At 44.5% G+C, this 131,481-nt stretch overlaps 1 protein-coding gene across 1 annotated transcript; it reads left to right on the top strand.

The window, feature by feature from the left end:
* Positions 1 to 10,110: 10,110 nt before the first annotated feature.
* Positions 10,111 to 77,934, top strand: FAM151B (family with sequence similarity 151 member B). The gene is made up of 6 exons (XM_044291692.1): positions 10,111 to 10,286; positions 22,969 to 23,094; positions 26,894 to 27,053; positions 57,329 to 57,543; positions 71,267 to 71,402; positions 76,212 to 77,934. The coding sequence occupies exons 1-6, from the start codon at positions 10,145 to 10,147 to the stop codon at positions 76,378 to 76,380; spliced, it is 948 nt and encodes a 315-aa protein (XP_044147627.1). The 5' UTR covers positions 10,111 to 10,144; the 3' UTR covers positions 76,381 to 77,934.
* Positions 77,935 to 131,481: the final 53,547 nt, after the last annotated feature.

Here is a 131,481-nt window from a genome sequence, read left to right as displayed (position 1 = left end):
GCTTACCGTTTAGTCTGGGTGTGTTATCTTTGGCCCTACGGTTAAAGGTGTGTTTAGGAATAGCATTTATGTCAATTTTAGAGTGTGGTACTATAAAGGTGGCAGGAGTAAGCCTGGCAATGGTGCACAGTCCTGTGACGTTCTGGGATAACCATTTGTACACTTTGTGTCCACAAACTAAGTATATGTCCTCTGGAACTGCCACTGTTGTGCTATTGAATAATTGGGTAATTAATTTGGCTAATTTTGTCCCTTTTGCCAGCTCATATCCTTTTAACTGACCTTCGGTGTTGTTAGCTAATATACCTGTGATAAGGTCCTGTACAGTACGGCGGATATTTTCCGTTTTCGGCATCTACACCAATACACTGCACATGGCTGTCTGTTTTTGAGTCGTTGCAACCTGAGTGTATGTGCGGACTAAATGGCATGCCTTTAGTTTGTACTTTGAGACAATAACAGTGTGTCCAGCTAGGAAAACATCTAACATTAGCCCAGTATCCCTCTTGCCAGGGGATAGAGCTATAATCTATCGAGGGTCCTGATCTGTTTATCATAAGCCATGGGGCATCTTCCCACCACCCTGCCACAGACAAGGACACTTCCCTGTCCTTATCTTTACTGGATTTAACTTGGTATATGGGTCAAAGTTATGATAAGTAGGTGGATCCTCATGGCTTATTGTCGTCAGGACGGCCTTTACTCTTTTACAATGTGAGGCGTGGATCCAAGTATGCCTTCGAGTTTCACGGAAGTTGGGATAGTCAACAGCACTTGGTAGGTTCCCTTGTATCATGGTTCAAAGGTGCTTCTGACGTGTTTCTTGACTACCACCCACTCTCCAGGTTTCAAAGTGTGGCTTCCTTCTAGGGAATCTGGATCTGGAATGGAAGAGAGAACTTGTGCATATATGTTAGACAATTGTTTGCTCAATGCGATCACATATTTTGCAACAGATTCATAATGCATTTGTAGCTGCTGCGGAAAATACTGTCCCATTCTTGGCCCTGTCCCAAATAGGATCTCGTATGGGGTCGGTAAGGGATGTGAAACGCTAGGTGTGACCCTACCATCTTCCAGACGTCTTGGGTTAGACTAGCAGTGAATGCTGGGCCCTGATCACTCTTAATGACCTCAGGTACCCCGAACCTACAAACAGTTTCCTGCATTAGTTTCTTAGCAGTGGTGGTGGCTGTCTGGTTTCGGACAGGGTAAAGCTTCTGGCCACCCAGAGAACAAGTCTATCATTACTAGCACATATTGAAACCCTTTGCACATTGGCATCTGGATGTGGTCGATTTGTATCCTCTGAAAGGGATATAAGGCCTTTGGGAGACATTTTCGGGGCGTGGGCTCAGTTCTGCCAGGGTTACATTCAGCACAGATGAGGCAAGACTGGGTATGTCTTACCAGGACCGGTGTGATTCCTGGGGCCACCCATATTTTGTCAATTAGTTCTTTCATGATGGTTTGGGATTGGTGGGTGGGCCCATGAGTTACTGAGGCTATTAGGGGATAGAGGGCTCTGGGTAGGCACACTCTCTTTTCTTGTGTCCAGATTCTTCTCCAAGAGCTGACTCTTTCAACCAGGTTTCCTTTTCCATGGGAGTTGCCTGTTTCTGCATTTCTTTCAGTAAGTCCAATGTGACTTCTTTTTGTTCCAGGTCTTCCTGTGCTACCATAATCTGGTCTGATTGGACTATTTCCTCTTCCACTGCTGCTTTTCTGGCTGCTTGTTCATCTAAGGCATATCCTCTGGCCTCAGAGGTGTCAGCTCGAGTATAGGCCTTTACCTTGATAACTGCCACTTGGGTGGGCAGGAGTACTGCTGCCATTAGAGCCGCTACTGCTGAAGCATTCTTGATTGGGGTTCCTGCGGCTGTGATGTAATCCCGGGCTTTTCATACTACTCCAAAGTCATAAACCACTACAATGGCATAGAGTCTGTGTAGATATTGACAGCAGAGTCTTTTGCCATGAGGCAGGCTAGAGTGAAGGCAATGAGTTCAGCCTCCTGTGCTGACTGGTCTGGGCGCAATTGTCTTGCACATAGCACCTCATGCTCACTAGTGACTGCCATGCCTGTATGGAACTTCCCCTTGTCATCGGCGTACCTTGAGTCGTCCACAAAGAGAGTCCAATATGGGTTTATCGTTGTAGTGTCTTGGACTGATGGTGGAGTCCCTACTTCAGCTTCCATCATTGTGATGCAATCATGTTCTTGTTCCTTGTAAAGAGAATCGTTTGAGGTCCATAGTTCTTCTTCCTGAAGATTCTCTTCAGCATGTAGATCAATAAAATCTTCAGAATCTCCAGTATACTCCCCACTTGGAAGAGGAAGGAGTGCAGCAGGATTGAGGATGTGGCACCTCTGAATGGTGACATTATCTGGCAGGAGCAGACTACACTGGAGTCGGATGTGGCGTTGTGCAGTGAGGTGTTTAGGTTGAGTCTGCTGAAGGATGGCAGAAATGTCATGGGGAGCCAGAATAGTGAGGGAATGACCAAGTACAATGTCAGATGTGACGTCCAGAAGAGAGCTGGCAGCATGGATGGCTCTGACACAGGAAGGGCGGCTCTGACTACGGGGTCAAGGCGTTTAGAATAGTAACCCAGGGGTCTATTGGGACCATGAGTTTGAGTAAGGACTCCACTGACGTGGACTTGTGGCGTTCCATGACATACAGTCGGAAGGGAAGGTTGTAGTTGGGGATGCCAAGAGCAGGGGCAGATGCAATGGCGGCCTTCAATAACTGAAAGGCTTCTCCGGCCTCCATTATCATCTGGAAAGGAGTAGTAGCATTGCGGGGTATACAGTCATATAGGGGCTGCATAAGGACAGAAGCATCAGAGATCCAGGGTCTGCAATAGGAGATGAGTCCCAGAAAAGTTTTGCAGCTGATGAGGGGTGTCCGGGAGTTGGATGTCGGAGATGGCCTTTTTTATCTGGCATCAGTGAGGTGTTTGCTACCTTGAGAGAAACAATGACCTAGGGAGACAATCTTTAGGGAGTGTAATAGCATCCTGTTGTGAGACAGAAAGCGGATATTGCTCTTTGTATGGTAGGACTTTGGAGTTCTTCAGGGTCACAGTGACTAGTGGGACATTAAGGCGTCTGACATCCTGGGATCCTTTGGCCCAGACAGTATCGGGGATGAGGTGCAAAATGGTTTGCAGCGAATCCCCTTGCTCATATGAATCAGTGCAGAATTTTATTGTCAGACATCCGGCAGCAGTGGGCGTCACATAATTTAAGCGAAAACCACCAAGACAGAGAAACAAGACAATTTCTTATCAGAAAGAGGATCTTAAACTTAGAACGGGAGAAGCTAGCATTTCTTAAAAGAGAAGAGGGGGGGGGGGTCAACTGATCCCCCGCAGCTGCACGTAGCTGTCCTGCAATGTGGTGGATTGATCTGCTAATTTAGCTTTTGCCTATTTCTGTAGTTGCTCTATAAAGTATTCCCCAGACTTATGATCCTGGGGTTCAAAGTTCTGACCCCTCAGCTCAGGGATGGGAATGTGGTCCATTATCAGTGAGGAGTATTCGCCTGTCTTGTTCTCCACGATGCTTTGCAGGTCTGACCATGTGCATCCATAGGTTTGGTGCACCTGAGACAGTTTCCTGAAAAAGGGTATTGGGTTTGTCTCAGGATCAGGCAGTAAGTTCACTATAGTGAACAACTGTTGTGGAGTAAAAGACACATATTTGGGCGGGCCCTGGGGACGTGTTAGTGCCAGGGCTTCCCTAAGGGTTTTGTAATTGCCCCTCTCTAGATCTTGCATGTTTCTTTGCAATGCGGTAATCTGAAACTGGAGGGCGGTGTTTGGGTTCTGTGCAGCAGGACTACGCTCGTTCCATGGTGCCATTTGGGGAGGGGCGGGAGTCCTTGTGTCACGAGGGTATCGAGAACCACGCCTGACTCCGTTATACCCGGGGTCAGGAAGTCGCAGCGGTTGGCTGCACGCTCTATTTAAGATAGGGCTGTTTTCCTTATGGTAGCTTTCTGAATCAACAGTCAGAGAACGCAGCAACACAGCTCCAGTGGGTCAGGATAGATGTCCAGGCAGGAAGCTCTATCTCTGGCAACCAGAGAAGTATGAGAGAGGAATATAAGGAGGTTTGGGAGTGCTGGACAAGGAACAGCTGAGGAGAAGGAGCTACGGATCCCTGAGTGAGCCAAAAGGGGGGGGGGGGGTCACTCAGGGATCCGTAGCTCCTTCTCCTCAGCTGTTCCTTGTCCAGCACTCCCAAACCTCCTTATATTCCTCTCTCATACTTCTCTGGTTGCCAGAGATAGAGCTTCCTGCCTGGACATCTATCCTGACCCACTGGAGCTGTGTTGCTGCGTTCTCTGACTGTTGATTCAGAACGCTACCCTCCGGATCCCTGTTGGACCTTTGTGGACAGTTGTTGTCGTCCACCTGGGTGTTTGTGTTTGTCTGTGTTTGTCTGTCCTCTCCCTGGTGTTTCCCTCTTAGTGCAGTGGTGAGGACTAGTGATCCCACTGGCCCGTTCACTATCTAGGGCTCATTTCAGGGAAAGCCAGGGTTTTGGCACGTGATCGCCGCACGGGTGAGGAACCCGTCTAGGGACGTCAGGGCAGTCAGGTGCCAGCCGCAAGGTGAGTTAGGGGTCACCACCTTTCCCTCTCCCTTAGGCAGGGCTTTCCCTGTTTTCCTCCCTGTGCGTGACACCGGTCATTACACCTTGTGCCCGACACAGATTCTGCCGCCTCGTCAGACTGCGTTTGGTTGGGCTCTTCTGTCTGACCTCCCACCATTATGGATGTGGGGGTCGTGATCTGACTGGGAGTCATAAAAGTGCCATCCGTGTTTATCATCGGCTACAGCGCATAGACCACCAGGACACTAGGGGTGATGGTGGGATCCGGGCCAACGGAGTTTAAAGGTCCAGGCATGGGCGTTGGCTGTGGAAAAGATGGCGTCGTAGCGGGGACTGATGAGACGTGTTGGGGAACTACAGAGGTGTGATTTTGTGGGCGGGCTTCTGTTGACCGCACACTTTACAAGTCCAGCCTTTTTCCTGTCTGATGGCGCCATTATAGGGTGGTGGCTGCTCGCGCCCAGTTGATATACTGGGTTTACACTTGTATCTCCGTCTGCTTTCATCATAATTTAGTTCTCCCCCGTCTTTTCAAAAATTCCTTACTACAGTTCAACCACACACAGACGGTATCTATTAACTTTTCGTACTCCAACTTCCCTCTTTTCTCATTTAACAACGTCTGCCACGTAGCAGGGCAGTGTGTCACCTTTTGGTATGTTATACATTTAACATGCTTAAACATTTAACATGCCTTTTTGCCTCTGCGGTCCGCCACATACTGGTCGGGTGAACAGTAGCCCTTCGGGACACTTTCCTCATTTCCCATCTTCTGGATCCTTCACCTTGTTCTGGACAACACAGAAACCTGATATACAGGTGAAACTCGAAAAATTTGAATATCGTGCAAAGTTAATTTTTTGCAGTAATGCAACTTAAAAGGTGAAACTAACACATGAGATAGACTCATTACATGCAAAGCGAGATATTTCAAGCCTTTATTTGTTATAATTTGGATGATTATGGCTTATAGCTTAAGAAAACAAAGTCACAATTTTGATGTACCCTTTGCTCAGGGGGTATGGATAGATTAGCTGACCAGAGTGTGACACTTTGAACCTAGAATATTGAACCTTCTCACAAAATTCTAATTTTAAGTAGCATTGATGCAATTCTTTTTAATTTGCATTACTGAAATAAATAGACTTTGGCACAATATTCAAATTTTTCGAGTTTCACCTGTAACACATTGAGCCTATTGAGTCCCACACACTCTGGGTAGACACTGGCCGGTCTCCTCCCTTCTGTCATCTCTCGGTCACAACACCGGGGGGACCGATTGACACAGGCACTTTAGAAGACCTTAGGGTTTCTATCAGTCTGTGTTTCCGTTACAAAGGGTCGCACATTAAAAACTATAAACCACAATACATCAAGGAAGAACCCTTGCGTAATGTCCCATCGTCTCTCGCACCTACTGGAGCCGTCTGAAGACCTCTGTATAGAGTAATCACTGGACATGATGACCTTTGAGTCCCGGTCAAGCACACTCTGGGCTGCTGTGGACCGCTCTCCCCCATCTGTGATCGGCTCCACTTTGGAGATTTGAGTCAGACACTGGGCTGCACTCCGATACAGGCTAATAGGAGAACTCCATGTCTCAGTCAGTGGTCAACAGGGTCTTCACAACTTATAAACACAACACAGTACATCAAGACTTTAAAACACATGGAGTTCTTACTTTCATGCCTTCGAGGATGCCCCAAGCTGATACGGCACCCCTCCCTCAGGCAGGCACAGATGGACTACACCAAAGGACACATGGAGGTAAGATGAGACAGTTTTCTTGCCTCTTATCATGGGCCTGCAGTCCCGGTGTCCATTAGTGAGGTCCTCCTCGTCTGGTCTCTGGGGGTGCTGGATCAGGGGATCCTATCGTCGAGCCCCACGTTGGGCTGCCAACTGTTTTGAATCTGGTCAAACTGCCAGTTCGGTTGATGTACTGCTCCAAATCAATCTTAAATGAATACGTGCACGGAAAGATCAAACTGAGACACACACACACCTGGGAGTCAAAGCAAGATCTATGGTTTATTGCTGAACAGCAGACAGAATATAGGACATCAAATATAGAACAGGAAGGAGTGGGGGTGTAAGGTGGCGTATATCTTTTCTATTGGCTATAAACTCTATTTTCTGTCACATCTGTGTGCAAGACGAAGTTCCCCCCTCCCTCTTCTAGATGGGGGAAGCTGCTTGCTTGAGATGAACAAAAACTGTCTTGAGGTACATAATGAAGTATGAAAGTAAGATTCTTGTTCTAGGTGTTGGCTGGGTGCCTGGCCGCCTTTTTAGCTAAAGTATAGTTCTCAACAAGCAAGTATCTATTTTGTCTCAATATTTCATAACACCCGCACCTATCAGACAATGGGGGCATATCCTAGCGATATGCCCCCATTGTCTGACATGGGAATACCCCTTTTAGGGTGGATTCACACTTTGCATACGTGATGCAGAGTTTTGGTTGCTGAATCCAAACTGAAATTCTGGAACAAAATACAGCAGATTGTTAGTAAATGGGGTAAAAAGTCCTTGTCAGATTGCTGTCATGCTGCACGTTTCCAAATCCTACCGCAGCCTGCCCGATCTGCTGTTGAAAAAACACTATGGATTTCATTCATTGTAAGGCGTAATAAATGTGGCTCAATCCACAATCCATATAGTAACACAAGCGGATTTCATTACAGATTCTCATGCAGGTTTCACAGTATCATTTTTAGGGCTCATGCACGCGACTGTATTTATTTTGCGGTCTTCAAAACACAGATCTACAAAAAATACGGATGATGTCCGTGTGACATCCGTATTGAAGCCGTTTTTTTTTTTTTTGCAGATCCATTGTAAGGGCTCATGCACACGACCATATGTATTTTGCAGTCTGAAAAAATACGGATGACGTCCATGTGCATTCCGTATTTTGCGGAACAGGACAGCTGGCACCTAAGGGTACTTTCACACTAGCATTTTTCTTTTCCGGCACTGAGTTCCGTCCTAGGGGCTCTATACCGGAAAATAACTGATCAGGTATATCCCCATTCATTCTGAATGCATCAGGATGTCTTCAGTTCAGTCACTGAATGGCGTTTTGAATGGAGGAAATACCACAGCATGCACCCGCAGAACCAGATACCACAGTGCAGCACAAAATACCGCCCCCGCAGCATGCTGCGGTATTATCTCCATCCAAAATCCCAGATCAGTTGCCAGAATGCCGGATCCGGCATTAATTTACTCTGAAATGTATTAGTGCCGGATCCAGCATTAAAAATAGTGCAATGCTGGATCCGTCCTTCCGGTTTGCACATGTGAAGACCATAAAAAAAAAAAAAAAAAAAAAAAACATCCGGTTGTCTGTATGACAAATGGACAGATGGATCTGTTCTTGCAATGCATTTGTGAGACGGATCCGGATCCGTCTACAAATTCTGTCCAGTTGCATGCAGATTGGCTGATTCGGCGATGGAACTGCTTGCCGGATCACTCTGCCGCAAGTGTGAAAGCAGCCTAATACGTTTTTTTGTGGTACGGAAATATGGACATATAGAAACGGAATGCACATGGAGTAACTGTTTTTTTTGCTGACTTATTGAAATGAATGATTCCATATAAGAAACGGACACGGAAAGAAAATACGTTCTTGCGCATGAGGCCTAAGGCTGCGTTCACACGGGCGAGATTTCCGCGCGGGTGCAATGCAGTAGGTGAACGCTTTGCACCTGCACTGAATCCTGACCCATTCATTTCAATGGGTCTGTGTACATGAGCGTTTTTTTTCATGCATCACTTCTGCAATGCTTTAAAATCGCAGCATGTTCTATATTCTGCGTTTTTCACGCAGCCCTGGCTCCATAGAAGTGAATGGGGCTGCGTTAATAAGCAAGCAAGTGCAGATGCAATGCGTTTTTCACTGATGGTTGCTAGGAGATGTTGTTTGTAAACCTTCAGTTTTTTATCACGCGCGTGAAAAACGCATCAAAACGCATTGCACCCGCGCGGAAAAAACTGAACAACTAAACGCAATTGCAGACAAAACTGACTGAACTTGCTTGCAAAATGGTGCGAGTTTAACTGAACGCATCCTGAACGCATCCGGACCAAATCTATCACGCTCGTGTGAACTCAGCCTAAGGCTACTTTCACACTAGCGTTCGGGCGGATCCGTTCAGAACGGATCCGCCCATAATAATGCAGACGGAGGCTCCGTTCAGTACGGATCCGTCTGCATTATTTTAGCAAAAAAAAGCTAAGTGTGGAAATAGCCTGGGACGGATCCGTCCAGACTTTCAATGTAAAGTCAATGGGGGACGGATCCGCTTGAAGATTGAGCCACATTGTGGCATCTTCAAACGGATCCGTCCCCATTGACTTACATTGTAAGTCTGGACGGATCCGCACGCCTCCGCACGGCCAGGCGGACACCCGAACGCTGCAAGCAGCGTTCAGCTGTCCGCCTGTCCGTGCGGAGGCGAGCGGAGCGGAGGCTGAACGCCACCAGACTGATGCAGTCTGAGCGGATCCGCCTCCATTCAGACTGCATCAGGGGTGGACGGCTGCGTTCGGGTCCGCTCGTGAGCTCCTTCAAACGGAGCTCACGAACGGAATACCGAACGCTAGTGTGAAAGCAGCCTAAGGCCCCATGCACACAGCCGTTGTTCACAGCCGTGTGCGGGCCGTGGAACCGCGGCCTGGATCCCTTCCTGTGAGCTGGAGCGCACGGCGTCACTGGTTGCTATGACGCCGTGCGCTCCCTGCTGCCGCCGCTATACAGTAATACACTGGTATGATCTATACCAGTGTATTACTGTACTGTGCCGGCAGCAGGGGGCGCACGGCGTCATAGCAACCAGTGACGCCGTGCGCTCCAGCTCACAGGAAGGGATCCAGGCCGCGGTTCCACGGCCCGCACACGGCTGTGAACAACGGCCGTGTGCATGGGGCCTAACAATGCCTGCCCTTGTCTGCAAAATGGACATGAATAGGACATGTTCTATCCTTTTTGCGGACGTATGAATGCATACTGAGTCATTTCCATTTTTTTCAAGCCTCATTGAAGTGAATGGTTCCACATACAGACCTGTAAAAAAATGGAAATGGAAAAAGAATACGTTTGTGTACATGAGCCTTTATACTGTGTCCATATGCCTCCTGCATACGACGATATCCAGACAAGAATACCACAGGTTCTAGAATTTGTGGAACAGGTGCAGAAATGATGAGATCCGTGTGCTGTGCAGATTTTTTGAATAAAGAGGTGTCACTTGCACTGTTTGTGGTTCACATATAGTAGGTGGTGGGGATTTTGCCACTTTTTAGGATCTCCTTGATAGTCTCAAAAGTTGGCAGGTACACACTAAACTGTTCACCAGCAAATCACATGTACTTGAAATTCCAGCTCTGACCACACGGGGGCGCGCGCCTCAGAATCGGAGCTGGGACTATAAGCCGTGAGTACAGGCGGAGGCCACGTGCTCCGCCCACTTCCCAGGTCGCTGGGCGCTGTGCACATCTGCGCTTTAAATGAAGAGGCGGTTGCAGTGGTCGTGGCTGCGTATCGCTTGCTGCACAGGAACGGTGCTCGTCAGTTACCACCTGGTGCTCATCACTTACTACCTTCTGTGCTGCGACGTGCCCCCGGGTCTAGCTATGGACAAGAGCCGTGGTAAGGAGCTGTGCGGGATGATACCGCAGTTGTCAGAACATGTGTCTGTGTGTGATGCGGGGTCGGGAGGGTCTCCCAGTGTGTGGCCGCAATGTCGCTCTGCTAGAGGGCTGCAACTGGTCACATATAATGATTGTCAATCGTGTTTGGGAGGGGGGGTCACAAAAAATCCAAAGAACATTTTTCATTTTGTCGCAAGTCGGACATAGACCACAATGCCATTCCCTTGAGACTTGTGTGTTGCATCCACTCTGTAGTAAAATCTTCCATTTATTTCCACATATTTCAATCCAAATACAGTCAGGGGCGGACTGGGGAACTTAAAGGGGCCCTGGAAAAATATCTAAAAGTGGCCCCGTGCTGTAGGTGGGTGCGAGTTGAGAGAAGTTGTGGCAACAGAAGTAGGTGGGACCTTCAATACCACAGTGCAGCACAAGATACCGCCCCCGCCGAAACCAGATACCACAGTGCAGCACAAGATACCGCCCCCGCCGAAACCAGATACCACAGTGCAGCACAAGATACCGCCCCCGCCGAAACCAGATACCACAGTGCAGCACAAGATACCGCCCCCGCCGAAACCAGATACCACAGTGCAGCACAAGATACCGCCCCCGCCGAAACCAGATACCACAGTGCAGCACAAGATACCGCCCCCGCCGAAACCAGATACCACAGTGCAGCACAAGATACCGCCCCCCCCGCAGAACCAGATACCACAGTGCAGCACAAGATACCGCCCCCGCCGAAACCAGATACCACAGTGCAGCACAAGATACCGCCCCCCCCCGCAGAACCAGATACCACAGTGCAGCACAAGATACCGCCCCCGCCGAAACCAGATACCACAGTGCAGCACAAGATACCGCCCCCCCCGCAGAACCAGATACCACAGTGCAGCACAAGATACTGCCCCCGCCGAAACCAGATACCACAGTGCAGCACAAAATACCCCCCCCGCCGAAACCAGATACCACAGTGCAGCACAAGATACCGCCCCCGCCGAAACCAGATACCACAGTGCAGCACAAGATACCCCCCCCGCCGAAACCAGATACCACAGTGCAGCACAAGATACCGCCCCCCGCCGAAACCAGATACCACAGTGCAGCACAAAATACCCCCCCCCCCGCAGAACCAGATACCACAGTGCAGCACAAGATACCGCCCCCGCCGAAACCAGATGCCAGAGTGCAGCACAAAATACCCCCCCCCCGCAGAACCAGATACCACAGTGCAGCACAAAATACCGCCCCCGCCGAAACCAGATACCACAGTGCAGCACAAGATACCGCCCCCCCCGCAGAACCAGATACCACAGTGCAGCACAAGATACCGCCCCCGCCGAAACCAGATACCACAGTGCAGCACAAGATACCGCCCCCCCCCCCCGCAGAACCAGATACCACAGTGCAGCACAAGATACCGCCCCCCCCGCAGAACCAGATACCACAGTGCAGCACAAGATACCGCCCCCGCCGAAACCAGATACCACAGTGCAGCACAAGATACCGCCCCCCCCCGCAGAACCAGATACCACAGTGCAGCACAAGATACTGCCCCCGCCGAAACCAGATACCACAGTGCAGCACAAAATACCCCCCCCCCGCCGAAACCAGATACCACAGTGCAGCACAAGATACCGCCCCCGCCGAAACCAGATACCACAGTGCAGCACAAGATACCGCCCCCGCCGAAACCATATACCACAGTGCAGCACAAGATACTGCCCCCGCCGAAACCAGATACCACAGTGCAGCACAAAATACCCCCCCCGCCGAAACCAGATACCACAGTGCAGCACAAGATACCGCCCCCCGCCGAAACCAGATACCACAGTGCAGCACAAAATACCCCCCCCCCCGCAGAACCAGATACCACAGTGCAGCACAAGATACCGCCCCCGCCGAAACCAGATGCCAGAGTGCAGCACAAAATACCCCCCCCCCCGCAGAACCAGATACCACAGTGCAGCACAAGATACCGCCCCCGCAGAACCAGATACCACAGTACAGCACAAGATACCACAGTGCAGCACAAGATACCGCCCCGCAGAACCAGATACCACAGTGCAGCACAAGATACCGCCCCCGCAGAACCAGATACCACAGTGCAACACAAGATACCACCCCCGCAGAACCAGATACCTCAGTGCAGCACAAAATACAGCCCCTGCAGAACCAGATACCTCAGTGCAGCACAAAATACAGCCCCCGCAGAACCAGATACCTCAGTGCAGCACAAAATACAGCCCCTGCCAGTATTCAACTCTATCATTTCCCTTAGGGCTGCGATACAGTTGAATTCAGGCCACCATGTGCATAGGAGAGAATCAGACTGGTATGTACCTGGCTGGCGGCCATGAGAAGGGCTCAGTTGGCTCTCTCGCATCGTCCCTGTAGGGTCTATAGCCAGTCCGCCCCTGAATACAAGGGCACTTGGATTTGGACTTGAATATGTGGAAATAAATGGAAGATTTTATTATATGTTGGAGTCAATATTTTGTCTTCAGTTTAGGGACACTTCAACATGCGACAGGAACCGGTGCATGAAGTTCAAAGGGGTGAGCTGGCTATTACTTTATATTGTTTCCAGGGGCAGACTGGCCCTGGACCCTACAGGGAGATTCCTTGGTTGGCCGATGCCCAGGGGGAAGCCCGAGCCCTCCTCACGGCCACTGGCCAGGTACATAACGATCTGATGCTCTCAGCAATAATTGATGCTATAAGTACCAGGTACTTATGCACTTGGCTGGTGTCCACCAGTGCACTCCTGAATCCAACTGTATCACTGTCCTCAGGGCGGTGATAGGGCAGTAGTTTATGCTGCACTGTGGTATTTGGTTCTTCTGGGGCAGTATTTTCTGCTGCACTATGATATTGTTGGCCCCGCCTACCTCTGTTGGCCTTGTCTACTTGTGTTGCCCCGGCTTCTGTCAGTTTGGACCCGCCTACGACATGGGAACCCTTTTATTTCTTTTCCAGGACCACTTTTAAAGGCTACCGTATGTAAACTTTTTAAGGCATTTTTTGTTTATAATTGCACTTTACAAATTTTTGGCTAAAAATCATATTTTCAATTGGCCTTTATTAAAACTATTATTCCATTCTGTCACAAAGGGTTAACTGTTTTTCTAGCTGTGTGACTAGTACTTTCACCTTCACTTTGTCCTGGTCATCTAATAAACCTCATCTCTAAACTACTAAGGGGTCCTAAACACTTATTAAAGAGGACCTTTCACTAGTTTAAAAACTAAAAACTAACTATATCAGTGGGCAGAGCGGCGCCCAGGGGTCCCCCTGCACTTACTAGTATGCCTGGGCGCCACTCCGTTCGCCCGGTATAGGCTCCGGTGTCTGCAGCTCCCTCTGTTGTACTGGACGGATTTTTTTGTATTAGGCGTGTCCCTTGCTGCAGCGCTGGCCAATCGCAGCGCACAGCTCATAGCCTGGGACTCCCAGGCAAAAAAAAAAACGGATCCCTATTTCGACCATCTGAATGAGCTCCAGTTCTACATGTCTAACTTTTTGTTGCTTCAGTTCTCTCCCCATTGTAGGGCAGATGATCAGGGATGATACCCCCGTTCATTGGGTGGAACATTCTTTCATGCAGGCAACTAAATTATTGTTTCTGGGCAGCAGATAGTGCAGTCTAAGCAGTGCTCTGCTGCCCAGAAACGATGAGTCTGGGAACGAGCGATCGCAATAGCTTATTCTCATATTGTGGAGCATGCAGCGCTTCACCACCATTGAACGACCAGCCACTTGTCGGCAAGGAACGATTTCTCCCTGATTAATCGGCTGCTCCTCTGAGCGCGTAATGCCGCCGTTAGTTTTTTCTCTAGGTGAAAACTGCCATCCTTCCGCAGATCGGTGGGGAGAGCAGTAGCTCGTGAATAATCATGACTCTTGACAGGCAGCTGTGACTCTCTACCAGACCCGGACTGCGAAGATTATACTGCTAGTTCTTTGCATTCCCTTAATATTGGCTCATGAGTGACACCCCACTGAAATCAGCATGTCTGTTACTACTCAATGCTGCCTTCAGTGAGGGAAGCTTAAAGTGGATGACAGGTTCCCTTTAAGTTCCTTTGTAACACCAATACGAAGGATATAGGCTAATGTATAAATGAATTAGTAATCGGTCACAGAGAGAGCTGAGCCGTGGCTCCTAGAGCCTCATTTGCATGTATTAAAACTTTCTTTTTCTCAGCAATGCGGGCACATATGAACATGGGACCAAGACGGATGTCTTCATCTGCCAAGCGCACATGTAACAGGTCAGCCAGGTTCATAGGTACAAATCTGCTGACCGGCGCCCTTTAAAACAATCTCCTTTATGTTCAGAGGGCAGAGTATCTAACATAATGAAATGTAACATGATTCATCAGTACACAACTACTGACTACTTTCACACTTGCGGTAGCCTTTTCCGGCAGGGGAACAGCCTGCCGGATCCGTGCTACCGCAAGTCCACCATGCTGGCGGAAATCCGCTCTGACCCATTCACTAGAATGGGGGCGGGCCAGGGGTCCGGCCGCAGCATAGCAAACATGCCGAGAGGTGGCCGGACAAAGACCGCAGCGTGCTGTAGTTTTATTCCGGCATGTTTGCCGTGCTGCTGCCGGACCTCTGCCCACCCCCATTATAGTAAATGGGGTCAGGGCGGATTTCCGCCAGCACGGTGGACTTGCGGTAGCACAGATCCGGCAGGCTGTTCCCCCTCCTGAAGGCTACAGCAAGTGTGAAAGTAGCCTTACAAGAAAGGTAACACTACATTATGGTATGCAATCAAAATAATTAAACATGATTGGAAAATGCTACAAAAAGTAGAATATCCAAGTGGTCACGATCGGATCTTCAGAAATGCCATTGATGTAAAATAACACACCTGAAAGGTCAGAAAACACCACTGCAATAAAAAGCCTGTTTGTCCTGTGTTTAACATTTCCCATAGACTTCAATGCATTCTTTTTGCCTAAAAAATTGCAAAACCCCTCAAAAGTACCAAAAAAAGCACAGCCTAACAGCAGGCAATGTGACAGTTAAAAAACAAAACACTGTTAAAGTGTTCCTTCTTTTCAAATACCAGGTGCTTTAGAACAATTTAAAAAATGGCTATGATAGTGGACATAGTTCATCCGGTTATCATATATTTTACGCTTTGCCAGCAGCACATTGATCTGTGTAAACGGGGTGTACTGCACACAAACAATGAGCCTGTATGAAGAAGAATGATCGTAGTGGCGATCATTCATCCTCTTGCAGAGGAGATGATTGCTGTTTGTAAATGGCCCTGTAAAAGGACACCAAGTAGGATGCCTGCGGGCAGCTTTTATAGAGCAGGAGGAGCTGAGCAGATTAGTATCTAGTATTATGGGAAAAGATTCAGTATAACTTGTCATTTAATAAGTTATATATCTGTTCATTCTGGTCTTTGAAGTCCAGGGGGCGGTCCTATCAGTGGTTGACAGCCATAAGGTACTTTCACACAAGCATTTAAGTTTTCTGGTATTGAGATCCGTCATAGGGGCTCAATACCGGAAAAAAATCAATTGGGACAAAACGTAACTGAACAGAATGGAATGCTCCAAAGTGCATTCCGTTCCGTTCTCATATCTGAGAGCAAGCCGCAGCATGTTGTATTTTGCTCTCTGTCCTGGGAAACTAATCAAGACGGATCCGTCATGACCCCCTATTGCAAGTCAATGGGGACGGATCCGTTTTCTCTGCCACAATAGAAAACTGATCCGTTCCCCAATGACTTTCAGTGGAGTTAATGATGGATCCTTCTTGGCTATGTTAAAGATATGTTAAAGATAATACAACCGGATCCGTTCATAACGGATGCAGATGGTTGTATTATCAGTAACGGAAGCGGTTTTGCTGGACCCTGCCTGGTCCAGCAAAAACGCTAGTGAGAAAGTAGCCATAGAGAGCAGGCTGGCAATCACTGACAGCTCCTCCTGCTCTATAACATGCTGCCTGCAGCTCCGAATCAAGTTCAACCTGACAGTTTCCCTTTGAACACGTAGATCAATTATCTTTAATAAAACTAGTTCTATGGGTGCTACCAGTGAGACATGCTGATAATTACCGGATTACGAAATGAAAATAGTGGGAATATTCGCTTAACCGTTTCATGACCACTTGCATCTACTTTCTTACTGTCTTTTCTTGTATGAATATATATTGTGCCATGTATCGATTATATTTGGAATACTATAAGATTATTCATAATTACATAATACCCATTAGTATCCTACATAGCCCAATTGAGGGGGACAAGTGTTTGTTTTGTCCATACATTACCTGTCTCTTCTATCCCTGACCTACACGAGGGGGTCCGACAGAGGGATCCACATGTGGATCCCCACAAATTGCCAGGCTGCATCGGTACATGCTACTTGTTTCACCTAGCATGTACAGGCAATTAGTGGTGATCTGCTGCCAGACCCCCTCGTGTACGGACAGCTTTAAGCCTCATGCAGACATCTGTGAGATACCGGACTAGCATTGCAGGAGCTCCTGCAATGCCAGTCTAGGATCTCGCGGACCGTGTTCGACGGACTTCTGCATGAGGCTTTAGGCATGGTTTACACATTGCTTTTTAAAAATGCATGCCTTATTACCATGATGGCGGAGTTTCCTTACAGGGGCCAACAGTGTGGAAAAGGCTACCACAAGTGTGAAAGTAGTCAGTAGTTGTGTACTGATGAATCATGTTACATTTAATTATGTTAGATGCTCTCTGCCCTCTGACCATAAATGAGATTGTTTTAAAGGACATCTGTAAGCAGTTTTGTACCTATGAAGCTGGCTGACCTGTTACATGTGCACTTGGCAGCTGAAGGCATCTGTGTTGGTCCCATGTTTATATGTGTACCAGGTGGTGTAAACCTGATCACACCCAGCCCTGAGTATAGCTGAACCGTGCCCTTTGGCACAATACAGAAGAGGACTGCCGGCGAGCCCCAATCCTCTACTGCACCTGTGCCGGATACTGAAGGACAGGTTGCAGCGCGAGACTTTAGGAGAAGTCAGGGCACTGGGAAAAGTGCACATAGGTCATTTAAAACAATAGCAATAAACCTGAACAAGACAAGTTACAAACTGGTAGAGCAAGGAGAGAGGGCTTACAATCTACAAGAAATAGGAGAAGGAGACAGTAGGTGAGGATAAGGGCTCATGCACACAAACATATTTTTTTGTCTGTGTCTGTTCCGGTTTTTTTCGCAGCCTGCATTTGCACATAGAAATGAATCCGTGTGCATTCTGTGTCCGTATGGCCGTTCCTCCAAAAAGAATTAGAACATGTCCTATTATTGTCCGCATTACAGACAAGGATAGGACTGTTCTATTAGGGGCCAGCCCTTTCCGTTCTGCAAAATGCGGAATGCACTCGGCCGGTATCCGTGGTTTGCGGATCCACAATTTGTTGTGTGCATGAGCCCTAAAGCTTGTCATAGGTGGTATAGTGGTAAAGGTGGTCTTACGGTGGGTTTTTCAGTTTTCTTTTGAAGGTTTCTACAGTAATTGAGCATCTAATATGTTGGGGTAGAGAGTTCCAGAGAATAGAGTAGAGAAGGAGGCCTTGTAATGATTGGAGATTACCAGTGGGGATGTACCGGGAGATCAGGTCGCAGATGTATGGAGGAGACATGTTGTAGACAGCCTTGTAGGTCATAGTTAGTTTTTTGTACTAGATTCTCCGGGCAACGGGGAGCCAGTGAAGAGATTGGCAGAGAGATGAGACAGAGGAGTAACGGGGTGAGAGGTGGATTAGTCGGGCAGAAGAGTTGAGGATAGATTGAAGGAGCGAGAGACTGCTAGGTGGGAAGCCACAGAGCAGGATGTTTCAGTAGTCTAGACGGGAGATAATGCGGGCATGTACAAGCATTTTTGCAAACTCCTGGTTGAGGAATGTGCGGATCTGAGAGAGATTTTTGAGTAGGTCTGTTGGCGGGGCTGCATGAGATGGGGCAAAGATGATAAATTATTTTTTTATCCATTATTATTATAATTTATTATTAAAGCGCCATTCACATAACAGACAATTGCACTAATCATAAACAAGACACGTTACAAACTGGTACAGAAGGAGAGAGGGCCCTGCCCACGAGGGCTTACAATCTACATGGTATGGGAGAAGGACACAGTAGGTGCGGGTAAAGTTGGTCATGGCGGTATAGAGGCAGCAGGGTCACTGGTTGTAGGCTTGTCTGAAGAGGTGGGTTTTCAGGTTTCTTTTGAAGGATTCCACTGTAGGTGATAGTCTGATATGCTGGTGTAGCGAGTTCCAGAGTATGGGGGATGCTTGGGAGAAATCTTGGAGTCGATTGTGGGAAGAGGTGATAAGAGAAGAGAAGGAGGTCTTGTGAGGATCGGAGAGTGCGTGTGGGGATGTATCGGGAAAGTAGCTTAGATATGTAGGGAGGGGACAGGTTATGGACAGCCTTTTATGTATTTTAGTACTTTGAAGTGGATTCGCTGGGCAATGGGGAGCCAGTGAAGGGTGAGTGCTGGCTGATTCGATTAGTGAAGGGATTGGCAGAGGGGAGAGGCAGAGGAGTAAAAGGGTCATCGGTGGATTAGTCGGGCAGCAGAGTTGAGGATAGATTGGAGGGGTGCGAGAGTGCTAGATGGAAGGCCACAGAGGAGAGTGTTGCAGTAGTCTAGGCGGGAGATGATGAGGGCATGTACAAGCATTTTTGCGGATTCAAAGTTAAGGAAAGCGCGGATGCGGGAGATGTTTTCGAGTAGGAGGCGGCAGGTGGTGGAAAGGGCTTGGATGTGTGGTCGGAAGGAAAGGGCAGAATCCAAGGTCACTCCAAGGCATTGGACTTGGTTGAATGGCGAGAGTGTGCAGCCATTGATCGTGATAGGTCTGTAGAGGGGGGTTGAGCAAGATGGGGGAAAGATGATGAATTCTGTTTTAGAAAGCGACAGGCAAAGAAGGATGATATAGAAGATAGACATTGTGGGATTCTTCATAGTAAGGTGGTGATGTCTGGACCAGAGAGGTAGATTTGTGTGTCGTCAGCATAGGAGTGATACTGAAAGCCATGGGACTATGAGCTGTCCCAGGCCAAAAGTGTAGATAGAGAAGAGCAGGGGTCCCAGGACAGAGCCTTGTGGGACACCAACAGAGAGGGAATAAAACAAGGAGGTGGTGTGGGAGTGGGATACGCTAAACGTCCGGTCTGTGAGGTATGATGTGATCCAGGAGAGGGCCAGGTCAGTGATGCCAAGAGATGAGAGAGTTTGCAACAGAAGGGAGTGGTCAATAGTGTTGAAGGCAAAGGACAGGTCAAGGAGAAAGAGGACAGAGTATTGTTTCTTGGTTTTGGCTGTTAGTAGGTCATTGGTGACTTTGGTAAGGGCAGTCTCAGTCGAGTGGTGGGGTCAGAAGCCAGATTGTAGGCGGTCAAAGAGGGAGCAGGAGGAGAGGTGAGAGGACAGTTCAGAATGGACATGTTGTTCAAGTAGCTTTAAGGCATACGGAAGAAGTGATATGGGGCGATAACTGGAAAAGAAGATGGGTCAAGTGAAGGCTTTTTGGGATGGGTGTAATGGTAGCATGTTTAAAATCAGAGGGGAAGACACCAGAGGTTAGTAATAGGTTGAAGAGATGAGTTAGGGCTGGGATAAACACTGTCGTGAGGTTAGGGATGAGGTGGGATGGGATTGGGTCAAGTGCACAGGTGGTCAGATGAGATCTGGAGAATAGAGTGGAAAGTTTTTCTCCTGTAATGGTGGAGAAGCAGGTTTTGGGAGAAGAGGACCGAACAGTTGTGTAGCGGGTCTGTGGGGACTGTGTAGCGAAGCTTTCTCTGATGTTGACTATCTTTTGTTTTTGTTTGAAATATTTGGCAAAGTCCTCAGCTGAGAAGAGAGGAGAGGGTGGGGGCGCTGGGGGACGGAGAAGGGAGTTAAAAGTGTTAAAAAGTTGTTTTGGGCTGTGGGCCAAGGAAGATATGAGAGATGAGAAGTAGGCCTGTTTTGCATCAGCGAGTGAGGATTTGAATGTGAGGAGGGATTGCTTGTATGCAGTGAAATGATCTTTAGAATGGGATTTCTTCCATCGCCGCTCAGCAGCCTTGGAAGCCTGTCTGAGTTTTTTGGTCAGGTCGGTGTGCCAGGGTTGTCTGTTGATTTTTCGGGTTTTGTTGTGTGTGAGGGGGGCAACAGTGTCCAGAGCTGTACTTATTGTGGTGTTATATAGGGTGGTGGCAGCATCTGGGTCTTGGAGGGAACAGATGGTAGAGAGTGGGAGAAGAGAGTCAGAAAGCAAGCGAAAGTCGAGATGTTTAAGGTTCCTGCAGAGGTGTGCCAGTGTGTGGACCGGGGGAGCAGCAGAAGAGACCAATGAAGAGAAGGTGAGTAGGTTGTGGCCATATAGGGGGAGAGGCAAATTAGAAAGGTTAGATAGGGAGCAGAGGCGGGTAAAGATAAGATCCAGAGTGTGACCATCTCTGTGGGTGGGAGCTGAAGACCACTGTGATAGGCCGAAGGAGGAAGAGAGTGATAGGAGTTTAGAGGCGGCCGAGTGGCAGGTGTCAATAGGGATGTTGAAGTCACCCATGATGATAGTGGGGATGTCGGCAGAAAGAAAGTGTAGTAGCCAGGTGTTAAAGTGGTCAAGAAAGATGGTGGCGGGCCTGGGGGCGGTAAATGACGGCTACTTGAAGGTTGGAGGGAGAGTAGATGCGAACATAGTGTACTTCAAAAATGAGGTGAGCGTAATTGAGGGTGGCAGTGGAGTTGGGCTGTAGGAGCAGGTATTTGATAGGAGAAGACCAACTCCTCCACCATGTTTGCAGCCAGGGCGAGGGGTGTGAGTTAATTGAAATCCACTATAAGAGAGTGCAGAGGAGGAGGTGTCAGAGGGTGTCAGACATGTTTCCGTGAGACCCAGAAAGATAAGGTTTTGAGAGCTAAAAAGTTCATGAATGTAGGACAGTTTGTTACAGACAGAGCATGCATTCCATAATGCTCCTGCAAGAGGAACCAAAGGAGCAGGGGTCAGAGGAATGGTTATTAGGTTTAAGGGGTTGCAGAAATTTGTAGAATGAGATTTGTAGTGGGACATGGAGGTAATAGTGGGGATTTGCTGAGGGGGGCCTGGATTTGGAGAGATATCAGCAATGAAGAGAAGCAGAGAAAGTGTTAATAGGTGAGAATAGGAGAGGGAATGAGGTATCTGTGTGTGTTTGGGAAGGAAGTGTTTTATGTTGTCAAACAGGTTTGTGCAAGCGGTCAGATGAGAAGGTAAGATGGAGGAAGAGATAAATAGTGCCTTGCTGGGTGAATGGATGTGGTGGTATTTCAGGAGGTTGTGGAAAAGTGGGAAGAGCAAGATGAAAAATTGAAACATTGTTTGCAGTAAATATCTCTGTAATTACTTGTGGTCCCCTTCTGGTTACATTCTAGTATATTTCAGTATGTGCACTTAAGAGTTGCACTTGAGAGATGTTGCATTTGAAAGCCCAAGGTCTGGAAGACCTAGGAACTTAGATTTATACCACTCAGTGTTCAATCAGGTGTGAACAGGAGGGGCCTACATTTGGCCTAATCAGGGAGAACAAGATACAGGGGTGAAATAGTCAATGTAAACAAATACTCAATAAATCCAGCAGGGAAAGATACATTAATAGTTCAGTCAAGACATACCAGGATTTAGAAGGAAAGATGAGTCCATGTTAAGTTTTATGGCCCTTGCAGACGAGCGTGTCCGGATGCGTTGCGTCTGCGATCAGGGAAAATCGTGTGAGTAGGTACGCAATTGCAGTTAGTTTTGACTGCGATTGTGTTTCAATGTTCAGTTTTTATCACGCGGGCGCAATGCGTTTTGCCCATGCGTGATAAAAAACTGACTGTGTTACCCAGACCCGAACCCGGACTTCTTCACTGAAGTTCAGGTTTGGGTTAGGTGTTCTGTATATTTTATTATTTTCCTTTAAACCTTGGTTATAAGGGAAAATAATAGCATTCTAAATCCAGAATGCTTACTAAAATGTGGCTTTAGGGGTTAAATAAAATAAAATGAATTAACTCACCTCATCCTGTTGTTCGCGTAGCCGGCATCGTCTTCTTTCTTCTTCTTTCAGGATCATTCATTCTATAGGGCCTGCATTGCGTTAAAAACGCAGAATATAGAACATGCTGCGATTTTCACGCAACGCACAAGTGATGCGTGAAAATCACCGCTCATCTGAACAGCCTCAGTGAAGTGAATGGGTCCGGATTCATTGCAGGTGCAATGCGTTCACCTCACGTATTGCACCCGCACGGAATTCTCGCCCGTGTGAAAGGGGCCTTAGAAAGTGAGAGGAGGAGGATATAGCAGACAGGCATTGCGGGATTCTGGATAGTAAGGTGGTGATGTCTGGACAGCATAGAAGTGATACTGAAAGTAATGGGACTCTATGAGCTTTCCCAGGCTGAAGGTGTGGATCGAGACTAGGAAGTGATGTTCAGGGGCCAAACCAGTTTACAGGTAAAACATGTTGATGTAACAGATCTCACTTATAAAAACAAATGCAGTTGCAGTGAAAACACATGCATTTTTAATTATCTTTTTTTTTTTTTTTTTACTAAGTTAATCTGGGCTCAGGACTGTGCCTCCAGGACTTGTGTCCTATTACTGTGCCTCATAGATGTTCATTTTTTGGTCTTGTTAGATCCATGGAGTGAAAGTATATTGGACTATTTCTTGAAGAAAGATCTGATAAAAGCCAGAGATGGAGTAGAAATAATCTGGGAGCATGCAGCAAACAGCAAGGAGAAGTTACGCCAGGCGCTGCGGAGTGAGTAACGTATTGGTACCCCATGTATATCACAGGACCTTATATGTATAAGAGTCTGATCAGCGATGTAAATGTAAGGCCCCTTTCACACAAGTGAGTTTTACGTGAACGCATTGCACCCGCACTGAATCCTGACCCATTAATTTCAATGGGTCAGTGTACATGAGCGTTTTTTTTTCACTCATCAGTTCTGCGTTGCGTGTAAAACTCAGCATGTTCTATATACTGCGTTTTTCACGCAGCCATGGCCCCACAGAAGTGGATGGGGCTTAAGTGAAAAACGCATTGCATCCGCAAGCAAGTGCGGATGCAATGCGTTTTTCACTGATGGTTGCTAGGAGATGTTGTTTGTAAACCTTCAGGTTTTTATCACACGCGTTAAAAAACGCATTGTACCCGCGTGGAAAAACTGAACAACTTAACTACAAAACTGACTGAACTTGCTTGCAAAATGGTGCGAGTTTCACTGAACGCATCCGGACCTAATCCGTATCGTTCGTGTGAAAGAGGCCTTACAGACAGGACCAGCTATTATGATGGGCTGCGGTGCAATTTAACACTTTCCTGCCACTCACATACCGTACATTGTAGATAGGGCCACCCTCCCACTTTCCAATTTTTATGTACTTGATTGCAATCCCATGTGAGAGTAAGATTGCAACCTTCCTCCACTAATGGCTGGTGACTGATAATTTTTTTAATTAACTCCTTCAGCACTGCGATCAAGGTTGATCATAGGCCCAGCAGTGTGTGTGTGTGTGTGTGTGTGTGTGGGGGGGGGGGGGGGCTGTCTCTTTTGTTACTTAGCTGTTCTGCATCAATCCCTGCTGGGCGTTTCTGGTTACACAAAAATAAATAATAACACTAGCATTGAACCTTTGCATATTATATGTCAGATGATGAGGTTCTAAGTGCATTTGACTCCTCCAGTGTAATTGTGATCTGTGACCCGCACCCTGTGTTTGCATCCTCGCACAAGACGTTCAGGATGTATCTGTAGCATCAGGTCTCTATCTCTCCTTTCCCTCCCAGATTGAACGTCACAGACCCAAGCCTGCCTAAGGCCCTGCTGGAAAAATCACAGCCTAAGCCAAGGCATCATTGCTGACATCATGTCTATAGGGCAAGGCCCTGGAGTTTGAGAAGAACACTGCTCTCAGAGGCACGGTCATTGATGATGTGTCGACAGGAAAGAGCCTTACAAGCCTTGCCATATGTCAGATGTCAACCTGATGCCTTCAGTATAGGGAACCAACAAAGCGGACAATGTCTCATGACCCTGATAGAGTACAGGAAAATAGATACTAGTTAGACTAGTTTCACACTAGCATTAAAATCAGAGGAACAGCCAGAGTTCATTGTATTCGGCATAGCCAGAAAGGGATAGAAGCCCTATTGACTATACATCCGGCCTATTTCCGGGATTAGTGCTGGGATTTGGCATGACCAGAACCAGTGCTGGCCAAATCCCAGCACTAATGCCACAATTACCAACTGGCCCTATTATAGTTAATGGCTATGCCATATAGGCTGTGCTGGATGCGATGAACTCTGGCAGGCTTTTCCTCTGCTGAAACAGCCCGCTGAAAGTGATAACTTGTGGTTTCCCATCAATTGATACAATTGATTCAAAACTAGAATACCCCATTACATTATAGGAAAAAAAAATATTAAAGTGAAAGTCCCCCGAGGAGACTTATAAAAATGTAAAAAATAATTAAAGGAGTTTTCCAAGACCTCCCAAATTTAGATAACTAGTTTAGATTATTATAAAATAACAGAGAAAGGATTGCTCATCTGTCCTTTCCAGTGTTGCCGGTCCTCCCGTACGCCTTTGTTTCTGTCGCTGCAGCAATGATTTTCCCCTATACCTCACAGACCGCTGCAGGAATTCACTACCCTTATCGGTCATGTGGGTTAGCCATGAACATCATCACTACTGAGTAGGCTTGAGAAAATGGACCTTCGTACAGCATTAAAATGTATTGAAACAGTGGAGCCAAAGTTCCTTTCACCCGAAGTCGCGCAAGAGTTTGGTGAATTCATATCTGCTTATTTAAAAACATTTTAAAATAGCAATCCAAACTAAGCTTTGGTACTGGCTGGTATCAAAGCCCAGGAGCAAGTTGTGCTCTTTTGTCTGATAAAAGGATACACACTAATGTGGAAATAGGGTTGGGCAATATCAAAAATATTCCTACGCAATCGATATTAAGAAATGTATCCTAATAACGATATATATCGCGATAAATACCCATTTACAAGAAAAAACACTTGGGGCCACAAGGAAACATTATACTGTATGGGGCGGTGGGCTGCAATGAGACATTATACTGTATGGGGACCACAAGGAGACATTATACTGTATGGGGCGACATGCTACAAGGAGACATTATACTTTATGGGGGCCACAAGGAGACATTATACTGTAAGGAGACTAAAAGGAGGCATTATAGTGTATGGGGCGGTGGGCCACAAGGAGACATTATACTGTATGGAGTGGTGGGCCACAAGGAGACCATTATACTGCATGGGGGCAACAAGGTGACATTATGCTGTATGGGGCGGAAGGCTATAAGGTGACATTATACTGTATGGGGGCCACAAGGAGACATTATACTGTATGGGACGGCAGGCTATAAGGTGACATTATACTGTATGGGGGCCACAAGGAGACATTATACTGTATGGGACGGCAGGCTATAAGGTGACATTATACTGTATGGGGTCCACAAGGAGACATTATACTGTATGGGTCGGCAGGCTATAAGGCGACATTATACTGTATGGGGTCCACAAGGAGACATTATACTGTATGGGTCGGCAGGCTATAAGGTGACATTATACTTTATGGGGGCAACAAGGAGACATTATACTGTAAGGAGACTAAAAGGAGACATTATAGTGTATGGGGCGGTGGGCCACAAGGAGACATTATACTGCATGGGGGCCACAAGGTGACATTATGCTGTATGGGGTGGCAGGCTATAAGGTGACATTATACAGTATGGGGGCCACAAGGAGAAATTATACTGTATGGGTCGGCAGGCTATAAGGTGACATTACACTGTATAGGGGCCACAAAGAGACATTATACTGCATGGGGCGGGCAACAAGGTGACATTATACTGCATGTGGCAACAATTTTACCCCAGCCCCACCCCGCCCCTAACAGTATAATGTCTCCTTGTTGCCCCATACAGTATAGAGTAGAGGCTCCTTGTTGCTCCTGCATGGGGGCAACAGGGAGACATTATACTGTATGGGGCTTCTACTGATGGGACTCCCTTGTGCAGGGGCTGCTGATAAGCCTGAGCAGATCTAGACATTAACACCTTTCTCCATTAGTACCTAAATATTATCTGGTCTCCCTTTCCACTTTCGCACTTCACCCGCCTTGGTGAGTGGCAGGCTAGGACCAGAACTCCCTAAGAGAGACTGGCTTAAGCACCCTCACTGCCTGCTGATGTTGGCCACGTGGCTCAAGTTCGCGGCCATTTCCAGACGTTGGTGGGCGGGGTCATAAGGAGGAAGGAGAACGGAGGTTGCAGCAGCTGCGCTGGTGTTCATCATATACCACATACAGCACTAACGTTATTTTCAAAGTTGCTTCTTTTTTCCTGATGTACACTGGGAGAATAGGAGAAGTTGGTTGTGAAGGTGGACATAACCGTGAAAGGATGAAGGTCCCATCCAGCTATAGCTTTAGAGGTTCATGTATGAAACCTAGCAGTGGTGGGAAATGTTAGGATTCAGTTTTAAGATTAATGGAGCCTGTACATTTGGTTCACGTACACAGGTGATGTGCATATGATCGAGGCCGATGTTCTCCTCCGAGGGGCTGGGCGTAGAGAACCTATAATGGCTCATCCTCCTTACACTGACAGTGACATAAATCTACAGGACTGGCTGTCTGAGGTCTCTGCGTCTAGTAAAGGCATTAAGCTTGATTTCAAAAGGTAAGTTATCTTGACAAGATGGGTAAGTTGCATTGTTGAGACCTTTTCTTTTTGGCAACACACAGGCAGAGGATTCTGTTAGGCCACAAGACGGCCTTGTAACTGAATAATTAGTGAAACCCAGAAAAGTGAGCTGAAGATTGTTGTTGGCCAAACGTTTTTGACAAAATGCTACCAGTCTACAGGACTTTGTTTTCTGTCCTGCATAACGGAAACCAGACGGATCCGTTTTGCTTGCCCATAGACTTCTATTATGACGGATTAAAATGGGAAGTCTCTTAAAGGCTTATGAATGCAAAAACGGAATGCATAACGGTGATGTGAACCCAGCCTAAAAAATTTGCACCTGTGACTTTAAAAAAAATGTTTTCGCATCTATTGTTTTTATGATGTCCTCGCCAGTTTCTCAAAAAAAGGGGCATGGCAAGAGCGGGGAGGGGGTGTGGCCAGTGACCCCGACAAACCTGTCTTCGTTTATGCCAGTTTTCTGGCCAAATGAAGCCATAAATCTACAGTAGCTCCGAGCTGTCGTAGATTTCTGTTTAGGCACACAAATTGCCAGATGATGCGCCTCATCATAAATTAGGCGTAGCCTCTGGCAGCGCAGTGGATATCAAGAGCAGCGCACAAGGCACCAGCCTTGATAAATCTCCCCCACAGTGTTTGTTACCACTTGCGTTTTGTTCGTGGTGTTTTTCCCCATAGATAAGGGGACAGATATATCATTAGCTCAGGTCAAAATAATGGAGTGAAAAAGTCGCAAATTTTTGCGCAATTGCTAAAACTGTGCAAAAATGTGCGACTTTTATTGGCTCTGCACTATGCTCGTCAGTTTTCTGAAAGTAGGCGTGTTTCCTTATGTAAATGAATCTCTAGACAGAATTACAATTGCGACAATTTAAAAAGTCGCAAAAAATTGCGCAATTTCACTCCATTGAGGACCATGCTTATCTTATGCGCCTTTTTAATAAAACATGCGACTTTTTCATAAGATGTGGGACTTTTGTAAAGCTGCTTACTGAAGGATAAACTGCTACCGTCAAACCACATTTATCACAGTATTAAAGGACCATTAATCAATCTGACTTAGGCCTCATGCACACGACCATAGTTCATGTCCAGATCCGAGCAGCATTTTTTGCTGCAAAAGATGCGGCAGCACTCCGTGTGCTGTCCGCATCCGTTGCTCCGTTCCGTGGCCCCCGCAAAAAAAATATAACCTGTACTATTCTTGTCCGTTTTGCGGACAAGAATAGGAATGTCTACAATGGGCCGCCCGTTCCGCAAATTGTGGAAGGCACACGGGCGGCTTCCGTTTTTTGCGGATTCTCTGTTTGCGGACCGCAAAAAACTGAACGGTCGGGTGCATGAGGCCTTAGCCAAAAGTGACTATGGACATATGTAAAAGTAGAGTAAGATGTAAGTGTAATGATAAATCTGGCCAAAGCTGTTGTTAAAACAACTGAAAAATAGCAAAAGCAACAGTATACTCTGTTTTTTAAAAATCTACTTAATTAGCAAAAGTGGCAGTAGCAAAAAAATAATCCTTGTGTGTCCTGTGTTTCATGCTTCCCATAGACGTTCAGCTAACATCTGTACCAGGCGTTTTTATGTTTACTCTGTTTTTATTGGTTTAAGGCTACTTTCACACTAGCGTTCGATCGGATCCGTTCTGAACGGATCCGATCATATTAATGCAGACGAAGGCTCCGTTCAGAACGGATCTGTCTGCATTAAAATGGCAAAAAAAAGCTAAGTGTGAAAATAGCCTCGGACGGATCCGTCCAGACTTTCAATGTAAAGTCAATGGGGGACGGATCCGCTTGAAGATTGAGCCATATTGTGGCATCTTCAAACGGATCCGTCCCCATTGACTTACATTGTAAGTCTGGACGGATCCGCACGCCTCCGCACGGCCAGGCGGACACCCGAACGCTGCAAGCAGCGTTCAGCTGTCCGCCTGTCCGTGCGGAGGCGAGCGGAGCGGAGGCTGAACGCCGCCAGACTGATGCAGTCTGAGCGGATCCGCTCCATTCAGACTGCATCAGGGCTGGACGGAGGCGTTCGGGTCCGCTCGTGAGCCCCTTCAAACGGAGCTCACGAGCGGACAGCCGAACGCTAGTGTGAAAGCAGCCTAAGTATGAAATCCAAAAATCCAAACAGTAAGTCAAGTACTGTGAAGCAAAATAAAGGTTGTTAAAAGACCACAACGTAGATTAATATAGTGCAACAGCAAGTAGTCAGCATATAAGTATCTGGCCTATATATGTCCATAAGAATATTAGACATAAGCTATTAAGCCATTAAAGGCTCATATCCATATGGTAAAACATTTCAAGTGGTACCTTGGAACCGAACCAGAGTTCGGTAAAAGGTTTTTAACAGTAGAAATGAATCTCTGAAGTTATTACCCGAAGTCTCGCGAGACTTTGCAAAGTAATAACTTTGGCTCAATGGAGTCAATACATTCTAATACAGTACGCAGCACTCGCTCCATACAGTATTCTAATGAAGTTTTATGCGAAGTGACTTTGGATGTTTCATCTGAAGTCGAATCTCTCATCCCTAGTAAGGACCTGTTCCGGAATCATAACATAGCTAGAAACACATAGGAATTCATAAACGTGATCATACGATGCCACCGGTTCATGGACCAGGTGTTTTTACAGCACAAAAGCAAGCAGTGCAGAAAAACGCCACTAAAAAGTTGTGTGTAAAACCAGACTTATAATTATAGTAACAAGTGAGATCAGCAAATCATTAGGCAGACTGTTAATCTCATGGCACAGACAGTGTGCAGTCGTAGGTCTTAAGCTGCCTGTACACCTTAACAGTAGCAGTGGTCAAACCTTCATTCAACCGACAGCTATCTCTCCCAACTCCCCCATACACGTATGCTTAGTTTGGCTGAGTGTATGTGATTTCAGTAAGGAGATAGTAGAAAACCGCCAGCAGACATCTATGGTGGCTTATTTTCCAGGAGAACTAAAGTATCAGGTGTTACAGTTAAAGTGCTCCACCCTTCTCTTCCCTGACCTCATCAGTTTGGATAGTTGAAGCTCCCTATATACATTGGATTGTCATTGGGTTTAGCTAACAATAACCTAATATGTAAGGGGGTTGTTTTGAGAGGATTTTTTGCAACGCCCCGGGCAGAACTGCAAAGGGGAGTATACTTACCTGCTTCGCGATACTGGCTTCCAGCTTCTTCTCTTCCCAACCTTGGCTTCTCCACTCAGCTGCCTGGATGTAAACTTCCGTTTTGACGCCGCTGCAGCCAATCGCTGGCTGCAGCAGTGACATGCTCCCCTTGCATCACATAACCAATTGACATGATGCAAGAGGGCAGTTTCTGGGCAATATGTTCAGCAGGATTAACATAAAAAAAGCACCCCCACCGCCCGCATATAAAAATTGAGTGCAGGAATTTCTGAATTTCACCCTCTATATTAGAATAATGTTGAGACCACACACTAGCTATTAGCTCCCCCTTCAAGAACACGGGAAGCCAAGTGACAACCTATACTGTCCCCCAAGGGTTAGAAAAGCTTTCAGACATCTATAATGCCCCTCAAGAGCAAGTGACAACCTATAACTTCCCCCAAGGCTATTTTCACCTGCTGTCATAGGCTCTGCTCGAGCCTCGGTCAACAGTTCCTTCAGATTTAACAGAGATTAGCTCAGCATGCAGCACTAATCTTCTTTTCAAAAAGACAGATGCCCAAGATGGATGACTATTAACATTTAAATTACATTCAGCACTTCCAAACATACAGGGTAATACAGCACCACATACCTAATACATCCAGTGATGTCTCCTTTGATGTAGACATTCTTTCCTAATCTCCATTCAGACCAGATCACCATGATGACTTCTTTCAGACAGGTCTTGTCTGCAGAGTTTCACACACAGACATCTTAGTTTCCTACTTTTTCATCATTCTCCCCATCTTCTGAACACCCACCCTGCCATCCCTAATAGTGTGCCCACTGTTCTCCCCAGTACTATACTGCAGAAACAGTCTCCATGAAAATACTTGTACCACACAGATAGTGCCCCCTTCAATAATTAACGCACAGTGTCCTTAAAAAAATGCAGTAATTATGCCCAACAAATCTGACTATAATAAACCTAGTGTCCCCCAAAATAATTGTCCTAAGCTGATACTGTGCCAGGATCCCACCCACAGTATTAGTGCTCCCAGAAGTCCCACCAATAGTAGTAATTCTCTCCCAGAGTGCACTTAGTGGTAACAATGCCCCCAGTAGTAGTAATGTTCCCAATTGTGCCCCAGAAGTAATAATGCCCCCCCAGGATAAATAATTCCCCTTATGTTTGCCACTACAAAAATACCCACTTATGTGTGCCAGTACAAAAAATTCCCACTTATTTCTGCAGTACAAAAATGCTCCCAGTAGTGCCACAATGGAAGCACTCATTAGTTAATGGCAGTTCCCCGTGGCATTGCACCCCTCTCCCACCCTTGGAGACTGTCATGCCTGCGGCCAGCGAATAGCTGCAGTAATGTCAAAACGGAAATTTACGTCCAGGAAGCTGAGTGGAGAAGGAGCCAGGTGCCAGTGTTGGTAAGCAGGTAAGTATGCTTCCCTTCTCAGGTTTGCAGGTTTGGGTGGGGTTGCCAATTCCCCCCCCAAAAGGTGCACAAGCTGTTTAAAAGCTATGTACATCTTCAGCTTGCTAAGAGAGAATGTCAAGGCTGTACAGAGGAAGGGGCTTAACATTTTTAATAAAGACCAATTAATAAATATGATTTTTGGCTCAAAATGAATAAAATGCATTCATCAAAAAAAAAAAAATTGCCCAATTGCCTTGACGACCTTTGATGTACTAGTGCATCAAGATAATTGAGTGGGGGGGGGGGGGATTGGGGGGACAGTGTTCTGTCTGTGGTTAAATATGAAAATCTTTAATAAAAAGTATCTGATTTAAAAAAAAGATAATTGAGTGGGCATCGGAGCGGTGCCCACCCGATAAATGCAGTGGCCCAGCTGTGACCCCATAGGTCCCCGAGCTGCGGTGATGGGGACCTGATGGCTGGAAAGGCAGCCCGATGCCTTCTATAGACATCAGGGCTTGCCTTCCACGGGAACCTATGAGATCCAGCCTTATTAGGCTGGGTCTCCTATGCAACTGTCAGAGTAAGGCAACATGCACACGAATGTTGTTTGTTTCCGTGTCCATTCCGTTTTTTTTTTTGCGGATAGAATGCATTCATTTTAATGGGTCCGCAAAAAATGTGGACAGCACACCGTGTGCTATCTGCATCCGTATGTTCATTCCGTAGCCCCGCAAAAAAAATATAACATGTCCTATTCTTGTCCATTTTAGGCATTGTTACAATGGATCGGCAAAAAAAACTAAAACAAATGGCATACAGATGTCATCCATTTTTTTAACTTTTTTTGCAGATCCGCAATTTGCGGACCGCAAAACACATACGGTCGTGTGCAAGTAGCCTAAGGCCTCTTTCACACTACAGTATGTCCATTTCAGTTTTTCACGGATCCGTTGTTCCATTTTTTTGCTTCTGTTGTGGTTCCGTTTCCGTTCCGTTGTTCCGTTCCGTTTTTCCGTATGACATATAGAGTATACAGTAATTACATAGAAAAAATTGGGCTGGGCATAACATTTTCAATAGATGGTTCATAAAAAACAGAACGGAAACGGAAGACATATGGATGCATTTCCGTATGTGTTCCGTTTTTTTTGCGGACCCATTGACTTGAATGGAGCCACGGACCGTGATTTGCAGGCAATAATAGGACATGTTCTATCTTTCAACGAAACGGAAAAACGGAAATACGGAAACGGAATGCATACGGAACACATTCCGTTTTTTTTTACGGAACGCAAAAAAACGGACCGCAAAACGGGGGGAAAAAAAAACTGTAGTGTGAAAGAGGCCTAATGCTGACAGAATACACAATGTATGGTAATGCTGTAGAGGGGATCAGACCCCAAAAAGTTGAAGTCCCACAGTGAGATAAAAAGTAAAAAGAAAGTAAAAAAAAAAATGGTTTTCATAATAAAAAAAATAATGTTTTTGTAAAAAAAAGCCCCTTTCCCATAATAAACAGTTGTAAAAATAGAAAAAGAAAAACAGACAGATGAGGTATCGTTGTGTCCGTAACAACCGACTCATATATCATATATCATATCATATAATCCACCCCGTCAGGTGAACACCATTAACAATTTTTTTAATAAACTGTGCCAAAAAAAGCCATTTTTTGTCACCTTATATCACAAAAAGTGTAATACTAAGTGATCAAAAAGCCATATGTACTCCAAATTAGTACCAAAGGGTCATCTTATCCCACAAAAAAGAGCCCCTACATAAGACAATGCCCCCCCCCCCCCCCCAAAAAAAATGTGGCTTTCAGAAAATGGAGACACAAAAACATGATAAAAAATATATAGTACAGACCAAAAGTTTGGACACACCATCTCATTCAAAGAGTTTTCTTTATTTTCATGACTATGAAAATTGTAGATTCACACTGAAGAGACAATGTTGAATAAGCCACGGCACTCCAGAGGGATTCCAATCAATTTCTTTATTACACCTTGTGTAGCAACGTTTCAACCTGATGGTCTTTGTCAAGACCATCTTTTGATGCCTTCACACTGAAGGCATCAAAACTATGAATTAACACATGTGGAATTATATACATAACAGAAAATATGTCATATTCTAGGTTCTTCAAAGTAGCTACCTTTTGCTTTGATTACTGCTTTGCACACTCTTGGCATTCTCTTGATGAGCTTCAAGAGGTAGTCACCTGAAATGGTCTTCCAACAGTCTTGAAGGAGTTCCCAGAGATGCTTAGCACTTGTTGGCCCTTTTGCCTTCACTCTGCGGTCCAGCTCACCCCAAACCATCTCGATTGGGTTCAGGTCCGGTGACTGTGGAGGCCAGGTCATCTGGCGCAGCACCCCATCACTCTCCTTCATGGTCAAATAGCCCTTACACAGCCTGGAGGTGTGTTTGGGGTCATTGTCCTGTTGAAAAATAAATGATGGTCCAACTAAACACAAACCGGATGGAATAGCATGCCGCTGAAAGATGCTGTGGTAGCCATGCTGGTTCAGTATGCCTTCAATTTTTAATAAATCCCCAACAGTGTCACCAGCAAAGCACCCCCACACCATCACACCTCCTCCTCCATGCATCACGGTGGGAACCAAGCATGTAGAGTCCATCCGCTCACCTTTTCTGCGTCGCACAAAGACACGGTGGTTGGAACCAAAGATCTTAAATTTGGACTCATCAGACCAAAGCACAGATTTCCACTGGTCTAATGTCCATTCCTTGTGTTCTTTAGCCCAAACAAGTCTCTTCTGCTTGTTGCCTGTCCTTAGCAGTGGTTTCCTAGCAGATATTCTACCATGAAAGCCTGATTCACACAGTCTCCTCTTAACAGTTGTTCTAGAGATGTGTCTGCTGCTAGAACTCTGTGTGGCATTGACCTGGTCTCTAATCTGAGCTGCTGTTAACCTGCGATTTCTGAGGCTGGTGACTCGGATGAACTTATCCTCCGCAGCAGAGGTGACTCTTGGTCTTCCTTTCCTGGGGCGGTCCGCATGTGAGCCAGTTTCTTTGTAGCGCTTGATGGTTTTTGTGACTGCACTTGGGGACACTTTCAAAGTTTTCCCAATTTTTCAGACTGACTGACCTTCATTTCTTAAAGTAATGATGGCCACTCGTTTTTCTTTACTTAGCTGCTTTTTTCTTGCCATAATACAAATTCTAACAGTCTATTCAGTAGGACTATCAGCTGTGTATCCATCGGACTTCTCCACAACGCAACTGATGGTTCCAACCCCATTTATAAGGCAAGAAATCCCACTTATTAAACCTGACAGGGCACACCTGTGAAGTGAAAACTATTTCAGGTGACTACCTCTTGAAGCTCATCAAGAGAATGCCAAGAGTGCGCAAAGCAGTAATCAAAGCAAAAGGTGGCTACTTTGAAGAACCTAGAATATGACATATTTTCAGATGTTTCACACTTTTTTGTTATGTATATAATTCCACATGTGTTAATTCATAGTTTTGATGCCTTCAGTGTGAATCTACAATTTTCATAGTCATGAAAATAAAGAAAACTCTTTGAATGAGAAGGTGTGTCCAAACTTTTGCTCTGTACTGTGTGTGTATATATATATATATATATATATATATATATATATATATATATATATATGCTTTTATTGTGCAAAGCTACATGTACACGACCGTATGTGTTTTGCGGTCCGCAAAAAAAATGCCATCCGTTTTTTATGCGGATCCATTGTAACAATGCCTAAAACGGATAAGAATAGGACATGTTCTATTTTTTTTGCGGGGCTATGCAACGGACATAGTGCGGTGTGCTGTCCTGATTTTTTGCGGACCCATTGAAATGAATTGGTCTGCATCCTATCCGCAAAAAAAACTGAACGGACACGGAAGCAAACAACATTCATGTGCATGTAGCCTAAAACTGATTTTTTAAGGTATTGCCATGCCGTAATGACCTGCTGTATAAAAATATCACATGATTTACCCCCCAAAAAATAAAAAAAATATTTTGGTCACCTTGCCCCATAAAGTGTAATACTTAATGATAAAAAAATCATATGTACACAAAAATGGTACCAATAAAAACATCAACTCTACCTACAAAAAACGAGCCCCTGAACAAGACGATCGGCAAAAAAATTATGGCTTTCAGAAAATAGAGACACAAAAACATGTCTATTATGTAAAACATATAGTGTTGAGCGAAGCGAGTTTCCAAACTTCGGAATAATACTGTACAGAGAGCTGTCTCTGTACAGTATTAAATATGGGCTCCGATGAGCTAAAGTTAGTGATTCACGAAGTTGCTCGTGACTTTGTTAAAAAACTTTGGTAGTGGATTTGTAAAGTGGAAAACCACTTTAAAACTTGAAACCAAACTCTGCTTTGGTTCGAGGTACTAGTCTGTAAGAACTTGCTCTGTAAAAATAGCACATGATCTAACCTGTCAGGTGAACATTTTAAAAATAAAAACTGTGCCAGAACAGCCATTTTTTGGTTACCGTGCCTCACAAAAAGTGTAATATGGAGAGATCAAAAATCATATGTACAAACAAAACTGTAACCTTATCCCAAAGTTTCCACTTTTTGGGAGTTTCTGCTGTAGGGTGCATCAGGGGGTCTTCAAATGTGACATTGTTCCTAAAAACCAGTTCAGCAAAATCTGCCCTCCAAAATATGTTGCTACTTTCTTTTTGAGCACTGTGGTGTGCACATACATCAGTTTACCACCACATGTGGGGTTTTACTGGAAACGGCAGAATCAGGGTAATAGGTATTGAGTTTTGTTTGGCTGTTAACCCTTGATGTGTTACAGGAAATAATGGATGAAAATTGAAAATCTGTTAAAAAAGTGAAATTTTGGTATTTCATATCCAATTTCCTTTAATTTATATAGAACACATAAGGGTTAACAAAGTTTGTAAAATCAGTTTTGAATAACTTAGGTGCTAAAATGGGGCCATTTATGGGTGGTTTCTACTATGTAAGCCTCACAAAGTGACTTCAAAACTGAACTGGTTCTTAAAAAATGGGTTCTGTTTTCTTAAAATGCTAAGAATTGCTTCTAAAATGTCACTGACATTTACAAAATGATGCAAACATATTAAGTAGATGTGGGAAATGTAAAGTGATAACTATTTTATGAGGTATCACTATCTGCCTTAAAAGCAGAGAAATTGAAGTGTTCCCAATTTTTGGTAAAAATAAAAAAAATGTATACATAAAGGTGAAATATACTATATCTACTAAAATTTACCGTGAAGTACAAAGTGTCACGAGAAAACAATCTCAGCATGGCTTGGATAAGTAAAAGCGTTCCAAAATTACTACATAAAGTGACACATGTCATGTCAGGTTAAAGGGGTTATCCAATATCATAAACTGCCCCCCCCCCCCACCCCCCCGATATGCCGGGCCCTCACATTGAATCTACTTACCTGGCTCATCGCTCCCTGCACCGCTCCTGATGGAGGACAGTTTATGATGTTGGATAACCCCTTTCAGGCTATTGACCTATCGACTTAAACTGAAGAGCAGAAACCTAGTGGAATGTCTTTTTGCTGCTATTTTTTTCTTTGCATTTGTTGATACAGACTGATTAGGCCTCATGCACACAGCCTTATTAAGGATTCATGCTGTACTAATCTGTAATGTCACCAGTGGCCTCCTCTTACTATACCAGTGAGGACAAAAATTGTGGCACAATGCATACAGTACCTAGTTTTTTTTAAGAAAGCTTAGGTGTCACGCCATCCCCTGTGGGTGTTCTGAGGAGATCTGTTAGAGTTGCTCTGCACGTGACTCTGACAGTTTGTTTTGTTGTGGGTTTGAACTGAATCCCACCTCCTCCCATGTGTTGTTTCTTTTGGTAATTAGTGACACTATTTATTCCTCCCTCTCCCTATAGCCTTTGCGGGTTATAGTTCTGCCTTGTGTGAGCTCTGAAGTTTGGTGGATCGTCTGCTGCAACACATCTCTAGAGAAGTCATTTTCTCTTTTTCCTTCCGTGTCTGTTTTTACTAGGCCTCTAGGGAGACGCTAGCTCCTTCGGTTGTTCAAGGAGCTGGATATCTCTTTCCCTCTTCCCTACAGCTGAGGGTTTGGTTCAGTGTGTGTTAGTCTTAGGTACGTGGGCATGTGCATATCTACCATCGAGATATGCCAACCCCTTTGTTCCCTAGCATTTGGGACCTAGTCAGTTGTTTTGTTTGTTTTGCCGTGTTCTGTTTCCTTTCCTTATCTTACCTACCGTGACATTAGGAAAGCCTCTGGCTTCAAATTGGAAAAATCAACAACTATTCGATAATTTCTCTAAATCTAGATGTGCCAAATTGCACCACCCTTGTTAAAATCTAGTAGAAGTAAATGTGGGCCACTGTTGTTTCTATCCACGAGGTGGGTCTTACCTTTCCAAATAGAAGAATTTCCCATGAGTTGAGCATTCGTGTAACATCCAGAAATTTTTATTGCAGGGTTTGTATCCCCTTCAGGACCTTGTGATTTTCAGTTTTTTGTATTTAAATTTTTTACTCCCTGCTTACCCGAAGCCATAACTTTTTATACACAAAAACGTAAAACGGGCAACTATAGTCAGTCACTGTATTATACATATCACTCTTATCAGACACTCAGGGAATTGACTTGAGTCTGTGTGGGCGTACTTTATGCCACATTTATCAGATGTCGCATGCTTGAGAAGCTTGTCTTAACACTTGTCTAGAAAAGCTAATCCACTTTTCCTACTTCACCCTTTTACTGGCGTGGGATTGCGACTCTGTATCAATGACACGGTGCCTTTAAAAAGTATTCATACCCCTTGAACTTTTACAAAGTTTTTCACGTTACACTCACAAACTTAAATGTATTTTATTGGGATTTTATGTGATGGACTAACACAAAGTAGCATGTATGTGTGAAGTGAAAAGAAAATTATACATGATTTCAGATTTTTATTTATTACAAATTTTGAAAAAGTGTGGGGTGCATATTTATTCAGTCCCCTGTTTCTGATGCCCCTAAATAAAATCCAGTTTGACCAATTGCCTTCAGAAGTCATCTAATTGGTAAAATAGAGTCCACCTGTGTGTAATTTGTTCTCAGTATAAGGGCCCATTCAAACGACCGTATATTTGAGTCTGCATCCGTTCCGCAATTTTGCCCATTAATTTCAACGGGGCCGGAAGTGATGTGCTGTCTGCATCCGTACTTCCCTTTTGTGGCCCCGCAAAAAAGATAGGACATGTCCTTTCCTTGTACGCAATTGTGGACAAGAATAGGCATTTCTATCATAGCAAAATGCAGAACGCACTCAGACGGTATAAATGTTTTGTGGACTGAATGAGCCCTAACTGCAGCTGTTCTGTGAAGGCCTCAGACGTTAGAGAACATTAGTGATCAAACAGCATCATAAAAACAGAGAAACACAACAGACAGGTCAGGGATAAAGTTATCTAGGGGTTATTTAGGGTTATCAGAGTACAGGGGGCTGAATACAAATGTACACCATACTTTTCACTTTTATTTATAAAAATTTTTGAAAACCATGTATCATTTTCTTTTCACTTCACACATACTTAGTGCTTGATTTTGGTCTATTACATAAAATCCCAATAAAATCCATTTAAGTTTGTGGATATAACGTGAAAAAGTTCAAAGGGTATGAACGCACTGTAAATCTGGAGTGAAATGCATTATCGTAGCTAACCATGCCCACTTACTCACCTATATGTCAAAACTTGAGTGGTGTAAGAATGCAAAAAAGTAAAAAAAAAAATTTGCAAGTGAGTGAAAAAAAAAAAAAGTCGCAAAAGCTCTATTTTGTGACTTTATGAAGCCAGAATTATAGAGTGAAGGCATGATAAATCAGGGCCTCTGTGTCCATCACCCTGGACACTCGCTTAAAGGGAACCTGTCATCTGGATTTTGTGCATAGAGCTGATGACATGGGTTGCTAGATGGCCGCTAGCACATCCGCAATACCCAGTCCCCATAGCTATGTGTGCTTTCTGGCCGATCTGGCTCCCTCCGGGTGCGTCACACCCGGCTGGCATCTCAGTTTGGTAGGGGCTTGTAGCGGCAGCACCGCTATATCGCCCGGGGGGGGGGCTCTTTATGGGGGATGGATGGATCAGGGCAGCTTCCCCTCATTACCGCCGGGGACTGGCTCCATTGTGGAGGTGGGGCATGATGTTCTCCCTGCTTCCCCCTCCTTATTCTGTCTTCTGCCGCAAATTTTTTGCGCTTTTTTTTTGCACTCTGCCTACTTCCTGCTTCAGGAGGACCTCTGCAGGACTCTGGCACAAGGCACCTTTGGACAAGCTACATTAAGGGACACAGGCCGTGTAAGCTCTTCCCTCGCTACAGGGTCTAACCTACCAGCCTCATTCTCCTACCTGTCACTACAGGGTTGTCACTATGTCCGAGCCCAGACCTTCAGGCCCCAAAGCAGGTGGCCACTTCTGTGTGCCATTTTGCCTGCGCTTTTTGTCGCTCAAAATTCTCCGGTAAGCTACGTGTAGATCCCCTCTGCTCCACCGCCAAGTAGCTCTGACCATGACCCAGTCGCCCCTACTGCCCAGCCCATGGTAGAACCAGAGTGGGCGCGCTCCCTGTCAAAGATGGTACAGGACATCTCCCATACTAACAAAGCCATTGTGGAAATACTGGTACGTTTGTTTGCAAGGCTGTCCTCTGACCAGTCCGACTCTGGGGATCGTGGGGCTCATTCCCATTGCGGCCGTCCTACAAAACGGACCAGACCACCCTCCTCCAGAGCGTTCCCAGTTTCTTTTGCCTCTCCACTACCTCCTAGGGAGTCACGCTCTGACGTGTCCTCCTTGGAAGAGGCATGTTCAGAGGAACAGTTTTCAGATCCGGACTTTGTCTCTCCTGAGGACATAGTGACAACCCTGTCTTCAAAACTGTCCTCTATGGTGGACAATCTCATTACAGCGATTATAGAAACCTTACAGGTTGAAGACCCTGTGCCCTCATCGTCCGGCACGAGTTTTTCCTTTAGGAGGTCCAAAAAAGAGGGTACGTTCCTTCCCATTCTGGACCTCAAAGCCCTCAACCGCTTCCTTCGACTCCACCACTTCCGAATGGAGTCCCTCAGATCGGTCATTGCTTCCCTAACCACTAGGATTTTGATTCCTCTCTTTCCAAGGAGTGGAATTTTCCTGACAGACGTTTTGCTTTGCCAAATGCTTAGACATACTTTATCCCTTCCTGGAGGATTTGACAAAAAAGTGGTCGTCCTCACCTATCGTTGACCCTCCAGTATCCCACTAAACATACCACTGACCACTGACCACTGAGGAAGGGGCAAGTTCAGACCCCGAAACGCATATGGTATCAGCAGCCACTATCAATCAGTCGCAACTTATTGATTGCACCAATGTACCTTTGGATGTGAGCAATACATTTGAAACATTCACTCACATTGCTCCAGCTTGCAAGCAAATATAGGCATGTGTGAAGAGGCAGTCCGTCCTCTTCACACACTCCTCCGATCACGTGGACCTACTCCGATCACGAGACCCGGCACGATCACGTGGAGCAACGCGGAAGGTCCCAAACATACAGAGGCCGCAGCATCGCACGCCGACTGAATCCTCCAGCGAACTATTACCGGACAGAAAGTCTGCAGGAGGGGTAAAGTACATGTGCCATACATGCCAGTAAAAATGTCTCTATTGTAGCTGCGGTTTAGTGTATAACTTCAAGAAGGGCTGCCGTACAAGTGTTGCTGTCAAAGTTATGACACAAAGCAATGACATCCGTTAATATCGCTGCTAATACAGCCTCTGATAATAGATTGAATACCTTATCCTATCTAAGAGACATATGATTATAACCTGATGACCCGAATTTTTATGAATCAACGATACAACAAGTCTCTTGACCCATTGACTTTTATTTATTATCCAAAGGTCTTTATGGCACCGAAAATTTTGGTCACATATCTGACACAACTTTAACCAATCATAGGACTGCACAATTGTGTGACTATTTGCAACACGCCAGACCTGCAGGGTATGACGAAGTGAGGTCACGGTTATGGGCAATCGAGGGTACTCACTATACTTGAAGAACCCTGGGCAGGCGCGTGGCAGTGAAGGAGAGGTAGACACAGTTCCTCTGGGGCACACTCTGTAGATAGGGACCAGGCCTGATGGTGGATGAGGTGCCCTGGATGTTACAGGTATTTTGTGTGCCTGGGGCAAGGTCCCTGTGGTATTCGTGACGCCAGTGCCTTTGGACGGTGGCACGCCGGTTGGTGGTTGGAATGATAGAGGTGCACAAGTATATGATGAACCAAACGTAACTTTACTGGACAATCCAACTTTGTACAGCAGGTAGTAGTACAGTCTTTGTATTACAGTTCCACAAGGGGGCTTATTCACACAATGGCAGGTAATAGTCATGCAAGATACGCAGAGGGTAAACTTTACAAGCACTCAGCAGCAGGTTGTACCTTTCCTCAGAATCAATGTACACTGTCCTTTCTAGAACTCCTGCTCTGGCTTTATCTCCCAAGGCCCGGATGCCTAAAAGGGTGGCTTAAATCCTTGGTTACTTTCTTCCTCAGGTATTAGGTTCTTGCTGCACTTTCTAGTGTAATCTGCCCATCAGGGTTACTTAGCTTACCCTGGATCGCCTTCCCCTATAAGGTGGATAACTGCGGGTTTTCTCCCAGGAGGTTGGGTCCTGCAACTGGGGTGTCTCTACTGAGCTAGTCCTAGCCTCAGGAGCTTCAGGTGGACGAAGTGACTCCTCTAGTCCCCTGGAATGAACTAACTCTTCCCTGTCTGGGCCTTCCTATATAAAACTAGGGCTCTCTAGCTCCCTCTCACGTCTGGGAGGCTAAACTACACCCTGACAGGCCTGACACCCAGATAACACAGGGAAAACAAACGCATGACATTTAATGCAATGGAACACATTAACCTGTGCAGTGCCCACCTTTACCTAGTGGGACACTACATATTTCGGTGATCTCATGGTGACAAACTGTGTGATATATAGGATCGCACAAGCGACTTTTTTTTGGTGATCCCACTGGTGACCAACTGTGTGATTTACATTTTTGATGATCTCACTGGTGACAAATTGTGTGATATATATTTTGTGATCCTACTGTTGTCAAACTGTGTGATATGTTTTATCACATTATTTTTTTTGTCTGCTTTTAATAGTGACCCGCGATTATACATTTGTATAAAGTGGGCCACACCACCACAATATTTTATCCAGTAATAAATCCTATTTTATCTACCATTTGATACCACCTTGTCCATTTGGCATCGGATAGTTGAGTGCCCCCTACTGCTCACTTACCGTACTCATTTATCACTTTATTCATTTCGACCAGGGGTAGGTCGTCAAGGGTTGTGCACCGTACCATTAGCTGACACAGTAGGTTCGGAGCTGCTGATAGACATTTAATCCCCTTTTTGTTTCAAACATACCACTTTGCCTATGGCGGATGGGGCTTCCTTTTCTTGTAAAATTATTTTTGTTGAGTTTTTTCATGGACAATGAGCTTTGTCACAAGTAGGTATATAACATAACATAACTTCTGTATAGTTGTACATTGAGATGTTACTGTATTCCGTAATAGTTTCTGACAAGAGTCTTTACATTACTACATAGTTTTACAAAATTGCCATATAGTAATTGGGATTTCCTTTTCTGACCAAAGGGATAAAAAATTGGAATCTTTCACAAAATCATCCTTTGAAGCGATGGGCACAGCACTGTGCCTGGTATTTGCCTCTACATGGGTGAGCAAAGCTATGGGTGAGTGGCCAAACAAACTATGTCAGGGTCTCTCCTCGGGGCACTCCTTGGAGGAGCTTTCTGATATTGCTCTGCAACTCTCCCATGCCAGTTCGTACATTTGTGAAGCCTCTCTGGATGCGGCCATACTACTGGCTCGCTCTTCAGCCCTTTTGGTGGCTATTCACCAAACCCTATGGCTCTCCTGCTGGGCGGCAGATAATGCCTCAAAGCGGTCCTTGACGGCTCTCCCCTTTTACCAGCAGCAGACTTTTTGGCAAACGCCTGGATGAGATCATTTCTGATGCTACAGGTGGTAAGCGCACTCATTTACCACAGAACAGGGCGTGTTTCAACAAGTCAAAAAAACGTAGGCCTCTTTTTCGCCCCTTTCGGAGTTTTTCCAGCCCCAAGCGGCCAACTGAGAAGTCTACCCCGGATCAGAAGCGCAAGTCTTCCTTCAAACCTTGGCCTTCCCGGCGTCTCCGCCGACAGGGCTCCAAGCCCTATATCCCCAAGACCTCCTCTGCATGACGTGCGGCTTTCAGCGCCCTCTGATCGGGTGGGTGGCCGTCTTCATCTGTTTTGTCATGTCTGGCTGGCTCACGTCTCGGATGCCTGGGTGACAGAGGTTATCTCAGAGGGTTACAAACTGGAATTCAGGTCCCCCTCTCCGCCCCGTTTATTTCCCTCTTCTCCCTCCACCACAAATGCCTTTTTTCAGGCGATCCTCGCTCTTCTGCGGCAGGGAGTGATCGTCCCGGTTCCTGCGCAGGACTGTTTTCACGGGTTCTACTCCAATCTCTTTGTGGTCCCCAAAAAAGAGGGTACGTTCCTTCCCATTCTGGACCTCAAAGCCCTCAACCGCTTCCTTCGACTCTGCCGCTTCCAGATTGAGTCCCTGAGATCGGTCATTGCCTCCATAGAAGTCTCCCCAGGACCAGAAATGCAAGTCTTCCTTCAAACCTTGCTCTTCCCGGAGTCTCCGCGAACAGGGCTCCAAGCCCTATACCCCCAAGACCTCCTCTGCATGACGTGCGGCTTTCAGCACCCTCTGATCGGCCATTCCAGAGGGGCCAAGACGAGGGTTGGCTGCGTCCAAAGCTTCAATTTCCCGATGGATTAGTTTGGCCATTGTGGAAGCGTACTGCGCCAGTGACCGGCCTCCAGCCTTCCGGGCTACTGCTCATTCTGCTTCTAGGGGCCTCTTGGGCGGTGCATCATGGGGCTTTGGCCCTTCAAGTATGCAAGGCGGCTACTTAGTCGTCTTTGCCCACTGTTTCTAAATATTTCAGAGTACACACCTTTGCGTCTTCCCTGGGGTGTAGAGTTTTGCAGAAGGCAGTTCTCTGATTGGCCGGAGGAGTTTTTTGTTTATGACTCGCCCTTGGGACTGCTCTGTAACATCCCATGGTCAAGCCTGTGTCCCCCAATTATACAGATGAGAAAACTAGATTTTTGTACTTACCGTAAAATCTGTTTCTCTTATGTTCTTGGGGGACACAGCTCCCACCCGTTTTTTCTTTTGCTGGCCTCTTAGGCCCTATGTGGTTCTGGGTTTGTACATAGTTTGGCTTTCCTTTTTTTTTTTTTTTTTTTCTTGCTTCTCCTACTGCTTTTGCACTAACTGATTTAGGTTAGTCCCTGTAGGAAGGGTATAGCTGGAGGGAGGAGCTCACACTTTTGTGCTAATTGTCTGCCTCCTAGTGGCAGCAGCTATACCCATGGTCAAGCCAGTGTCCCTCAATGAATGGAAGAGAAACAGATTTTACGTTAAGTACAAAAATCTATTTTTTTATCAATTTTTTTTTTTCGAGAGGTGAAGCGACAAAAAATAGTGACTCAGCTATTTAGATTTTTTTTTTTCTGTTGTGTTGGGATAAATGTGTTTATATTTTAATAGAATTTTTTTTTTTTTTTTACTATATCTAACTTTTATATTTTAATAGTATGGGTGTTTTGGAGCATGACAATACATATGATTTTCTTATTGCTTATTTATAATATAGGGAAAGGGGGTGATTTGAATATTTATATACTTAAAAAACAACAACTTTTTTGTACACTTTATTTTAAGTCACCATAGGGTACTTGAATATGCAATCTTAAGATCGCTTCTCCCATAGACTGCAGTAAATGGCTTGAGACAACGATGTGAAACAAATGGCTCCCCACAAAAGCATCTGAGGGGTTAAATGTCTAAACAGTGTTATCTCCGATCACAAATATTAGGCTACTTTCACACTAGCGTTTTTGCGGATCCGTCATGAATCTGAAAAAAAAAACGCTTCCGTTACAATAATACAACCACATGCATCCGTCAAGAACAGATCCGGTTGTATTATGTCTTCTATAGCCATGACGAATTCGTCTTGAACACCATTGAAAGTGAATTGGGGACAGATCCGTTTTCTATTGTGCCAGATTTTGTCAGAGAAAACGGATCCGTTTGGCTCCGCTTTGTCAGGCAGCGTTTTCATGTCCGCCTCCAGAGCGGAATGGTGACTGAGCGGAGGCAAACTGATGCATTCTGAGCGGATCCTTTTCCATTCCGAATGCATTAGGGCAAAACTGATCCGTTTTGGACCACTTTTGAGAGCCCTGAATGGATCTCACAAACGGAAAGCCAAAACGCTAGTGTGAAAGTAGCCTTAGCTCCGAGTGTCTGTTTAAACAGGTAACTAAACCTTTGTATCACATTTTTATGTAATGTCCCTAATGCCCTAATAAAACGTTTTCTATTATACTTTATTAATGAATTTTTTCCCTACCTAGAGTGGTGTACGGAGTACGGACTGTGAAGTTTATGAATGTGGCCGCAGCAGAGCAATATGCACTCCTGCCCGTGCTCCCCGGAGGATTACTAACTCCTGGCATAGCACATGGGTACTCTGTACCCATGTACTATGCCAGGATTAGTTGAGCGGGCTCCTGCCTGTGCCTGCTCCGCTAAGCTAAGAGCTGACATGCAGTTTTCTTAGCTTAGTGGAGCAGGCACAGACAAGAGCTCGCTCCTCTCAGCTAATCCTGGCATAGTACATCGGTTCAGAGTACCCATGTGCTATGCCAGGATTTAGTAATGCTCCGGGGGGCAAGGGCAGGAGCAGCAATATGCACTCCTGCCCGTACTCTCTGTGCTGCTGCTGCCCATTCATAAATTACACACTCCGTACACCGCTGAGCTGTCAGCTGTGTACAGAGAACTGAGTTTTAAGCGCACAGGGAATGGTGCACTTTCGGTAAGGAAAAGACTAGGAAAAAAAACAAATTATTAATAAAGTATATTAGAAAAAGTTTTATTAGGGACATCATATAAAAATTTGATACAAAGGTTTAGTTACTGTTTAAAACAACAGGAACCCATCAGCTATGGCCCCCGCTCTGCTTCTGAGCGGCCACCATGTTTAAATGCCAGACTTTGTAAGGGGTTAATTATAGTCCTTATTTTTAATTTTTATATATGTGTGTGTGTATATATATATATATATATATATATATATATACATATATATATAACTTTATGTACATGTAGGAGTTGGATTTGTGTCAGAGCCATTTAGGGCTGCAGCTATTGACTATTTTGTAATCAAAATAAATTATAGGAGATCCCCCTGCGCTACCGTTGTCGAAAATCGTCGACCTACCTATAAAGGGAATCAAGAAAAAACAGAAGTCGAGGCTCACCTGGTCCCGGTCTGAGATGGAAGCACGGAAAATCGCCAGGAACTCAGCGATAATGGAATGTAAGTAAAAAGAGGAAATCCAGCTTCCAAACGACCATATAAATGCTTTAATGAAAAAACTTGCTAAAATCCAGACATATACATCAGGTCTACGCGTTTCAGATCAACAAATTCAGATCCTTACTCATGAGTAAGGATCTGAATTTGTTGATCTGAAACGCATAGACCTGGTGTATATGTCTGGATTTTAGCAAGTTTTTTCATTAAAGCATTTATATGGTCGTTTGGAAGCTGGATTTCCTCTTTCTACTTACATACCTATAAAGGGAGGTCCGCTGCTCAGTGATCTGTTAAGGTGCTGTTGTCCCCCTTAATTAGAAAATTATATGTATCACTTGTATGTCACCCGTGGGTGATATAAGAGACCGGCGCTGGTTGACGAACTAGAGAGTTGCTCCCAATAGAGCTTGAATGCTATATTGAATCTACCTCTTATATTGTGGTAGAGTCTATGAAAAAAACGCGATGTGCTAAGATCAGCCTGTTAGTATTCTGTTATGTAAAGAAATGCGTATAACTGGTGGGTAAAATATTATTATAAGTACTGCAATATATATAAAAAATCAAAGCATACGCTGGTATTATTTAGTCCGGTCTGTTACCTTCTGTGAGTTTCCCTCAGATTCGCTGTGCTCTTCTCCTGCTCGTACGTAATCCTTTCTATGTATGTAGGTGCTTGTTGTAAGAAAGCACCCTCCTTGTTCACCTCCTGACACCAGCGCTGCTCCGGCCAGAAGCACGCGCAGTGCAGGGGAACCTGTGATACCGTTACCCGGGAAACCACTGCTGGTGACGTCACCGTTGAAAGTACTGATGCCTCCGTGGGTCAAAAAGCACCAACGCGTTTCAGAGCCTGCCGGTCTCCTTCGTCAGGGATAGTCTGCTGAGCCGTATGGGCAATACCAGGGGCCAGTGGGCGAATTACAGGAGTGTGAAGTCTGACTGACAGACAACTTACCAGTTACCTACAGAATCTACCATGCCAGCAATGGAAGGTGGGAGGAGTATTCTATTGATTAATCGAGTACTCTAAAAAAAAAAACAAATTAAAAGAACGTTTTTCTTTATAAAAACTCATCAGCCCCCCCGTTCCATCAGGCTGCCCCCTCAGTGCCACCAGCTGCTCGCCCAGTGCCATCAGCTTCCACCCAGTGTCATCAGTCTCCCTCCCTAGTGCCACCAGCTTGCCCCCCTCAGTGCCACCAGCTTTCCTGCCAGTGCCACCAGCTCCGCCCCTACTGCCATCAGCTGTCCCCCAGTAACATCAGGTTCCACCCAGTGCCACCATCTCCCCCTCCTTGCCATGTCCCCAGGGCCAGTGAAATAAAATACTTACATCTCCTGTAGGGGCGCTGCTCCACAGTTCGTCCATCTTCTCTGCGCGTCACACAGCGTCGGGTCATAGTGCACGCTCTCGCTCTGTGGTTACATGACACAAAGGAATCCTTAATGCAAAAAAATTTGCATTGAGGATTTTTGGGTGTCAAATTACTCGATTCAATCGAGTAATCATTTCAGCCCTAGAGCCATTACTGGATGTGACCTTCTACTCCCACAACTTATTACAAGGGGCAGGATGCAGAACAGCCCACGATGCGAAGCCGCCGTCTCACAGGAGAGGTGACACAGATACTGTTTGTAATAACAGATGATGCTTCCTAGTGAAGCTGTGAGGCTGGCAGCCAGCATGGCACACAGCACATCAAGTCTACGGGAGGAACGCTGAGACTCTTCTCTTCAAAATTGTTAATCAAATACAAAATGCTTCAGGGAAAATAACCCAGTTTGAATACATAAAGAAATACTGAGGTGAAATCATCTGCTGTAAATATTTCCACATGATTAGTCATAACCATGACCACCAATAAGTCTCATTACAATGAAGACCACCTGAGACTTCTGCCATGTAATCCCATAGCTGTCACTTCCTTCATCCTGTCCTTTCCAGTAGCGAAGTGGGGACTGAATTGCTATATAGCTGTGATCACATGAAGCTTTTTTAGAGAACCTGAACCTCCTCACAGAACTCAGACCGGCCGCCTGGTTTTACAGTCACCTCTTCATTAGTTTCAGCTCTGTTTTTCTTTTTCTGGTACTTTCATTGTCCCTTTGCTCATGCCTGTGCCCTGCCCCCAGGATTTTTCAAGGCGTGAGGATCCATATCCTTAGGATTGCTTGTTGGCCCACCCTCCATTTCCTGTATTGTTTAGGCTACTCTCACACTGCCGGCAGAGAACAGCCTGCCAGAGTTCTCTGGATCCAGAGTTCCCAGACGGTAATGGAATACACTCTGGTGCTATTGACTTTAATGGGGTCCATCAGAGATTTGGCTGCATCCCAGCATATTTGTCGGGTAGCAGGTGGATCTCCACCGACCGTATCCTATTATAGTTAATGGAGCTGACAGACATTCCGGTACCATCTGGCATTGCCAGACCCAGAGAACAACCGGTACCATCCAGTTGTTCTCTGCCAGCAGTGTGGAAGTAGCCTTAGTCAAGCACAACAGCTGTTCTTGGTACTACTGCTTAGTCTGCTTAGGCACAGGCCTATTATTAAATTTGGCACCTTCCCAGGTCCTCCTTGTGACAGACTTTCAAATCTACACAAGCTATGTGCTGGCATAGATTTGAACGATCATTTAAGCTTAGTTCCCAGCCATGCTGTGTTTTACCTGGCTGCAGCAGCCAATCGCTGGCCTCACTGATGTACCGATCACTGTCCTATTCCAGTAAGCCATTGTTTGGCTGCAGTGGTCATGTATTGTTGACATGATGTCACTGCTGCAGCTGGGTAAACAGAGCCTAGCCAGGAGAACAGTGGTGTGGGACCTGTTAGGTAAGTAACCATCAGTTGTCTGGTTTCATCGTGAAACCGGCAACACCTTTAAGGGTACATGCACACGTTCAGGATTCATGTGCGGAGAATCCGCACTGAAATCCGCAGGTGTTCGCAGGCAAATCTGTGCGGTCAATCCGCATTAATTGGTGCGGATTTGCGTGCGGATTTCACTAAGTGAATGAAGAAAATCCGGTCAGGCAAAATAAAATAAATTGACATGCTGCGGATTTAAAAATCCGCACTGCAGGTCAAAATCCGCGCAGAAAAAATCTGCATCATGTGCATTGAGAATTTCAAATTCTCATAGAATACAATGTACATGACCTACGGTGCGGATTTTCCGCACGCAATCCTGATCGTGTGCATGTAGCGTAAATATCGAGTTGCTATACAAATAGTTTATTACCTTTTTAAAGGGAGTCTGTCACCTAATCTGAGCCTTTTAGACCCCTCAGATCAGGCATGAGATCTGGGAGGGAGAGGAGGAGGTAATAATAGGAAAGGAGGGCAGGCCAGAGGGGTGAAAGAGGTGTGGTTTTCTGGGCAATTCGCCGAGGGGCCTGGGCACTTGCTGCAGTAATGCCGCCCCTGGGCACTTGCCGAACCTCATTAGCATAAGTTTAAAAAGTCATATTTCGAAGATCTCGGTGAGGGACAGCATAAATAAAGGTAACATTGTAATGTGGGCAAAGGAGTCAATAACCTGATCTGAGCGCTCTAAAAGGCTTAGATTAGGTGACAGACTCCCTTTAACTGTATGGACATTATTATTGGTCAAATTATACTATATTATAAATGGAAATAAGATGAAAGGGGTTTCTTCAGGATTAGAAAAACCATGGCTGCTTTCTTTCAAAAGCAGCAACCTACCTGTCCACAGGTGGTGTGTGGTTTTGCAGCTGTGCCCCATTGACTCCAATGGCACTAAGCTGCAATGTCAGACATGATCCATGGACAGGGGTGGGGGGCTCTATTTGGAAGAAAGCAGTCCTCTATTTGGAAGAAAGCAGTCGTGTTTTTCTAATCCCAGACAGCCCCTTTAATAATTGTTTATGATAATATTGCACCTTTACACCAAATGATAGTCCTCTAGAATTTTTTTTTAAATCAACAAAGTTTGTTGAAATGCATCAGTCATATATTGAGGTATAGTGTGATATGCAACATACATATAGAGCATATCAAATAGTAATGCCTGACATATATAATAATAATAGTAAAGAAATACTCAGCAATCATTAATAAAAGAAAGGCGAAATAAACTAGGACAAATAAATAGAATTTAAAAAAGTTAATTTTCAGTCGTTTCTCCACCGGGGTGCAGTATCCTTCCGTCCATTTATAGGTCGTGTTTAACCACAGTACAAGGATAATCGACTACAGTATATAAGGGTAATTGTGTAGAGCATTTTGATGCTAAGCTTCTCAGTGCATTGACTCGTTCCGCACGTTAAGAAGATGTGGGCTGAACAAAATTTTTCAGAAAGCCGCAGGAACTGTAGGTGTTTTGTAAAGGCTTTGAGTCAGAGAGAAAATGTCACTTGGGAAATAAATCTGCTAGAAATTGTCCTGCTGTCTTCATAGACATGTCAAAACTAGAAGGAAATTTTATTGTGATCAAAACTTCAACCCACCAGGAACTTGATACTTAAAGGGATATTTCCATCTCAGAAAGTGATTGCATGTTCAATCACCCTGCAATGGGTGGTGGCCTATCTGCCACGTCCTCCACCGGTCCTGAGATTGTAGAGCACCGACAATGGCGTAAATTAAATGTGCTCACAGTCAGCGTGCCAAATTTCTGAAGAGGCATGCACCTTCTAATCAATTTGAAAGCAACTCAGTCCAGCTTATTGTAGGACGTGCTGTGGTGACTAGATTAAATGTGATGTGAACCCAGCCTAGGATACGTCAGACATTACTGTAAAACCAAAGTGGTTCAAGCTGCTCAGAACATATGCCCAGTAGAAGTCATGGCCGTGGCTAGTTACTTAGAGTACTTGGCAGATGTGCCCAGTATTAGCATGAACAAGTAATGTAGGATAACTCTCCGCAGTCAAATGACCTTACTCTATCTCTGTGATGACTAACCTCTGGCACTCCAGCTGTGGTTAAACTATAACTCCCTTAGCTGTTCTCAAAACTCCACAGAAATGAAAGGAGCATGCTGGGAGTTGTAGTTTCACCACAGCTGGAGTGCCAGAGGTTAGTCATCACAGAGATAGAGTAAGGTCATTTGACTGCGGTGAGTTATCCTACATCACTGATCTATATACTCTCATATACTGTGTTTTTATGTACCTGGATAGTAGTCCGCTATAGACAGTGTTCCTTAGATGTCACAGTCTTCTCTGTCACAGGCAGATAATTCCTCTGGGTAATTTGGTTTACGCTCCTGGCACCCGGCTTGTTCTGTGTAGACGTATCCCTCTCCAATTAATAGCTGTCATGTTTTATCTTGGCGATGTAAGAGTATGACACTTTGTGCATTTTCAGCTTTCAGAGAATGGTGTGACCCTAAGGGATAATGGCTATATAAAGATAATTGTTATTGTATGGAAGACAGGGCGGTCGAGAATCTCATTACATAAATTACAGCTAGGGAAAGAAGATGGGCTAAATTTCCCAGACATTAGAAGATATAACTTAGCAAACAACTTGCGACACTGTTTATACTGGGTGTCGCAGTCCAGTCACTACTCAGTAGAGGCCAGCTTAGTACAGCCTTGGTCACTATCGGCTTTATTGCATACTAGATACCTCCTAATGTCAAAAAGAGTCTTTTAATTAAGGATACTATAGCCACGTGGAAGGCCACAAGGAAGATGTATAATCTACCCTTTTTGCTTTCCAAACATTTAAACCTTTGGGGTCACCCAGAATTCCAGGAGGGCCTGCATAATAAGCAGTTCCAGAAGTGGAAGGAAAGAGCCATACACAAAGTACAGGATTTGTGGCATGGCTCAGAGAAAAGGTACCTCACCTTCTTGGAGGTATGTGTCAAATTTTTGTTGGCTCCATCACAATTTCTGGCATACCTCCAAATAATGGGATTTCTAAAGGAATTTTTCCATACGCAATATGACTTACTTATTCAGGGAAACACTTCAACCCCTCATTCTCTGTCAGATTTGACACTCAGATTGAGAAAAGCATGCCCAAGCTACTCTACGGTTTCTCTGTTCAAACCCTGGAGCAAACAACTGCAGATCCCGCAACTGCAGGACAAAATTCTACAGGGTTGGGGAAGGGTTAGGAAGGCAATACCTAATGAAATATCGAGAGAAACCCAATTTAAAATAATACACAGGGCAATCTATGGATTTTATGACTCTAAAGAATTACTATCTGTCTCAAACGTCATCACCCAGACTCTGATTTATTACATGGTCTATGGTTATGCCCAAAATCGAAAACATACTGGGAAAGGAGTAAAAGCCTTAGTCGCCAATCTGATGAATATAGACCTACCATTGTCCCAGGAATTGGTTTTATTCCATTGGCAAACTGAAGGGCAGTCTACCTCCCAAATAATACGTGTGAGTCTTCTTGCAGCTAAAAGGTGTCTGTTGCAATGGTGGCTAAAACCCACAACCCCAGACCCTTCTATAAATGAAACACTGCCTCAGGATGGAATTGTTGGGAGCAGAACACTCCAAGGAGATTTTAATAGGAAACATAATGAAAAAATGGAGGAGATTCATATGCGCAGTATTGAATGATGAGGAATTGAAGCTCTTGGTCAAGCCCTTTTGCAACACCAAATGGTTCTTAACAGAACAACTAAAGGGTACCCTGGGACATCTAGAAATAGCAGATAAATTAAGTATTCTCATAGTAATAAGAAATGGCTAGAAGATCTGTGTACCAAATAGGATGATCATGGCCTCTTAGGGAGGATGGGTGGTCTCATTGTGGAGAGGGGGGGGGGGGGGGGGGGAGGTAAATGTTTGTGTAAGGGAGTTACTGTATCATTCTTTTTTTAGATTTGAAATATTTTTTTAAAAAAGGAGGTAGCTAAATTTGAAACATGTGACTGTCAAAAAAGGAAATATACACTGCCCTTTAAAAAAAAAAAGTCGCCACCAAAAATATTTCATTGGACCGCCTTTAACTTTGATTACGGCACACATTCGATGTGGCATTGTTTCAATAAGCTTCTGCAATGTCACAAGATTTATTTCCATCCAGTGTTGCATTCATTTTTCACCAAGATCTTGCATTGATGATGGTAGAGTCTGACTGCTGCACAAAGCCTTCTCCAGCACATCCCAAAGATTCTCAATGGGGTTAAGGTCTGGACTCTGTGGTGGCCAATCCATGTGTGAAAATGATGTCCCATGCTCCCTGAACCACTCTTTCACAATTGGAGCCCGATGAATCCTGGCATTGTCATCTTGGAATATGCCCGTGCCATCAGGGAAGAACAAATCCATTGATGGAATAACCTGGTCATTCAGTATGTTCAGGTAGTCAGCTGACCTCATTGTTGGAGCACATACTGTTGCTGAACCTAGACCTGGACAACTGCAGCAACCCCAGATCATAGCACTGCCCCCACAGCCTTGTACAGTAGGCACTAGGCATGATGGGTGCATCGCTTCATCTGCCTCTCTTCTTACCCTGATGCGTCCATCACTCTGGAACAGGGTAAATCTGGACTCATCAGACCACATGACCTTCTATTGCTCCAGAGTCCAATCTTTATGCTCCCTAGCAAATTGAAGCCTTTTTTTCTGGTTTGCCTCACTGATTAGTGGTTTTCTTACGGCTACACAGCTGTTCAGTCCCAATCCCTTGAGTTGATTTCACCAAACGTTTAAGTGATCGCCGATCACGATCATTCAGTATTTTTTTCCCGCCACATTTTTTTTCCTCTAAAACGATGGGTCCCCACAATCCTTCCGGTTTTTAATAATGCGTTGGACAGTTCTTAACCCAATTTTGGTAGTTTCTGAAATCTCCTTAGATGTTTTCTCTGCTTGATGCATGCCAATGATTTGACCCTTCTCAAAACAGACTAACATCTTTTCCACGACCATGAGATGTCTTTCGACATGGTTGTTTAAGAAATGAGAAGCAACTCATTGCACCAGTCGGGGTTAAATAACTTGTTGCCAGCTGAAAGATAATCACCCATGCAGTAATTATCCAATAGGAGGCTCATAACTTCACTCACCGACTCCCTGCATCTCCTGCATACTGATGAGCACTTCCATAATGGAAGGCTCATTAGTATTCGCTTTATAAGATGCACTTAAATTTTTTCCCACCCCACTTTTGTGTGTGTGTGTGTATATGTATGTATGTGTGTGTGTGTGTATATATATATATATATATATATATATATATATATATATATATATATATTTAAATGAGTTTCTGGATCTGTCTGGATGTTCCTTTTGCGTGACCAAACGACTGGACCGATCTTCACCAAATTTGGCACACAGGTGTCCGGGAAGGTTTTAGACCGGGTCTCCGCTCTCTAGGACATACCGTTCCTGAGATATTCCCAAAAAATTAGCCCCCCCAAATACAAGCCTGCAAGTCTTTCTCTTCAAATCCCAACTGCTATAAACACAGTTTTACTCCAGGTTTCCATAACAACCCAGCCATTTTTCATAACTGCTTAAAGGGGTGGGCACAGTGGAGGTCACTGTTGTTAAATGGGCAGGCACTGTGGAGGTCACTGTTATTAAATGGGCGGGCACTGTGGAGGTCACTGTTATTAAATGGGCGGGCACTGTGGAGGTCACTGTTATTAAAGGGGGGGCACTATGAAGGTCCCTGTTAAAGGGGAGGTCACTGTGAAAGTCACTGTTAAAGGGGCGGTCACTGTGAAAGTCACTGTTAAAGGGGGGGTCACTGTGAAAGTCAGTGTTAAAGGGGCGGTCACTGTTAAAGGGGAGGTCACTGTGAATGTCACTGTTAAAGGGGCGGTCACTGTGAAATTCCCTGTTAATGGGCGGTCACCGTTAAAGGGGCGGTCACTGTGAAAGTCACCGTTAATGGGGTAGTCACTGTCAAAGTCACTGTTAAAGGGGCGGGCAGTGTGGAGGTCAATGTTTAAGGGGCAGGCACTGTGGAGGTTATTGTTAAAGGGGCGGGTACTCTAGAGGTCACTGTTATGGGGGAAACTGTCTATCTTTTTACGACACACGGAAACATAAAATGAAATAGATAAAATATACCCCTGCGAAGCTGGGTCCTTCTGCTAGTCTCTTATATACAAGGAGTTTCTGTCTGTCTGTTCTTTATGTGCGACCAAACAACTAGACCGATCTTAATTAAATTTGGCACACAGGTACATCAGGTGTCTGGGAAGGTTTTAGACCGGGTCTCAGCTTTCTAGGACGTACCGTTCCTGAGATATTCCCCAAAAATTACCCTACATTAGCCAATACAAGCCTGGAAGTCTTTCTCTTCAAATGCCAACTACCATAAACACAGTTTTACTCCAGGTTTCAATATTAACCCAACAGTGAAAGTCACTGTTAAAGGGGCGGTACTTCGAAAGTCACTGTTAAAGGGGCGGTCACTGTGAAAGTCACTATTATGGTGGGAAACTTTTGATATCTTTTTACGACACACGGAAACATAAAATGAAATGGATTAAATATACCCGTGCGAAGCCGGGTCCTTCTGCAAATATATTTAGTGAATGCACTCTTACTGGCAGTGGGATATATCTGTTTTGGAATGGAGAGCACAATTTGCTAAATTTAAATTCCAGCATCCAACATAATAAGATGTGGCCTCAGTCAGGAAAATTACCTTTAAAGAGGTTGTCCAGAATCTTATTTATTTTTTGTACTTTTTTTTATTTTATTCTCTCCCAGTACCTGTGATGAGATCTATACTTACCTGCTCCCCGCCACTCCATTCTTCTCTGCACTTTTAGTCCTGTCAACTTTCACATGAATAGAGGCACATGTGCCACTGCAGGCAGTGACTGGCCTCAGCAGTGATGTGCCAAGCAGCAATTGACCAATAAATGACATGCCACTTTGGGCCACTTCACCACTGAGGCCAGTTATTGGCTGCAGTAGTTATTGTGACTGGAATGGAGCTGTGGGGGAAGCAGGTAAGTGTGGATCTCTTCACAGGTACCACTGGGAGAGAATTTCCCAAATGAAAAAAAAAAAATCCTGAACAACCCTTAACGTTTGTGTCTCATAAAATGCTCCCACTATACATAACGAGTTTGAGGGGTTGCATATTGTACTTAGCAACTAGTAGGCACTTGAAAGGAGCAATGTAAGCTGTCCTCAGCAAACCAGCATCCTGTGTGGTTACTATGTTCTTCATTTATGTATTTTAGTTTGGAAGCTGTGCTGCCTTCTATGAAGATCTTGGATGCAATGAAGGATAATCTTCATCAACCTGTTTGGATAAATGCGGACATACTTCCTGGGCCTGGTGGAAGTGTCACAGTGGATGCAAGAGAATTTCTTCAAATCGTCACCTCTTTCTTTCCAAATGTTACTCTATCATTGGGCTGGACAACTGCATGGCATCCTGATAGAAGCAATGAAGGTACAACCTGTGTGTGTTACTGGATTCACCACTGATGTGCTTGTTTCTTCCAAGGCCACTTTATTACATAAAGGCAAGCCAAGTGAATTCATTTGTGGACCTAAAATTTCCAAAATTGATGTGGTATCATGGTGAGAGTATTGTACTTTGAGTTGGTCATAAACATCTTAGAATAGCAGAGGTGAGAGATGGTCTACAGGCTAGCTCTCTCGTAGATTTAGCACAGAACAGCTTCTTGTAGACACTATGTACTGTGTTAAAAACTTTTTTAGCCCAAAATTACAACTATATAGATTAACAAAACTGCCTAAAAGGTGTCCATAGCCTGTATGAAGATGTATTTTTTTATTTCTTAGCCCAGTGTAAACTTTTTGGTCCTATTACCTCTGAGATTGAGTGATGCATAAATGGCCCTGACCCTGAACATGTTCTATCGCTCAATGATGTGATCTCTTTTGCATTCAGAGAATTCCATTATTCCGTTGATAAAACAACATATTCAGTCGTCAGTATACTTATCATGGTGATGTATATGCCTGTTTTTTCCTGCTACTGAACAATAAATGGCCTTGACGTACAGAGCAGAACCAATTCAAATTGACATTCATGATGTTGTGGGAAAGTAACGCTTGTATCATCCAAAGGACAACCAATTTTTTTTCTTTGAATTAATGGTTATATAAAAACTGAAATTTTTTGCAACATATTAGGCATCGTTGTGATTGTTATATTTCTGGTCATAAACCTGATGATTCCTTACTTTTCAAAGGCAGTCAAAAAAGTGATGTTGAAATATGTATATATAAAATAACCCATCTGGTCTGTTTAGTATGTGCTCCCCCATACATATATTCTGAAGCTTTCTAAAGACTTCTGAATCAGTAATTAGCAAATTTATGTGATTTATAACAGTATAATACCTTAAAGGGTTAATGCAAGAATTGGGGAAGTTTTGGCAAACACCCCCAAGGGAAGCTTACTTACCTGCTTCCTGGCTCTGGCTCCCCGCTCCTTTTCCTCCTGGCCTGTGATGCTCCACTGCGATCCCTCGCTGAAAACCTCCAGTTTGTCACCGCCTGCAGCGATTGACTGGCTGCAGCAGAGAACGGCTCCCCTTACGTCATGACAATGGTCGCATGATGCAAGGGGATCTGGTCACTGCTGCAGCCAGTAATTGGCTGCAGACTGCATGAAACCAGATGTTTTTAGCGAAAGGCAAGTGCAACAGAGCATCACAGGTCAGGAGGAGAAGGAGCGGGGAGCCAGCACAGGAAGCAGGTAAAGTAAGTCGCTCTTTAAAGGTCTTTCTTTTTTTTCTTTTTTTTTATGATTTTAATTGGGTTTTGAACTTTTGATACAAACATCAATACAGATTTGAACAGGGTTGTACAATTTTTGATAGAAATCATGGTACAACAATACATTGTACTCATAAACAACACTGATAGTGAGCAAAATTAACATTATCACACGAGATTATTGTTTAATAAAGCAGTTTTAGCAATAATATCGTTATGCTATCAGCAAGAATCATAGTCTTTGTACACCTATATAAAAGGTAAGAACCCATTGAAGCAGATATGAACTCTAACGAAGGTGTGAACATGAACATAGGAGAGACAAGTTTCCCAGATCATACTTATAAGTTTAAAGAAGCATAGAGATGGTGTTATTCCAATAACCAATGATGACCTAGTTATGCTGTGTATCTAAGCTGTAATACCTACACTCGGGTATAGGACATATAAATTGAAATATGTTAAGGGGGTCAAGGTTCTTGAAGGTCTGGGTGTAACCTTATCCATTGTGACCACTTAGAATGGAAAGTATTGAGGGACCCCAGAACCCTTTCACATATGTAGCTATTGTATACAATAGATTGTACCTCTGCTATAGAGGGTATTGATGAAAGGGATTTCCAATGTCTAGCAATAGCGAGTTTTGAAGAATGATGAGAAGTATGTTGTATCATTCGACCCCCCTCATGTAGGCTTTATAGATAACCCACAATAGGAGAAGATCAGCAGTGGTAGGTGTATTAACCCCTTCAGGACCCTGCCATATTTCACCCTAAGGACCAGGCCATTTTTTGCAAATCTGACATGTGGCACTTTATGTGGTGATAACTTTAAAACTCTTTTACTTATCCAGGCCATTCTGAGATTGTTTTCTCGTCACATATTGTACTTCATGACAGTGGTAAAATTGAGTAAAAATTTCTAATTTTCCAATTTTCAATTTCTCTACTTTTCTAATAGATAGTAATACCTCCAAAATAGTTATTACTGTACATTTCCCCATATGTCTACTTCATGTTTGGATCATTTTGTGATTTTTTATTTATTTTTTTTGGGGGGGGGGGGTCATTTGTCTCTCTTTCGCTTGATTTAATAGCAGGACACTTGGGTTTTGGAAATTTTCTAAAAAATGTAAAGATTTGCTTCTAAACTTCTAAGTTTAGAAGCAAATCTTTAAATTTTTCAGAAAATTTCCAAAACCCAAGTGTCCTGCTATTAAATCAAGCGAAAGAGAGACAAATGACCTCACAGTGTTTTTGCAGCTGTAGACCAATCTCTGGCGACTTTCTTAGGATCGTTTGCCTTGGCGATGAGGGAACTGCAATGCCCCATTGTTTCAGAAGCAGGATGCCTTGTTCCAGGGTAGATCATGTAATGAGTTCCATTCATAGAAATCTGAATTTTTGTTGGAAATCTCCACTTATAAGGAGTCCCTTGATTGGAGAGAGCTTATGTGACTGGAAGCAGCTTTCTTTTGTCTTGCAGAGTTGCCTGAGAAAGATCCATAAATAAAGTGATGGTTTGAAAGGGATCCAGTAGTTTCTGTCGTTTTCTTGCTGCTTGCACAGCATCAGGGAGATTTTTAGGCTTCTGTAGCCTGTGGGCCCGATCTATAACCAATTCAGCTTCAGGTACATGTAGGAGAACCTTTTTGATTATTTTTGTTATGTATGATGATAATTCTGATAGAGGAACTGATTTAGGAAGGCCCGAAACTTCATGTTGTTGCGGCGGTCTCTGTTATCTATGTCCGCCATCTTAACTTTGACCGCCTCCAGCAACTCTGCGATAGTATTATGTGCATCTCCTTGCTTGTTATGGGCAGATGAGAACTCTCCCATTTTATGTTTCACATGACCTATTCTACTGCTCAACTCCTCTACAGTGGATGTTATGGAAGTTATAGCTTGTGTAATGTATTTTTGTATTGAGCGTCTCAAGGCCAACATGGCCTCCTTCATGAACAATTCAGAAGCCGCTTTGCCACTTGGTTGTATGGCAGCTAATGCGTCAGCTGGCGCTGTGTATAGATCGGATTCTGCTGAAGCGGTAGAGCCTTCAAATGAAAGTGAAGTGTCCCACCAGTTTTTTTGCTTGGCCGGGCCAGCTGTACTGGAGTCCCCTGACTGTGGGATGGCCTCTGTGCGGTATGTTGGCTGGTTAGACCCTTCCTTGGCCTCTTGATTTCTCTTTAGTAGTGATGATCAAGCATGCTCGGCCGAACACCTGTTCGGCTCAAGCATCTCAATGCTTGGCACATGGCGGTACTCAGCCGAATACCGCATGTGCTCGAACGCCATGCTCGAGTCTCCTCCCCGCACGTTTCTTGGCTGCTACGTAGCCAATAAACGTCCAGGTAAGTGCTGCCCTCACTGTAATGCCAGTAGCCATGTAACTGGCATTACAGTGATTGGCTGGCCAAAATGTGTCATGCGTATATAGCACCCGATGGCGCATGTTTGGCTTGTTCGTAGTCAGGGAGAGCTGAGCATAGGAAGGGACAGAGAGTGTAGGGAGTGTAATTGAATATTATTTTTTTGACTGTTGTGCATTTGCGGTCTGGAAATTGCGGATCCACAAAACACGGATGGCGTCCGTGTCGGAACGGCACGGACAGCCATTAATATAACTGCCTATTCTTGTCCGCAAAAAACGGACAAGAATAAGACAGTTTATATTTTTTTGGCGGACTACGGAACGGAGCAACGGATGCAGACAGCAGTGCTGTCCGCATCTTTTGCAGTGCAATTGAAATGAATGGGTCCACATCCAAACCGCAAAAACTGCGTCTCGGATGCTGATCAAAACAACGTTCGTGTGCATGAGGCCTTAGGGAGAGCTGTGCATAGGAAAGGACAGACAGTGTAGGCAGTGTAATAGGAAGATTTTTATACAAAAAACTTTTCAGAGACCCAAAAGTCCTTTTAAGGACTATTGTGTGTGACAGTAGCAATATATATTTTTAGCGCATCTTGCGCTAAATACCGTGTGATAGGCCGCTGCGACAGTTAAATTATTTGCGCCACATCTCCTGTGTAAAGTGTGCACATCCCTAAAATATCAGTGACATCCAGTGTACCTTTTTCCGTAGACACTGTGAGCAGTGACATTACCTGTGGTACCTGTCCTGTATAGTGTTTCCTAATCACAAATACCTTTGTAAATTTTTTGGCGCATAGACTTTCAAATTCTACGCTACTGTACGTGTGCCATACTTTCAAGCATATATCACATTTAAAATGAAGAAGGCGAGCAGTAAGGGACGGGGTAGTGGCCGTGATGCTGATGGTGCACGCAGATAATGCTTCCAGTCGGCTAAGCACCACCCTGTCTTCCACCAAGTCTAGTCTCAGCAGCCAGGAGTCTGGTGAAAACACAATCCTCACCCTGATCCTCCTTCCTCCCACTATATACAGTCTGGCCAAACAAGTGATCCCACACTCAGATATTCCATGGACCTCTTTTCATGGCCATTACTTGATTTGGCCCTCTCGCCAAGCACGCTTGAAGAGGGACATGAGATTTTGTGCCCTGATTCCCAACCTCTTGAGCATCCACATTCACAAGAACATGACGGTGGGGAACGGCAGTTAGTGTTTAATGAGGTGGATGATAATGAGACACAGTTGCCAATGACTCAACCGCAATTACTGTCTCAAGAGGTGGATGAAGAGGATGAGACACAGTTGTCAATCACTGAGGTTGTGGTTAGGTCAACAAATCAGGAGGATGAGCAGAGTGAGGAAGTGGAAGAGGAGGTGGTGGACGATGAGGTCACTGACCCAACCTGGGAAGGTGGAAAGCCGAGCGAAGACAGCAGTATAGAGGGAGAGGGCTCTGCAGCACTGCAACAGGCTGTCCTTGTGGAAATCTACCTTGCCAAGGGGTAGATGTTCTGCAGTATGGCACTTTTTTGAGGAATGTGCGGACGACAAAAGAATAGTAGTTTGCAACTTGTGCCATACGAAAATGAGCCGGTGTGTGAACACTAGCAACCTCACCACCACCAGCATGATCCCCCACATGGCATCCAAGCACCGTAATAAGTGGGACGAATGCCTGGGTCCACAATCTGTGTCTGCAGGTCACACCACTGCCTCCTCTTTCTCTATGTTACGTGCTGGTCAATCCCCTGTAGAAGGCGCAGGCCCAGATGCCTCTCCCGCCCTGCACCTGGACCTTCGCAAGTACCATCAGCAACCACATCCACTTCCGTGTCCCAGCACAGCGTTCAAATGTCCTTACCCCAGGCCTTTGAACGCAAGTGAAAATACCCAGCCCACCCACCGGCCATAGCACTAAATGCACAACTTTCCAATTTACTTGCCCTGGAAATGTTGCCATTTAGGCTTGTGGACACTGAGGCCTTCCGCAGCCTGATTTCGGTGGCCATCCCGCATTACGCAGTCCCCAGTCGCCAACATGTGTCCTGTAACATCACACGTGCCCTGACCATCGCAGTTACTGGGAAGGTCCACTTAACCACGGACACATGGACAAGTGCATTCACCAAGGGATGCTACATTTCCCTGACAGCACACTGGGTGAATGTTGTGGAGGCCGGGAGCAAGTTGTACCCCAGGATGGTACAGGTGCGACCAACGGATTGCGGGCCCTACGTCGATCAGGGTTTCCGCCAGCACCTACGTTAGTAGCTCCAACCCCCACTTCTCCTCCTCCATTTCCACCTCCGATTTATCCGCGTGCAGCACCAGTCAGTCATCAGTCGGTAGCTGGAAGCAGTGTAGCACTGCAGTCGGGAAGTGGCAACAGGCCGTGCAGAAGCTGATATGCTTAGGGGACAAACAGCACACCGCCGCAGAGCTGTGGCAGGGGATAAGAGACCAGACTGAGCTGTGGCTCTCTGCACTCAACCTACAACTAGGCATGGTTGTGTCTGATAATGGCCGTAACTCGGTGGCGGCTTTGGAGCTCGGCAAGCTCAGACACATCCCATGCCTACCCCACGTGTTCAACCTTGTGGTTCAGCAGTTTCTCAAAAACGTCCCCAATTTGCCTGAGCTACTGGTGAAGGTGCGCTGCATGTGTGCACATTTCTGCAAGTCATCGGCAGCTACAGCCATTCTGTCCACGCTGCAGCAGCGCTTGAAATTGCCAGCTCACCGGATGTTGTGCGATGTGAGCACCTGCTGGAACTCCACGTTCCACATGTTGGCCAGGCTTTGTGAGCAGCAGAGGGCAGTAGTGGAATACCAGCTGCAACATGGTCGCCCGCTTTCTAGTCAGCTTCCACTATTCACAAGCCAGGAGTGGGTATGGATGTCTGACCTCTGTGAGGTTTTAAATAACTTTGAGGAATCAACACAGATGGTGAGCGGGGATAACGCTATTATCAGCGTAACCATCCAACTTCTGTGTCTACTCAAACACTCGCTGCTCACAATTAAGGACGATGCTTTGCATGTGGAAGAGGTGCAAATGGGGGAAGACATTACACAGGGTGATAGCTAGAGCACAATCAGTTTGTCTTCTCAGCGCGAATTTGACGATGAAGAGGAGGAGGAGGAGCAGCAGACGGTTGCGTCTGCTACAGAGGGTAGTACTCATGGAAGTTTAATTTAATCTGTTCAGTGTGGGTGGACAGAAGAAGAGGATGAGGAGATTCAGAGTAATCCTCCTGATGATGACTGCAAAGTCTTGCCTGTTGGTTCTCTGGCACACATTGCTGACTTTATATTAGGCTGCCTTTCCCGCGACCTGTGCGTTATATGCATTTTAGACAACACGGATTACTGGTTGTTCACCCTTCTCGACCCCCGCTACAAAGAGAACTTCTCATCTCTCATTCCTCTGGTGCAGAGGACAAGCAAAATGGTGCAATACCAGAAGATCCTTGTTGAAAAATTGCTCCAAAAATTTCCATCAGACAATGCAGGTAGCAGAGTCTGTAGTTCCTTGGCTAACCGAGGAGGAGACAAGGGGAACACACAGCCGTTCCAACAGAGGCAGGGAAACACTCTCCAAAGCCTGGAACAGTTTAATGACACCCCGCCAGCACCCTCACCCTGATGCACGGCCTAGTGTCACAAGAAGGGAACAATTTTGGAAGATGGTGAAGGAGTACATAGCAGACCGTGTCAGCATCCTCAATGATCCCTCAGTGACTTACAACTACTGGGTGTCCAAGCTGGACACGTGGCACGAACTGGCGCTCTGAACCCTGGAGATGCTAGCCTGCCCTGCCCTGCCACCATCGTTTTGTCTGAGTGGGTTTTTAGTGCTGCTGGTGGCATTATAAAAGATAAGCGTATCCGCCTGTCAACTGAAAATGCTGACAGGTTGACTCTCTTATAAAAATGAACAAGGCCTGGATTGACCATGACTTTTCAATGCCACCAGAGGAACGCTGATGAACATAAAAGCACTTTAAATGTGTTGTTTATAATGTACTGAATACACTGTATTCCCATGCACCCCTTCCACCACAAACAAGGGTATATTCTTGAATCTTCCTTTTCTCATCCTCCTTCTCCTCTTCCACCATGCTTATTCAGCGCATATAATGCCCTCTCATATATGCCCTTCGCATATAATGTTTTACAGGGTCAGCTCACCAGCAGGCCCTCGTATATAATGTTTTACAGGGTCAGCTCACCAGCAGGCTTTCACCTACAATCTTTTACAGGGTCAGCTCACCAGCAGGCTTTCACCTACAATCTTTTACAGGGTCAGCTCACCTGCAGGCCCTCACCCAATTATAGCTAATAGGTAATTTGCGCGCATGCTACCTTGCTTGGATGTGATAGCCGTAGCTGTTTCTCAGGCTCCCTCTCCGAAATCGAACCCTGATTCCCTGTTACATGTAGTCACCATGGTTTGCGCTGACAATAACATCAAAAGTTGATAGGCCAGACATCCGAATGGATCGTCGCCGTCACGGGGATGTGCGTTCGGCCCCAGGTTATCTAGAGTCACCAAAGCGGCAGCAGGCCCTCCCCCGTAATGTCTTAGATGGTCAGATCAGCAGGCCCTTGCTCCAAATGTTTTTGAGGGTTACCAGCAGGCCATCAATCATAATTTTTCAGGCTGTGTATGATGCCCTCCTTTATGTGTAACAAAGGGTGTATTGTAGTGCCGGTTCCTTGTAATTTTTGGCAGCCCTTTCACTTGCAAAGGCTTTGAGTGTAGGAGTCCCACTACCTGAACAATTGTACCACAATGTAAATGAGGCCCTCCTTTATGTGATATACAGGTTGTTTTGGAGTGCCTCTTTCTTGTAATTTTTGGCAGCACTTGCACTTTGTTTACAAGTAAATATACAGGAAAGAATGTTTCCTAACAATTTTTCCTCTAAAATTGATTTTATCTTTGGTTTTGTGCGTATTATTGTCAGTCTGTAAAAGTGGCGCACTGCTCGGGCAACATCGTTCCCAGCAGCGACCTGGGAGTCCAAGATGCATCTAGACATTCTCCCCATGCTGTTCCCGAACCATTTCGGTGGCGTTTCCTTAAATTTTTTACCTTTTCCTATGAACCAGACTCCCTCCCTTCTTCAGAGCAGGGGGTGCCTGGTTTAATGCTCGGGTTCTCCCATTGACTTCCATTATACTCGGGTGCTTGGTAGAGCACCCGAGCATCCTGACGTGTTCGGCCTGAGCCCCCGAGCACTATGGTGCTCGATCAACACTACTCTTTAGCTTATGTCCTACCTCTGAGCTCAGTAAGGAGGACGAGTATTGGGCCGGGTCTGGCGGGCTGGTGCCATGCCGGTCAGATGGAGATTCTGGCGAGCTAGTTGGAGAACCCGACAGTTCTTTTGAGGTGTCTTCTTCAGCGCCCTGTCTGTCCTGCTTAGTCTGCGTCATACGGGTAGCGCTGGATTCAGGGCGGCCGCCATTGCTACCTGCCGTGTGTGGCGGAAAGAACTCTGTAAGGAACTTTGGTGCTTCTTTTTTATTCCTTTTCGACATTCTTTGATTTGGGGTGGCTTTAGAGCTCTGTTTCAGGGTGCTCATGGCCATATTGTCTAGCTAAAAACGCTGCTAAGCTTTCAAGCAGCCATCATGCTCCCCTGCCAATACTGAAAATTGTTGTTTGAGGGGGGGGGGGGGGGGGGGGCGGGTGAGTGACAGAAGCCCTTTAAAGGTCTTTCTAAGGGTGAATACACACAACCATAATTCTGGGTCTGCAGTTGTGGACCCATTAATTTCAATGGGGCCGCAAAAGATGCAGACAGCACATTGTGTGCTGTCCCCATCCATTCTTCCTTTTCACAGCCCCGCATATAGAGCAAGAATAGGCATTTTCTATATAGCGCCGGCCATGTACGATCCGCAAAATACGGAACGTACACGGCCAGTATCCATGTTTTGCAAACACTTACCGCAAAACACTTACGGTCGTGTGAATGCACCCTAACTGTGAGGGGGAGGATGCCAAAACACTCCCCATTCGTGCATAAGTCTTTTAACTATGTTATCCACTGGTCTAACTACCAGAATCTGAAGACTATAAAGGGGTTGTCCCCAGGTACCCCTTAACGGCTAAACAAGCCATCCCACCTTACTAAAGTGTTATATGAAATATATAGCCTTATCTTTGAAATTGTAACTGTAACTACACACACTTATCCATGACTTTAATTATCAACATTGCCAACTTGCTGGTTAATGAAACTTTCACAGAATTCTTCCTCTAATCACATGCAGACTAATAATGTGATCTGAGAATGTAGATCCCCGATTTCACCTGTGTATGACATCAGTCTGGCGTCTCGTGTTGTAGCTGGAGAGTACGACAAAATAGGCACATCCATTGAAATGAATGAGATGCCGCGAAAGGGACCTTTCACATGGTGGATTTTGTCCCTGGAATTTTGGCACGCACACTGCACCAAAATTCCGGCAGTCGCCTGCTATTTGCCTTACATTGTTTTCAATGGGAGGTAGTTCTGACATTTGAGGGCCAATAGTTAAAAGCTCGGACTGCGCCAGCATGGTGTGTGGACACCATGGCAAAAACTGCCGTGTGAATGGGCCCCCAAAAATTGAAGACCACATGTAATCTGTATAGACTTTTAGGCCTCTTTCACATAAACGATACGGATTGTGTGGGTCTGTTTAGGAAAAAACTGATGGTTCAGTCCGTTATGTCTGTAATTCCGTTCAGTGTTTCAGTTTTTTTCTGCGCGAGTGCAATTTTATGCGTTTTTAAAGCGTGTGGGAAAAGAAACGGAAGAATTACAAACTATGTCTCCTAGCAACCATCATTAAAAAACGCATTGCATCTGTGTTTACTTCACGCACCTGGATGGAAAACTCACTCTTGTGAAAGAGGCCTTATATGGGGTGGGGGAAGGGGGTTAAATTAGTTGTGGTTTTATTTTTTTAAATAAAATAAACCTGGTGAATGAACCGATCCATCCTCTGGCTGTCTACTTCCACAATGTACAAAAAAACAAAATGGCTGCACACCATTGTATATGCAAACAATAAAGCTAAAGAATGGGGGTCATTCTAGTTAAAAGTGGTACAATACCGACTATAAATGAGTAATGGAAGGCAGTATCTTTAGTGATAGGGACCCATCTGCGGAAGCCACCTTGACGCTTGGTAGGTGGGCCCGACACGTATGTGCGCTAAGAGCTTCCATTACTTATTTATAGTCGGTATTGTACCACTTTTAACTAGAATGACCCCCATTCTTTAGCTCTATTGTTTGCATATACAATTGTGTGCAGCCATTTTGTTTTTTTGTAATTATGTTTGCTTCATGAATATGCACCTGTGATTCTGAAGGTTTTAGTCTAAATTTTCTTGCAATACTTCCACAATGTAACCACTGAAAAGCTGAAAGCACATCCTCTCTAAAGAGGACCGGTCACCACTCCTGACATGCCTGTTATAATGGCTTCATGCATCCCCCATGTAATAACGATTCTAGAACATCTATTCTTATGACTCTATGTTGTGTCATTCCTTTATTATTTCTACTAGAAGTTATAAATGAATTCCTAGCAGTCTGCAGTTAGGGTATAGGGGGGTTGTAACCAGTTGGGGGGGGTGTACCTGCACAGACTCATTCTATCTAATCAGTGCTGCCATTGTCAGAATGTGCAAGGACACCCCTCACCTGGTCACCTCCCCTCTGTACCCTTACTGCAGACTGCTAGCAATTCATTCATAACTTCTAGTAGAAATAAATAAAGGAATGGTACAACATAGAGTCATAAGAATAGATGCCCCAAAATTGTTATTACATGGGAAATACATGAAGCTATTAAAACAGGCATGTCAGGAGTGGAAACAATTTGGTGTGTGTGTGTGTGTGTGTGTGTGTGTGTGTGTATATGTATGTGTGTATATATATATATATATATATATATATATATATATATATATATATATATACACACATACACACACACACACACACACACACACATATATATATATATATATATATATATATATATATATATAAAAAGCAAGGGCCCAAATATATAAAGAAGAAAAAAGGCAGCACTCCAGATTAGTGATGAAAAAAGTGGATGGTTTATTCACCACCTAGCTAGATGGGTGAATAAACCATCCACTTTTTCATCACTAATCTGGAGTGCTGCATATATATATTACATACAGTGGTACTTGAGTTTGTGAACTCTTCAGAATTTTCTATATTTCTTCATGAATCTGATTCTCACATGTCTTAAAAGTAGATAAAGATAACCAAATTGATTGAACATCAAACGTCGACTTGCGAGAATTTTACCCATTCCTCCATGCAAAACAGATCAGCTCTGTGATGTTGGTGGGTTTCCTCCCGTGAACTGCTCGCTTCAGGTCCTTCCACAAATTTTCTATTATATTATAGGTGCTGGTCCAGGGTAGGATAGATCATTGCTAGCTGATTGGCGTGGGTGCAGCACTTCGCACACCTGCCGATCCTGTGGTCTGTGTAACTCCATTGACAGACATCAGCACCAGAGCTACACAGCACTGTTGACATTGTAACGGCGGGAGCTTACTTACTACGGCGCTGTTCCCATGGACAATGGAGCTGTACAGACCAGCTGATCAACTGTGTCAGACTGCCACCTGTCAGCTAGAGATGGCCTATCCCAAGGATAGGCCATCACTTAAAGGGAACCTGTCACCGTGGAAATGCAATAAACCCTGCCAGCAACATGTTACAGAGCAGAAGGAACTGAGCAGATTGATATTTCGTTTTGTGGGAAAATATTCATTAAAACTTGTGTTTCATTCATTTGAATGTCTTCTTGTTTTGGGCTTTGAAGTCAAGGAGGAGGTCCTATCAGTGTTTTACAGTTTTCCCTCTATACAGAGACAGCTGTCAATCACTGATAGAACCACCTCCTCGACTTCAAAGTCCAGAGCAAGAAGACATTCAAGTTTTACTGAATCTTTTCCCTCAAATCTATAAATCTGCTCAGCTCCTCCTTCTCTGTAATATGCCATCTGCAGCTCAGATACCTTGTTGGCCGAAACAGGTTCCCTTGGACAACCCTTTTAAGGCCAGGACTTTGACCTTCCAAAACTTAACTTTATTCTTCATTAACCATTCTTTCTTTGATAGAACCACTTGTGTTCACAAAGTATTTACAAACTTTCAGGCACCACCATATGTATTTATATAAGGGTGCTTTCACACTAGGGTTTTTCATTTCCGGCATAGAGTTCCATCCTAGGGGCTCTATACCGGAAAAGAACTGATCAGTTTTATCCCCATGCGTTCTGAATGGAGAGCAATCCGTTCAGGATGCATCAGGATGTCTTCAGTTCAGTCTATTTGACTGATCAGGACAGAGAGAAAACCGCAGCATGCTACGATTTTACCCCCGGCCCAAAAAAAACTGAACACTTGGAATGTATTCAAAATAGTGGAATGCCGGATCCGTCATGCGCAGACTGAAAAAAAAGGTGAAAAAAAATAAATGCCGGATCAGTTTCTCCGGATGACACCGGAAAGACGGATCCGGCATTTCAATGCAATTCTAAGACGGATCAGGGACCTGATCAGTCTTACAAATGCCATCAGTTGGCATACGTTTTGACGGATCCGGCAGGCAGTTCCGGCGACGAAACTGCTTGCCAGATCACTTTACCGCAAGTGTTTAAAGTAGCCTAAGGCTGTGGAGTTGTAGTAAAAATATGACATTATAGTGATGAAAACCTTGAGAAGTACTGTGATTTACTATAGTAAATATATTACTGATTATTAGACTCCACATCCCTGCTGATACGTTAATGTTAGACACGTGGAGGGAACATGAGTGGTACAAGACGCATTTGATCTGCACAATTTCCTTAGTTCCTTTATGGTAATCTATCGAAGAAAGTTATGTATATTGTGGACAGATCCCGGCTTTACAGCCTTCACACTTCATTATGTGGCTGAAGCTATGGACAGTATTTGTAATTTCTTGTATTAAACTTGGTTTTAAGGCTACAGCTGGGAGATGGTGAGAGAAATGGAGAAGATATGTAAGGATCTGAGCCAGCTTGTGACCTTCCCAGTCAGAGCAGCTTTAGTGCGACAGTCGTGGCCTCAGCTGCAGTGGCTGCTGCAGACGTCAGACAGGTAAAATAATGTTGATGCATATTTTTGGATGATCATATCTCGCCACATGTTTGCCTGCACTGTTTGCATCTGTCTGTATTCAGGGGTGGGGCTAGGGGCCTACGTCCCAGGTACATGGTGTTATGGTGGGGGTTAACAAACGACTGTGCCATACTCACTATAGAAAATGTGCTATTGCTACATGATAAATGTGAGATTCTTGGCAAATACATTTTGTACAAAATCATTTGTGCCTGTCCGCCAACGAGAAGGCGATCTCTTTAGGACAGGAACCTACACTAAATTCTACCTCTGGTGCCATACTGGCCTCCATTAAATTCAGGGAATTCAGGTTCCACATGTAACTGCATTCCCTGAATTTAATAAAGGCCATTGTGGCACCAAAAGAGGTATAATACAGTGTGGGCTCAGTATGCATGTGGAACCTGAATTTAATGGAGGCCAGTATGGCACCAGCGGAGGTAGTATTTAGTGTAGGTTCCTGTCCTAAAGAGATCGCCTTCTCGTTGGCAGACAGGCACAAATGATTTTGTACAAAATGTGTTTGCCAAGAATCTCTCATTTAAGCCTCATTCACACGTCATTGTTTTGATCAGTGATTTCCATCAGTGATTGTGAACCTAAACCAGGATTGGAGCCTCCACAGACATAAGGGAAAGATCTGCACCTGTTCTGTGTTTGGACCCGCACAAGGTTTTGGCTCACAAATCACTGACCGAACACTGAATTGTAAATGAGGCATTATAACGTAGCATTAGCATTATTACATTTTTTATAGTGAGTATGGCACTATTATATTTATATTATTGTGCTGTTGCATTGTTTGTTATTGTGCTTTCAGCCATGGGGACGTGCACCTGGGCCATTGGGATGTGCTGACTAACCCCTATTCTTTTTCTTTGCAAACCATTGTGCCAGCTAGGGTATAGAGACAGGAGACTAGGGCAGCAAATTGTATCTTTGTCCACAGTGAAGAAATTCATCCATATTAATAGAAAGCAAATTTTGTGCTAATTTTTGTCAGGTTTTTTTTTCCGCTTCAGAAGTGCCATTAAAAAACCTATGCAAATTATCGCCCTTCTGTAATACAAATGAGACTTTGTGTAAAAGTTGGCCATCGATGATCCACAGTTTACAGTAGTGGAGCAGTGAGATCTGGTGGCACAGGAGGTTGATTTCAGAATACCTAAGTATACCAGTACACAGCGCAGCTAACCTGGGGTCACTGATCCAAAAATGATTATGAAAGGAACTCAAAAAAAGTGTAGATTTTTTTTGTGACAATACTAATGTAATAACATTTTTGTATATGAAGACAAACCTGGTATTTAGGTTGGTGGTATGTTTTTAGTTGTGTTCTTTATGCAGTGGAACCTTTAGGGTATATATCTACAGATGAAGTATTTTGTATTGGAAAAATCCATCATGAATAAGTTGCATGCCAATTTTTGGCACTGATTTGCCACAGATTTCACTGGAAATGGAGAAATCGACGTAAAAAATTCATGGCATAAATTGACATGTTACAGATTTAAAACTACACTGCATGTCAAGTTATGTGCAGATTTGTTGAGAACATTTACTGCTCACGGATAAGATTTTTTTAGTATCGTCCTTGCTACTGTAAAATGCAAATTTTCCCACCAGAAGTCCGGTACGAAAAACCTGCAGCATATCTGCCACGTGGGGCTGTACCTTTTTATATGTTCCTTGTCCAAGAAGCTGGAGAACAATAGTCGTAGGTCTCTGAATGGTGCACACTTTGTGGAATCATTCAGTTTATATTAAGGCCTGCCATCTCTAAACAGATTTACATTATTTTTACTCTCTGCATTCCCGAAGCCGTAGCATTTTTATTTTTCCGTTTCTTATAGCTGTATGAGGGCTTGTTTTTTGCAGGAAAGGTTGTACTTTTTAATGACATTGTTTTATATTGCATACTATCTAGTTGGAAGCTGTAATAAAAATCTAAATGGAGTGGGATTGAAAAAACATGCAATTCTGCCACAGTTTTATGGATTTTGTTTTTTTGGCATTCCCCATACAGTAAAACAGACCTTTTACAACAATTGGTTAGGAGAAAAGAGTCACAATGGACCTTTAGGTTGCCGGAGAGGATTGATGACCACATCTCATTTTCTTGCATCACTGATTACTGGGTCTCTTAGTGGCTTGTACAGGTCCTTCTAAAAAAATTAGCATATTGTGATAAAGTTCATTATTTTCTGTAATGTACTGATAAACATTAGACTTTCATATATTTTAGATTCATTACACACCAACTGAAGTAGTTCAAGCCTTTTATTGTTTTAATATTGATGATTTTGGCATGTAGCTCATGAAAACCCCAAATTCCTATCTAAAAAATTTTGCATATCATGAAAAGGTTCTCTAAACGAGCTATTAACCTAATTATCTGAATCAACTAATTAACTCTAAACACCTGCAAAAGATTCCTGAGGCTTTTAAAAACTCCCAGCCTGGTTCATTACTCAAAACCGCAATCATGGGTAAGACTGCCGACCTGACTGCTGTCCAGAAGGCCATCATTGACACCCTCAAGCAAGAGGGTAAGACACAGAAAGAAATTTCTGAACGAATAGGCTGTTCCCAGAGTGCTGTATCAAGGCACCTCAGTGGGAAGTCTGTGGGAAGGAAAAGTGTGGCAGAAAACGCTGCACAACGAGAAGAGGTGACCGGACCCTGAGGAAGATTGTGGAGAAGGACCGATTCCAGACCTTGGGGGACCTGCGGAAGCAGTGGACTGAGTCTGGAGTAGAAACATCCAGAGCCACTGTGTACAGGCGTGTGCAGGAAATGGGCTACAGGTGCCGCATTCCCCAGGTCAAGCCACTTTTGAACCAGAAACAGCGGCAGAAGCGCCTGACCTAGGCTACAGAGAAGCAGCACTGGACTGTTGCTCAGTGGTCCAAAGTACTTTTTTCGGATGAAAGCAAATTTTGCATGTCATTTGGAAATCAAGGTGCCAGAGTCTGGAGGAAGACTGGGGAGAGGGAAATGCCAAAATGCCTGAAGTCCAGTGTCAAGTACCCACAGTCAGTGATGGTCTGGGGTGCCATGTCAGCTGCTGGTGTTGGTCCACTGTGTTTTATCAAGGGCAGGGTCAATGCAGCTAGCTATCAGGAGATTTTGGAGCACTTCATGCTTCCATCTGCTAAAAAGCTTTATGGAGATGAAGATTTCATTTTTCAGCACGACCTGGCACCTGCTCACAGTGCCAAAACCACTGGTAAATGGTTTACTGACCATGGTATCACTGTGCTCTATTGGCCTGCCAACTCTCCTGACCTGAACCCCATAGAGAATCTGTGGGACATTGGGAAGAGAAAGTTGAGAGATGCAAGACCCAACACTCTGGATGAGCTTAAGGCCGCTATCGAAGCATCCTGGGCCTCCATACCATCTCAGCAGTGCCACAGGCTGATTGCCTCCATGCCACGCCGCATTGAAGCAGTCATTTCTGCAAAAGGATTCCCGACCAAGTATTGAGTGCATAACTGAACATAATTATTTGAAGGTTGACTTTTTTTGTATTAAAAACACTTTTCTTTTATTGGTCGGATGAAATATGCTAATTTTTTTAGATAGGAAATTTGGGTTTTCATGAGCTGTATGCCAAATCATCAATATTAAAACAATAAAAGGCTTGAACTACTTCAGTTGTGTGTAATGAATCTAAAATATATGAAAGTCTAATGTTTATCAGTACATTACAGAAAATAATTAACTTGATCACAATATGCAAATTTTTTTAGAAGGACCTGTATACCTCAGGTGAACTGCCCATTGCTTGACTGCCTGCTATATGTGCCATCAGTTCTATTTGCCATCTATTGTAGTCTCCCATTTTTCTTTCTTCATCTCTCTTGCCTAACCTTTGGATCTATATTTGGATTTAATAGATCTAATGAGCTGGGTTTATGTCTCTCTTCTAAGATTTTTTTTATAATTATAAGTTGTAGGATTCAGCCGAAGTTCTGCTGTCCCTTTATGAGAATACCCAATATCCTGTTTCCTGGATGGGTTATAGCCATCCTGGTGACCCCCTACATGGGTTCCCAATCTACTTTTGTTAACCATCTCCTGAACCCTTACCATGTTTGGTCTGGTTTGTTTTCTTAGTAGACTTAGGCCTCATGCACACAAACGTGTTTTTTTTTCATTTACGCTCCGTTTTTTGCGTTCCATATACGGAACCATTAATTTCAATGGGTCCACACAAAAACTGAATTTACTCCGTATGCATATGAATTTATTGTCTTCATAACCGACAAGGATAGTACTGTTCTATTAGAGGCCAGATGTTCCGTTCTGCAAAAAACGGAATGCACACGGATGTCATCCATATTTTTGGCAGATCCATTTTTTGCGGACCGTAAAACACTGAAAAAGCCATACGGTCGTGTGCAATAGTCCTTAACCGCATGGCATCCTTCTGTGTGAAGTGGCATGCAGGCTGTGTACTTGACAGCCTGCGATCCTGCATGGGTCGTACACATGTGTTCCTAAGGGGACTTAAACATGTGATCATCTAGTTGCTTCTCCCATACACTGCAATGATTTAACATTGCAGCCTGTGGGTGATTCACTGTATTACTACGGAGCCGTGCCACAGGCTGTGCTTGAACTTTGCTATGAAAAACCTCAAAGCCTTCAGAAGGCTCAGTTCACCAAATAGACAATTTGTGTAGCCATTGGAGATTTATTAAAACTGATCATAAAAGTCATGTTAATTAATGGTGAATTTTAGTGCAGAGACTGATGACGAATAACATTGACTCATTGCAGGTACAGCCTGACCGTCTGGTCAGGGAAGGATGACATCTACCCTGTGGAGGACCTGCTGTACATTCGACAGCATTCTGTGGCTGATCAGATATTTTATGATGTGTTTGAACCTCAAAACGGTGAACTGAAGCAGGCCGTGAAACGAAAACAACAAGCAAAAAAAAAGTAACACTAAAGCCGCAATGAGAGCTGGTGATGGTCCAGGAGCTGATCACATCCCTATATATGAACGAAATAATGGTAGTAGCTGACTGAGGGAGGTTCATTCCATCTTTTGGTGTATGCCACAGAAAGCAACACTGCAGGGAACATAAAGCAATACATAGGCCTCATTAAAATCAATGATCTTTCCACAAAATACTATACATCGACACTGTCGATTTCTAAAAAAAGAACTATTTATTTCAAACATTCAGTGGGGTCCCATGGGGTCTTATAGGCCCTAACATTTTTGTTTCGTTTTACTTTGGCATAATTTTACATTTTTTCTATTGCATAGTGTGTCTTTAGGTCTGTTTTGGGATAGTTGGGTCAGATTTTCAGTTGCAGCTAATAATGATTTGTCCTAGGGGGCCACATATGGTCCCATTTATCATGTCCTTATTGTATTTCATTTCTTAGGTTCTTCACACAATCCCCCACCTTCCCGGGGCTCACACTACAGCTAGAAAGACCTTTAGCGCGCAGTAATGTTTTTATTGGCAATTTTAAAGGGGCTGTCTGAGATAATTAAAGTCTTAGAGAAGCCACTGAATGGTCTGAATTAAAAGAAAAAATGGTCTTCTACTTATTATTTGCAGCGATGTTCTCTGTTTCACCAGTCCAGTGCAGCGCTGTCGTTCCCGTATACGGTACATGACCACTACAGCCAATCCCTGTCCACAGCGGTCTACCATTGAGGAAAGTAATTGGCTACAGCGGTTACATGTCACTGTGACATGCGGGTGTACAGCACGCCACCACTGCAGTTGGTAAACAGGAGTGATTGTAGGACTGGAGGCACAGAGAATGGCGTTGTAGAAAATTATAGCGTTGTTTTTATTATATTTGTGTTTTTTGTTTTTTTTGACAATTTGGGGTCTTGTCTGAGATTTTTAATTATCTTGGACGATCCATTACACAAAATCATAGTAGGCAGAAGACAGCATGACTCTTGCATACTGAGACTGCCCCGATCCATGCTTCAGAGACGTTTGTCGAAGGGAGAGAGTACTCTGAGCAGCACTTCTGCCTCTTCATTTTTTTTCAACAAAGGTTTAGTTGACCTTTAAAGGGTTAAGCCATGTTTGATGTAAATAAGACATCATATAATGCATGGCAGCCTCTTTCTAACAAGCCTAGAACCAGCCCTGTACCTCACATGGATCCAGAGATCTCCTCATTCATTACTCTGCTAGATTTATATCAGACTGGCTGCTTGGGGGGGAGTGTACTTTCTCAGGGAGCATGTCCTTTCTGCTGTAGCTCTTTCCCTGTAACTGCCACAGCTTCTCAAACAAGATATGACTGGTGTCAGTCGAAGATTTAAACTGAATGCATGCCACCACCTCAAACAAAAAAGAAACAGCAGGTGGTATTCAGATCCAGGTGCTGGTTTGAAAAACGCTGACTATTTGTAAACAAATGTAAATGCTGCACTTACATTATTGTAGTGATGATACCTGAATTTGAACTTGGATTTCATCAAGTATAGTAGCACCATAATACATACCAAATAAATATTTTTCCAACAAAAAAATGTTTGCTGAACTTCTTATGCTGGTACATTTTTTTTTGAATCAGATCTTTTTTATTGAGCATTTACAATGTAAATACACTGTTGTACAGATCACAAGCAAAGATGACACAGAGACATATTTCTCATAAGGCTGACAGCAGTCTGGTTACCAAACCGTAGGTAGCACTCAAATTTTAACCTATACCCCCTACCCTTCCCCTCCCACCCCACTTTAGCATGGAAATTACAAAGGCATACTGCTAAACATTTCTATTCAGACATCGAAACGACAGCCACAGTTCCCATAGTTTCTCAAATTTTGCTGGGCAGCCACGCTTCTGGTACACCAGCCGCTCATAACTTAACATCGTGTCAACTGTACTTAAGAATTCGCCTAAGGTGGGCGGCGCTGTCTGTATCCAATGCAAGGCGATTAACTTTCTAGCAACATATAGCACTCTACCTATTGCTATTTTATGTACCTGACTAGTGGCCAGTTCAGAGACATACCCCAACACACACACTCTAGGGTCAGGCGGTATCCGTACCTTGTAAACGTCCTGTATACTCTGAGTTGCAATCTCCCAGTATCTCCCTAGCCTCTCGCACGTCCACATCATATGCAACAAATCTGCAGAATCCACAGAGCACCTCGGACATTCAGCCGTCGGTCTAAAACCAATGCGGAACAAAAAAAAACGGTGTCTTGTAGACCCTGTGGACAATGAACAGCTGCGAGAGTTTACACCCTTCACTCAAGGAAGAGAGAGGTATCGCCTCCAGTATGTCAGACCATTGGTCATCTGTTAGCTCGCCAACATCTTTTTCCCATTTACCCCTAGCCGCCAGCGGATGTAACAGTAAAAACTTGTTGAGCAACAGCTTGTATATACAGGAGATCATACCTCTCTTCGCCCCCTGGACAGAATCTGGTGCAATGCGGCATCTCTCCCTGCCACCACAGTCGGACCCCTAAATGTGGAGTTGTATGCGTGTCTCACCTAAAGGTACTTATAGAAGTGGGTTCTAGGCAATTCATATACCTCCTGCAGTCTGGCGAAGGACATGAAGTTTTCATCTTCCAGAAGGTGGCCCAACCTCAGAATACCCTTCCTTTTCCATGCCCCAAAATCAGATAAAGAGAGGAACTCCGGTAGCACGGGATTGTCCCACAGTGGAGTGTATTCCGTATTGCTGACAACACCTCTCATATGCTGGTACATTTAATGTGCAAGGTGGTACATAATGGGCAACATAGGGTTAAAGGGGTTGTCCGGGTTCAGTGCTGAACCCAGACATACCCCCATTTTCACCCAGGCAGCCCCCCTGACTTGAGCATCAGAGCAGTTCATGCTCCGATTCTCTCCTTTGCCTTGCGCTGAATCAGGCAGGACAAAGGCATTTTCTGGAGTTCCGTTGACGTACCGGGCTCTCCATGGGGCGGAGGCTTTCGCCCAGCAGTGAGCCCGGTGATGTCACCAGCACTAATGGGCGGGCTTTAGCGTTATATCCTAGTCTGTAAAACCGCTAGAACAGCGCTAAAGCCTGCCCGTCAGAGCCGGTGATGTCACCAAACACACTGCTGGGCGGAAGCCTCTGCTTGGCAGTGTGTTATTGTAAATAAAAGATCGCTGGCCCTGTGCGATCCAGCACAAGGCAAGGGAGTGCATCGGAGCATGAAATTCTCTGATGATAACATCAGGGGGGCTGCCTTGGTGAAATTATGGGTATGTCCGGAGTTACTTGGTCTTGAGGTGAGGCACATAATTTTATCCATTTTGACTACCATGTTCCGTATATTAATTGTAAAGAATCTTACATTAATGGCAAGTTTCCCATTATGTGAGGATGTGCATGATGGGGTTACTTACTATTAATGTGAGGCACAGGGAGGTATTAATTAAATAATAACTGCATGTGTCTCACGTTAATAAGTGACCCCCATCATTCATCTCACATAATGGTAGCATTGGGGTTAATGAGAGTTGCATTAACCACAATGTTCCTCTATGCTGCTGGTTGGCCACGGTGCACATCATCAGACACAAGCAGAACCTTCCGCTTGTGTGTTGCACCATTCTCCTCCTTACCTTTCTGAGTCCGCTTCACATTTTAATTAGTGGCAGTGGCCGGCAGTGTCTCCTTCCTTCTCCATGTACGGCCACTAATGAGGACAGGGCGTGCACCACGTTGTGTGCGTCCTACGTTCTCTAATTGGAACTGCTACTATGCTGTGCAATAGACTTGTTATTTTATGGTGAATGCAAATATTTCTTAGAGCAGACAGGACCTCTTTCAATTTGTACTTCCAACACATCAACCATTTTCTACAATAAATATCACAACCTTTCAATTAGTGCAGAACTGATAATTAGGGTGCCCGTACATCGTGACGCATGCCGATTACTGCTAATTGACACTAGCCTAGACCTCTATATATAAGGATTTAAGACGAATGTGTTCACCCTGTGTGGGAGTGGGATTTCCCATATTGAACCCGCACAGCATTATAATGATTTTTAATGCTGTGTGTCCCTGTCCCCCCCGAACTGTAGCGATTTCTACTGACCGCATTATGTGAGTACAAAATCATTACAGCTGAGGTCGAGCAGGGACACACAGCATTATAAATCATTATAGTGCCGTGTGGTCCTGTCACTGGAAAAGTGTCCAGTCTGGGAAGATTGTTAATTGGTTTTTCCTCTAGCCTCCACAGCGGCACGGATTCACAGGAGGGTTACCCTGCCTCCCCCAAGGACAGGAAATGTGGAGATCTTTAAATAGCCCCCTCCCGTTACCTGCTCCAGTAAATAACCGAGAAACTCTAAAATGGATGCAACAGAATGTTATTTATCTATTTTTCAAATAACAAAAATACCAGCATATGGCATCAGATTATCACATAAATGTGGGGGGAAAATTTCCTGTGCCACTGTGGAGGGAGGCTAGAGGAAAAAACAATTATCGGTAAGTAATTGTAATCTTTCCATACGCCTCCACAGCGACACGGATTCACAGGAGGAATAACAGAGAAATGAATTAACTAGGGTGGGACCACTGCAGATAACACTCTGCGTGAAAATGATAAGTCCTTATTTTTTAACACCTCTAACTAATAATGTCGAAAAAAAGTAGAAGGTGAAGACCAGCTGGTTGCCTGGCATATTTGTTCAAGCAAGACATCTGCTGATTCTGCCCATGAAGCCGCAACTGATCGGGTTGAATTCGTTTTTAGTCCTTTTGGAGAAATGACATTCTAACATTTAGGGAGGTCTACATGAAAAAGCCTGTATTTCGCCCACTCTTCTTGCTGTAGTAATAGCAACAAGGAAGAATGACAGTAATCTTAAAGGGATTTCAGATAATGGCTCAAATGGGGAATCGATTAAGGCTACTTTCACACTTGCGTTCAGGGTTCCGCTTGTGAGTTCCGTTTGAAGGCTCTCACAAGCGGCCCAGAACGCATCCGTACTGCCCTAATGCATTCTGAGTGGATGCGGATCCGCTCAGAATGCCTCAGTCTGGCAACGTTTGGCCTCCGCTGCGCTCAGCAGGCGGACACCCGAACGCTGCTTGCAGCGTTCGGGTGTCCGCCTGGCCGTGCGGAGCCAAACGGATCCGTCCAGACTTACAATGTAAGTCAATGGGGACGGATCCGTTTGAAGTTGACACAATATGGCTCAATTTCAAACGGATCCATCCCCCATTGACTTTTGGTGTAAAGTCTGGACGGATCTGTCTGTGCAGACACCAGACGGATCCGCTCCGAACGCAAGTGTGAAAGTAGCCTAAAACAGACAAAACTAAATTTAGGTCCCATGGAGGGACTGTAGACCTAACTATAGGTTCCTTCCTCCTTCCCCCTTTTATAAATCTTTTAACAAGATCTAATTCTGTCAACTTTTTATCTAGAAAAGCACTTTAGGGCAAAGATCTGGACTTTTATGGTACTGACTCTTAAACATTTATTTAGGCCTGCTTGTAGGAAATCTAGAATGATAGATACATCTAAGCCAACAGTAGATGTTATACTATCTTTTGAAAATTTTAAAAATGCTTCCCAGACTCTATGGTAAATCTTTGATGTAATAGGTTTACGACTACATAAAATAGTATAAATTACCGCCTCTGAGAGCCTTTTTTTCCTTAACAATTCCCGTTCAGGTTCCAAACTGCCAGACGTAGTTGTGCCGACCTGGGGTGGAAGACTGGACCCTGCTGGAGAAGGTCTGGGAGAGGCGGCAGGATCCAATAATCCCCTGCTGACATGTTTAATAGTCGGGGGAACCAAGATCTTCTTGGCCAGTATGGAGCCACTAGAATTAGTTTGGACTTTTCTTGTAACACTTTTGATAGAATCCTGGGTATTAGGGCAAACAGGGAAAATGCGTACAGGATCTCATTCGGCCAGGGATGGGAGAGTGAATCCACGAACAAAGGGTGGTCTTTGTAGGATAGGGAAAAAATATTCTCCGTCTGTCTGTTCTGCCGAGTCGCAAACAGGTCTAGATGTGGAATCGACCACTTCTTTGTTATCTGAAGGAATATTTGTCGATTTAAGCACCATTCTCCTTCTTTCAAAGTGTCCCTGCTTAGAAAATCTGCGATCCTGTTGGTTTTCCCCCTTTCCCCAATTTTTTAACATGAACATCTGTAGGACCCCAGAGTGTGCTTGTGCCCATCTTACTGCCAGAATTGAAGATGACATAAGGCCCAGCACCTTCATCACTACCCGAATGGTCACTTTTTTTCTTGCTCTGAAAGAGAGAGATTTTGTGATTGATTTTTGCTATTTTTTCTACAGGGAGGACAGTCTTCATAAGATGTGAGTTCAACAACATTCCAAGAAAAACCTTCCTTTTTTCAGGATGAAGATCAGATTTTTCTAGATTTATAATCCAGCCTAGGTCTTTCAGATCCTGCTGTACTATGTTCATGTGATACTCTAAATTTTCTATAGAGGAGGGGAGGAAAATTCTATTTTTAGACCTGACGATATTACGTCTAATACCCAGGGGGATCTGCAGATTTTTTTTCCCAGGAGGGAAATTTTTATTTTTTTGCCTTCCTCCTACTGCACTTTTCGCGTCATTGACTGCTAGGTTTTTTGGAGGAAATTGCTGGGCTAAAGAGAAAACCTCTACCCCTACCTCTTCCTGAAAAACCTCTTTTTTTTCTGGTCCTGTATGCCCTTGTGGATGAGCCGAAATTCCGTCTGACGAAAAAAAATTGGTTCTGTCGGAAAACCTTTTTTCCCATTTGTGGCTTTTTCAAGTATATCAGAGTACAGACCCAAATACTCTGTCTTCCTCACAGGGGATACCGAATAACTTTTTTTTTTTTTAAGCAGAATCCCCTGACCATGACCTCAGCCACAGCTCTCTTCTAGTGGCATTAGAGAGGGCTGCAGATCTGGCTGCCAGTTTTACGGTATCTACGGAGGCATCCGCCAGAAAATTTGCGGCCTGCTTAAACATAGGTAAGGAGGCAATAATATGCTCCCTTGGAGTACCTGCCACCAAATGCTCCTCCATCTGGTTAATCCAAATGGCCATGGACCTGGCAGTATAAGTGGCCGCTACACTTGGTCTTAAAATGGCCATAGAAGCTTCCCAGGATCTTTTTAAAAGAGCTTCACTTTTTTTTTGTCCATGGGGTATTTTAGAAGACCTACACCCTCAAAAGGGAGAGCAGATATTTTAGTTATTTTTGCTACTGGAGCATCTACTTTAGGGCATTTATCCCAAAGGGTGGTATCCTCCTCTGAAAACGGATACTTTCTCTTAAAAAAATTTGAGATTCTGGGCTGCTTTTCTGGGTCCAACCATTCTTTATTAATAAGTTAGAAAATATTAGAATGGAGGGGAAAAACTCTTTTCCTTTTTTCCCCCAAACCTCTAAACAAACTCCTTTACGGATTTAGGTTGTTTAGAGTCTTCCAGATTTAAAGTTGCCCTTATGGTTTTCAAAAGACAATATGTCTCTTCAATGGAACAAATATGCGAAGAAGATTCCCTGAGCTAGGGAAATATATGAAAGAAAATGTGCAGAAGGAAGCGGCCTTAGATCATAAAAGGAAATGGGTATCCCCTCACCATGGTGAAAAAACTGAATTTCTTAGTCACCTGAAGTGAAACATATCTCTTACAATAGTCACTTGAAACCCCCCCCCCCCCCCCCTCCAGGGGAGGAGAGCTTACCGGGCTGAGGGCTTTGGTCGGGTCTGCAGACCTACAGACGCTGTCTGAATCCCCTGGAGTAGACATGATCCACTGTTTCTGCTGTTCAGCAAGACGCTGGAAAAAAAAGCACTTCTTCCTTCTCTTTTAAAGTGCTCGTTGCCTAGGAGAAGTATGCTGCCACCAGCGTTCCTGAGATCTCGTGCCCAACGAGATCTCGTCTGCAATCATGTGACCCGCCCGTCCTCTCGGGATAATTTGCACGGACGTTGCCTGGGGCTGCCTCCACCAAAGGACTTATGCCAGAGAACCAGGAAGGGCCACACCGCGGCCCTGTTCTCCGCCCAGCACAAGAGGAACTACAATCTTAAGCCGGGCGCTAAGAAACAAACTCCTGCCGGCGTGCAGCCTTTGCAGGAGGATCTCCACACATCCCAGAGGGACAGGAAAGAACTGAAGCAGGTAAGGGGAGGGGGCTATTTAAAGATCTCCACATTGTTTCCTGTCCCTGGGGGAGGCGGGGTAAGCCTCCTGTGAATCTGTGCCGCTGTGGAGGCGTTTGGAAAATTGCGCTCCCGCACGCTTCTCTGAAACTAAGGCCCTTTAAACGTTACCTTAGGAGAAAAACATCTGTAGAATGCTATAACTACGTCTTTGATATTCTTGGTATAGATACATTACTAAACATATACTTGTATAGCAAGGTATTTAGTGGTCCTTCTACTCTAATTCCTTGTAATATAGTTGGTTAGTAATTCCTGATACCTGGAGTTCTTGAAGTACAAAGTAATGTCACGGTAGGTGAGAGAAGGGAAGCAAAGCTAGGGAACAGGGAAAGGTCACCACCTGACAATCCCTGAGCCTTTCCCTCACTGCTGACAACATGAGCAAATCCTGGATGGAAGTGCTAAAGCGCTGGAACCTAAGCCTAGCTGAAACTGAAACAAACCCTCAGCTAGGGAACTAGAGATAAGACGATCGGTTCCTAGTGCAATGTGCAGGAACCAGCGTCTTCCTGAGCCCTAGCCAGAACACAACAAAAGGAAGCAGTAGGACTTAGCTTAAGATGGACGGGGAGCAGGAGATCTACCAGGCACCAGCTGAAAACTCAGGAAGCAAATATTAACCGCAGGGACATTCATTTGTCTCGCTTGCCAATCAATGGTGGGGTTATGTTTAGTGAGCCAGGGTAGCCCCAACACTAGAGGAGTAGGTAACCCGCTTAGGACGAAACATGACACATCCACAACATGAACATCACCCACAGTCAAACGGATATTGTGAACTATGCCCTTTAACGATTTTTGAGAAAGTGGAGCGGAATCAATAGCAAAAACAGGTATATCCTTTCCCAAAGTGCACACCTGGAAACCATGTGTTATAGCAAATTGATTATCAATGAGATTGACAGCTGCTCCACTATCTACAAAAATCTCACAATGTTCTTGCGCCACCCTGGCAGGTAGGTCAAAACGGGAACTACAAGCAAACGGAAAACCTTCAATTTCCACATCAACCTTGCCAATTGTAACAGATGGAATGTTTTTAGAGGCCTTTTTTTATTTTTGTTTCTTTATTACTCTCAAAAAAACTCCCTGAATCTCCTAGAGCAGGCATGCTCAACCTGCGGCCCACCAGCTGTTGGAAAACGACAACTCCCACAATGCCCTGCTGTAGGCTGATAGCTGTAGGCTGTTCTGGCATGCTGGGAGTTGTAGTTTTGCAACAGCTGGAGGGCCGCAGGTTGAGCGTGCCTGTCCTAGAGGGACAAACATTTGCCAAATGATTTATACCTCCACAACAGAAACAAACACTCTTCTGAGAGCTGAATCCTCTGTTGTTAGAGGCAAGCAAACCCAGCTGCATGGGTTCCTGCTCAGGGGGGATTGAGAGAGAGTGAGACCCTTGCGCACTGAATGAGACCGTCCCACTGTCCTTGGACTGAGTATGACAAGAAGGAGTGATCTCTCCTCTCTCTCTAAGACACCTGTCAATACGAACGGCCCGAGACATTGCAAAATCCAAGGAGGTAGGTCTCTCATGAAAGGCAAATGCATCTTTTAATCCCTCTGAAAGACCATGGCAAAATTTACTTCGGAGTGCAGCATCATTCCAACCAGTATCAGCTTTCTATCTCCGAAATTCTGAACAGTATATCTCTGCAGACTGTTTACCCTGGCATAAAAGACGCAGTTTAGATTCAGCCAGACCAATACGATCCGGATCATCATATATCTGACCCAGAGCTACAAAAAATTAATCCACTGATCGGAGGGGCCGTGCCCCCACCGGCAGCGAAAAGGCCCAAGACTGAGCGTTATCCCTGACCAGTGATATGATGATCCCCACCCTCTGCTCCTCATCACCAGAGGAATGGTGAAGTAGGCGAAAATTGAGTTTGCAAGCCTCTCTAAAACGAACAGAATTCTCACTATCCCCAGAGAAGGTATCCAGAAGCGAGATCTTAGGCTCAGAACAAACTCCATGAACGCAAGCAGAACCGGTCACCTGAAACTGAGACACAGTTTTACGGAGCTCTGCGACCTCTATTGAAAGAGCCTGTATGCGGTCCGTCAAGGCTGAAAGAGGATCCATGCTTAAGACGGTTTTGGCGGTTTATAATGTCATGGATGGTGTTGCAGAAAACAAGAAGTAACAAATAAAGATCCGACTGACTTGATCCCCAACTAAGGAACAAAAGGTTGAGCCCTATTAAAGCCCTATAGCTCTCCATGACTGCTTAGCCCATGCAAAGATCTCTGTGATAGAAAGTTGCATGTCCACGTACCTAGACTGAGTGACACCTGAAAACCCTATAATAGTGAGGGGACACGACCACCAGCTCCCTGCACTAAATACGGAGGGAGTCAGGGTCACCTAGAATCAAGCCAACAGGAAAACACAAATAAAGGGATAGACTTATTTGAGAAACCAGCAGTAGCAAACTTCTAGCAGCGAGCACAATCCAGGAAGTAGTATAAACCGCAAAGTGAGGCAGTATGGGAGGGGATATAAAGGGAGGCAATCACTGCTAATAGATGACAGCTGGGAGAGGGAGAAGAGATGTCAAAGCGAAACCAAAACAAAAGAACATCATGCAGGAGGTACTGAAGAACGTCTATCAGAACTTCTCAGAGATCTGGCGGTGACAAAGATGTCTTGCTACCATCACCTCTCTTTGTATCATATAGGTGCCATGTTGGGTACTGGTCGATGGGAGCTTGCTCATTCATGGCTTTGTGACTGTTACTTTACTCTGTATGTTATCTTTTGTATATATATCTTTTATCTTAGTCTACTTAACTTTTATCCACCTGTTGTGTTAAGTCTATTTTTTCCCCGAATCTCAGAATTAACAATGATACAATACTAATATATACTGTAGCACTTTGTAGTCTGTATACAATAGATAAAACTATGGACTGCTGTAAATTTCAGTCTACATTTTACTAGATTTGATTTTACCACAGCTGCCCTTCACTGGCTGCAGTTGCTTTGCTAGTGAGTATATAATAAGCCTGAACTGGCTGATCTTTTCCAGCACTTTTTCCTCATTTTTGTACATCCTTTAATTTATTCCTGCCCCCTTTCAGATACCCCAGTTCAATAATATTAATAGCAGCTACAGTTAGTAACTTTTTGCACTGGTGTCAAAGCATTGCTTTCTTTCTACATGACCGTGCTGCATCAAGCCTCTACCCTGCTCTGTACTATAGTGTGTATAGTGCTGGTGTGGATTGTGAGACTCACACCACCTGATAGCCATTGTATAATTTTCCAATAAGCTCTACGATATACGTAGGACAGATAAATTACATTGTAACTTATGAGGATTTCACACTCCATTTTCAGTTCCAATTAACTACCATTTAGATATTATCCCCAATTAGGCTAGTTCTACACCTACTGTAAAGCTATCCAGCAGAGGAACAGCCTGACTGAGTTCACCATCCGGCTTAGCCGAACCACTGTTTGTCAGAGAGGATCTTTACAAAGTCACTTAACTTTTAAAAATGCCAATGAATGATCTCCACATTGTGATGGAATGCTGTTCTTAAGCTGCTGACAATGAGACATTCCGGTACTTAGATGTTAATGACCTATCCTCAGGATCCTCATCAATATATAATTGGTAGGCATCCAACATCCGTCACCCCCACCAATGTCTCCAGTGCGCTTTTACCCTGCCTATTCCACAGGCTACTTTTGGTTAGGTGATTATATAGCTGTGTTTGCTCTTCCTCTCATTGGATGCTTAAAATGCACATAGAGGTAAAAAGTAGCAGCACATTATACACTCACCTAAAGAATTATTAGGAACACCATACTAATACGGTGTTGGACCCCCTTTTGCCTTCAGAACTGCCTTAATTCTACGTGGCATTGATACAACAAGGTGCTGATAGCATTCTTTAGAAATATTGGCTAATATTGATAGGATAGCATCTTGCAGTTGATGGAGATTTGAGGGATGCACATCCAGGGCACGAAGCTCCCGTTCCACCACATCCCAAAGATGCTCTATTGGGTTGAGATCTGGTGACTGTGGGGCCATTTTAGTACAGTGAACTCATTGTCATGTTCAAGAAACCAATTTGAAATGATACGAGCTTTGTGACATGGTGCATTATCCTGCTGGAAGTAGCCATCAGAGGATGGGTACATGGTGGTCATGAAGGGATGGACATGGTCAGAAACAATGCTCAGGTAGCCCGTGGCATATAAACAATGGCCAATTGGCACTAAGGGGCCTAAAGTGTGCCCAGAAAACATCCCCCACACCATTACACCACCACCAGCCTGCACGGTGGTAACAAGGCATGATGGATACAGGTTCTCATTCTGTTTACGCCAAATTCGGACTCTACCATTTGAATGTCTCAACAGAAATCGAGACTCATCAGACCAGGCAACATTTTTCCAGTCTTCAACAGTCCAATTTTGGTGAGCTTGTGCAAATTGTAGCATCTTTTTCCTATTTGTAGTGGAGATGAGTGGTACCCGGTGGGGTCTTCTGCTGTTGTAGCCCATCCACCTCAAGGTTGTGCGTGTTGTGGCTTCACAAATGCTTTGCTGCATACCTCGGTTGTAACGAGTGGTTATTTCAGTCAACGTTGCTCTTCTATCAGCTTGAATCAGTCAGACCATTCTCCCATGACCTCTAGCATCAACAAGGCATTTTTGTCCACAGGACTGCCGCATACTGGATGTTTTTCCCTTTTCACACCATTCTTTGTAAACCCTAGAAATGGTTGTGCGTGAAAATCCCAGTAACTGAGCAGATTGTGAAATACTCAGACCGGCCCGTCTGGCACCAACAACCATGCCACTCTCAAAATTGCTTAAATTACCTTTCTTTCCCATTCTGACATTCAGTTTGGAGTTCAGGAGATTGTCTTGACCAGGACCACAACCCTACATGCATTGAAGCAACTGCCATGTGATTGGTTGACTAGATAATCACATTAATGAGAAATAGAACAGGTGTTCCTAATAATTCTTTAGGTGAGTGTATGTGCAGGGTCTGCTATCCTGAATGTAGATGTCCATTGGCATAGAGACAGGTATCAAATAGAGTAGCTTCCTGCGTGGCTGAGATCACCTTGCCATGGTAGGTGGGCACAGATGTGTTTTGATCAAAATATATTGGCGAAGAATCTCAGATTTTATTACATCAAAATGAGATATATATGTTTTCGTATCTATTGTTATGTAAGTACAGTTATTTTTAGTGATTTCTGTTCTTTACATGTAGCCATGAGCATCAATATATTTATCATATTATGCAGGATGTGATTTATTTTTATTTTTATACATGCATACAAACTATATGATGGATGAATCCAGAAGCAGAAGGCTCGGTGTACTGTGTAGTGGCACTGCAAGGGTACTGCAACTCCACTCCCATTCAAGTGAATGAAAGCTGAGCTGCAGGACGCCGGCACTGGAAATTACACAGTGGACAGAGCCATCAATTCACCGTATAGATTCTGGCAGCTGCCTAAAACAGCTGATTGGTGAGGATCCCAAGTGTTGGCCCCCACCAGTTTGATATTGATAACCTATTCTGAAGTCCTGGAAATCCACTTTAATTTAATAAACCTGTAACATATTTATATATAATTGAAGATAGACTTTAACAATTTTTGAAGGTTCCTTTTTCCTTTCACAATTTCCACATTGGGCTGTATACTGTACATACTTTTTTGGGGAAAAAGTGTTATAATTACCCATACTGTAGCTGCTAATAAGATTTCAACCTTATTTCTATGTTAGGTTTATTATTTGTTCTCCTGCTATTAGCAGCACTTAAAGGGGTTATCCTAAGATATGAACCTATTAGCTAGCCACAAAATTAAAGGGGTTGTCCGAGTTATCAAAAAAAAATAATATAGCACTGAAAATCTGATATAAAACAGAGCTAAGCAAGTTTTATGCAAAATTATATAATATATATATATATATATATATAATTTCCCTGGTTCTTTTCTGGCCCTTTGTTTACATGCAATCTCTGCCCCTCCCCCTGCTCTGCTAAGGGAGTGGCTACAAGAGCTGCCCTGAGTGACATGTCTGCCTGCTGGGAGACTCTGCAGCATGTTGTATGTGTAGGACTACAAGTCCAAGCTGTATAATGACACTGCTAAGGGAGTAGATACAAGAGCTGCCCTGAGCGACATGTCTGCCTGCTGAGAGAATAAACAGCAACTTGTAAGTGTAGAACTACATGTCCCACCTGTATAATGACACTGCTAATACACATATGATCTTCCCCCTACCTTCTTGTGCAATGCTCTCTCTAGTATGTCAGCTCCAGTGCCCAGCATTGTCTCCTCACTGCCTGCAGAGCTGTGCAGCTGAAGGGGTTAAGAATCCTAGCAGAGAGTAGACGTCAGTGAAGGGGGGGGGAGAGAAGCTGACATTACAGGTCCTGTGACCCTCAGTGAAATCTGAGAAACCAAGCACTGCAGATAAAGTGAGTTAATTGGAAAGCTGTTACATTTGCTTAGTTAGGAACATAGAAAGAACAAAAAATAACTCGGATAACCCCTTTAAAGGGAACCTGTCATGTGGATATTTGATTGTAATCTAACTAATTATATACAATCATTAACTACTAAAAAGTACCTTAGTAGGGATGAGCGAACTCGAACTGTATAGTTCGGGTTCGTACCGAATTTTGGGGTGTCCGTGACACGGACCCGAACCCGGACATTTTCGTAAAAGTCCGGGTTCGGGTTCGGTGTTCGTCGCTTTCTTGGCGCTTTTGTGACGCTTTCTTGGCGCTTTTTGAAAGGCTGCAAAGCAGCCAATCAACAAGCGTCATACTACTTGCCCCAAGAGGCCATCACAGCCATGCCTACTATTGGCATGGCTGTGATTGGCCAGAGCACCATGTGACCCAGCCTCTATTTAAGCTGGAGTCACATAGCGCCGCCCGTCACTCTGCTCTGATTAGCGTAGGGAGAGGTTGCGGCTGCGACAGTAGGGCGAGATTAGGCAGATTAACTCCTCCAAAGGACTTGATTAACTGATCGATCTGCAGCTGTGGATCATTGAGCTGCTGATCCTCAATTGCTCACTGTTTTTAGGCTGCACAGACCGTTTGTCAGTCTCATTTTTCTGGGGTGATCGGCGGCCATTTTGTGTCTTGTGGTGCGCCAGCACAAGCTGCGACCAAGTGCATTTAACCCTCAATGGTGTGGTTGTTTTTTGGCTAAAGCCTACATCAGGGTGAAGCTGTCACACCAAGTGCATTTAACCAGCAATAGTCTGTTCATTTTTTGGCCATATACAAAATCAGGGGCAAGCTGCGCCTGTCACCAAGTGCATTTAACCCTCAATGGTGTGGTTGTTTTTTGGCTAAAGCCTACATCAGGGTGAAGCTGTCACACCAAGTGCATTTAACCAGCAATAGTCTGTTCATTTTTTGGCCATATACAAAATCAGGGGCAAGCTGCGCCTGTCACCAAGTGCATTTAACCCTCAATGGTGTGGTTGTTTTTTGGCTAAAGCCTACATCAGGGTGAAGCTGTCACACCAAGTGCATTTAACCAGCAATAGTCTGTTCATTTTTTGGCCATATACAAAATCAGGGGCAAGCTGCGCCTGTCACCAAGTGCATTTAACCCTCAATGGTGTGGTTGTTTTTTGGCTAAAGCCTACATCAGGGTGAAGCTGTCACACCAAGTGCATTTAACCAGCAATAGTCTGTTCATTTTTTGGCCATATCCCAGTCTAATTCTGTCACTAAATCCATACCGGTCACCCAGCGCCTAAATACTAGGCCTCAAATTTATATCCAGCTAAATCTGTCCCTAGTGCTGTAGCTGGGCGAGTTATTTAGTGTCCGTTCAAGCACATTTCTTGTTCTGGGTTGAAATACAATTCCCAATTTAGCAATTTCATAATTTAGTGGTTCCTGCTATATCAGAGCTCTTTGAAATCTATCCCAAAAAGGGTATATAATATTGAAGGTGCACATAGGGTCATTCAGAGTAACTTCACACACACCCGCTACTGTGTATTTCCAAGTCTAATTCTGTCACTAAATCCATACCGGTGACCCAGCGCCTAAATACTAGGCCTCAAATTTAATTCCCTCTAAATCTCTCGTTACCCACCGCTGTACTGTTGTTGCTGGGCAAGATATTTAGTGTCCGTCAAAGCACATTTTTTGTTCTGGGTTGAAGTACAATTCCCAATTTAGCAATTTCATAATTTAGTGGTTTCTGCTATATCAGAGCTATTTGAAATCTATCCCTAAAAGGGTATATAATATTGAAGGTGCACATAGGGTCATTCAGAATAACTTCACACACACCCGCTACTGTGTATTTCCAAGTCTAATTCTGTCACTAAACCCATACCTGTCACCCAGCGCCTAAATACTAGGGCCTCAAATTTAAATCCCTCTAAATCTCTCGTTACCCACCGCTGTACTGTTGTTGCTGGGCAAGATATTTAGTGTCCGTCAAAGCACATTTTTTGTTCTGGGTTGAAGTACAATTCCCAATTTAGCAATTTCATAATTTAGTGGTTCCTGCTATATCAGAGCTATTTGAAATCTATCCCAAAAAGGGTATATAATATTGAAGGTGCACATAGGGTCATTCAGAATAACTTCACACACACCCGCTACTGTGTATTTCCAAGTCTAATTCTGTCACTAAACCCATACCTGTCACCCAGCGCCTAAATACTTGGCCTCAAATTTAAATCCCTCTAAATCTCTCGTTACCCACCGCTGTACTGTTGTTGCTGGGCAAGATATTTAGTGTCCGTCAAAGCACATTTTTTGTTCTGGGTTGAAGTACAATTCCCAATTTAGCAATTTCATAATTTAGTGGTTTCTGCTATATCAGAGCTATTTGAAATCTATCCCTAAAAGGGTATATAATATTGAAGGTGCACATAGGGTCATTCAGAATAACTTCACACACACCCGCTACTGTGTATTTCCAAGTCTAATTCTGTCACTAAATCCATACCGGTGACCCAGCGCCTAAATACTAGGCCTCAAATTTAAATCCCTCTAAATCTCTCGTTACCCACCGCTGTACTGTTGTTGCTGGGCAAGATATTTAGTGTCCGTCAAAGCACATTTTTTGTTCTGGGTTGAAGTACAATTCGCAATTTAGCAATTTCATAATTTAGTGGTTTCTGCTATATCAGAGCTATTTGAAATCTATCCCTAAAAGGGTATATAATATTGAAGGTGCACATAGGGTCATTCAGAATAACTTCACACACACGCTTCTGTGCATTTCCAAGTCTAATTCTGTCACTAAATCCATACCGGTGACCCAGCGCCTAAATACTAGGCCTCAAATTTAATTCCCTCTAAATCTCTCGTTACCCACCGGTGTACTGTTGTTGCTGGGCAAGATATTTAGTGTCCGTCAAAGCACATTTTTTGTTCTGGGTTGAAGTACAATTCCCAATTTAGCAATTTCATAATTTAGTGGTTTCTGCTATATCAGAGCTATTTGAAATCTATCCCTAAAAGGGTATATAATATTGAAGGTGCACATAGGGTCATTCAGAATAACTTCACACACACGCTTCTGTGCATTTCCAAGTCTAATTCTGTCACTAAATCCATACCGGTGACCCAGCGCCTAAATACTAGGCCTCAAATTTAAATCCCTCTAAATCTCTCGTTACCCACCACTGTACTGTTGTTGCTGGGCAAGATATTTAGTGTCCGTCAAAGCACATTTTTTGTTCTGGGTTGAAGTACAATTCCCAATTTAGCAATTTCATAATTTAGTGGTTTCTGCTATATCAGAGCTATTTGAAATCTATCCCTAAAAGGGTATATAATATTGAAGGTGCACATAGGGTCATTCAGAATAACTTCACACACACGCTTCTGTGCATTTCCAAGTCTAATTCTGTCACTAAATCCATACCGGTGACCCAGCGCCTAAATACTAGGCCTCAAATTTAAATACCTCTAAATCTCTCGTTACCCACCGCTGTACTGTTGTTGCTGGGCAAGATATTTAGTGTCCGTCAAAGCACATTTTTTGTTCCGGGTTGAAGTACAATTCCCAATTTAGCAATTTCATAATTTAGTGGTTTCTGCTATATCAGAGCTATTTGAAATCTATCCCTAAAAGGGTATATAATATTGAAGGTGCACATAGGGTCATTCAGAATAACTTCACACACACGCTTCTGTGCATTTCCAAGTCTAATTCTGTCACTAAATCCATACCGGTGACCCAGCGCCTAAATACTAGGCCTCAAATTTAATTCCCTCTAAATCTCTCGTTACCCACCGGTGTACTGTTGTTGCTGGGCAAGATATTTAGTGTCCGTCAAAGCACATTTTTTGTTCTGGGTTGAAGTACAATTCCCAATTTAGCAATTTCATAATTTAGTGGTTTCTGCTATATCAGAGCTATTTGAAATCTATCCCTAAAAGGGTATATAATATTGAAGGTGCACATAGGGTCATTCAGAATAACTTCACACACACGCTTCTGTGCATTTCCAAGTCTAATTCTGTCACTAAATCCATACCGGTGACCCAGCGCCTAAATACTAGGCCTCAAATTTAATTCCCTCTAAATCTCTCGTTACCCACCGGTGTACTGTTGTTGCTGGGCAAGATATTTAGTGTCCGTCAAAGCACATTTTTTGTTCTGGGTTGAAGTACAATTCCCAATTTAGCAATTTCATAATTTAGTGGTTTCTGCTATATCAGAGCTATTTGAAATCTATCCCTAAAAGGGTATATAATATTGAAGGTGCACATAGGGTCATTCAGAATAACTTCACACACACCGCTTACTGTGCATTTCCAAGTCTAATTCTGTCACTAAATCCATACCGGTGACCCAGCGCCTAAATACTAGGCCTCAAATTTAAATCCCTCTAAATCTCTCGTTACCCACCGCTGTACTGTTGTTGCTGGGCAAGATATTTAGTGTCCGTCAAAGCACATTTTTTGTTCTGGGTTGAAGTACAATTCCCAATTTAGCAATTTCATAATTTAGTGGTTTCTGCTATATCAGAGCTATTTGAAATCTATCCCTAAAAGGGTATATAATATTGAAGGTGCACATAGGGTCATTCAGAATAACTTCACACACACGCTTCTGTGCATTTCCAAGTCTAATTCTGTCACTAAATCCATACCGGTCACCCAGCGCCTAAATACTAGGCCTCAAATTTATATCCCGCTGAATTTGAATACAATACATTGGGCCAAATAATATATTTGTTGTTGTGGTGAACCATAACAATGAGAAAAACATCTAGTAAGGGACGCGGACGTGGACATGGTCGTGGTGGTGTTAGTGGACCCTCTGGTGCTGGGAGAGGACGTGGCCGTTCTGCCACATCCACACGTCCTAGTGTACCAACTACCTCAGGTCCCAGTAGCCGCCAGAATTTACAGCGATATATGGTGGGGCCCAATGCCGTTCTAAGGATGGTAAGGCCTGAGCAGGTACAGGCATTAGTCAATTGGGTGGCCGACAGTGGATCCAGCACGTTCACATTATCTCCCACCCAGTCTTCTGCAGAAAGCGCACAGATGGCGCCTGAAAACCAACCCCATCAGTCTGTCACATCACCCCCATGCATACCAGGGAAACTGTCTCAGCCTCAAGTTATGCAGCAGTCTCTTATGCTGTTTGAAGACTCCGCTGGCAGGGTTTCCCAAGGGCATCCACCTAGCCCTTCCCCAGCGGTGAAAGACATAGAATGCACTGACGCACAACCACTTATGTTTCCTGATGATGAGGACATGGGAATACCACCTCAGCATGTCTCTGATGATGACGAAACACAGGTGCCAACTGCTGCGTCTTTCTGCAGTGTGCAGACTGAACAGGAGGTCAGGGATCAAGACTGGGTGGAAGACGATGCAGGGGACGATGAGGTCCTAGACCCCACATGGAATGAAGGTCGTGCCACTGACTTTCACAGTTCGGAGGAAGAGGCAGTGGTGAGACCGAGCCAACAGCGTAGCAAAAGAGGGAGCAGTGGGCAAAAGCAGAACACCCGCCGCCAAGAGACTCCGCCTGCTACTGACCGCCGCCATCTGGGACCGAGCACCCCAAAGGCAGCTTCAAGGAGTTCCCTGGCATGGCACTTCTTCAAACAATGTGCTGACGACAAGACCCGAGTGGTTTGCACGCTGTGCCATCAGAGCCTGAAGCGAGGCATTAACGTTCTGAACCTGAGCACAACCTGCATGACCAGGCACCTGCATGCAAAGCATGAACTGCAGTGGAGTAAACACCTTAAAACCAAGGAAGTCACTCAGGCTCCCCCTGCTACCTCTTCTGCTGCTGCCGCCTCGGCCTATTCTGCTGCTGCCGCCTCGGCCTCTTCCTCCGCCTCTGGAGGAACGTTGGCACCTGCCGCCCAGCAAACAGGGGATGTACCACCAACACCACCACCACCACCTCCGTCACCAAGCGTCTCAACCATGTCACACGCCAGCGTTCAGCTCTCCATCTCACAAACATTTGATAGAAAGCGTAAATTCCCACCTAGCCACCCTCGATCCCTGGCCCTGAATGCCAGCATTTCTAAACTACTGGCCTATGAAATGCTGTCATTTAGGCTGGTGGACACAGACAGCTTCAAACAGCTCATGTCGCTTGCTGTCCCACAGTATGTTGTTCCCAGCCGCCACTACTTCTCCAAGAGAGCCGTGCCTTCCCTGCACAACCAAGTATCCGATAAAATCAAGTGTGCACTGCGCAACGCCATCTGTAGCAAGGTCCACCTAACCACAGATACGTGGACCAGTAAGCACGGCCAGGGACGCTATATCTCCCTAACTGCACACTGGGTAAATGTAGTGGCAGCTGGGCCCCAGGCGGAGAGCTGTTTGGCGCACGTCCTGCCGCCGCCAAGGATCGCAGGGCAACATTCTTTGCCTCCTGTTGCCACCTCCTCCTTCTCGGCTTCCTCCTCCTCTTCTTCCACCTGCTCATCCAGTCAGCCACACACCTTCACCACCAACTTCAGCACAGCCCGGGGTAAACGTCAGCAGGCCATTCTGAAACTCATATGTTTGGGGGACAGGCCCCACACCGCACAGGAGTTGTGGCGGGGTATTGAACAACAGACCGACGAGTGGTTGCTGCCGGTGAGCCTCAAGCCCGGCCTGGTGGTGTGTGATAATGGGCGAAATCTCGTTGCAGCTCTGGGACTAGCCAATTTGACGCACATCCCTTGCTTGGCGCATGTGCTGAATTTGGTGGTGCAGAAGTTCATTCACAACTACCCCGACATGTCAGAGCTGCTGCATAAAGTGCGGGCCGTCTGTTCGCGCTTCCGGCGTTCACATCCTGCCGCTGCTCGCCTGTCTGCGCTACAGCGTAACTTCGGCCTTCCCGCTCACCGCCTCATATGCGACGTGCCCACCAGGTGGAACTCCACCTTGCACATGCTGGACAGACTGTGCGAGCAGCAGCAGGCCATAGTGGAGTTTCAGCTGCAGCACGCACGGGTCAGTCGCACTACAGAACAGCACCACTTCACCACCAATGACTGGGCCTCCATGCGAGACCTGTGTGCCCTGTTGCGCTGTTTCGAGTACTCCACCAACATGGCCAGTGGCGATGACACCGTTATCAGCGTTACAATACCACTTCTATGTCTCCTTGAGAAAACACTTAGGGCGATGATGGAACAGGAGGTGGCCCAGGAGGAGGAGGAGGAGGATGAGGAAGAGGGGTCATTTTTAGCACTTTCAGGCCAGTCTCTTCGAAGTGACTCAGAGGGAGGTTTTTTGCAACAGCAGAGGCCAGGTACAAATGTGGCCAGCCAGGGCCCACTACTGGAGGACGAGGAGGACGAGGATGAGGAGGAGGTGGAGGAGGATGAGGATGAAGCATGGTCACAGCGGGGTGGCACCCAACGCAGCTCGGGTCCATCACTGGTGCGTGGCTGGGGGGAAAGGCAGGACGATGACGATACGCCTCCCACAGAGGACAGCTTGTCCTTACCCCTGGGCAGCCTGGCACACATGAGCGACTACATGCTGCAGTGCCTGCGCAACGACAGCAGAGTTGCCCACATTTTAACCTGTGCGGACTACTGGGTTGCCACCCTGCTGGATCCACGCTACAAAGACAATGTGCCCACCTTACTTCCTGCACTGGAGCGTGATAGGAAGATGCGCGAGTACAAGCGCACGTTGGTAGACGCGCTACTGAGAGCATTCCCAAATGTCACAGGGGAACAAGTGGAAGCCCAAGGCCAAGGCAGAGGAGGAGCAAGAGGTCGCCAAGGCAGCTGTGTCACGGCCAGCTCCTCTGAGGGCAGGGTTAGCATGGCAGAGATGTGGAAAACTTTTGTCAACACGCCACAGCTAACTGCACCACCACCTGATACGCAACGTGTTAGCAGGAGGCAACATTTCACTAACATGGTGGAACAGTACGTGTGCACACCCCTCCACGTACTGACTGATGGTTCGGCCCCATTCAACTTCTGGGTCTCTAAATTGTCCACGTGGCCAGAGCTAGCCTTTTATGCCTTGGAGGTGCTGGCCTGCCCGGCAGCCAGCGTTTTGTCTGAACGTGTATTCAGCACGGCAGGGGGCGTCATTACAGACAAACGCAGCCGCCTGTCTACAGCCAATGTGGACAAGCTGACGTTCATAAAAATGAACCAGGCATGGATCCCACAGGACCTGTCCGTCCCTTGTCCAGATTAGACATTAACTACCTCCCCATAACCATATATTATTGGACTCCAGGGCACTTCCTCATTCAATCCTATTTTTATTTTCATTTTACCATTATATTGCGAGGCTACCCAAAGTTGAATGAACCTCTCCTCTGCCTGTGTGCTAGGCCTAAATATATGCCAATGGACTGTTGCAGTGGTGGGTGACGTGAAGCCTCATTCTCTGCTATGACATGCAGACTGATTCTCTGCTGACATGAAGCCAGATCCTCTGTTACGGGAGCTCTCTCCTCTGCCTGGGTGCTGGGCCTAAATTTATGACAATTGACTGTTGCAGTGGTGGGTGACGTGAAGCCTGATTCTCTGCTATGACATGCAGACTGATTCTCTGCTGACATGAAGCCAGATCCTCTGTTACGGGACCTCTCTCCTCTGCCTGGGTGCTGGGCCTAAATTTATGAAAATTGACTGTTGCAGTGGTGGGTGACGTGAAGCCTGATTCTCTGCTATGATATGAAGACTGATTCTCTGCTGACATGAAGCCAGATTGTCTGTTACGGGACCTTTCTCCTCTGCCTGGGTTCTGGGCCTAAATTTATGAAAATTGACTGTTGCAGTGGTGGGTGACGTGAAGCCTGATTCTCTGCTATGATATGAAGACTGATTCTCTGCTGACATGAAGCCAGATTGTCTGTTACGGGACCTTTCTCCTCTGCCTGGGTTCTGGGCCTAAATTTATGAAAATTGACTGTTGCAGTGGTGGGTGACGTGAAGCCTGATTCTCTGCTATGATATGAAGACTGATTCTCTGCTGACATGAAGCCAGATTGTCTGTTACGGGACCTTTCTCCTCTGCCTGGGTTCTGGGCCTAAATTTATGAAAATTGACTCTTACAGTGGTGGGTGACGTGAAGCCTGATTCTCTGCTATGATATGAAGACTGATTCTCTGCTGACATGAAGCCAGATTCTCTGTTACGGGACCTCTCTCCTCTGCCTGGGTGCTGGGCCTAAATTTATGACAATGGACTGTTGCAGTGGTGGCTGACGTGAAGCCTGATTCTCTGCTATGACATGCAGACTGATTCTCTGCTGTCATGAAGCCAGATTGTCTGTTACGGGACCTCTCTGCTCTGCCTGTGTGCTAGGCCTAAATATATGCCAATGGACTGTTGCAGTGGTGGGTGACGTGAAGCCTCATTCTCTGCTATGACATGCAGACTGATTCTCTGCTGACATGAAGCCAGATTGTCTGTTACGGGACCTCTCTGCTCTGCCTGTGTGCTAGGCCTAAATATATGCCAATGGACTGTTGCAGTGGTGGGTGACGTGAAGCCTCATTCTCTGCTATGACATGCAGACTGATTCTCTGCTGACATGAAGCCAGATTGTCTGTTACGGGACCTCTCTGCTCTGCCTGTGTGCTAGGCCTAAATATATGCCAATGGACTGTTGCAGTGGTGGGTGACGTGAAGCCTCATTCTCTGCTATGACATGCAGACTAATTCTCTGCTGACATGAAGCCAGATTGTCTGTTACGGGACCTCTCTGCTCTGCCTGTGTGCTAGGCCTAAATATATGCCAATGGACTGTTGCAGTGGTGGCTGACGTGAAGCCTCATTCTCTGCTATGACATGCAGACTAATTCTCTGCTGACATGAAGCCAGATTGTCTGTTACGGGACCTCTCTCCTCTGCCTGGGTGCTGGGCCTAAATTTATGACAATGGACTGTTGCAGTGGTGGCTGACGTGAAGCCTGATTCTCTGCTATGACATGCAGACTAATTCTCTGCTGACATGAAGCCAGATTGTCTGTTACGGGACCTCTCTCCTCTGCCTGGGTGCTGGGCCTAAATATATGCCAATGGACTGTTGCAGTGGTGGCTGACGTGAAGCCTCATTCTCTGCTATGACATGCAGACTAATTCTCTGCTGTCATGAAGCCAGATTGTCTGTTACGGGACCTCTCTGCTCTGCCTGTGTGCTAGGCCTAAATATATGCCAATGGACTGTTGCAGTGGTGGGTGACGTGAAGCCTCATTCTCTGCTATGACATGCAGACTGATTCTCTGCTGACATGAAGCCAGATTGTCTGTTACGGGACCTCTCTGCTCTGCCTGTGTGCTAGGCCTAAATATATGCCAATGGACTGTTGCAGTGGTGGGTGACGTGAAGCCTCATTCTCTGCTATGACATGCAGACTGATTCTCTGCTGACATGAAGCCAGATTGTCTGTTACGGGACCTCTCTGCTCTGCCTGTGTGCTAGGCCTAAATATATGCCAATGGACTGTTGCAGTGGTGGGTGACGTGAAGCCTCATTCTCTGCTATGACATGCAGACTAATTCTCTGCTGACATGAAGCCAGATTGTCTGTTACGGGACCTCTCTGCTCTGCCTGTGTGCTAGGCCTAAATATATGCCAATGGACTGTTGCAGTGGTGGGTGACGTGAAGCCTCATTCTCTGCTATGACATGCAGACTGATTCTCTGCTGACATGAAGCCAGATCCTCTGTTACGGGAGCTCTCTCCTCTGCCTGGGTGCTGGGCCTAAATTTATGACAATTGACTGTTGCAGTGGTGGGTGACGTGAAGCCTCATTCTCTGCTATGACATGCAGACTGATTCTCTGCTGACATGAAGCCAGATCCTCTGTTACGGGAGCTCTCTCCTCTGCCTGGGTGCTGGGCCTAAATTTATGACAATTGACTGTTGCAGTGGTGGGTGACGTGAAGCCTGATTCTCTGCTATGATATGAAGACTGATTCTCTGCTGACATGAAGCCAGATTGTCTGTTACGGGACCTTTCTCCTCTGCCTGGGTTCTGGGCCTAAATTTATGAAAATTGACTCTTACAGTGGTGGGTGACGTGAAGCCTGATTCTCTGCTATGATATGAAGACTGATTCTCTGCTGACATGAAGCCAGATTCTCTGTTACGGGACCTCTCTCCTCTGCCTGGGTGCTGGGTAGTGTTGAGCGCGAATATTCGAAAAGCAAATTTTTTTCGCGAATATCGCAACTTCGCGATTTCGCGAATATTTCGAATATAGTGCTATATATTCGTAAAAACGAATATTCGTTTTTTGTTTCCCCCCCCCCCCCCCACAAAATTACAGTACACATATAATTGATTGTTTCCCAAAGGTCCAACAGCTCAGATCTTACTCACATTGCCTAGAAAGTGATTGAGGCGCGAATCTTCGTAAGGCGATTTTATTAGCGCACATGCGAATATCGGCACGTCCCAGAACAGAGGCAAAGGGCTTTGCATTCATACATTAGTGAATTGAGTTGCGAATCTTCGTAAGGCGATTTTATTAGCGCACATGCGAATATCTACACTTGTCCCAGAACAGAGGCAAAGGGCATTGCATTCATACATTAGTGATTGAATTGAGTTGCGAATCTTCGTAAGGCGATTTCATTAGCGCACATGTGAATTTTGCATAGCATATGTATTATGCGATAATTCGAATTATCGCATATGCGAAATAATAACGAATTTGAATAATCGCGAATATTTTACGAATATTCTTTCGAATATTCACAAAATTTCGCGAATTCGAATATGGGACATGCCGCTCAACACTAGTGCTGGGCCTAAATTTATGACAATGGACTGTTGCAGTGGTGGGTGACGTGAAGCCTGATTCTCTGCTATGACATGCAGACTGATTCTCTGCTGACATGAAGCCAGATTGTCTGTTACGGGACCTCTCTCCTCTGCCTGGGTGCCGGGGCCTAAATATCTGAGAATGGACTGTTCCAGTGGTGGGTGACGGGAAGCCAGATTCTCTGCTATGGAACCTCTCTCCAATTGATTTTGGTTAATTTTTATTTATTTAATTTTTATTTTAATTCATTTCCCTATCCACATTTGTTTGCAGGGGATTTACCTACATGTTGCTGCCTTTTGCAGCCCTCTAGCTCTTTCCTGGGCTGTTTTACAGCCTTTTTAGTGCCGAAAAGTTCGGGTCCCCATTGACTTCAATGGGGTTCGGGTTCGGGACGAAGTTCGGATCGGGTTCGGATCCCGAACCCGAACATTTCCGGGATGTTCGGCCGAACTTCTCGAACCCGAACATCCAGGTGTTCGCTCAACTCTATACCTTAGATGTATTCACTTTTACTGGTGTGACAGATGGTTACCTCATAATATACACACAAAGATACCGCATGCCACATGCTGATTTGAGTCCAGTGTGATGTCATTGAGTCCAGCGTATATTTAATTCAGAGCTTTAGCCACTCCCCTGCCCACCTGCTGCGGATTCATATGGAAAAAAACTGTCATTCAGCAGCAGGTGGACGGGGAGAGTCAGGAGCTCATAAATATTCATGACTCATCATTATCAGCTGGAGCTTTTCAATACAAGATGTTGGCAGATTGACTGGGTCAATTAAAGAAAGTGACCCAGCATTTTGCTAAGAGAATCAGTCACTTATTTATGTTGCCCTTAGTTAGGGCACCATAAAACTGGTGACAGGTTCCCTTTAAGAAACTTATTTTATTAGTAAAAATTTCCTACAATTTTGCTTCTGCAGAGTGTAAGTTCTTCACCTACAGTGGCATGCAAAAATGTTGGCACCCCTGGTCGAATTTACTATTACTGTGAACAGTTAAGCAAGTTGAAGATGAAATGATTTCCAAAAGGCATAAAGTTAAACATAAATCTGACCTTGTTTTGTTTTGTAGAATTTTTGAGTGAAAAAAGGGAGTGCCTTGCAAAAGTATGGGAACCCGAGGAGATTTGAGTTCTCAAATAAATTTGACCGAGGTATCAGACCTTAACCCCTTAAGGACTCGGCCCTATTTCACCTTACAGACTTGGCCATTTTTTTGCAAATCTGACCAGTGTCACTTTAAGTGCTGATAACTTTAAAACACTTTGACTTATCCAGGCCATTCTAAGATTGTTTTTTCGTCACATATTGTACTTCATGACACTGGTAAAATTAAATTAAAAAAAAATCATTTTTATTTATAAAAAAATACAAAATTTACCAAAACTTTGCAAAAAATTGCAAATCTCCAAGTTTCAATTTCTCTACTTCTATAATACATAGTAATACCTCCAAAACAAGTTCTTACTTTACATTCCCCATATGTATACTTCATGTTTGAATAATTTTGAGAATGATATTTTATTTTTTGGGGATGTTACAAGGCTTAGAAGTTTAGAAGCAAATCTTGAAATTTTTCAGAAATTTTCAAAAACCCAATTTTTAGGGACCAGTTCAGGTCTGAAGTCACTTTGTGAGGCTTACATAATAGAAACCACCCAAAAATACCCCCTTCTATAAACCACCCCCCTCAAGGTATTAAAAACAGATTTTACAAACTTTGTTAACCCTTTACGTGTTCCACAAGAATTAATGGAAAATAGAGATACAATTTCAAAATTTCACTTTTTGGGCAGATTTTCCATTTTAATAATTTTTTCCAGTTACAAAGCAAGGGTTAACAGCCAAACCAAACTCAATATTTATGGCCCTGATTCTGTAGTTTACAGAAACACCCCATATGTGGTCGTAAACAGCTTTACGGGCACACGGCAGGGTGCAGAAGGAAAGGAATGCCATATGGTTTTTGGAAGGCAGATTTTGCTGGACTGTTTTTTTGACACCAAGTCCGATTTGAAGCCCCCCTGATGCACTCCTAGAGTAGAAACTCCAAAAAAGTGGCCCCATTTTAGAAACCACAGGATAGGGTGGCAGTATTGTTGGTACTAGTTTAGGGTACATATGATTTTGTTTGCTCTATATTACACTTTTTGTGAGGCAAGATAACAAGAAATAGCTGTTTTGCCACCGTTTTTATTTTTTACTATTTACAACATTCATCTGACAGGTTAGATCATGTGATATTTTTATAGACCAGGTTGTCACGGATGCGGTGATACCTAATATGTATACTTTTTATTTATGTAGGTTTTACACAATGATTTCATTTTTGAAGCAAAAAATAATAATCATGTTTTAGTGTTTCCATAGTCTGAGAGCCATGATTTTTTCAGCTTTTGAGTGATTACCTTGGGTAGGGTATGATTTTTGCGGGATGAGATGGCACTATTTTGGGGCACTACTTTTTGATCGCTTGCTATTACGTTTTTTGTGATGTAAGGTGACAAAAAATGGTTTATTTAGCACATTTAATTTTTTACTGTGTTCATCTGAGGGGTTAGGTCATGTGATATTTTTATAGAGCCGGTCGATACGGACGCGGCAATACCAAATATGTATACTTTTTTTTATTTATGTAAGTTTTACACAATAACAGCTTTTTTAAAACCAAAAAAATGATGTTTTAGTGTCTTCATATTCTGAGCTATAGTTTTTTTTTGGGGGAGCGATTGTCTCAGGTAGGGGCTAATTTTTTGCGGGATGAGGTGACGGTTAGATTGGTACTATTTTGTTGGGCAAACGTCTTTTTGATCGCTTGCCGTTTAACTTTTTGTGATGTAAGGTGACAAAAAAATTGTTTATTTAGCACAGTTTTTATTTTATACGGTGTTCATCTGAGGGGTTAGGTCATGTGATATGTTTATAGAGCCGGTCGATACGGACGCGGCGATACCTAATATGTATAATTTTTTTAACTTTATTTGGGGGAAAATGGCATTTTTGTTTATTTTTACTTAAAACTTAATTTTTGGGGGGGAAACCTTTATTTTTTTTGTCCCACTTTGGAACTTGAACTTTTAATTTACAATGCATTCCAATACTTCTGTATTGGAATGCATTGGCTGTATGAGTAATACTGTGTGTATTACTCATATAGCTTCCGGCCTGTGAGATCCAGGGGGCTGGATCTCACAGGCTCGTCACCGGTAGGCAGCGCGCTGCCTTCCTTAGACATCGTGCTGCCTTCCATGCCATCGGGTCCCCCCCCCCCACAGCCGCATGGGGACCCGATGGCACCGCTGACCACCGCCACCGCACCAGGTAAAAGCCGCAAACCGCAGATCTAAATTGACTGCGGTTTGCGGCGATCACCAATACGGGGGGGGGGTCACATGACCCCCCTGGCGTGTGACAGGATGCCCACTGAATGATTTCAGCAGGCATCCTGTCACAATAAACCCCCTCCGCAATCTACTTTTAAACTTGGGACGTACCTTAAGGACTCGGCAAACGTGGCGTACCAGTACGTCCTAAGTCCCTAAGGGGTTAAATAACCTGTTAGGGTTAAGGCTTGTTCACTATCATCGTTAAGAAAGGCCAGGCTTTGTAAATACCCAGACTCCTCTTACCTTGTCCCAAAAAACAACAGCCATAGATTTTTCTAAGCAGCTGCCTAATGCTCTGAAAATGAAAATGGCTGAGGTCCACAAAGCAGGAGAAAGCTATAAGAAGATAGCAAAGTGTTTTCAGGTTACCATTTCCTCATTTCGAAATGTAATTAAGAAATGATAGTTAACAGGAACAGTGTCAAGTCAAGAAAAAAATATTCAGAGACAGCTGCTTGTAATATTGCTAGAAAGGCAAATCAGAACCCCTGCTTAACTGAAAAAGACAGTCAGGAACAGGAGTTGTGGTACATTGTTCTACTGTTCCTGCACAAATATGGCTTTCATAGAAAATCTCTCCTTTGTCCTCAACACAAAATTCAACATCAGCAGTTGGCAAAAGAACATTTAAACAAGCCTTTTGGAAACAAGGCCTGTGGACTGATGAGATTAAAATATAACTTATTGTCCACAATAAGCAAATGTATGTTTGGAGAAAAGAGGACACAGAAATTCATGAAAAGAACATTTCTCCAACTATTAAGCATGGAGGTGGATCAATTATGCTTTTGGGTTGTGTTGCAGCCAATGGCATGGAGAACATTTTATGGGTAGAAAGAAGAATGAATTCAATTCCAGCAAATTTTGGAAGCTGAGCTGCACGATGCCGACACTGGAAACAACACCAACTGTAAAAAAAAGCTAAACACACCGCAAAAATCTACAATACACTACCTCAAAATGCGCAAGCCGAAGGTTTTACCATGGCTCTCACAGTCCCATGATCTAAACATCATTGAAAATATCTGGATAGACCTCAAAAGAGCAGTGCATGCAATAGGACCCAGGAATCTCACAGAACTGGAAGACTTGCAAGGAAGAATGGATGAAAATCCCTCAAACAAGAATTAAAAGACTCTTGGCTGGCTACAAAAAGCAGTTACAAGCTATGATACATGTCAAAGAGGATGCTACTAGGTACTAAACGTGCAGGGTTCCCAAAGTTTTGCTTCAGGACCCTTTACTTTTTTGTTATTTAAAAAATGTAAAAGATGAAAATGAAAATATTGTCTTTGCTAAAAAAAAATACAAGTGTCACTTTTAACTTTATGCCTTTTGGAGATCATTTTATCTTCAACTTGCTTAACTGTTCACAGTAACAGAAATTTTGACCAGGGATGCCCAAACTTTTGCACTTCTGCCTGCTCTTAACCTCCCTTTTCTCTGGGTTAGAAATAGTGGCAGGGAGGGTGTGGATGTAGTACTCAGTAGTTGTGTATGGAAAAGTGGAGAGGATCCAAGTAGGGCAGTTTGTAGAGGGAAGACAGCAGCAGTGTCTATTACTTGGGAAATCAGGGGTCTGAAGCAAAATGAAGATTGCAGACTATAATTGAATACAGCTTTTTTTTTCTAACGGTAACCATGAACATATGTAGTTGAACATATCAATTTGGGAGCCAGAGTGCAGCAACTTATTCCATTCTACCCATTGAACAAAGCTCAGCCATATCACACTCAGCAGGATCTATATACATTATGAAGGAATAGCGGTGTCTTTTCTATTCTGCAATTATCATTAAAGTGTAACTGCCATCTCATTTTTTATACCGTAATGGTATAGTACATCCTACAGTATATGTGCATTTGTGCTTTAAAATGTAATCATTTTTCGTTTCATCCATAATAATTCCAACTAATGCATGCCACTTTGCCATTTTGCAGCATCTTCCCACAGCGTTGTCATGTGCAGGCCGTTTCCTCTGTGATACAAACATGAGAGGGGAGACCACTGGAAGGAGGAGCACAACCCTGAGTGCCTTGATGCTGAGCTCCGTCAGAAAGTGGAGGGCTGCTTTCTCCTAAATGGTAGCAGCTAGAAACATGCAACTGGTCTTGTTTGAAAGCTGACATTCCATGACAGCTAAAGTCCAAGCAACATAGGAGAAATCACTGTTAGAAATCGAGTCAGGAATAATCGTGGGTAAAACCTGCTTTTACTTTCACTTTCAGCTGTATCCACTGCATCCCGATTTCTATCAGGGTTTTCTTCCCCTGTACTGAACCATTCTGGTATTGTCTGAAAGCTTGGAATGTCAGCTTTCAAACAATACAACGTCCATATCTAGCTGGTACCAAACCAGAGATATGAGCAGCTAAAGCAGCCCTCCCCCTTCCCTGTCAGTCTGAGGGAATAGCTGCAGAGCTGACAGGGTCGACGGGGGGAGGAGGAGAGAGGGGCGCCTCAGCGATATTTACAGTTTCAGACGCGAGGATGATGAAGGACATACTCTGCACTGTCTCGAGGATGGAGAATGCAATGGGGAGTATAGCAACCCAGATTGGGGCAGTGCAGACGGATGTCAGTATAATAGGGGATGAGATGGAGAAAATTAGACAACGCCTACATGAGATGGAAAAAAGGGTCCCTGGTCTAGAGCATTCGGTACAGAACTTAGAGAAGGAGGTACTGTCTTTAAAAGAAATGAATACCAAGATGGAGCAAAAACTAATAAGTCAAGAAGATAGATCAAGAAGATCCAATATAAGATGTGTAGGGATCCCAGAGCGGGTAGAGGGAGATAATTGCACTGAATATATGGAGAGATAGATAAGGGAAAATTGCAGGGTGGACACTCTCTCCCCCTTTTCGTTGTTGAAAGAGCACATAGGGTCCCCATGAAAAAGAGGATCCCTGGGGAATACCCCAGACAGATACTGGTTAAATGTCTATTGGCTAAGGACCGGGACGCAATACTATCTGACGCCAGGAACTCTGAAAAATATCAAATAGATGGTAAAAAGATAAGATTGTTCCCAGATTATTCTGCTTATACTAATGCTCATAGGAAAGACTATAATGCCGGTAAAAAAAGACTGAGGGAAGCTAGATTAAAATATAGCTTACTTTTCCCGGCAAAATTAAGGGTAGAATATAAAGGTAGGACTGTTTTCTTTCAGGCGCCGGAAGAGGTTAGCGAGTGGGCGGACGGGGAGGGCCTTTGAGGTCGGGGGAGGGGAAAGGAGTCCATATGCTGAGATATGGAGTCGCCCCGACTGCTGTTTAGCCGAAGGGGGGGCTATTTAGGGAGGGGAGGTATTTTTGGGAGAGGGGAGAGGGGGACGTGTGTTTTTTTTTTTTTTTTTTCCTTTTTCTGCTCCGCCTCTGCTAGATGGTTAGGATTCTTTCATTGAATGTGAGGGGTTTACGGGAGAGAGTGAAGAGATATGCTATCCTTGAGTGGTTGAAGAGGTTCTTGCCAGCCATCATCTGCCTCCAAGAGACACATTTGGATAAGGAATCCTTAAGATGGTTGCAGAAGAGATGGATAATGGAGGGGTACCAGTGTACACTACTTACTCTAGAGGGGTCTCAATTTTGATACATAATAAGATTAGATTTGAGTTTCTGGCAGTTGAGGTGTATGACTTTGGCAGGTACCTCTTTCTATATTGCAATATAGAAGGCGTTAAAATAGTAATTGCGAATATATATATCCCACCGCCATATAAACCAGATGTTTTGTATCAATTGTATAGATTTATGCTGAATAGACAGGAATCCAAGATGATTGCGATAGGAGACTATAATGCGGTGATGGACCCATTCAGGGATAGAACGTCTGGCAGAAGTGGAGGAGCATTAAAAGTGGATTTTTTTTTAATTAGTCCAAGAATTTAACTGGGTGGATGTCTGGCGTCTTCAAAACACGGACGGAACCATGTATTCCTGTTATTCTAAAACACATCAAACTTGGTCAAGGATAGACATGGTCCTGGGAAATAAAAATGTAATATCCCAAAATAGGATTAAGATAAAGTATGATAAAAAAATCTGATTAAAAAAAAATATTTTGCCACCATTTAAGTTTAACTCCCACTGGTTAACAATGATTACAGATAAAGAGACTATAATGGAAGAACTAAAACATTTTTGGGGGGAGAACAATGACACTGCTAGTAGGCTAATTGTCTGGGATACTGCTAAGGCATATCTGAGAGGATTGCTCTTTAAAAAGGTGAATTATTGGAAAAAGAGTACTTTTAGTACTAGGTAATGCACTGGAAAAAAAAGTAGAAGTAGCAAGAATGACCGGTATAGTACACCTTACGGACCACAATAGGAAAATATGGGAGGAACAACAAGAAAAGTTAAAGGTATACCAGATGGAGAGAAGTAGGAAAGAACTACTTTTCCAAGGGATCCGCCTAGCTTCAGAGGGAGAAAAGGTTGGTAAAATTCTGGCAATTATAGTAAGAAATCAAAGAGGGAAATCCTGGATAGGGACAATTAAAGATAAAAAGAAGTGTTTCTGGAATATTTCCAGGAACTCTATAAATCTAGGGCACATTACCCAAAACAAGATCTGGACCTATACCTAGATAGGATATCTCTTAAAGAGATATCTCAGCCCCAAAAAGAATACTTAGAGAAAGAAATATTGATGGCGGAAATAAAAGAGGTTCTGAGTAAGGTAAAATCAGATAAAGCACCGGGAGGTGATGGGTTCCCTTTTCGAAATATATAAAACGTTCTCCCAGGTGTTATTACCAGAGTTAAAAACAACATTGAATGAGGCAAAAAAAATTGGGGATCTACCAGAATCCATGAAAGAGGCAATTATTACTCTAATTCCAAAAAAGGATAAAGAGCAACTTGACCCGGGATCATATAGGCAAATATCTCTCCTAAACACGGACGTCAATATTTTGGCAAAGGTTTTGGCTGAGAGGTTGTCGAAGGTGATTGGGAGAGTTATAAATGAGGACCAGACAGGCTTCATACCCGAGAGAACGATATATTCAAATATAAGAAGGTTGTTCTTAAATATCTAAGCTAATAGATTACAATCTGGGGAGAAAGCGGTACTTTCACTGGATGCTCAAAAGGCATAGAATGGGAGTACTTATGGGCTGTATTAAAAAGGGTCGGTATAGGGGAGGAATTTATAAGATGGATTCAGCTAATATATCATAATCCAGGGCTAGGGTGATGGTGGATGGGAGCTTGTCCCTGCCTCTTGCCCTTTATCGGGGCACTAGGCAGGGATGCCCTCTCTCACCATTACTATTCGCCATTGCAATTGAGCCGTTGGCATGCATAATAAGAAATGAAAAACTTCTGATGTATGCGGATGATATTTTATTATTTATGTACAACACGGGGATCAGTTCAATAGAGTTATTGATATAATAGATACGTTTTTTTTTTTATGGATTAAATATTAACTGGGGAAGTCACACATGTTGATGTTAGGCGATGCACAATTACAGAGTGATTTAAGGGTGCATGTGTTAGAGAAATATGACAATTTTAAATATTTAGGTATACAAATTTCTGGAAATATAGCAGAATACGAAAAATTCAATATACTCCCCTTATTAAAAGAACTTAGGACTAAAGTACATATCTGGCAGAGTTCACCAATGTCAATACAGGGTCGGGTAAATTTGATAAAAATGATCTTTCTCCCTAAAATACTCTATGTTCTCCAAAATGCCCCATTGAGGTTACCGCAGAGTATTTTTAAGCTACTTGATAGCTTAATGGGGGATTTTCTCTGTAAAGGTGCTATTCCCAGGATAAAGAAAGAAGTGCTGCAGCTCCCAGTAAGAGTTGGTGGACTAGCTGTTCCAAATAGTTTTTTTTACTATTTAATATCACAATATGGTCATATAAAAGGCACTTTAAATGGTTTGGTGGGTAGACAAGTTATAAATAGACTGGGATGGAAAGAAGAATGGAACCACTTGGAGGTGTTGGAATCGGGTACATTGGGTAAAAAGAGCACAGGTAATATAATATTGAATTTATTAGAGTATATATGGGTGGAGATTAAAAAACTATTACAGATTAAAGGGTTTCTGTATTACACACCTATTTGGAAAAATATAAATCTTAAGGAATTGCAAACGATTAAGATTTACATAGACTGGGAAAAAAAAGGGATGAAATACCTTAGCCAGATATTTGAACATGGCAAATTGAAAGACTTTAATACAATGGTTAGTGAGTTTGGGATTCCCCAAAAAGATATGTATAAATATTTTCAGCTTAGGAATGCCCAGCTTAGGAACTCTGATAGTTCATGTGAGGAGAGCAAGGGCTTATGGGAAGTGAGGAAAATACAGGATGGCCTCAAGGACAGGGCAAAGATCACCACAGGAAGTGCAGCAGAGGCCATCTTAGGAAGATGCTGAAATAGAGGCGGCACAGAGACAAGGGTTGCTAAGGGCTGAATACAGACATCAGAAAGGTAAAATGAATTGAAAAATAAAGCTTCATGAATATCTTCCCTTCAGCATCACATATGTTAGGAATTTCATTTTTGGTAGTGAAATGGCAGTTACACTACAATCACTGTCTCTCTACAGTAGTGTCTTGTTAAACTGCTCCTTTTATCAGGCACAAGAGTGTTCATATTCCTGCTACAGGGCCTTTTACTGTATTCTTGGTACAAAGCCAAATGTATATGTACAGTATAGTAGGGCAAACATCTGCCTTTATCCATTACATTTGAGCAAGTGGCATTTATTATGTAAAGAAAGTTGATACAAGGCACTAATGTATTGTTAATGTTCATATTGCTTCCTTCACCGGCTGGATTCATTTTCATCACGTTATATGCTGCTTATTTCCATGGTTACAACCACCCTGCAATCCATCAGTGGCGGTCGCGCTTGCACAATATAGGAAAAAGCTTCAGCCTCGCAGGTGGCCAGGACCGTGGGAGCTCAGATAGGCTGGTCTTTTTTTATAGTGGGGAAGCACGGCCACCATTGATAGATTGCAGGGTAGTCATAACCATGGAAATGAGCAGTGTATAATGTGAAGAAAAATTGAATCCAGCCAGCAAAGGAGACAATATGGACAATCACAATACATTAGTAAGTGCCTTGTATTAACCTTATCTACATAATAAGTTCTATTTAATGAAGTGACACAACCCCTTTAATCCATCTAGGTCCATGTAATCCAATGAGTTATGTCTGAGTATAAGTCCATAAATTGTTGTAAGAGACTAGAAAAAAAAAGTCTTACATTGTAGAAAATATATGTAATACATGATGCCAGTAGAAAAAAAATATACAGTTCATGTAATTGTTAAATAAATTCATAAAAGTTGATACCGAGTATCATCTGATAAGATTTCCTGCAAACTTTTGATAATTAGTAATCATACTTACTAAGATCGATGTTTATGAAGACCTCAGAACGCAGATAGTGGGTGCTGACCAGTAAAGGTACGTGCACATGGTGCATATTATGTGTGGATTTTTATGTAGAAACTCTGCAGCATAAAATGGTCCCAGCAAGGTAAATGAGAATTCCAAAATGCTGAAATTGCCCTGCGGTCTGGAGCATAAGGCCCCTTTCACACGAGCGAGTTTAACGCACGGGTGCAATTTGTGACATGAACGCATAGCACCCGCACTGAATCCTGGCCCATTCATTTCAATGGGTCTGTGTACATGAGTGTTGTTTTTCACGCATCAGTTCTGCGTTGCGTGAAAATCGCAGCATGTTCTATATTCTGCGGTTTTCACGCAGCCCTGGCCCCATAGAAGTGAATGGAGCTGCGTGAAAAACGCATTGCATCCGCAAGCAAATGCAGGTGTGATGCATTTTTCACTGATGGTTGCTAAGAGATGTTGTTTGTAAACCTTCAGTTTTTTATCACGCGCGTGAAAAACGCATCAAAACGCATTGTACCCGCGCGGAAAAAACTGAACAACTGAACGCAATCGCAGACGAAACTGACTGAACTTGCTTGCAAAATAGTGAGAGTTTTACTGAACGCATCTGGAGCCAATCCATCACGTTCGCGTGAAAGGGGCCTAATAGTTTGTTCAGATTTTCAGTGCAGATTTGCAATGCAAATGGTGAGATATGGGGAAAAACCACAAGTTGCACATTGATACTGGTGTGGAAATGCAGCAAAAGCTGCACAAAAATCTGCATAAACTACACTGCCATGTGCATAAAACCTAAACTTACTATCTTATTATACAAAATATTGGGACTGTGCTGCTCTTTCTTTTTCAATATACAAACAGAATCAGGTAGAACTTGTAGATTACCTTTTCCATTTTTTCTTTTCGTGTAGTGAATGGTGTAACATAACGTGAATTTAGAGGTTTTTAGAATGAATAAGCCTATGCAGGCTAAGTGAATAAATATATTTGCTAAGTGTGATTAAATAAGAGATAACACACAAATCACATACAGAATAATAAAAAGTAAATAAACATCACTAGCCTAAGTATGTAGTAGTTATTCGGTTGATCATGCTATAGCACATGGCTGTCTACCACGTTATAACACTTGACCCCCCCCCCCCCGCCAAGAAATCCAGTATTTACATATTAAAAATCCCAGAATCCCTGTCATATACTTCTTGCCAAAGATTCATAAGAATGATTTAGATCCACCCCCCAGACCCATTGTCTCAGGCATAGGATCACTGAGTTCTCAATTAGGAAAATATGTGGATCACTTCCTCCAACAATATGTGCAAAAAAAATCCATCCTTTGTAAAAGATTCCACAGATGTAGTTTTGGAAAGTAGCAAAAATTGAAAATGCCTCTGTTTTTTTTACAGAGTAGGCCGATGTTACTTCCTTGTACACCGTAATACCGCATGAAAAGGGAATGGAGGCAATAAAACTCTTTCTAGACAGGGATAAAAAGCTAAAAAAGACCCACAAAAAAATTAGAGAGGAATCTATTGGTTATATGTTGACCCATAATTATTTCTGGTGGGAAGAAAATTTCTTCCTACAGATTAAAGGCGTGGCGATGGGGGCAAAATTCTCACCCAGCTACGCAAATTTCTATATGGCTATGTGGGAAGTGGATTTTATCTGAATTATACAGGTGATGGCGTTACATTGATGACTGTTTTATTTTATAGAGAGGAGATAGGGATAGTCTGAACGATCAATCAGAATTAATGGGGAATAACACTAACGTGGCAGATTAGTGATATCTCAATTGATTATCTAGACATAACGGTTTATAAAAATCAGGATAGATTGTGTGCAAAAAAAAAGTTTTATTGACAGAGAAAGCTGCCATTTTGGTACTTGGTTATCTTATGTACCATTAAACCAGTGTGTGAGGATTAGAAGAAATTGCACCCAGCAAGAAGACTATGTAGAACAGGTTAATGTCATCAAAAAAAGATTAAAAAAAAAAAAAAGTATGATGAAGAAAAATTTGAAAAGGTTAAACATGGAAACAGAACACAATTATTGGAAGAAAAATGAAGGGTTAAGCAAAGAGGACCCTCCTTTTCAGCACCAAATACTCTAGAGAGATCACTGGTGGATACAAAAAACACTAAAAAAAGAATTGACACATTTTAAAATCAGATGAAATTTTAGCCCAGGTTTTACCTGAATATCTGCAAGGGAAATTCAGATGTGCTAGGACCATAAAGGATAATATAGTACACAGTGCCTTAGAAGAGAGAGAGAATAAAAAACAAGTATGGGAATAAAAGTTTTTTTCCTCGTAAAAAATATGCAGTATGTAAAACCCTTAATACAATGAAACAATTCAGTGTGAAGTCAAAAGAGGAAAAAGAATGGAAAATAGAACAAATGATAACCTGTGTGTCCTTGAATGTTGTATATTGAAGTGTCTGTGTGGGGAGAACAGGCAGAAAAGTTAGACTAGGAGAACATATAAGGAATATTAAAGAGGAGTTAAAGCTCATAGTTTATCTGCACATTTTTTTCTCACAAGCATGACAAAAGGGTTAAAAGTGGTAGGAATATTTCAATGTGAAAAGCATTCTAGAGGGGAATATTATTAGAAATTTATCCCAGAAAGAGACAGAGGGGGACTTTTATCAATAATGGCGTAATTTGCGGCAAAAAAAAATACAAAAGTTACAAATCAAAATTGGCAATTTGTTTCACCCCATATATCAAAAGGCGCACACCACTTGTAAAATGTGACTTGATTATCCACCTATTTCTCTTGATTTACGACATTTTTAACACCAACAGCATTAAAATGCATCTTTTTTAAGCCAAAATGCGCCATTTCAGCCACCCCCTGCTGTACTACACTTGAGACTTTTGAAATATAAGTGCTACTTTTGAAGCATACTTGGGATATTTCCACTGGTACATTGCGACTTTTGTTTCACACGTTTTTGTTATTGTTTTATTTTTGTTGGATGTCAGTTTACTGACAAAACCCTGTTATTTAGCTCATATTAGAAAAAATAAATGAATCCTGTTTTAATACTTACCTATCACTTGTTTCCACCACGAGCTGGTTTCACTTTTCATAAATGCAACTTTTTGACAAAAAGTCGCATATTTATTCCATAAATGCGACTTTTTACACAAAACACCACCACCACATAACCTGGCTTAATTGTCCGCAACAATTTGAGCCATTTCTGCCCATGAGAGGATAATAAATGAGGCGTAATATGCACCGGTTTGATAGCCCGGCCCACTTTGACATCTATAACTCATTTCTGGCGTGATGCATTCTCTATGGTGAAAATTCTGGAGGAAACTGTTGATATAGTCAATGCAAATCAAAACGCCATTCTTTTTAGTGCAATTTACGTCATAATTCTAGTGCAACATGCTTAGCAAATCTCCCCCAGAGTTTATTTTTCCTATAAAACACATGTGGAGCTGGATGCCAATTATTTTATCTGAGGTGGAGTCAGAGCTATTCTTAAAGGGGGGTGGACGTGTGTTTTAAAAGTAGGAATTGTGATCGTGAACCCACAACCCTTGAAGAAGCCGTGAGGCAAAACCGGTTGGGCGGGCGTATGGCTACATGATTTTATGTTTTAGGCCTTTTTAATCCTAGATTTTGTAAGTAGTGACATAAAAGAAGCGTGTCTTTTTAACCAACAGTTCTACCTATGGTGTCCATACCTTTGTTTCTCCTGAGTTTCCAACCAGAAAAGAGGAAAAATCGCTGGAAAGGCCCCTCTATTAGGAAGGGAAACTACTAACATCAGCTGCTCATCCGGTTGCCAAGGAAGAATTTGTTCCTCAGACAGAGACATGGAAAGGAAGGAAAGCTTGGTGTGGTTCAGTCCTGACTTCACTTGGAGACAAGGCTCATCAGGAGAAGTAATACTGACACTGGGAGCGGTGAAAAAAAGAGACGCATACTAGACGTATAAAAGGCGCAAAGACTGTTTAGGCCATTCCAAGTTATATATATGTTTTTTATTTTTTTAATATTGTATTTTTACTATGTTATTATGTCTATGAAAGATTTATGGGCTGTGCAGCGCTACACCGGAACATGCACCCACAATAATAGGGGCAGTCCGTGTCTGTGCAGTAAATGTTCTATTAAGATTTTGCTGGACTAAAGCTCTTTACAAACTGAATTAAAGTTTTTGTTTCACATATAATATATGAAGTAACTGGTAATAGTTTTCCTATTTTCTATCTGTGACTTTATGCAATGTACTGGGTGAAGCCTAGTCATATACATTGGTGTTGTGTACAGTTATGTTGCTCTCTCTGCGAAGATACATTTTAATTGTTCATGAATGTTCGAGGCCGGTTGCCATAGTTACACTTTTTATTAAGTGTTTGTAATATTTGAGAATCGATAGTAACTCTGCATTAACACTTACACATCCCTCACTGCAATGTTACTCGTGTTAGAGCAATGTTTTATCACAACCGTATCAGAGTTACATTTCCATCCAGAGATGATTTTGTCATCAGTTGTGTTTTAATAGTAATTTATGTTTAAACACTTTGTATTAAACAATTTAACATTTTATCTAAATACAATAGAATTTCTTACAGGTGGCACAAGGTATTTAAATATGCAAATACATCCTCGCAAGGCGCAAATCATGAAATATCAATGTTACAACATCAGTGTTGAAGATCAGTCAAGTTATCACAGAGAAGAGTATAGCAGGAAGGAAAAAGAAGAAAGATAAAGAGAGAGAAAAGGAAAGAGACGTTAGAAACAAAAAATAGATAAATGTAACAGAGATATTGAATAGGGCGGGATGAGCCAAAGCAGCTTAGAATCACCCCACTGGGATGGCATGTAGTGATTAAGGCCTGAAAGAAGATTCTTGAAATCTAAACCATTCATGCCAGATCCAAAACAAGAAGAGACGTCCAGCTAACCATAAAAAAGTGATAGCCTTTATTCTTTAAAGCGATAAAATATCCGATGACACAGTACAGCATTTTGGATCTTAAAAATGTAACCCTTACGCATGATATGGTATGCTATCTGGAAGAATTGTCATGGGCTTCCGAGAAAATTTCTTCCATCCGAGAGATTTGTAGCATCTCTTGATGGGGGGGGGGGGGGGAGTCTTTATAGGAATCTGCAAGTAAATTCTGGTAAAAGAGCGAGAAAGCATACATTGGAGTGTATGTCAGAAAGGGAAGCACTGAAAGAGCACTGCTCCCCTCCGGAAGAGAAGTAAGACCTAATTTGATCGTACTCCAGCCAAGATGTATTGAAATGAGGGCAATGAGGAGCCTGAGAGGAGTTGATGAAAGTGGGGGTCATCTGCAGCCTTCAGACCAAGTAGAGTGCCCCTTCTAGCACTAGCTGGAAAATAAGAATTCTGAAAGATGGGCGTGAGTGGGCGATTCCTTCTGAAGCAAATGCCTCTCCGTGTTAGTCCCACAGTTTAAGTGTATGTCGTAATAAGATATTTTGTTTATCTAAAAGTGGCCTGATATCTGGGGCAATCCATGTGGTGTGTTTAAGGGGAAGGGAATAAAAAAAAACAGAATTAGTCTTACCGATAATTCTGTTTCCATGAGATCATCACGACGGCATACAAGGAGATTGACCCCTGACCTCTTTAGGGGCAGGAACAGAGAAAGGTTAAATACCCTCCTCCCACCACCAACAGTGTTTCCAAAATCACACAGAGCAACCCGGTGGTGGCAAACAGTGAAAAAAGGTATTACTTCATACCTTCTAGAGACCCTCTAGGTCAAACGTTTTAAATCATAGGGAGGGAATAACGTGCCGTCGTGATGATCTCATGGAAACAGAATTACCGGTAAGACATGCATCATCACAACGGCATACAAGGAGATATAAAAAATATATCAGTTAAGGGGGGGCTACAGCCTGGAGGACTTTCTGCCCGAAGGACAGATCAGATGATCTGGAAAGATCCAGGCGATAGTGCTTTATAAAGGTATGAATGCTGGACCAAGTGGCAGCACGACAGATTTCCTCCAGAGAAGCCCCAGCTCTCTCTGCCTGAGAGGAAGACATGGCCCGAGTGGAATGGGCCCTAATGTTGACTGGACATGTAAGATTTTGTATTTGGTAACAAAGACTAATGGCTTCTTTGAGCCATCTAGCTATAGAGGACCGGGAGGCTTTTTGGCCCTTAAATCTTCCTCCAAAAAGAACTAGTAAGTTATCGGATTTTCTAAACTTTTCCGTCACAGCGATATAGTTTAGGACTGCCCGTCTAACATCCAGAGAGTGAAATGTGGATTCTTTGTCATTAGAGGGGTGTTGGTAAAAAGAAGGTAGGGTAACTTCCTGGCTCCGATGAAAATTGGATACTTTGGGGAGAAATCCAGGATCCAGACGGAGAATAATTCTATCATCTAGAACAGTGGTCCCCAACCTTTTTTGCACCAAGGACCAGTTTCACGGACGACAATTTTCCCAGGGACCGGGTGGGGTGGGGGGTTATGGGGTGGGGCTTAGTGGGTGGGCGGGGCTTAGGGTGCTGGTCAGCCCATTATTTCTTGAGGTGCTTGGGGCTACTTACTTTAAATGTGAGGTGCATGGCGGGTACTAATGTAATAGCACCATGTACCTCAGATTAATATTAGGTGACTTTATGGCAGGGCTTGACAAATTTCCTTGGAATCTAGGAGCCAGCTAAAAAAGTTAGGAGCCATTTTTTTTTTACTTTATAAAGCCTTATTTTCAGCTACAAAAATAACACGTGACACTGTGACGTCACTGTATGTATAATCCCTGCGCTGTGACGTCACTGTATGTATAATCCCTGCGCTGTGTCGTCACTGTTTGTATAATCCCTGCGCTGTGTCGTCACTGTATGTATAATCCCTGCGCTGTGACGTCACTGAGGAGAATATATCTCAGTACGGGAACATATAGAGAAGTCCTCAGATGATTTGGCCATTCAGTAGTCTTAGTTCTTATAGGAGCTGCAACCCGGCTTTTCAAGACTCCTGAATGGGTAAATCATATGATAACGTATCTAAATGTTCCTATACTGAAATATATTCTCCTCAGGAGACCAGGAAAGCTAGGTGACAGACAGCCTGTATACCACACAGCTCTCCTAGGAGCTGCCACCCGGCTTTCTGTCCGGTATAGAGGCTGTCACCCAGCTTTCCTAGAAAGGGACAGAACTAAGAAGTGGCCGAATGGTAACTGCAGGGATGGAGCACGGTGCAGGAATGGCCACCAGTTGAGGCTAGCAGGAGCTCCGGCCTAATGATGGCAGCAGGTATGCAGCTCCCCCCTGGGTTCATGGCCGTGCTCGAGGCCAACTTGGCTGCAGCAGGCAGACATTACAAACTTTGCAGAGCGCATGATTTACCGCCGCAGAGCCGGCCGTGCAGGGACCTGGCAGCACTTGGTGCCCTGGGATGTTACTCTGCCCGCAGCCCCATCATGTCCCCAGCTGTGTACAGCAGGAGGATGATGGGCTGATTGTCCTCCCTCCACTTGTCAGCGAGTGCAGCACCGCTACCTGTGCTCTCAATCTCCCTCACCTGCATTAACTCCTCTCCCCCCGCCGAGGCTCTCTCACCGGCACACGTGCTCTGATGTCTGCCGGACAGTTAGCTCATAAGTACCAGCCGGGCTCTAAAAGACCTCCACATGTGTCGACTCGACACTATCACCATGCCGGCTGCTCGCACATATCCCCATCCCCCATCCCCCATCCAGTCCACCAGGACTACAGTCTCTAGGGCCGCCCCTGGCAACAGTGTGTCATAGAGCATTAACCTATCACGGACGTCTCCACTCCTCTGTACTGCCGCGGCCCGAAAAACAATCTTCCAGGGCCCGGTCCTGGGCCGCGGCCCGGCGGTTGGGGACCGCTGATCTAGAATACGGAGGTAGGGTTCCCTGATTGATTGGGCTTGTAACTTTCCTACTCTGCGGGCCGAAGTTATTGCGATTAAGAAGGCCGTCTTCAAGGACAATACTTTTATTGGACAGTCAGACATGGGTTCAAAGAGTGGTAAAGTAAGGCCTGTAAGAACGATGTTCAAATGCCAGGAAGGGACACAGGCGGTGATCGTTGGGCGGAGCCTCGTCGCTGCCCTAATGAATCTTTTGATCCAACGATGGCTGGCTATATTTTGGTCAAAGAAACAACCTAGGGCTGAGATCTGGACCTTCAAGGTAGAGGGTCTAAGTCCCAGGTCCAGACCCTGCTGTAGGAAATCCAGTATTCTTTGGATGTTGGGTTTATGCAAATGTGGCGATTCGTCCCCACTCCAGGAACAAAAACGTTTCCAGATCTTAAGGTAGATTGCTGACGTTACATTCTTTCTGGAGGCTTTCAAAGTAGTAATAACTTCGTCTGACAGGCCCTGAAGTTTCAGGGTTTGGGACTCAGGATCCAAGCTGCCAATTTCAAAAACTGCGGGTTTGGGTGCAGAACTGGACCCTGCTGGAGTAGATTCCCCCGCACAGGAAGGGGCCATGGATCCTGGAGGGAAAATTTCTGGAGAGATGAGAACCAACTTCTCTTTGGCCATAGGGGAGCGATCACAATCACCGTGGCCTTGTCCTGGAGAATTTTTTGTACCACCTTCGGAATTAGAGGAAGTGGAGGGAAGGCATAGCACAGATTCCAATGCCAACGGATGGCGAAGGCGTCTAAGGCATGAGGTCTGTCCCTGGGGTTTAGGGAACAGAATGTTTCCACCTTTGAGTTTGCCCTGGTGGCAAACAGATCCACGTCGGGCATCCCCCATTTCCTTACCACTAGCCTGAATATTTCTGGACTTAAAGACCATTCTGTATGATCGATCCTGTGGTGGCTGAGAAAATCTGCTTCCTGATTTAGTATTCCCTTCAGATGAACTGCCGATATAGAGGCCACCTTCTGTTCTGCCCATGCAAAGATTCTTGTTGTCAGTGCTTGGAGGGTTACTGACCGTGTTCCTCCTTGATGGGAAAGGTAGGCAATGGCCGTAGTGTTGTCTGATAGCACTTTTATGTGATGATGACACAACATTTTCTCTGCTACCTTCAACGCTTCCCAGACTGCTCTCAGTTCCCTGAAATTTGATGACTGGGATCTGATTGAATTTGGCCAAGTGCCCTGGAACATACGATCCCCCACCTTTGCGCCCCAGCCGGACAGACTTGCGTCTGTTACTACCTGAATCTGGGGAGTCTTCTGCCAGGAATTTCCCCGGGATAAGTTCCCGTGGTTTTTCCACCAATTTAAGGACTGCAGAATCCGAGTTGGTGGACTTACTTGATAATCTAGAGAGGATTGGCACCTGTTCCAGACACTCAGGATCCAGGACTGAAGGGGTCTGAAGTGTATTTGACACCAGGGAACTGCCAGAATACAAGATGTTAGCAGACCTAGCATACTCATCGCCTCTCTGATAGAGCAAGATCTTCTTTTCTGAAAGGATCTGATCTTTTGTTGGAGAACCGATATTTTGTCTCGAGGTAGGAATACCGCTTGCTTTCGGGAGTCTAGAATCATACCTAAGAATCAAACTTCCCTTGAGGGGGTAAGGACGGACTTTTCTTTGTTCACAATCCACCCCAGATCGTCTAGGATGGAGAGAAAGAACCTCAGATTTGAATTGATTTGGCTGAGACTTTCGCTGATCAGAAGGAAATCGTCCAAATAAGGGATTATCATAAGTCCCTTTCTCTGGGCGAAGGCGACCATCTCTACCACTACCTTGGTAAATATTCCTGGGGCTGATGAAATCCCGAAGGGAAGGGCTCTGAACTGGTAGTGATGGACGTTCCCTGATATATCCTGGATTGCAAACCGGAGAAAACTCTGTGAGTTGGTGTGAATGGGAATGTGGTAATAAGCGTCTCGCAGGTCTATTGTGCACATGAAGACGTCTTTGCTTAGCAGAGGGATTGTAGATGCTAGAGTCTCCATCCTGAATTTCTGATGACGAATAAACCTGTTTAGTGGTTTCAGGTTTATGATAGTCCGAAAAGTGCCTTCTTTTTTCCTGATTAGAAATAGAGTTGAGTAGTAACCCCTGCCTCTTTCTGGAGGCGGGACTGGTGAGATTACATTCATCTGATGAAGTTTCTGGACTCCTTTGCAAAGGTTTGTTTGGAACCGTGTCAGTGAAAATTTGTTTGGGGGTCTTGAAGACCACTCTATTTGATAGCCTGCGCTGACTACCTTGGAAATCCAGGGGTTCTGGGAGATAGATTCCCATGACCCCAGGAATTTTGAGAGTCTTCCCCCCACTCCGGCGTCATTGCTTATCGGAGGATTTTTGGTGGGAGGAGGATTGGCCTCTATCTCTTCCCCCTTTTGGATAGCTCCAACGCCCTGATTTCCCTTTCCCCCTGTAGTTTTTTTCTTGACTCGAGGAGGAGCAAAAAGGATACCGGTGTCTGGAGGGGCGATCTTCCGGAAACCCCTTCTTTAGAATTTTAGAAACCGCCTTCTCTAGAATTTTATCTAGAACCGGGCCAAACAAATATTCTCCAGAAAAGGGTATAGAACAGAGTTTTAATTTAGACGTCTTGTCCCCCGACCAGCACTTCATCCAGAGGGCTCTTCTGGCTGCGTTGGAAAGCGCCGCATCTCTGGCGGAGAATCGGACTGACTCGGCAGAGGCATCCGCCAGGAAGGCCGTGGCGGATTTTAAAAGAGGGAGAGAATTTTAGAATTTTCTCCCTAGATGCTTTATCTTTAATATGAGTTTCTAATTCTCCCAACCAAAGATACATGGATCTGGTGACTGAGGTAGCCGCAATATTGGTTTTAATATTAAACATGGACGCCTCCCAGGATTTCCTGAGAAGACTGTCCGCTTTACGATCCATCGAATCTTTAAGTTGGGAGGCATCCTCAAATGGAAGGGATGTTTTCTTGTTCACTTTAGCGACCTGTACATCGATTTTGGGAATTTCATTGAAAATTTTAGACTCCTCCGGATCAAATAGCAATCTATTTTTGAACGCAGCCGAGACTCCCAGTCGTCTTTCTGGGTCTGCCCACTCATCAAGGACCATATCCCTAATACTCTCATTAATGGGAAACACACAAGTTTTCTCTCAGGCCCCCAAACATTTCTTCTTGTACCGAATGGTACGTTGCACCTCTTCCACACCCATGGTTGACCTCACTGCTTTCAATCAGTGGCGTCGCCAGGGGGGGGCCAGAGGGGGCCACGGCCCCCCCAACATCATGCTGGGCCCCCCCAACTAAAATGCGCCCCCCCCCCCCCCCAGCGTCCCTGCTGCCAGCAGCATTCACTTGACTGATCCGAGTTCAGCTCAGCTCAGTCACAGTCTCTCTCTCACCTCAGGGACGCAGGGAGCCGAAGCCTGAGGGAGGGACGGGGAGGAGCGTAATATGATCTCAGAGTGGAAGCTGGCTTCTGCCAGCCCCACCCCTCCCCGCCCACCAACCAATCACCGACCAGAGCTGAGGGGGCAAGGCAAGCACAGCACACCAGCAGCTCTCTGAATCGAGTCGTCTGAGTCACACAAGTAAGTGCAGGGAGTCTAAGAATAGAAAGGAATCGAATGAGTCACAAGTTAAAAGAATCTAAAGATCCGACTTAGTTTGTGACTCATTCGATTCATTGAGTTAAAAGAGCCATGAGTCAGAGGGTAGAACAGGTAAGGCTACTTTCACACTTGCGCTTGATCGGATCCGTTCTGAACGGATCCGATCATATTAATGCAGACGGAGGCTCCGTTCAGTACGGATCCGTCTGCATTAATAACTTAGAAAAAATTCTAAGTGTGAAAGCAGCCTGAGCGGATCCGTTCAGACTTTCAATGTAAAGTCAATGGGGGACGGATCCGCTTGAAGATTGAGCCATATGGTGACCTCTTCAAGCGGATCCGTTCCCATTGACTTACACTGTAAGTCTGAACGGATCCGCTCGCCTCCGCACGGCCAGGCGGACAGCTGAGCGCTGCAAGCAGCGTTCAGCTGTCCGCCTGTCCGTGCGGAGGCGAGCGGAGGCTGAACGCCGCCAGACTGATGCAGTCTGAGCGGATCCGCTCCATTCAGACTGCATCAGGGCTGGACGGAGGCGTTTGGGTCCGCTCGTGAGCCCCTTCAAACGGAGCTCACGAACGGACCTATGAACGCTAGTGTGAAAGTAGCCTTACACTGAGGCTGAGGCTGCTTTTGTTGCAGCAGTGATAAGATTAAGGGACAGGAGAAGTGACAGATGACACAAGAGTTTAGATTACAGGTTGAATTAAATTAACCCTTTAGAATCAAATTGGCTTCTCAGGAGATATATATGTTAAAGGCATCTCATTCAGTAGCTATATAACTAAGGGCCCTTTCACACTTGCGTTGTCCGGATCTGGCGTGTACTCCACTTGCCGGAGGTACACGCCGGATCCGGAAAAAACGCAAGTGTACTGAAAGCATTTGAAGACGGATCCGTCTTCAAAATGCGTTCAGTGTTACTATGGCAGACAGGACGCTATTAAAGTCCCGGTTGCCATAGTAGTAGTGAGGAGCGGGGGAGCGGTATACTTACAGTCCGTGCGGCTCCCGGGGCGCTCCAGAATGACATCAGAGCGCCCCATGCGCATGGATGATGTGTACATGCGATCACGTCATCCATGCGCCTGGGGCGCCCTGACGTCACTCTGGAGCACCCCGGGAGCCGCACGGACGGTAAGTATGCCGCTCCTCCGCTCCCCACTGCACTTTACCATGGCTGCCAGGACTTTAGCGTCCCGGCATCCATCGTAACCATTGAGAAAAAGCTAAACGTCGTATCCGGCAATGCGCCGAAACGACGTTTAGCTTAAGGCCGGATCCGGATCAATGCCTTTCAATGGGCATTAATTCCGGATCCGGCCTTGCGGCAAGTCTTCAGGATTTTTGGCCGGAGCAAAAAGTACTGCATGCTGCGGTATTTTCTCCAGCCAAAAAACGTTCCGTTCCGGAACTGAAGACATCCTGATGCATCCTGAACGGATTTCTCTCCATTCAGAATGCATGGGTATAATCCTGATCAGGATTCTTCCGGCATAGAGCCCCGACGACGGAACTCTATGCCGGATCCGGACAACGCAAGTGTGAAAGGGGCCTAAGGGTGGGTTCACATCACCTTTATGGATTGTACTGTCAGTGTCAGACTGTTGTCACTGTGGGTAACAATGCACAACAGACAACAATTCACATTGCACACCACAGTGACAGCTTCTGACTCCTGTCTGACTCCTGAGTCCTCCTGTCCGGCGTCAGCCTCAGCTTCCCTTTACTATAATAAATCACTCAATACTAGTAATCAGAGTTCAGAGAGAGCTGAAGAAGACGAGCCGACTGCACTGAGTCAGCAGCGCAGCAAGTAGTGAGTGAATTGAATGTATCAAGCATCTGCGCATGCGCACCGGCACCTAGAGTCTTCGGTTCACTTGCGAGTCAGCTCAGCAGTCTGACTCGCCAAGTGAACCGAATATCCGATTCATGAATTGGTTCATTTGAATGAGCTGATTCAAATGAACCGATTCACCTAAAAGATCCGAACTTCCCATCACTAAGCGGCGGTGCAGGGGAGGGAGAGGCGTGTCCCTTCCCCTTGCTCTGATAGGCTGCAGGCACTAGACCGGCAGCCTATCAGAGGCCGGCGCAGGCGCGCGATGACGTCATCGCGCCGCCTGAGCCATACAGCGTGGGACACAGGCCAGAAGAGGCCTGCATCGCATCGCTGACACTGAGGTAAGTATAAGTGTTTTTTATTTATTTTTTACAATAGTGATACTTGGGGGGGGGGGGGACTTACCTAATAATGGCACATGATGGGGGGGCTTACTTAATAATGGAACATTGGGGGGGGACTTACTTAATGATGGCACATTGGGGGGGACTTACTTAATAATGGCACATGAAGGGGGGGGTACTTACTTAATAATGGCACATGATGGGGGGGCCTTAATACTGGCACATGATGGGGGGGACCTAATACTGGCACATGATGGGGGACCTAATACTGGCACATGATGGGGGGCTTATTACTGGCACATGATGGGGGGCTTATTACTGGCACGTAATGTGGGTCTTATTACTGGCACGTAATGGGGGGTTATTACTGGCACGTGGAGTCATCTACGGGGGCACTAAGAAGGGGTAATTTATACTTGCAAAATTATGGGGGACATTGAGGGCATCTACTGGGGCATTTTATACTGGTACATTATGGGGGCACTAGGAGGAAGGGGGAGAGGAGCACTATGGGGCATTTACTGGGGGCACTATATAGGGGTATTTTATACTGGCACATTATGGGGGACATTAGCTCAACTGGGGGCATAAGGGGGTATTTTTTGCATTGTCACATTATAAGGAGAATTATTACTACCGGGGGGCATTATGGTGGGCTTTATTACTCCCACATGGTATGACCCCTAGTAGCAGCACCAGCCTCTCCCTGCTCTGCTATTCCTCTGCCTCTTCTCCAAATCCTTATTATGAAATCTTTCTCATTAGGATAAAACACATCAGCTCCGCTGAGCCCCCGGCCAAAGTGTGGAAGTGGCGTCCGAGACCCCCAAGGGCCAAGCCAAGTAACTGTAAGTCTTCATGTCAAATATGTTTGTTATACACATATAGCCTACACTGTGCCCCACAATATACAGTATACCGCCACGCTGTGCCCCACAATATATAGTATACCGGTACACTGTGCAGTCTGTTCCATAAGCACCCTTGTTCTGTGGCGGTGGACAGAAAATAATCTGGAAGTGCCCCTCCCGAGACCAGGCTCTGATCCGCCACTGGACCGCTCACAGGAGTGTACATTTCTTCTAAACTGTAATCCGTATCCTCTGACCTGCAGAAATCAGCACTCGCTCGATAAGAACTAACAGGCAGTACCTGTAGGCTGTAGCCTGGCCCTGTTACCGAAGCTAGCCGAGTGGTGTAAGGTTAAGGTACTAGTAGAGATGAGCGGCCGCTGAATCCTGATTTAAAGTTAAAGTTACTGCAGGATATGGATTACGGTTTAGAAATGTCAAATGTACACTCCTGTGAGTGGCGGGGAGGGGGATCTGTGGATGACACTGTTATAGGGAGGGGGATCTGTGGATGACACTGTTATGGAGGGGGAAATGGGGATGACACTGTCATGGGGTGGATCTGTGGATGACACATATAGCATAAGATGCTATACATTGCACGGTATGTGGCATCCACAGATCCCCCCCATAGCAGTGTCATCCACAGACAGCTGGACTTTTCTTCCCTGTTGCGGTTTTAGGTATTGGGTAAAGTATCGCAGCATTTCTAAGTGTACTTGTGTAAATGTATCGTTGTTATAGCTGCCCCCCCTACTTTTGCCCTGGCCCCCAGTGTGCCCCCCCAAAATTTGAAAGCTAGAGACGCCACTGCTTTCAATAGGTTGGACATTTCTTCAGTAGAAAAGTAATATCTACGACCGTCATCCACTGAGTCTGAGACTCTTTCCCCCTCCTCCCATGACCTGACGGAGTGGGCACTTTCATCCGCAATAACTTCTAGGTCAGAAGGGGATGGAGATCTAGCCCGCTTTCTCTTAGGTTGCGGCAAACCGGGGGGATTAGTGGACAGGTGGGCCAGGGATGAATGAATCTCTTCCTGAATCATAGTTTTTAATTCCTCTTTTAGAGAGGGTGCTTCATCCCGTACAATATTTGATATACAAAGCTTGCACAATTTTTTGGGGTAGTTGTCAGGAAGTCTGCTATTACAGGAGATACATTTGAGTGATTTCCTAATCTTTTTCGGGGATTCTTTAGATACCTAAACAAAGGAGAAGGCAGCTATAAGGGTATGGCCACTAGAGGGAGAGAGAGAGCAAGAGAGATGGGGGGGGGGGGGGCTGGCAGAAGCAAGCTCCCCTCAGCAGACAGCTCACAGCATGGGAAATAAGTGTCCTCACTCTCCTCACTCTCTCCCCCCGTTTCCACCTTACTACAGCAGGAGAGGGGGATCAAGCAGACTCCCTGACCCGCTCATATAATACCCCTGAAGGGGACTCACGGTTGGAAGCAGCGCCGGTGGTTCAGCTGTAGGGGACCGCTCTGATACCGACATAGTCGTCCTCTTCTGCAGGCAAGGGTTCCGCAAACAGTGGGGACCGATCCTGGGAGCGTTTTGCTAGAGTTCAGGCCTCTGCTTTAAGCCGGGCCCCATGCTGACCGCCGCCACGTCACTCACTTCCGGGTCGCCGGCCGTGAGGTCATAAACATGCGCCCCATGCGCCGGCGCGCAACCCAGCTGCCGCCTCAGTAGGCCAGGAGGGAGTCTGCGCCAGGGAACAGGCCCCGGAATTACCGGGACGAGATAGAGCCCTGCACCCCCTGCCCAGCGTTAGTACCAGACCGTGGGAGGGCAGGGGGACGCCCGCATGGTGCCGGCGATTTTAAAGGTAAAATAAGAAGCACGACCAAGTTCCTCAGCTTCATCTCCCTGCATACAGGGAGACCTTTCTCTGCCCTGTCCTCTGTAGGGACAGAAAACACTGGTGTTGGTGGTGGGAGGAGGGTATTCAACCTTTCTCTGTTCCTGCCCCTACAGAGGTCAGGGGTCAATCTCCTTGTATGCCGTCGTGATGATGCTATGGAAAGTCTGTTCTATCCGAAAACACATTGGGGTCATTTATCATATAACTGGTGTAAAGGAGAACGGACTTAGTTGCCCATAGCAGCCAATCAGATTCCACCTTTCCTTTTCCAAAGGAGCTGTGAAAAATGAAAGGTGGAATCTGATTAATCGCTATGGACAACTAAGCCAGTTCTGCCTTGCACCAGTTTGATAAATCTCCCCCATTGTTTAGAAGCCCCATGATAATGTCAGTCTAAGCGCCTGTTGAGGGAAGTCACCATGTGGTATAATTTGAAGTCTGGGAGTCCCACACCCCCATGAGATTTATGTCTAATCAGAGTGGAAAAACTAATTTGTGGTCTAAAGTGGCCCCACACAAAGCAAATAGTTTCTGTTTTTAGTTTTTGGAAGAAGGAGGAGGGCAGAGTAAGCGGGACAGCTTGAAACATGTATAGAAATTTAGGCAAGATATCCATTTTTAATACATTCACATTTCGAAGCCAGGACAGTCCCTGTTTATTAAATGAATTAAGGTCTCACAATGTACACTTCAGCCGGGTAAGATGGGTCAAGGCAGAAAGCCGATCCTGATCCACCAGAATATTGATCCCTAAATACTTAGAGGGAACCTGTCACCGGGATTTTGGGTATAGAGCTGAGGACATGGGTTGCTAGATGGCCGCTAGCACATCCGCAATACCCAGTCCCCATAGCTCTGTGTGCTTTTATTGTGTATAAAAACTGATTTGATTCATATGCAAATTAACCTGAGATGAGTCAGAGCTTGAAAATATGACTCTTCTGTGGTCACACAAGTAAGATATGACTCTTTTATGTTAATTTGCATATGTATCAAATAGTTTTTTTTTTACACAATAAAAGCACACAGAGCTATGGGGACTGGGTATTGCCGACGTGCTAGTGGCTATCTAGCAACCCATGTCCTCAGCTCTATACCCAAAATCCAGGTGACAGGTTCCCTTTAAGAGTGCTATTGGAAATGAGGCAAGGGAACTGGTAAATTCATTGGAAGGAATAGACATATTAAGGATTTCAGTTTTTGTGTACTTAACTTTACTCAAGTGGCCAAATCATGTCAATTTGCAGAGGGGAGCTATACAGGGTTGCGTGCCATATAACAGGAGGTTGCCAGCATATAGCGAAGTTTTATATTGGGAGCCCCCTTACACTAATGC

The sequence above is a fragment of the Bufo gargarizans genome, chromosome 1, assembly GCF_014858855.1.
Source record: "Bufo gargarizans isolate SCDJY-AF-19 chromosome 1, ASM1485885v1, whole genome shotgun sequence".
In the NCBI taxonomy this organism is placed as follows: domain Eukaryota; kingdom Metazoa; phylum Chordata; class Amphibia; order Anura; family Bufonidae; genus Bufo; species Bufo gargarizans.
Note: the sequence above shows the minus strand (reverse complement) of the source record. Positions and strands in the feature narration are given on the sequence as shown.

Bases quoted from the DNA above. Each gene is read 5' to 3' on its own strand.
- FAM151B (XM_044291692.1), top strand. From the start codon at position 10,145: ATGAAGAGGCGGTTGCAGTGGTCGTGGCTGCGTATCGCTTGCTGCACA. The intron at 10,287-22,968 runs GTAAGGAGCTGT...TGGTCTTGTTAG, and splicing joins AGCTATGGACAAGAGCCGTG to ATCCATGGAGTGAAAGTATA. The intron at 23,095-26,893 runs GTGAGTAACGTA...TCACGTACACAG, and splicing joins GTTACGCCAGGCGCTGCGGA to GTGATGTGCATATGATCGAG.